The sequence below is a fragment of the Pseudonaja textilis genome, chromosome 6 (genome assembly GCF_049901715.1).
Source record: "Pseudonaja textilis isolate UNSWEBS1 chromosome 6, rPseTex1.2, whole genome shotgun sequence".
Classification (NCBI taxonomy): Eukaryota; Metazoa; Chordata; class Lepidosauria; order Squamata; family Elapidae; genus Pseudonaja; species Pseudonaja textilis.
This window is the reverse complement of record NC_141995.1, coordinates 48,325,574-48,460,284: the sequence shown is the minus strand read 5'-3', so window position 1 is coordinate 48,460,284 and position 134,711 is coordinate 48,325,574. Positions and strand designations below refer to the sequence as shown.

The window sequence follows — 134,711 nt, the reverse complement described above, 5'->3', positions numbered from 1 at the left end:
TGTGTGTGTGTGTGTGTGTGTCCCATCCCTTCTTTCCTGCCCGGTGCTTAAAGGGTCTCCCAGCTCCAGCTGAAGCATCACCCGGTTTCATAAAGCGCCTTTATGTGCTCCGGTCTCCGCCGGAGCCCAGCAACCTGTGGTGCCACTTGAAAGAAACTTTGAGAATGGCCCGGCCACCCCCCGCTGGCGGGAGCTGCCCCCCCCCCAGCACCCCGGCAGGGGCCAAGCTGGGCTAGGGGACCATTAGCATGCACGGGGCATCCCTGATGGAGAGCCTTGAGGAGGAGGGGTGGGAAGCCAGGAAATGCGCCCCTGGGGCTGGGCTCAGCCACCTGCACCCCTGCAACAGAGGTGGGATTTAGCCGGTTCGGACTGGTTCTGCAGAACCGGTAGTGTAAATTTGGAGTCGTTTGGAGAACCGGCCAATCCCACCTCTGACTGGCCCCGCCGACCCCATCTCTTCTCTGCCTCCCATGGAGTCCCAGCTGATCAGCTGGGTTTTTATTTGGTTGGCCTGAACAGGAGAACGGAGCTGGAAAGCAGGTTAGTGGGGTGGGGAGGGAAGGGAAGGGGGATTTGGCAGTATCTTTTCCCTGCCACACCCACCAAGCCACACCATGCCCACTAAGCTGCACCACCAAGCAGTTTCCGAACAGCCCTCAACTGTCTCACAGACTGACAGGACGCTAGCCGGAGGAATACCAATGGATGCTGGTAGGTAGAGGCAGAAGTTTTTTCTCCCTTATTTTCCTTCCCAAAAACTAAGCCCCACCACATAGTTTCATAGCAAAGCATGGGGATCCAGCTAGTATAACTATATAGAGCATTTGCACCAAGACAAATTCCTTGTGTGTCTAATCACACTTGGCCAATAAAGAATTGAATTCTATTCTATTCTATTCCATTCCATTCCATTCCATTCCATTCCACTATTGTTCTATTCTATTCCATAAAAATAAAAATTGGGGGTGGTGTGGGGAATAAGTCCCTTTTCTCACTGATGTTCTAACTTTGAGCAGTCACTAAATAAATTCACACATGAAGGCAAATATAAGTGTCCCGGGATAATGATACGAGATCGAAATTTGGATCGGTTACTGGGATGAGTCATTTTCTGTAAGAGTAAATTGCTGGTTCAGGTGACTGATCCAAATTCACTCTCACACTAAACGAACTGTTTGTAAGTCAAGGGCTACCTGTATTTTCTGCAAAAATGTTGGCATAGTTCAAAACAGAAGGAAGGAATGGGGCAGAGGACTTCTTTTATAGAATAGAACAGAACAGAATAGAATAGAATAGAATAGAATAGAATAGAATAGAATAGAATGCAATGCAATGCAATGCAATGCAATGCAATGCAATGCAATGCAATGCAATGCAATGCAATGCAATACAATGTAGAAGAGAAGAGAATAAGGGGTAGAATAGAATAGAATGGAATGGAATGGAAGGGAAGGGAAGGGAAGGGAATGAATAGAATAGAATAGAATAGAATAGAATAGAAGGGGAGGGGAGGGGAGGGAAGGGGAGGGAAGGGTGGGAATGAATAGAACAGAACAGAACAGAACAGAATAGAATAGAATTCTTAATTGGCCAAGTGTGATTAAACACACAAGGAATTTGTCTTGGTGCAAATGCTCTCAGTGTACATAAAAGAAAAGAGACATTGATCAACAGACAAGAATCATCAGGTACACCACTTAATGAGAGTCATCGGGTACAATAAGCAATCAAATCATACTAGGAAACAGTGAATAGGATAGGATGGGATGGGATGGGATGGGATGGGATAGAATAGAATAGAATAGAATAGAATAGAATAGAATAGAATAGAATAGAATAGAATAGAATAGAATAGAATAGAATTCTTTATTGGCCAAGTGTGATTGGACACACAAGGAATTTGTCGGTGCAAATACTGTAAGTATACATAAAAGAAAAGATACACTAGTCAAGAGTCAAGAATCATCAGGTACAACACTTAATGGTAGTCATAGGGTACAGTAATCAATCAAATCATACTAGGAAACAGTGAATAGAACAGAACAGAACAGAACAGAATAGAATAGAATTCTTTATTGGCCAAGTGTGGTTGGACACACAAGGAATTTGTCTTGGTGCAAATGATCTCAGTGTACCTAAAAAAAAAGATACATTCATCAACAGACAAGAATCATCAGGTACACCACTTAATGAGAGTCATCGGGTACAAATAAGCAATCAAATCATACTAGGAAACAGTCAGTATAAATTGTAAGGATACAAGCGACAATCACTTAAAGATGAGCCAACATTGGGTGGCAGCAGCTAAAAAAGCCAACGCAGTCCTGGGCTGCATTAGAGGGATAGAATCAAGATCACGTGAAGTATTAATACCACTTTATAAAGCCTTAGTAAGGCCACACCTGGAATACTGCATCCAATTTTGGTCACCATGAGATAAAAAAGATGTTCAGATTCTAGAAAAAGTGCAGAGAAAAGCAACCGAGAGGATTAGGGGACTGGAAGCTAAAACATATAAAGAACGGTTGGAGGAATTGGGGATGTCTAGTAATCTGATGAAAAGAAGGACCAGGGGTGACATGATAGCAATGTTCCGATATTTGAGGGGCTGCCACAAAGAAGAAGAGGGGGTCAATTTATTCTCCAAAGCACCTGAAGGCAGGAGAAGCAGCAATAAGGATGAAACCTAATCAAGGAGAGAAGCAACTTAGAACTAAGGAGAAATTTCCTGACAGTGAGAACAGAGAATCAGTGGAACGACTTGCCTCCAAGAGTTGCGAATGCTCCAACACTGGAAGTTTTTAGGAAGGGATTGGATGACCCTTTGTCTGAAATGGGCTCTCTGCCTGAGCAGGGGCTTGGACTAGAGGACCTCCAAGGTCCCTTCCAACTCTGTTTTCTCTTCTCTTCTCTTCTCTTCTCTTCTCTTCTCTTCCCTTCCCTTCCCTTCCCTTCCCTTCTCTTCTCTTCTCTTCTCTTCTCTTCTCTAAATTCTATTCTATTCTCTAAATTCTCTTCTCTTCTCTTCTCTTCTCTTCTCTTCTCTTCTCTTCTCTTCTCTTCTCTTCTAATTCTATTCTATTCTATTCTATTCTAATTCTATTCTATTCTATTCTATTCTATTCTGTTCTATTCTCTACTATTTTATTCTATTATCTAATATTCTATTCTATTTTCTACTATTCTATTCTATTTTCTACTATTCTATTCTCTACTATTCTGTTCTATTTTCTGCTATTCTATTCTATTCTCTACTATTTTATTCTATTTTCTACTATTCTATTCTATTTTCTACTATTCTATTCTATTTTCTACTATCTATTTTATTTTCTACTATTCTATTCCATTCTCTACTATTCTATTCTATTTTCTACTATCTATTCTATTTTTCTACTATTCTATTCTATTTTCTACTATTCTATTTTCTACTATTCTATTCTATTTTCTACTATTCTATTCTACTATTTTATTTTCTACTATTCCATTCTATTCTATTCTATTCCTATTCTATTCTATTTGGACTTTAATCCACCGCAGATGAGAATTCCTGTATTCAGTCCACAGGACCAAGTCTAGATTGTTTTGACGTTCTTAATTCACGTCTTCATTGAAAAGTTTTGTTTATTCCATTCATTGGATTAAGATTGCAAAAGAGAGATTCAGACTCCTATGTTTTATCTTATCCCATCTTTTCATGTTTAGCCTTTTCTCTTTTGATAAAATGTCAAGTTAGGAGGGAAAATGTGGATCTGCCTGTTTATCCATATAGATTTTTTATTTTTTTCCCCCTGTCGATATGAGTAAATTCCATTCCCTAAACTCTTCTGAGATCTCCAAAAAGTGAGCAGCATGCAACTTTTGGGGTTTCCCTTTATATTTCTATTAGACTCTGGAAGTCACAAGCTAGAGCTTGGTTCCCACTGACTATATTTAGAATTAAAGAATTCTGAGTTCAGGAATTTGCATTGAGTACCCCAAATTAAAAGTCCTTTCCACGGCCAAGCGAAACAAAATGCATTCTCAACTTCCTCAAAACCATCTTCATTTCACTACTTTAATATACGGCGAGAAAAAATGTATGATGGTTTGAAAAAATTACATTCAGGAATCGCTGGTCGAGTCAAGCCAAAAGGCAGCCTTCTGCCTTTTTTTTTTTTTTTTTTTTGCTCCTGAGATTAAAAATTTGGGCTGGGATTTTCTAGATATGTCAGACCAGAAGACGTAACGGCGGAAATAAATGAAAAAAAGACGTCGGTTTTTGTTTTTTTAAAAAAAATCTGACTTCATTGCTTTTTTCCAATTTGACCAAATCAAATTATTCTGAAAATAAATGTTGCTGCCCTTGAGTTCCAGCTGTTATTATTACAACAGCCAAGTCTATTGTGATTGAAGATGTCCTACTAATGATAGTTGACTAAATTATTTATGGTCAGTTTCTTAATGAACGTGTTTCATATCTCAGTGGAGAATGGGCTCATTATTCAAAATCAAGCTAAGGGCTTCTGTGAGTTACATGTTTCTTTTACTAGGTATCTCTTGACGTACATTCATCAGGCTGTGGAAACAGTGGCATAATCTAATATAGGCAGTCCTCGACTTACAAGAGTTCATTTAGTGATGGTTCAAAGTTGTAACGGCACTGAAAAAAGGGGCCTTTTTTAGTTACGACCTTTGCAGTGTCCTCATGATTGTGTGATCAAAATTCAGGTTCACATTTATGACCGTTGCTATGTCCCAGGGTCAAGAGATCTAGGGAGGTACTACTACCACCACTCTATAAAGCCTTAGTAAAACCACACCTAGAGTACTGCATCCAAGTTTTGGTCACCACATTATAAAAAAGATGTGGAGTCTAGAAAGAGTGCAGAGAAGACCAACCAGGATAATGAGGGGACTGGAGGCTGAAACATACGAAGAATGGTTACAGGAACTGGGCTTGGGTAGTCTAGTAAAGAGAAGGACCAGGGGAGACATGATAGCAGCCTTCCAATATTTGAGGGGCTGCCACAGAGAGGAGGAAGGGGTCAAGCTATTTTCCAAATCACCCAAAGGCCAGATGGAAACTGATCAAGGAGAGATTCAACCTGGAAATAAGGAGAAATTTTCTGACAGTGAGAACAATCAACCACTGGAACAGCTTGGCCTTGGAAGTTGTGGGAGTGCCATCACTTGAGACTTTCAAGAAGAAATTGGACTGCCATTTGTCAGAAATGGTTTAGGGTCTCCCGCTTGGGTAGGGGGTTGGACTAGATGACCTACAAGGTCCCTTCCAACTCTGATTATCTGTTATCTGGGTCATGTGATCCCCATTGGGGAGGGTCTGTTCTGACCAAATCACGAAGCCGACTCCTTGTCCCAACGAAAGCCCCCCTTTTTTATTAGGCGAATGTGAATTCCTCTCATTTGCATCCAGCTAAGTCCCGGCAAACAGTCTTTTGAGGTGACTTTACAACTACAGACCTTTATCAGGCTTGGAGAGTTGCCAGGCCGATAGCTTCCAAGCACAACACTATACAAAGAAATACTTGGGAAGGAGTCTCCGAGAGTCACTAACAAATCTTCACACTAATTAAATGAACTAATTGTTTCCGACAAACACCCCCCCCCTTTCACTCCTCTTTATTCCCTATGGGAGGGGCCATTCAATGCTCACCTGTGCCTTTACTCCTGAGTCGACTCTTCTTCCGTAACTGTTCCCTTCACCTGGCAGCTCTGTGCATGCGCACATCAGGAACAGGCTCCAGCTGTTGTTCTTCCCCACTGATCTCCGACTCTGAAAGCAGCTGATAACTGTCGGATGGCCCTGGCCCCATCTCTGCCTCCAGTGCCCTCTTCAGAGCCTTCCCCAGACTCCAGGACTGGCCCATGTTCCTCCCCAACCTCCTGACTGTCCAAGTCTGCTGCCAGCTTTGCTGCAGACCACAACTGGTTATCTAACCTAAGTGTCCCCAATCTCAGAGCTGCCAACCCAGTGCCGGCCGGCAGCCTGTTCAAAACCGGGCTGCAAAAGTGATGGGCGAGAGCACTTGCGTGCCCACAAAGCTGCATTTGTAAAAGCAGAGTGCATATGTGTGAGAAGCCATCCTGTGATGACCCAGGGCTGGATACAAAATAAATACAGTCACAAAAAACAGGTAAAGCCCCTTTTATTCCTTCACTTTGCTTCCAAGCTCCGAATATCTTTGACAGAAGACAAAAAAATACCCACACAAGCAGTTACAAGAAGGAAGAAATGCCGTTTAAATTATAAAGAGTAAAAAACAACACAAACCAGGCAAGATATGGGCTTGAAGACATCCATAGATATCGGAATACACACTGGGAAGGATGCCAAACTCAGAGAGGAACGCCAGACTAGAGATATTTCCACGCTTTGTTTCCAGCACTGGCCCATACGCATGTCCGTCCTTTTAACCAGTTCTCACAGCTGCAGCCCATGAAGGGGATCAAGGCCCTTTCCTCCCCCATAGACCACGTCATTCATGTCTCTCCCTTATCCTCTCCTCCCTGCATGTCGTAGGATGGAGAGGGGATGGGCCTGGGTCTTCCTCTGACTGCTCAGCCGGCCTCTGCCCTTCACCAGCCTCCTCCATAACCTCCGGAGCCACACTTCCACTCCCTGTCGGCTGTTCTCCTCTCCCTCAGAGTCAGTCTCCACCAGGTGCATGACACATCCCTCTTCCCCACCACCACCCTGCCACCAAGTCTGCCAGTCTGCTGAGACAGAAAGGTTGGCGGTTGTAGTATTGCCTCATCTGGGATGTACCAGTTTGGAAAAGCCTCTGAAAATAGGACTGTTTTTTCCAAGAGCAGTTGCCTCCCCCTTACAAAACCAAACGAAAATGAGGCACTATGCCACCCATAAAAGAAGGATTCCCCCCCAAAAAAATCAGATTAAGATAATGCATCTACTTGCAAGAATTAGAATACCAAAAAAAAAAAAGCAGTAGATCTCACTTCTTTCCTTTAACACAACCCAGATGCACAAAGCACATGTTGTATTAACAATTGCTTGGTAGGCAGGGACTAGCGAACTGGAAGCGTTCCATAAATTACAGCTGGTTATGATTCGCTCATAGCAGTAAAGCAGCTGTGTAGTCCTTGTGCTACTCCGTGTAGGATGTTTGTTTCTTTGATTGACAGGTGGGGCTGCATTGCAGTGTCTCTGGAGTGTATCAAGATTCACTTTGTCAGTCATCTATGGGGATTCTCACTCATCCCAAAGGTCCTTTTTCAAGAGGCAACTGGGCTTGTTTTATTTTTGCTTCAAGACATTTCGCTTCTCATCCAAGAAGCTTGTTCAGTTCTGATCGAAATACTGAAGAAGTCGGAGGTGGAGGAGAAGGAGAAGGAGAAGAGGAGGAGGAGGAGGTGGAGGAGAAGAAGAGGAGGAGGAGAAGAGGAGGAGGAAGAGGAGAGGAAAAGCTGAAGAATAACTGAAGGAGGAGTAGGAGAAGAGAAAAGGAGGAGGAAAGGGGAGGAAGAAGAGGAAGAGGAGGAGGAGAAGAGAAGAAGAACTGAAGAGGAGGAGGAAGAAGGAGAAGAAGAAGTTGATGCAATAGATCAAAAGAAGACAAGCTGAAGAATAATTGAAGAGGAGGAGGAAGCAGAAGAGGAGAAGAGAAAGGGAGGAGGGGGAGGGGGAGGAGGAAGAAGAGGAGGAGGGGGAGAAGGAGGATGGAGAAAGAGAAGGAGAAGAAGAACTGAAGAAGTCAGAACTGAAGAAGCTTCTTGGATGTGAATCGAAACATCTTCAAGAAAAAACAAATAAAATCCAGTTGCCTCTTGAAAAAGCCCATTTGGGACAACCGTATCAGTCAGAAATAAAAAATTTATCCTTTATGAGGTACACTGGCTCTTAAGCCCAGCAAGAACATTGCTTTATTCCTTCCATTTATATTCCAGTTTTTGTTCAGCTCAACTTGGTTTTAAGGCACTGCAACCTTTTCAAAGCGCTCCTATAAACCATGTCTTATCTTTCTCTTTCCCTTCCTTCCTTCCTTCCTTCCTTCCTTCCTTCCTTCCTTCCTTTCTTTCTTTCTTTCTTTCTTCCTTCCTTCCTTTCTTTCTTTCTTTCTTTCTTTCTTTCTTTCTTTCTTTCTTTCTTTCTTTCTATCTCTCGTCATTCTTTCTCTTTCTTCTTTCTTTCTCTCTTCATTCTTTCTCTCTTCGTTCTTTCTTTCTTTCTCTCTTTCTTTCTCTCTTCTTCTTTCTTTCTCTTCTTTCTTTCTTTCTTTTCTCTTCTTTCTTTCTTTCTCTTCTTTCTTTTTCTTTCTTTCTTTCTTTCTTTCTTTCTTTCTTTCTTTCTTTCTTTCTTTCTTTCTTTCTTTCTTTCTTTCTTTCTTTCCTCTCTTTCTCAAATTCAAGAGCAAGTCCAACAGCCTCCCATAGCCTTAAAACTCATCCAGCCACCACAAATCCATTCCACTGCCCCCCAATATATCTGTGAAATGCAGAATGCAGATTTTCTGAGGGTCAGGTATTAGCGGTCCATCAGGGGATAAATAGATCATTTTGGGAGGATGAGAGAACTTTCCTAGAAAAAAAAAAGAGGGAAAAGAAAAGAAACAAGCCTTAGTTAACTCCCCGGCGAGAGGAGAGGGATCAAGTCAAGTCTGCAGACATCTTTTAAAGCATGGGAAAACATAGGGGGAAAAATTGTTTAGGCTCGCTGCATTCAAACTCATTTCGGGGTGAATTAGCAAAAAAAAAGAGAGAAGAAGGGAGGGAATTCAGTTTTCTGCATTGTTGGCCTGAAAGGCTATCTATTTATCATCACATAAGACAGCTCCAATGATCTTTATCTGCTTTCCCCAGTTTCTGACCCAAATTCAAGGGGTTTTTTATGGAAAATTGCAGTCAGTTTGATTGATGAAATCCAAAGATTGTCTAACATGGCACCAAAGATCTCCCACTGTGCCGTCCCCAACCGAGGCCTTCAATGTTGGCATTGTTCCGGCGGAGGAAGAGGGGGTGAAAAAAAAATAAAAGTAGAGAAAACGAGCAAAAGTTAGAGAATTTTCTGCGCAGGAAAACTTCAAATCGCCATGAAGATCCCCCCAAAACTATTATCCTTATTCACACCAGGACAAAGTGGGAGAATGTCCCAGAGATTTCCCACACATGGCTACAACAACAAGAACCAAAAAAGAAAAAAAACACCGGCTTTTCAAACAAGCTGGCTTTGTAAAAATGCTGAATAAATAACACCGCCCCCCCCAAAAAAAAAAGAAAGAAAGAAAGAAGGAAGGAAGGAAGGAAGGAAGGAAGGAAGGAAGGGAGGGAGGGAGGGAGGGAGGGAGGAAGGAAATCTCTGAGTAAAAATCAAATATTAAAGATACACGATGGATTTGAAAACGTGAAGTCTAGTAGAACATCTGTGCCTAAAAGGAGAGAGAGAGAGAGGGAGAGAGAGAGAGAGAGAGAGAGAGAGAGAGAGAGAGAGAGATCCTGGCTGGTTTAAGCTTCATAGTTTGCACTTCAGTGCATTTATTTAATCTACAACTGTTAAGAACAATCTGATTCATGTTACGCGAGTCTCCTTAAAATAACGCTCCCGTTGTATGATGGCTACCTTGTTTCCCCAAAAATAAAACCCTGTCTTATTTTTTTTTTTTGCTACCAAAAAAGGCACCAGGTCTTATTTTCGGGGAATATCATCCATTGACTAATCTCACTTGCATACGTCACCCCCAGCCTCCTTTTTGCCTTCAGAGGCATTCAGGAACTTCTTCTGCAGCTGGCAAGGCTTTCCTGAAGGTCTCTGCAGCCAATAAGAGAGCTCTGGATCGATCCAGAGCTTTGTTCTCAGCTCCAGAGGCCTTCAGGAAAGCCTGGCCAGCCTTGTCGGCTGTAGAAGAAATGGGCCAGCAAGGCAGTGTTGAGGTGTACAAGGCTTGGCTTTACCTGTCCAAAGGTAAGTAGTAGGGCAGCTCCACCACCCTCCATCCTCACCCAAGTTTAATTTTTATCTCTACACCCTGGAGTGGGTGGGATCTTAATTAGGGCTTATTTTGGGGGTAGGGCTTACATTGGGTGCACATGTAAAAATCAAGCTAGGTCTTACTTTCAGGGTAGGTTGTATTTTCAGGGAAACAGGGTATTTACTTTTGTCTTTTCCTTGTATGCTATGTTATAAACCAGGAGTCTTCAAACTTGGCAGCTTTAAGACTTGTGGACTTCAGCTCCCAGAATTCCTCCCCCAATCATGTTAGCTCAGGAATTCTGGGAGTTGAAGACCACAAATCTTAAACTGGCCAAGTTTGAAGACCCTCCTTGTCTTAGGCTGAATATCTTAGGTGCCATAGCAGAGGTCTCCAAACTTGGCAGCTTTAAGACTTGTGGACTTCAACTCCCAGAATTCCTCCTTCTCCAGTCATGTTAGCTCAGGAATTCTGGGAGTTGAAGTCCACCAGTCTTAAACTGGCCAAGTTTGAAGACCCTTGTTATAAGCTAATTAAAAAAAGTTACAACAGCACTTTCAAAAGGCACTTATCGTGTTTCACAGTTACGACCTTTGCAGCCTCCCTGTGATCTTGGGATCAAAATTCAGGGGCTTGGCAACTGCTTCGTACTTATGACCTTTGCTGTGTGTCCCAAGGTCACGTGATTTTTCCCCTTTTGCTACCATCTGACCAGAAAAGTCAATGGGGGAAGCCCAGATTCCCTTAACAACCAGCTTTACTAACTTATCACCTGCAAAGATTTGCTTAACGGCTGCGGCAAGGGAGGATGTAAAAATGGGGCAAAACTCACTTAATCGATGTCTCGCTTAATGACAAAAACGTTGGGGTCCATTTGTGGTCATAGTACAAGGACTGCCTGTGTTCTAAGCCAGTGATGGCGAACCTTTTTGTTGTGGTGTGCTGAAAGCATGGAAGCACGTCAGCACCCGCAATGCAATGTGCCCTCCCCCCCCGCGCAAGCACACGCAACACCCCTGCCCTGTCCCCTTACCTGCACTGCGCATGCATGCACCTCCCAGCTGATTTTCAGCCCATTTGAGGCCATTTTCACCCTCCCGGAGGCTCGATGGAAGCCTCTGCAGCCTTGGGAGGCCGAAAAACAGGCCTTCCAGAAATGCCCATTCAAAACGGGGCCGCAAAGGCAATGGGCGAGAGCACTCGCGCACCCACAAAGCTGCGTTTGTAAAAGGGGAGCACATGCATGTGAGAAGCCATCCCCTTTCCCCATCACCACCCTGCTACTGCCTCTGCCAGTTTGCCGAGACAGAAAGGTTGGGTACCACTGCTCTAACCTCCTTTTCTCATTCTTTTACCAGTACGTGATCTGTTAATCTGTTATAAAGGAGAGAAGACGCTTTAGCCAACTCTGCTCAGAAAGCAAGTTTTAAGATTGTCCAGATAAACCAGATAACAGATGAACAAGGTTGTTGGAAGCGACCCTGAAGGTCATCTAGTCCAACCCCACCCACCCCTGCCTAAGCAGGAGACCCCACACCGTTTCTGATAGAGGGCAGTCCAGACTCTTCTTGAAAGTCTCAAGTGATGAAGTTCCCACAACTTCCAAAGGCAACTTCTGTTCCATTGGTTGACTGTTCTCCCTGTCAGAAAATTCCTCCTTATTTCCAGGTTGAATCTCTCCTTGATCCGTTTCCATCCATTATTCCTTGGAGCTTTAGAATTTAGCTTGACCTCCTCCTCCTCTCTGGGGCAGCCCCTCAAATATTGGAACCCTGCTATCATGTCTCCCCTGGTCCTTCTCTTCCCTAGACGAGCCAGGCCCAGTTCCTGCAACCGTTCATCGTATGTTTTAGCCTCCAGTCCCCTAATCATCCAGGTTGCTCTTCTCTGCACTCTTTCTAGAGTCTCAACGTCTTTTTTTACAGTGTGGTGACCAAAACTGGATGCAGTACTCTAGGTATGGTCTTACTAAGGCTTTATAGAGTGGTATTAGTACCTCATTTGATCTTGATTGTATCCCTTTGTTTGTGCAATTTAGGATTGCATTGGCTTTTTTGGCTGCTGCTACACACGGCTGGCTCATATTTAACTGGTTGTCCACTAAGACTCCAAGATCCAAGGTGCAGCAGCAGAAGCTGTAGTAGGTTTTTCCAACCATGGCAACTATAAGACCTGTGGACTTCAACTGGCTGGGGAATTCTGGGAGTTGAAGTCCATAAGTCTTCAACCGAGGCAAGAAGAGATTCAGTTCTGGGAGTTGAAGTCCACAGGTCTCAATTAATAGAATCCTGGGAGTTGAAGTCCATAGGTCTTCAACTGAGACAAGAAGAGATTGAATTCTGGGAGTTTAGGCCAACAGGTCTTCAACTGATAGAAAAAGAGATGGGCATCTGGGCATCTTTGCTGTCCTATGATGGTTTCCGTCTCCTGGGGAATTCTAGGAATTAAAGTCAACATGTTTTAAAGTTGCCCAGGTTGGAAACTTCTGCTCTGCCAGAAGAAATGTGGCACCTCTGCATCTTTTGGGACAGGTGGTGCTACCATTCAGTGCACCATAAGTTGTGGGTGCTCCATCACTGGAGGTTTTCAAGAAGAGACTAGACAGCCGCTTGTCTGAAATGGTATAAGGATCTCCTGCTTGAGCAGGGGGATGGACTAGAAGACCTTCAAGATCCCTTGTCCCAAGGGTACTTTTCAAGAAGCAACTGAACCACCTTCTTTTCCCTTGAAAACCTTCTCGTCCAAGGAGCTCCTTTAGTTTGGATTCGAAAGAAAAATATTTTCAAGGGAAGCAAAAAAGAAACAAGAAAAGTCCGGTCGCCTTTTGAAAAGCAGAATGTCCGAGACCCTCCATAGTCATCCAGGGCTTGTTATTTTGTAATTCCAGTGGCACAGCTGCTTTCTGAAGGGAGAATGTTGCCAAGATGGGGCATTTGTGGATGGGCAAGATGTTTTGGTGCTCCTCTTCTATGTTTAAGGCAAGGAAAGTTGGGAAGCCTCAACTTGAGAGCCCGTTGCCCAAAGGAGCCAACAATCAATCCTTCGAGCCCGATTAACCTGCCTCCTTTCCCCTCCTCCCTCCCTCCCTCCCTCCCTCCCTCCTTCCTCCTCCTCAGGCTGAGTAATGCGGCTGTGTTAAGCTGGCCTTAATGTGCCAATGCTCGGGACCAGCTGCTCCTAACCAGAGACAAGGGCTTGTCAATTAAGTCATTGAGGAGCAGGTTCTGGGTGCCCGAGGCAAGCGCCGAGGCCCAAGCAGTGGGCAGCCCCTGCAATTAGCATCCATTTAGAAAGAGACCTCCAGGCCACGAACAGACACAGGCGTCCTTTCCTGCCCCCCCTCAGGACTGAAGGGAAGAGAAACCCTGAGATTGAACAGATCCCCAAGATGAGAGAAAGAGAGAGAGACAGACAGACAGACACACAGAGAGGGGGGGAGAAAGAAAGGGGGAGAGAGAGAAAGAGAGAGAGAGACACACAGAGAGAGACAGGGGGAGAGAGAGAGAAAGTGAGAGGCAGAAAGAGAAAGAGAGAGAAAGAGGGGGAGAGGGAGACAGACAGAGAAAGAAAGAGGGGGAGAGGGGGAAGAGAAAGAGAGAAAGAGGGAGAGAGAAAGAAAGGGACAGAGACAGAGAGACAGAGAGAGACAGAAGAGAGAGGGGGAGAGAGAGAGAAAGAGAGGGGAAGAGAAAGAGAGAGACAGATAGACAGAGAGAGAGAAAGAGAGGGGGAAAGAGAAAGGGAGAGAGAGAGAGAAAGAGAGAGACAGAGACAGAGATACCGAGAGAGAAATGGAGAGAGGGTACAGAGAGAAAGAGAGAGAAAGAGAGACAGAAACAGAGAGACACACACAGAGACAGAGAGAGATAGAGAAACAGAGAAGGAGAAAGGGAGAGAGAGAGAGAAAGAGAGAGAGAAAGAGAGGGGGAGAGGGAGAGAGAGAGAGAGAAAGAGAGAGACAGAGAGAGACAAAGACAGAGATACCTACAGAGAAATGGAGAGAGGGTGGAGAGAGAAAAAGAGACAAAGAGAGACAGAAACAGAGAGAGAAAGAGAGAGATAGAGAAAGAGAGAAGGAGAAAGGGGAGAGAGAGAAAGAAAGAGAGAGAGCGGGAGAGGGAGAGGGAGAGAGAAAGATGGAAGAAAGAAAGAAAGAAAGAAAGAAAGAAAGAAAGAAAGAAAGAAAGAAAGAAAGAAAGAAAGAAAGAAAGAAAGAAAGAAAGAAAGAAAGAAAATAGGGAGGGACACTTGCAACTTCCTCTTCTCGGCCCCAGAGAAGTTTAAAAGAAGCCAGGAGAAGGAGAAAAAATAAACAAGCATCTCCGGCAGGGTGCGATCAATGGGCACATTCATGCGCCTCCTCGCCAGTTGCCTTTTGTGCCTGGGTGTCACCTCCAGGCAGCTGCAGGCATGCAAGGCACGGAGGGGTTTGCCCTTTGGCCCAGGGGGAGGACCGGACAAGGCGAGGAAAAGCCTGTGAGGGCTGGGGTCAGCAAGGCCACAGTGTTACCGGGCCAAGCTGGGCCCGCAGCTGAACAAAACCGACCCCCCTTTTTACACCCCCTACCCCCTCCGTCCCCACCAAAACGGGGCAGGGATGCCTGGGGGGGGGGGCGAGCCTTGTTGGTGGGGGGGGGGAAGGAGTTTGTTTAAGTCATTAGGAAGTTGGTAGCTAGGCATGGCATCCAAGACCTATGTGGGATGACCCCACCACCACCAAGTTCAAGAGCGCAGCAAACAAACCCGGCCACCGGAACGGCCAGCAACGGCCATCGAGGCCCCAAGGATGGGAGACAAGAGAAGAGAAGGGTTTCAATGGAGGGGGGAGAAGAGAGGGGGAATGGGGAAGGACGGGGCAGGGAGGGCAGAGGGTCAATGAAAGTCAACAGGAGTGCAGCCTTAATGAGGACAAGCCTCTGATATCAAAAATCCATAAATCTGCCAGGCTCCCCAATAGAGAGACAAGGAGACAGAGTGTCGGTCAACATTCCCCCACCGATGGGGAGCCCATGGGTGGGTCGGGGGCAACAATTTGGGTCACGGCCCCTCCGTTAGCAGGCGAGTGTGAAGGAGGGGGGAAAAAGGCCAGGGGGGAGGGAGAGAATGGGGGGGGGGCTTCGGAGGTTGGGATGGGGCTGTCCCAAGAGGTGGGCCATTTCCATGTGTGTTTTGTGCGTGTGTGTTTTGTGCGTGTGTGTGTGTGTGTTGTGTGTGTTATGCCTTTGGTGGGGCATCATTGTCCGCAATCATGCACCATCATGCCTACCGCTCCTGTCCTATTGTCCCCAATTATTTGTACCTGTTTCCTGTATTCTTACTTGTGTTTATACTTATAGCTATTATATTGTAAGTGATGAACAAATCAAATAAATAAAAAATAAAAGAAGGAAGGAAAGAAGTAAGGAAGGAAGGGGGAAGGAAGAAGAACAGGGAAAGGGAAGGAAGGAAGGAAGGAAGGAAGGAAGGAAGGAAGGAAGGAAGGAAGGAAGGAAGGAAGGAAGGAAGGAAGGAAGGAAGGAGAGAAAAGAATGGAGGGAGGAGAGAAAAGAAAGGAGTGGGAGGAAGGAAGGAAGGAAGGAAGGAAGGAAGGAAGGAAGGAGAGAAAAGGATGGAGGGAGGAGAGAAAAGAAAGGAGTGGGAGAAAGGAAGGAAAGAAGGAAGGAAGGGGGAAGGAAGGAGAACAGGGAAGGGGAAGGAAGGAGAGAAAAGAATGGAGGGAGGGAGGAGAGAAAAAGAGGGAGTGGGAGGAAGAAAAGGAAGGAAGGAAGGAAGGAAGGAAGGAAGGAAGGAAGGAAGGAAGGAAGGAAGGAAAGGAAGGAAAGGAGAGAATACCCATTCCTAAGAGGTCTGTAAAGGGCGTGCATAAGTGCACCATTGTGCCTACCGTCCCTGTCCTATTGTCCCCACTTATTCGTACCTATTTCCTGTATTTTTACTCATGTTTATACTTATACCTCTTATCTTGTAAGCGATTGACAAATCAAATAAATAAAATAAATCATTGTGCAACCCCATTGACTTGAAAAGAAAATCGTGGCGTTCTTTCTCCACCCACCCGTCCACCAAAAAAATAATAATTTACATTTCAAAAGGGAAGATCATTAAGAATGGGAGCGAGGACCGTTTTCTTTTGTGATCTGAAAGTTTTGGGGCAGTTGTCTCGTCTTCCCATTCAAGTTTCCTTTCCTTTCCCATCGATTAATTTAGTGTTTTAATTAATCTAGGGTTTTTTTTTTTTCCCCAGTGCAGCTCAGAATCTGATAAGTCCAGGGATTGATAAGAATTGGTATGCATCTATGCAAATACATTCCAGATATGAGGAGGATGTTCAAAATAGATGGGTTTTTTTTTTTACAATGAATTGACTGAACTAGATAAAATTCTAACAGGAACTGAAGAGAAGAGGATTAAAAAAAATGTATGGTTATTGACTAGGAGTGAAGCTAGAAGAAGTAGTTAAGGAAACTATGACAGCCTGGGGGATTTTTTTTTTTCCTACGGGATAGATTTGGATCAATGGCAGAAATTATGGAAGAGAGGATGAGGGTACAAAGATGGTTATTAGAAATTACAGAACACAAATTAGAACTCGAACCAGAAATATTTTTATTAGGAATAATTAAGGGAAAACTGAGCAAGGTCATCCGATACATCATCATACATATCATAACGGCGATGAGAATAGCCTTCGCACAGGGATGGAAGAAAGAAAAGATATCATCTGAAGAAGACCTGACACAAAAAATAACAGATTGTGTGGAACTGGATAAATTCATAATGGAATTAAGAGGCAAAAGGTGATTCAGACTATTATGCGGTTTGGGAGAGGTGTTACAAATGGGTGGAGGATAGAATTAAGAGTTGATGTTTAGGTATAAAAGGAGATGTATGTATTAATAATGACATGAACACTATTCATGTGAATAGAGATTTAAAAAATAAAAATATTAAAAAAAGAAATTATGGAATAGAAATTACAAATTAACAGAATCTGATAAGTCCAATGAAACTCTGAATGCGAGGCTACCGATAATCAGCTTTTATTTCTCTGATCAGAAAGCAAAAACTAGGTGAATTTTTAATCTCCCCCTTTAAACAACAAGGCAGAGAGAGAGAAAAGCAGGCGCATGTGCGCGCAACAAAACTTTGTTCGTGAACTTTTATAGATTACCCAAACTTGCAAAGACCGCCATTGCTATGGAAACATTATTTCATATCATATGCACAGCTCGTTAAATTTTCTCGGTGCTTCTGCAAACAAAGGAAACTTTACTTAGATGGATTGGAAAGAAATACATTTTAGTCCAAAGCTTCTTTCTCACCTTAAGCTGCTGGGAAAAAAACAAACAAACCATATTCTGAGTTAGTTATGGCGAGCAGATAGATGCATTTTGCATTTCTCAAAGTAGTTACTTTGCAAAGCTAAGGGCAGCAGTTCGCCTAGAAGTTTTTAATCCCTGCAGTTGGCTCTTCTCCCAGCTCAGCAGAAGTTACAATGGAGCCCACCCAAGCCCAGCAAAAGGAATCAAAAGTCAAGCCAGGCACACTCTGTATATGCTCTAATCCCGTGATGGCGAACCTATGCCACAGGTGGCACACGGAGCCATCTGTGCGGGCACGCAAGCCCCAGACAAACTTACCTGCACTGCGCATGTGCGTGCCTCCCATCTGATTTTTGGCCCATTTGAGGCCATTTGAGGCCTCCCGGAGGCTTGAGGGAAGCCTCTGCAGCCTCAGGAGGCCGAAAAATGGGCCTTCCGGATATACCAGAAGTGCCTGTTTTCAGCCTCCGGAGGGCTTCTGGAGTCCGGGAGAGGCCGTTTTTGCCCTCCCAGGGGCTCAAGGGAAGCCTCTGCAGCCTTGGGAGGCCGAAAAACAGGCCCGTTTTGCACTTCTGGTATTTACGTGCAAGCGCGTGCACAATTTTTGACACAGGAGCCCCCAAAAGGTTAGCGATCACTGCTCAAATCCTTTCACTAGTATTCATGATCCACCAGCTAACCTTGCGAACAACAAGCGGGGAAAGTAGGAGTCCATTTTTTGAGGCGTGCCGACCTGTCCTAAAAAGGCAGAAAGTGAAGGTGGTGGCTTCGCTTACACTCATTTCCAAATTAGGAGCAACCTTGGCTGCTCCCTCAGGGTAGCATTTACACGGGGAGTTATGTGACTGCAGAAGTTATGTTCCCCTTGTAAATGGTACTTTAAGGAAGCAACTGAAGTTGTTCCTAAGTTGGACATGGTTAGGAAGATGCGACCTCATGCCAACCTGGCACTCTTTTTTTATTTATTTTTTGGTCAAACTCTGCTTGTCTCCTTTCAGATTCTTGCAGTTGCCTGAAAACCTCCTGGCTGCTTTCAAAGACATTTTAAATGTGCACTGACTGGATGGTGGGGAATAGAAGGATGGATATTCCTTGCAGACAGCTGGTCATTTGCATCCTTTTTAGAGAGTCTTTGAGGCCACTTGAAGGTTTGTCTGTGTCTTTGGGGTCACCGGACTGGTGCAAATGGGTGTGGAGTCTACAACGCCGTTCTTTCAGCAGTTGCAAGAAGGCTCCACTCATTTGTACTACTCATGTGATGACCCAGCATGGGATACAAAACAAACACAGTCACAGAAAACAGGTGAAGCCCCTTTTATTCCTTCGCTTTGCTTCCAAGCTCTGAATATCTTTGACAGAAGACAAAAAAAAAACTCCGACATAGTTATACGAAGAAGAAAAAAAGAACACAAACCAGGCAAGATAAGGGCTGGAGGATGTCCACAGATAACAGAACACACAATGGGAAGGATGCCAAACTTAGAGAGGAACTATAAACTAGAGATATTTACATGCTTTGTTTCCAGCGCTCGCCAGTACGCAGGTCCAAACTCTTATTCAGTTGTCACACCTGCAGCCCATGAAGAGGATCAAGGCCCTCTCCTCCTGAGGAGACCACATCTCTCCCTTATCCTCTCCCCCCTGCGTGCCCTAGGATGGATAGGGGATGGGCCTGGGTCCTCCTCTGACTGCACAGCCGGCCTCTGTCCTTCCCCAGTTTCCTCCACAACCTCCAGAGCCACACTTCCACTCCCTGTTGGGCTGTTCCTCCTCTCCCTCAGAGTCAGTCTCCACCAGGGGCATGACAACTCAGGTGATCCTGAGGACACAGTCAAACCTCCAAGTGACCTCAATGACTCTCTAAAAAGGATGCAAATGACCAGCTGGGTGCAAAGAGTGTTTTAGATTTCCAGTTTTCAAAGCCTTTACCGAGACTGTCTTAGCCATTGAAAACGGCAGGTAGAAAGAGATTACAGGGCCCGCATGGAGGCTCAGGAAGGGCAAAAAACCTGCCTCCTGGAAGTTCTGGAAGGCCAGAAATGGGCCCATTTCTGGCCTCCAGAGGGCCTCCAGAGGGCCTCCGGAGAGCCTCCGGAGCTCGGGAGAGGCGGTTTTTACCCTCCCGGCGGCTTCAGAAAGCCTTAGGAACCCGGGGGGTGGGCAAAATGGGCCCCACTCCTGCCATGGTGCAGGAGGCCAATTCGGCCACGCTCACCATGGTCACATCCACTCGGCTACCAGGCTGAGAACCCATTGCTAACATTTTTAAAAGCCCACCCCTGCTTCAAAGTGGATTGAATACTGTTGGGAACAATTGATGGTGTGTGTGTGTGTGTGTGTGTGTGTGTGTCTATTTTTAAATGTCTGGATAGTTAAAAAAAGCACCCACCACCCTCTCTGGGCTTGGCCCCACCTAGTTCAGGAGGTCACGCTGGCGTGAGACCAGATTGGTCTCTAATCGGCCTCAATCGGCCTCATTGAGCTGACAATTTGCAAACGCCGAAATCCTCCTCCGGGGCTGCGGGGTGGGGGGGAGAGCCTGCACCTTGGAGGAAGGAGGTCAGGCCCGGCCCAGCAGCCTGAGGAGACGGTCATTGTCCTAGGCCCGACACCCTGGCATGGGGATTGCAGCCACTCCATCCATCTTCATCCACTTAGCGCCTGTGTTCTCCCAGCAAGGGCTTTGGCCCAAGCCAGGCCCGGGAGGAAATCATCTGTATCAATGTTGTACATTCATCACTGAATCACCGAACTGCCCTCACACCCACACACACACACACCCCGCACTTCTCAGCAGCCTGCTAGCTATAAATACTCCTGTCTCTGACTGGCTTGACGTGAGGAACAACACTGAGTAGGGGAATCTGACTGTCTGTTTTTGGTGTCCAAGTTCTCTTTTTGGCGGGGCGGGGGAACTGTCTGTTGATTGAAAATGTTGGGAATTGCTATCTCTTCACCAACTCTTGTACAAAAAAAATCCCAGTCAAAAAATTAGAATATAGAATAGCATACAGTGGGAAGGGACTTGTGATGACCCAGGGTGGGATACAAAACAAACACGGTCACAGAAAACAGGTGAAGCCCCTTTTATTCCTTCAGTTTGCTTCCAAGCTCCGAATATCCTTGATGGAAGACAAAAAAACTCCCACACAAACAGTTACAAGAAGAAGAAAAAGCAACAGAAACCAGGCAAGATAAGGGCTGGAAGACGTCCACAGATATCAGAACACACACTGGGAAGGATGCCAAACTCAGAGAGGAACTAGAAACTAGAGATATTTCCACGCTTTGTTTCCAGCACTCGCCAGTACGCATGTCCGTCCTCTTATCCAGTTGTCCCAGCTGCAGCCCGTGAAGAGAATTAAGGCCCTCTCCTTCCAAATAGACCACATCTCTCCCTTATCCTCTCCTCTCTGCGTGCCCTAGGATGGAGAGGGGATGGGCCTGGGTCCTCCTCTGACTGCTCAACCAGCCTCTGCCCTTCCCCAGCCTCCTCCACAACCTCCGGAGCCATACTTCCACTTCCTATCAGCAGTTCCTCCTCTCCCTCGGAGTCAGTCTCCAACAGGGGCATGACGCGACTGTGGAGGTCTTCTAGTCCAGCCCCTTGTGCTCAAGCAGGAGAACCTATACCGTCTCAGACAAATGGCTGTCCAACCTCCTCTCTCTTTTTTGTTTAAAATTACACATCTCTATTTACATTGTTAACAGTATTGTGTCATCGATATTACATATATTTACATGTATTTCTATACATGAATCCTTACTCCTAGGTTCTATCCACTTATAACCATTTATCCCAAATTGTGTACTATTCTGATTCCTTCTTGTCTTTTAGTTCTATTGTAAGTTTGTCCATCTCAGCCCAATCTAATATTTTTTGTATCAAGATCTCTTCCGGTGATTTCCAACCCTTCACAAAAACTATCCTCACTGCTATTATTATATGCAATATGACGTATTGGATTTGTTTGCTAAATTTCCCTTCAATTATTCCCAGTAGGAATATTTCAGGTTTAAATTCTATTTGGTGTTCTCTTATCTCCTGTAACCACCCTTGTATTGTGTCCAACCTCCCCTTAAATATCTTTAGTGATGAAGCACCCACAATGTCTGGTAGCAAGCTGTTCCACTGGTTAATTGTCCACACCGCTAGGAAATTCCTCCTCCATTTCAGGTTGCTTCTCTCCTTGATGAGTTTCCAACCATTATTTCTTGTCCTGCCCTCCAGTGAAAAACAGGACAGAATTTATTCAGTTTATTTACCAAATAAGTTGAATAAGTCGAGTTATTTATCAAAGCATCCAAAGGCAGGACAGGAAACAATGGATGGAAACCAACCAAGGAGAGAAGCAAACTGGAATGAAGGAGAGACTTCCTAACAGTAAGGACAATTAACCAGTGGAACAGAAGTTGCCTCCAGAAGTTGTGGAGAACTTTTTAAGAAGAGACTGGACAGTTGCTTCTTTGAAATGGTATAGAGCAAGGATCTTTAAACTTGGCAAGTTGAAGACTGGTGGACTTCAACTCCCAGAATTCCCGAGTTAACATGACTGGAGGAGGAATTCTGGGAGTTGAAGTCCACAAGTCTTAAAGCTGTGAAATTTGAAGGCCCTTGGCATAGATAGATAGAGAAAGAGGTAGAATAGAAAGAGAGAAAGCTAGAATAGATAGATAGATAGATAGATAGATAGATAGATAGATAGATAGATAGATAGATAGATAGATAGATAGATAGGATAAATAGAATAGATAGAGAAAGAGAGGTAGAATAGAATAGAATAGAATAGAATAGAATAGAATAGAATAGAATAGAATAGAATAGAATAGAATAGAATAGAATAGAACAGAACAGATCAAGGGTCTTCAAACTTGGCAAGTTTAAGATTTGTGGATTTCAACTCCCAGAATTCCTGAGCTAACATGACTGGAGGAGGAATTCTGGGAGTTGAAGTCCACTTGTCTTAAAGCTATGAAGTTTGAAGACCCTGAATAGATAGATACAGAAAGAGAGATAGAATAGATTGAGAGAAAAAGAGATAGATAGAATAGATCAATAGGAGAGAGAGAGAAAGATAGGATAGATAGATAGATAGATAGATAGATAGATAGATAGATAGATAGATAGATAGATAGATAGACAGGATAGATAGAGAGAAAGAAAGATAGAATAGATAGATGATAGATAGATAGATAGATAGATAGATAGATAGATAGATAGATAGATAGATAGATAGATAGATAGGATAGATAGAATAGATAGGAAGATAGGTAGAATAAAAGAGAGATAGAATAGGTAGATAGATAGAATAGATCAAGGGTCTTCAAACTTCACAGCTTAAAGACTAGTGGACTTCCAACTCCCAGAATTCCTGAGCTAACATGACTGGAGGAGGAATTCTGGGAATTGAAGACCACTTGTCTTAAATCTATGAAGTTTGAAGACCCCTGGAATAGATAGATACAGAAAGAGAGATAGAATAGATTGAGAGAAAAAGAGATAGATAGAATAGATCAATAGGAGAGAGAGAGAAAGATAGGATATAGATAGATAGATAGATAGATAGATAGATAGATAGATAGATAGATAGATAGATAGATAGAGAAGAGAGATAGAAAGATAGAGATAGATAGATAGATAGATAGATAGATAGATAGATAGATAGATAGATAGATAGATAGATAGATAGGATAGGATAGGATAGGATAGGATAGATAGAGAGAAAAAGAGAGATAGAATAGGTAGATAGATAGAATAGATCAACGGTCTTCAAACTTCACAGCTTAAAGACTAGTGGACTTCCAACTCCCAGAATTCCTGAGCTAACATGACTGGAGGAGGAATTCTGGGAATTGAAGACCACCAACCTTAAAGCGGTCAAGTTTGAAGACTCCCTGGTCTAGGGTCTCCTGCTTGAGCAGGGGGCTGGACTAGAAGACCTCCAAGGTCCTTTTCAGCTCTATTCTGATTCAATGGATGGAAACTCATCAAGGAGAGAAGCAACCTGGAATTAAGGAGAAACTTCCTAATAGGGAGGACCATCAACCAGTGGAACAGAAGTTGCCTTCAGAAGTTGTGGGTGCTTCATCACTGGAGGCTTTTAAGAAGAGACTGGACAGCCATTTGATGAGGATATAAATCAGAAGATACTAGACCTCGTGGAGATGCATAAATCAACATTAAAAATAAAGGATAGAGAAGACTCAGAATATTATTTAACATGGAATAGATTTTATGACTGGTTAGAGATAAGAGGTAGAAAATAGGCAAAGAAAGATTAATGTTATGTGCGAATTAAATATATAAGAGGGTTTATAATAACAAGCAGGTTGATCTACTTTATAGAACTACAACTAAGGTAACATAAAAAAGAAATTTAGTTAAAATGACTGGGCTACACTACTATTATTGCTATCAGTTAAATATCCCAATTTGTATTTTTTATTTTTTTTTGTAAATAATACACTCTGACAATAGACTGTATCCCAAATGTTGATGAATAAAAATAAAACGTATACTAGAAGAAGAAGAAGAAGAAGAAGAAGAAGAAGAAGAAGAAGAAGAAGAAGAGGAGGAGGAGGAGGAGGGAGGAGGGAGGAGGAGGAGGAGGAGGAGGAGGAGGAGGAGGAGGAGGACAAGGAAGAAGAATGAAGAAGAAAAAGAGGAAGAAGAAGAAGAGGAAGAGGAGGAGGAGAAGAAATGGAGGAGGAGGAGGGAGAAGAAGAGGAGGAGGAGGCGAAGAAATGGATGAGGAGGAAGAGGAGAAGAAAAGAAATTGAGGAGGAGGAGGAGGAGGACAAGGAAGAAGAAGGAAGAAGAAAAAGAGGAAGAAGAAGAAGAGGAGGAGGAGGAGGAAGAAGAAGAAGGAAGAAGAGGAGGAGGAGGAGGAAGAAGGAAGGAGACGAGGAGGAGGAAGAAGGAAGAAGAAGAAAAAGAAGAAGAGGAGGAGGAAGAGATTGGACAGCCCCTTATCTAAAATGGTCTGGGGTCTCCTGGACTAGAAGACCTCCAGGGTCCCTTTCAGCTCTATTCTGATTGAACAGAACAGAACAGAACAGAACAACACAATTTGAAGGGATCTTTCAAGTCTTCTAAACCTTAAAACTATATATATAAACACTTATAAACCAAAGAAACAGGGAATAGACAATTGCTTTGTGATTCTTTCATGCTGACTTAATAACTATAGACTTAATCCAGGGGGGCGTTCAAACTTTGGCAACCTTAAGACCTATGGATTTCAACTCCCAGAATTCCCCAGCCAGCAGGGCATTGGAGAATTCTGGGAGTTGAAGTCCACATAAATGTAAAGCTGCCAAAGTTGGACATCCCTGGTTTAAGTCCATGGAGTCACCATGAAGGAATATCAAAGGAATTGTTTATTCCCTTGAAAAGCTAATAATCCATTTTTGCATGAAGCCACTTACTCACTGGGGCTGGGAGAAGGATTTCCACACCAGATTCTGCTGTTTAGACACAGAGAGGAGTGGGTTATAAGGGGTGAAGCCAAGCAGGACTTCATTTGAGGATTCCCTTCTATAGTAAAAAAAAAAAAAGTGGTGGGGGTGGGGTCTTTTTCCCTGGATGGAAAAGGACCAATTGTAACTTCTAAGTAGTTGGGCATGATCCATGCTAACCAGCTTATCTACTCAGAAGTAATTGGGGTACCTAGTACTCTCAGAGCTTGGTGGTTTTCTTGGATACTTTCATGATCCAGCTGTGTAACATCATCGGTGCTGCTTATGATAATCAATATCACACTAGCACGGATGATGTTAGCTAGTTGGGTCATGAAACATCTGTAAGAAAGTCACCAAGTTCAAAGAGCATCCTCTTCCTCTTCCTCCTCCTCCTCCTCCATTTCTTCTCCTCCTCCTCCTCCTCCTCCTCCTCCTCCATTTCTTCTCCTCCTCCATTTCTTCTTCTTCTCCTCTCCATTCCTCCTCCTCTCTTCCTCCTCCATTTCTTCTCCTCCTCCTCCTTCTCCTCCTCCTTCTCTCCTCCTCCTCCTCCTCCATTTCTTCTCCTCCTCCTCTTCTTCCTCCTCCTCCTCCTGCTTTTCAGGCGCTTCCTGGGTGCAAGCCTTTCTCCGCCACCCTCCCACCTTTCCTGTCGTTATACACCAACCATTTGTCCGCTCCCTGCCACCTTCTTCGCTTCTCTCATTGCCTCTCCTGCCCCGGGCAGCCAATCTGTCTCTTCCTCCAAGAGATGGCATGTTTCTCTGCCGCCGTTATTACAACCACCGCCAGGGTGATTAGTTCTCCCCTGCCTGCCTGCCTGCCTGCCTGCCTGCCCATCCGTGCCAAAGCCTCCATCCAAGACCCATCTATCCATCCATCTTCCCTTAAGGACAGACAAAGGGGGGACCGGTAGGGACACACAAACGTGCTCGAGATGCATTTTTGGGGGTGGGGGTGGGGCGACAAGAAGCTATCGGTGCCAGTCCTTCACCCTGGCAGTTTTAACCTGTTCGCCCTTCCGCCTCTTTTCAAGCCGCGTTGCAACTCCTGAAAGCAACAAGACGAGAGAGGGGAGGGGGCCGCGGAAGAGAGGGTGGGCTGGGGAGGGCTGGTGGTCTCCACTTCCCCAGAGTTATCCAAAGGGGACCTCACCTTTGAGTAGACTCCAATAACGGCACCTCTCTTTCCTTCCCCCCTTTCCCTCCCTCGCCCCAACCCGGCCTTCATTTCTCCACGCGATTAAGGGATAATTTTTAATATATATGCAATAAATGTTCCCTTGGTTAGCTTGAGTGACAGCCTTTAATCACGGCGGGAGGCCCCCGTCGCTCGCCATCCATTACGGGCAAATGAGGCCTCGCTGGGGAAGACATATTCGTTTTTTTGGGGAGGGGAGGGGGGAATTCATTTATTTCCAGGGCACCGGTTTGATAAAGCAATAACTATTTGGTTAAACTTGACACTTTGGTCTTCGGGGGGTTATCAGGCCTGCGATGTTTCCCGCCCGTGAGGGAATGGGATGGGATTGTGGTTGTGTGGTGGAGGGAGAGAGAGAGAGAGAGAGAGAGAGAGAGAGAGAGAGAGTGGAAGGGAAGGAGAACGGAAAAGTGGTTTGCCACGGGATTTCGTTACCGCTCCTCCTCGGCGTGCGACTGCAACAGAGCCCGGCCTTTCTGTCGCGAAGTGAAACATGGACTAAGTGAGCTAAGGGGTTACTAAGGATTTACTAAGGGGTTACCAAGAAGTTACTCAGGGGTTACTAAGAGGTTAATCAGGGGTTACTCGGCGATTACTAAAGAGTAACCCCGGTGGTGAAGTCCATCTGGCTTCTCCACTGACTTTGCCAAACTGCTACTGTCACAAGTTTGAATTTGGATCACGGGGCCATGGTGGGGAATTCTGCCATGGGTCGAAGGGTTGGGGGTAAAAAAAACGTCCCTTTTTTTCCACAGGACATGTCCACTTTGAACAGAAGCTAAATGAACTGTTGTGAGTCGAGGACTACCTCCACCCACCCACCGTGAACGGAAGGAAAAGGGAGTGGATCCCACATCCCATCTGCTCCTTTAGATTTCTGTGGAATAGATTTCTTACCTCAGGGTAAAGGTCTCTGTCCCACGAAGCTGCACACCCCAAAAATCACCTTTCCCCATAGTTCATTGCTTGCCTGTCCTCTTTCTTGGGCCTCAGGTAAAGTTCCTTGAAAAACCCGTTTCAGGGTTTTTATCTGAGATCCTTCGCTGTTTTTTAGTTCTTGGTTTCCTTTCAAAGAAGGTTTTTAAAAAGTCCCCTAACTTGGAAAGAATAGATGCCCACATTGGCCCCCTTCTTGATGTCATTTCCTGTTGTTTGTTAAGCCCAGGTAACACTCTGAGTGATGGTAATACTGCCCAGACTGACTGTCTATCCATCAATCTGTCCATCCCATAGTCTATTCATCCTATCTCTCCTATTCTGCTATTCATCCATCCATCATTCCATCCTGTTCTTCTATCCATCCATCCCTCTGTTGATCCAACCTGTCTCTTCTATCCTTCCAGCTGTCTGTCCATCTATCCATCCATCTATCCATCTCTCTATCTATCCATCCTAACTTTCCTCTCTCCTCTCTCTTTCTCTGTTTATTCCTCCAACTCTCCCTCTATCTCCATCCCTCTATCTATCTATCTATCTATCTATCTATCTATCTATCTATCTATCTATCTTACTGATCTATCTATAATATATCTATTATCTGTTTATCATCTCTCTCACCTCTCTCTCTCTCTCTTTATCTATCATCTCTGTCTATCTATCTCTCATCTCTCATTTCTTTCTCTCAACTATCTATCTCATCTACCTGTCTACCATCTTAGTTTATATCTTTTTTTCTTTTTACCATCTTTCTATCTACCATCTTTCTATCTTTCTATCTCTTCCTTCCTTCCTTCCTTCCTTCCTTCCTTCCTTCCTTCCTTCCTTCCTTCCTTCCTTCCTTCCTTCCTTCCTTCCTTCCTTCCTTCCTTCCTTTCTTTCCCTTCAAATTAGTATTGACTCCAGACAAGACTTTTGAGTTTTCTTGGCAAGATTTCAGAAATGGTTTGGCCATTGCCTGCTCTCAAGGGTTGAGGCAGAGTGACTGGCTCAAAGTCACCCAGCTGGCTCTGTGCCTTAAGGAAAGACTGTCTGATTCTAGCCCGACGCCTTAACCACTCCACCACACTCTTGGTAACGCTGCTACTCGTAAAAGATCCAGCGGATTAAAAGCGGGGCTGCTGTTTGAAGCATGGACTGGGAAGGACGGACCGGGGAGAAGCGCCTCCCATCTTCAGGGATCCTTTGAAAAGGAATCCGTTTGAGGAGGGTGCGTTTTTCTTCCTATCGTTGGACCGCACAGATCCTAAACTTACTGAAACTGCAAATCCGTTGCAGCAAGAACAAGGAAGGGAGGCATCTTTGGTGCTCTCTCAGGTTGGTGGGTTTGGGGTTTTTTTTTTTTCTTAAAAAAACAACAACAGGCATTTTCATCACCCAAACCACTAGAGTATAAAACGAGAGCAAATCCCTCCCCCTTCTAGCACTGATGGTGTTACCTAGTTGGGTCATGAAACGTCTGCAAGGAAACGGCCAAGCTCAGAGAGCATCAAGGACCCCACAATCCTCCTCCTCCCCCTCCCCCTGCAAATTCCACTTCCTTCTAGCACTGATGATATAACCTAGTTAGGTCATGAAACGTCTGTAAGGAAACGGCCAAGCTCAGAGAGCACCAAGGATCCCATCTCCTCCTCCTCCTGTCTTCAAACCCCACTCCCTTCTAGCACTGATGATGTTCCCTAGTTGCTGCAAGAAAACCACCCAGCTCAGAGAGCACCAAGGACCCCACAGTCATCGTCCTCCTCCTCCTCCTCTCTGCAAACACCCCTCCCTTCTAGCACAGATGCTATTACCTAGTTAGGTCATGAAACGTCTGCAAGGAAATGGCCAAGCTCAGAGAGCACCAAGGACCCCAGAATTCAACCCCGAGCTACAAATATCCTCCCATTTAAAACAAAAAGAAAAACAAGGAAGTTTCTTCGGTTACCCAAGTTATTCTGCTTTGCCTTTTCTGCCTTGTCCCGAGTTTGTCCAACCTCGGTTTTCTGGCTTTCGGAGGCGCGTATTTTACTTTTTACAAATTTCATTTATTGGAAGCTTCCGGCTAAATCCAAAACAGTCTAACGATCTGTTAAGACTGCTTTGGTAACATTAGCGAAGCCCTGTTGTGTTTTGAACCCCGAGACGGATCAAGCACTCAATTTTGTCCGGCTCGTTGAGATCTGATTCTGGAGATTCCTATCTGGGGAAGAAGTAGAAGCAAACTTGGCCCACTTTTTCTTTCCCTCCGAAATTTTAATCATCCTACAGATCGAGCTGTTAGCTGGCTCTTGAATTCCGGGGGATTTCTTTCCAGGAATCTAGGCAGCGAAATGCTTCACGAATCCGGGCGAACCTACTCAACGCGGATTGGGAGGGGAAAAGGCGAACAGGATCGCGCGCAAAGGAGAAGGCGGAGAGACTCGAGCGGCAGTGAAAATGAGGAGAAACAAAGAAAATTCAAATAACTAACGAACGGGGTGGGGAAAAAAAAAAACACCTTAATTTCCAAGAATCGCAAATAACTCCTTCGAATGTTTTTGAAATAAAATTCGTTGGTCTTGCCACCGAGTTTCTGGTTTTTATTTTTATTTTGCAGGCGTTGGAAAACCGCGCCTCTTCTCTTACGAGATCTACCAAAGAATAACCTTGGTGTACCCAAGTCATAAAACGAGAATTTGATCTCTCTGTGTCTCTCGCGTTTAAAACGGCTTCCCTGCCTAAATACCGTTTTGGGGACGGGACGGGACGGCTTCTCCGAGTCAGTCGTTCCTTAGATTAGAAGATCTTTTGGCTTTTTTCATTTGGATTCGGTTTAGGTTCGTTTTCGCTGCCCGTTTCAAATGCTGCTTGGTTGCCCGTTTTGCTAATCCTAGCTAACATCAAACCACAGAAATGAACTGCGAGGGTTACTGACAAATAATAATAAGAATAAGAATAAGAATAAGAATAAGAATAATAATAATAATAATAATAATAATAATATAGGTATCAACCATTAGCACCAGTCACTATTATTTGTAATACATTTTGAAATGTTCAGTTTACTTTCATGATAATAATAATTAATAAATAGCATCCCGTATCAACTATCAGCGCCAATCAGTGATATTTCTGATACTTTTTAAAATCAGTTGACTGAGTTTCATGTTTAATAAATAAAAGGGATAATGATGATGATGATAAAAAGAAGAGGAGGAGGAGGAAGAGAAGGGGAAAAGAAAAAGAAAAAGAGGAGGAAGAGTAAGAGGAAGGAGGAGGAGAGGAGAAAGAGGAGAAGAAGAAGAGAAGAAAAAGGAAGAAAGAAGAAGGAAGGGGAAGGAGTAGGAGAAGGAGGAGAAGGAGAAGAGGAGGAGGTGGAGGAAGAGGAAGGAGGGAGGAGGAGGAGGAGGTGGTAATAGGAATGTCTTTGTTAATCCGAGAGTAATTAAGTCTGCCTAATTCTGCTATTGGTAAATGAGCAATTCCGCACAAGGCGCTTTTCTTTGTTCTACTCCGCTCATCGCCGCCTGGCACACCCGTGCGCACACTTCGGGCGTTGAGGGTTGCACACTCAGGCTGAACACCCGCTGAATTAGGGGTTTCCATTTTTTTAAATTAAAACATGCAAAAGGTTCTCATGCGAGCCCTATTTTGGGCTCTTCCCCTAGGCAGGCGAGTCCTGTTGATGTCAATGCGGGCTCCAGGATAGATTCTCAGGAAGAAGGCGTTTCTTGAGGACCGAGGTTTGTGTGTGTGTGTGTGTGTGTGTGTGTGTGTTGCCGCATTCACACAACCCCTTTCCTCACCTGCTCCTTTGCCTAGCTGAGAAGAGGCGGAGGAAGCTCCCGCCCTTCACACCTGCCACTTTACTTTGGATTCTCACTAAAAGGACGCCAACGTCCAACTGTCTGCAAGGAGTAGCAACCCTTCCCCATTCCCCACCCTCCAGTTAGAGCTGAGGAAGCTTCTCGGGTGAGAAGCGAAACGTTTTCAAAAGACAAAAACCAAGAAAAGTCCAGTTGTCCCTTGGAAAAGCAGCTTAAATTGAGATCCTTCGGAAGCGAAGAGCTGAACTAATAAACAAGCTGCTTTTGGGAATTAGCCCGTTTTTGGGGTTGGCGGGTTAAACTAGGATCCACCTTAAACACGCTCGGTTCGCAACTAACTAACCAAGATTTCAAAACAGCAATCCCAGGCGTTATGCACACTCAACAGGCATGCATAAGCATGTCAATGTGCCTACCCTACCGTCCCTGTCTTAATGTTCCCTTTTATTCGTATCTATTTCATGTATAATAATCGTGCGTGTCTGTGTGTGCGCGCGTGTGTGTGTGTAGAGAGAGAGAGAGACTAGGTAGATAGATAAATGGATAGATAGATAAATACGTAGGTAGATGATAGATAGCTAAATAGATGGATGGAGGGAGGGAGGGAGAGATGGAGAGAGTGAGAAAGAGAGAGTTGGAGAGAGAGAATAGGTAGATAGGTAGAATAGGTAGAATATAGGTAGATAAATAAATAGGTAGGTAGATAATAGATAGGTAGATACATAGAGGGAGGAAGAGAGGGGGGGAGAGAGATGGGGAGAGTGTGAGAAAGAAAGAGAGAATAGGTAGATAAATAGGTAGATGATAGATAGATAAATAGATAAATAGATAGATAGATAGATAGATAGATAGATAGATAGATAGATAGATAGATAGATGGATGGAAAGAAATGAAGAGAGAGAGATGGGGAACGGGAGAGAGAGAGAGAGAGAGAGAGATGGAGAGAGAAAGAGAGATATGGATATGTATGTATGTATGTATGTATGTATGTATGTATGTATTTATATGGAGATATAGATATATTATCAGATGCACGCTTGACAAAATAAATAAATAAATAAAATAAAAATAAAATAAACTGTTAGTCCGCTTAAAGGTTGCGTGGGAATACAGCCACGGAGCGCAGTGAGTTCGGAGCGCGGGGAGGTGGGGGTGTCTCCACAGAAAGTCTGGATTACGAGACCCATAAATCGCAGCCAGTTCAAAGCTGATTTGGATTTCCATCTCTCTCCCCCACCCCCCCACCCCCGTTAGCTGGGAACGATGGGAGTTGAGGTTCTTGCCGGCTGGGCGTTCAATCAAAGCCAAGGCGCTCGGAGAACACCCGGCTGGCGTTGGACTTCCAAGGTATTCCTCGCATCGAGGTATACACCGGACGTCGTGGGAAAGGGACAGCTTCAACCCTGGGGGTTCATGGGTCTCGCCTCCCATCCCCGCAACGCTTCTTCACGGGCTGTGTAGGCCTCTCCCCTCCCCTCCCCTTTTTTTTGCAATGCGAGTTGGACCGTACAGACGTGGTTTTGGGGACAAAAGATAGGAACAGAAGATGCGTGTATGTGGGAACGGACTCTTTGGCCTTGCTGGGGTGGGGAGGAGTCACGCCAAGAGGACTTGGGACTTTCGGGAGGGGTGCGCAGCGCCCGATCCTACGCTGGGGAGGGAGCGTTGGTCCAACTTTCTTGCGCGCAGGACGAGGCCGGAAAAATGGCTAAGATCAAGGCGAAGGGAGCGCAGATAAGGCGTAGTTGAATCGCCTGGCCAGGAGGAGCCTCTGCGCCTTGTTCCCGATCATAGCGGGACCCATAATCTTTGGCCAGCCGAGGATAATAGAACCTGGAACCCTTGGCGAAAGCTAATGCCAGGGCTGGATAGGATCTCAGGCAGGTGTGGCGGTGGTAACGCGCGCCCAGCAACCTCCCTAGGGACTAGTCCCTTGACACCTGTCCGTGCGAGCAAGGCAATTTCAAAACCACCCGCTCTCTTCGAGGCAAAGAATGACGCCAACACGGATTGTGTTACCTAGCTGGGTCAGGAGACGTCGGCAAGGAAACAAGCAAGATCCTGGCCGCCGCCTTGACTTTTTGGACCTTGAGCCCGCCAACTCCCTTGGCCCCCGAACGTCTCAACTGGAATACCCGCGAAGAGAGGCGGCTTCGCGGCCTCTCCTGCCACACCGAAGCGGCTGTCCAGGATCGGAGGAGGAGGCGGCGTCGCGGGCCTGAATCCCGCCCTGCGTTGAGCGGATCGGCGGAGAGGAAGGGATGGAGGGGGAAAGGGGGGAACGGGGGAGAAAGGAGAGGAAAGGAAACGGGCGGCCTTTTGCAAAATGCCCTGTTTGCGTTCATCTCAATTTCTCTCTCTCTCCAGTGTCTGTCTGTTTCTCCAATGTTTATCTCTGCCTCCATCCATCCATTATCTCTCTCTCTCTCTCTCTCTCTCTATCTATCTATCTATCTTCTCAGTTTTTCTCTCTCCAGCGTCTCTGTCTGTCTGTTTCCATCTATCTCCATTTTTCTTTCCAATGTGTCTATCTCTGCCTCCATCCATCCATCCATTAACTATCTACCGATCTCCCTCTCTCCCTCTCCGTCTTTCCCCCTCTCCTTCTCCCCAGTGTCTGTCTGTCTGTCTGTCTGTCTGTATATCTATCTCTCCAATGTCTATCTCTTTCTCCATCCATCCATCCATTATCTCTCTCTCTCTCTCTCTCTCTCTCTATCATCTAAATTTTTCTCTCTCCAGTGCTTCTATCTGTCTGTTTCTCTCTATCTCCATTTCTCTCTCTCCAATGTATATCTATGTCTCCATCCATCCATTATCTATCTACCAATCTATCCTACCTACCTACCTGCCTACCTACCTAATCACCCACCCTTCTATTCTATTCTATTCTATTCTATTCTATTCTATTCTATTCTATTCTATTCTATTCTATCATCTCAATTTTTCTCTCTCCAGTCTATCTGTTTCTCTCTATCTCCATTTTTCTCTCTCTCCAACGACTATCTGTCTCCATCCATCCATCCATCCATCCATCCATCCATTATCTATCTCTTGCTCCCTCTCCCTCTCCCCAGTGTCTGCCTGCCTGCCTGCCTGTCTATCTATCTAAATTACAAAAAAAAACCCAACCAGCTATATCACAACTGCCGCAGTGCCTTGACCGAACCTACATTTGTGACCCCAGGAAAGCCGCTAACGAGGGAACGGGAAGCCCGATGCGCTGAAGGCTTCGAGGCCGCGCCCGCCGCCTGGCTCCGCGGGGCAACCTCCGCCTGATCCTTCCTTTCACGAGGGATTTGCACCGGGCGCGCCCTAAAATCCTTTAGCCGTTCCCTGGCGACCCTCCACACTTTTCGGAACCGGGGGCGGGAGAAACGGTTTAAAACTACCCCGAAAAACGTACCAGGTTTCCCTTTCCCGGTATTGGACACGTGTGAACAGGGAAATCGATCGGGGTCTTGTTTCTGTTAGTCCTAAACTAGAGCTGGCGAGGGGTGCGTTTTTCTTTGGGGAATCCCCTTTTCCCGAGCGCCAGAATGCGGGGAGTGAGTAGGTTATTTAGGAGAAAAGGGGGCGGTGGGAAGAGGAGGCATTCACACGAGACTCTTAACTTGGATCATTACCCCCAACCATATTTCCGGGTTTCTTTCATTGAGGCTTAGCCCGCCGGGAAGAACCCCGAAGGAATCCTAACGAAGTTCAGCAGGCTTTCCAAGAGCCTCCGCTCAACAGCATAGATTAGAAGCCCGACTTGCGTATACGGGTTGTGTGAACGCAGCCGCGTCACCTTCGGTTGTTGTTGTTTTCCTTCCTTTTCTCCCGCTTTTCTTTTCCACCTCCCGCGGTCTATTCTTCTCATGAGGAACACGCTTTTTTCTCTCTTTTTCCCCTGCGCGACTGGACAAAACAACAATAACAACAACACACTGACAACCAACGTCTAGTCGTTGTTGTTGTTGGGTTGTGTGGTTTTTTTTTTTTTTTGATAACCTGTTTTTTTTTTTTTTTTTAAAAAAAAGCAGGATCAAATCGCGGGAGGCGAACGAGGCCGCTCGTCCGGTTGAATTGTAGAATTTACGGGGAATCGAACTTGCAGAGCCGCCAGGCTAGGTTTAGTTTAGGATCCGCGCGGAAGGCTGCCTTTTTTTTGCGCGCAGAGGACGGCCAAATTTAAGGGGGAAACTCGAAATAATCGGGAAGAAGCGAAACACTTTAACCTCCCTTGCCCGAGCTGGGTTCGAGTGGTTCGGGGCCGGAGCAAAGGCGACTTCGGGGCGGACTGGTTTTTCGTGGAGCCTGGCCGAAACTGGCCAATGGATCAATCAAACCCCAACCAGAATCCCCGCGTTGCCCCGATTCTCAAATAAAGCCGCTTTTCCCCCGTCTTTTTTTCTTTCTTTCTTTTTTAAAAAGAAAGATGCCTCTTTTTTAAAAAAAAATAATCACTCGTTTTGTTTTATTTCCTTCGGAGGGTGAAACCCAGCCTTCGGTCCATGTTTGTTGTAATTTGGTCCTTGTTACAATGTGTCTCGGAATGCCAGTGTGTGTGAAAGAGAGGAAGGGGAGAGGGAGAGAGAGAGAGATGGAGAAAGAGAGAGGGGGAGAGGGAGAGAGAGGGATACTTATGTGTGTGTGTTTGTGAGAGAGAGAAAGAGGGAGAGGGAGAGGGAGAGAGGAAGATACATATATGTGTGTGTATGTGTGTGAGAGAGAGATTGAGAGAGAAAGAGAGAGAGAGAAAGAGAGAGATGGAGAGAGAGAAAGAGAGATGGAAAGAGAGAGATGGAAAGAGAGAGATGGAGAGAGAGATGGAGAGAGAAAAAGAAAGAGATGAAGAGAGAGAGAGAGGGAGAGGGAGAGTGATACTTATGTATCTGTTTGTGTGTGTGTGTGTGTGTGTGTGGAGAGAGAGAGAGAGAGAGAGAGAAGGAGAAAGAGAAAGAGAGAGAGAAACGCAACAAGACAGAGAGAGCGGAGAAAAAGAAGAAGAGGAGGTGGATGGGGGGGGTTGTATGGTCTTGATTTAGAGGTGCCCCCAAAACAGCAGGGATTTCAATTAGCGCTCATTCGGGGGAGGGTCGCACCACTTTTCCACTCGCCCCCCCAGGGGAGAAAATAAAAGAGAGGGGCAAACTTTCACCCCAAGCGCTAAAAATGCCAAACGGGAGCAAGCGAAGCCCTTTCAATTCTCGAGAGCCCTTCGCGTCGACTTGCCCTTGTCCGATTCGTAATCTTGGGGAGGGACGGCGGGGATGGGAATAAAGGAGACGGTGAGGAAGGGTCTCAGAGATTCCCCTCTCGGTCGCCCTCTTTCCCTCCCGGGGGTGGGGGGAAAAAGAAGGCGAGAGAGAAGCTTAAATCCAAACCCCGCAAGAATTATTATTATTTTTTTCTTCCTCTCCCCCAGATTTCAGAGCTGTAGGCAACCGGTTTTTGGCTCCGGAGCTTTTGCGGCTCAGGGAGAGAGAGAGATTCCTACCTCGCCGTCCGTGGGAAGCGAGATCTGGCGCGGCTTTGCCCCGAAAAGCTCCGGGTGGCGGGCGGTGGGCTTGGAAAAGGATGCGGAGCTGCGCTTTTCTTCCCTTCCCTCGCTTATCCATTTCTTTCCCTTTAACCAAGCAAATGGACCATTTTATACATGATGAGCCGTCAGTAATAGGATTATTAAACAAAAACCGTCTCAGGCGCTGGCGTTAACCTTTTTTTTTCTTTTCTTTCTTTCTTTCTTTTTTTTTAAAGTGGCTAATTAGGTTTTGCACAGGGAACAAAAAAAAAATTAGATTTAAGCCTGCCTTTTCAGTGGATGCTGCAAATAATTTGGGGTGTGTAGGCCTGGTAAAACCCAATTCGGAGAGAGATAATAGGAAAAAAAAATTAACCGTTTTAACATATATTACGGGATCCCTATCCTAGGATCAGGCGAGAGGATATTTTCATGATCGAATATTATATATACATAAAACTAATTATCCCTCCAGCTTTCCGCCTTGATCAATTTACCTGGAAAGGGAGGCGGGGAAGGAGCGGCCTCTAGCGGCTGAAGGGAGGACTGCAACCTGGAAGCCGGCAATTTTGCAAACGCGGAGGCAATAATAATAATAATAATAATAATAATAATAATAATAATAATAATAATAATAATAATAATAATAATAATAATAATAGATTTAGGAGCTGGCAGAGGACAAAATAAAACACTTTCCTTATTATTTCACACTACAGACAGAGAAAAATATTCTTATGATCCTTGCGTTTCATGCTATAGGGACCAGGGGAAAGAGATCTTGTCGATATCATTCCATTTTGCTGGCATCTTAAGCCATGGATCGATAAAAAACGGGGCTAATTTATTGCCTTTATGGGAGACCCGATACAAAAACTCAGTAAAAAATATTCCTGATTTCAATCAAAACAAATCTGAGTCCCCCAAAAAGAGTATCGTTCAATCTGTGGCATGTCAAATCCAGATGTTCCTAGGAAACTTTTCTCATAAAAGCCCTTTTCAAAATACACCAGGAAACATGATTCAGTTCCTGTAATGCAGGTCCTAAAATGGTGATTTTTTTAAACAGCATTTTTAAAAAACCCACACCTTTTTTGTTTATTAAATCCATTTTAAAATAAATGCAACTGATCTAGAAGAGGTTTATTTCCGAGGAAATAGGCTGTTCGTTGAAACCTGACATCTCAAATACAACCTGGAAATGATATTTAATATAATAGCATGGCTTATTCAGAAATTAATAAATCGAGGCATTGTATGCTCATGTCCCCGCTGGAGAACCTCAAGCAAGTCTACCCAAAGGCAAAATAAAAAATAAAAATAAAAGTACTAGACTAAAATACATACTTGGTTAGAAAAAAAATGAAAAAGTAACACATAGATTTGAAACCAGATATATTCTTGCTGGGTATTACCAGAACAGTATAATAAAGGGAATGCATACTTAATTTTACATGAGCTAACAGCAAGCAAGAATTGTGCTTGCACAACAATGGAAAAATGAAGAGATCCCCACAGAGGAAAGCGTTATAAAAATATATATATATTAGAATGTGAGGAGATGGATAGACTAATACTCAGAAGAAAGGAAGGGGAAAAAAAAGGAAAAACAGAATACTTTTTAACATGGGACTTGTTTTACCAACGGCTAACTAAGAGAAACAGAGGTTAGAAACTATACAGATTAGAAAGATAATTTTTAAAAAATTGCCTTGAAAATTTTCCAAGATGGTTAAACTAACTGCCTTATTACTTTGTGATTAATATTAATAGGTTTAGCATGATTATTATTATGATTACTGTTATATCTCTGCTTAAAACTGCATCCAGACAATATGCTGTTCAGGTGGATATGGAATTATTATTATTATTATTATTATTATTATTATTATTATTATTATTATTATTATTATTATTATTATCGATGCAAGTCTACTCTGAAGTAAGACTTGTTGCATTCAAAATTATTTCCCTCTGGCCCAATTGGTTGCGTTTTGCTTTCTAAAAAACTTTTTAAAGGCAATCTGAGATTTATTGGTTTGGAAATGAATCTCTTTCAGCTGAAGGTTGCCTGAGAAAGTTGCAGTGTGAAGAACTCTGGGATGCGTGCTCCACGGTGGAATTATTTGATCGCTAAAGATTAGTTTTAACAGATATCAGCTTATGTGGCCTAGAAATGAGAAATATAAAAAATAAACATATGAATAAATAACCTTAGGAGGAGTTTAACCTTATATCATTTACAGGATGTGTGTGTATGTATAATAATAATAATAATAATAATAATAATAATAATAATAATAATAATAATAATAATAATAATAATAATAATAATGATGATGTATGTGGTATACAGACATCTAAGGGTTTATTGCAGAATCAGGACTGCTACATGCATTAACAAGATGCAAAATACAAAGAGCATCTGGGCCTTTGCAGTTGAAATAAGTGGCGTACTATTGCTGAAGGGATTCTCTCTCCAAATTTAAATTCAATTTTCAACATGGGACCTGGGAATCCTCACCTTCGCTGGTGGATGGCAAGGCCGAGGAGAGAAAAGGTGTATTGTTGTGTATGTTTCTAGGCAGCAAGGCACCCCTTTCTGGCAGGTGAGGAGGAATAGGGTTAGGTTACCCTGGGTGTGCTTGTTTTGATCCAAGGAGAGATCAAAATGGCTCACATTTCTCCAAGCAGGAGTCAAAGTGGCTTAAAGGTGCACCAGTAATTTAATATGGGGTTTAGGTTTCCAACCCATCTCCCTGGTCAATGGAGTTGCCAGTCCATCTAGAGCCAAACACAATTTGTGTATATATGTAGCTATGTCTAGGTATATGTGTAGATGGATGGATAGCTACAAAGCTAAGATGGATAGATGATAGATGATAGATAGATAGATAGATAGATAGATAGATAGATAGATAGATAGATAGATAGATGATAGAGAGAGAGAGAGAGAGAGAGAGAGGAGAGATGGAGAGATGGATAGATAAGATAGACAGGGAGGGAAGGAAGGAGGGAAAGGGAGATAAGAGAGAGATGGATAGATAGCTAAGATAGATAGGTAGGTAGGTAAGAAGAGAGAGAGAGAGAGATGAGAGGTGGAGAGATGGAGAGACAAGACAGACAAAGATAGATGTGGATGATAGAAGATAGCTATCTAGATAGTTATCATTTATCTATTTATTTATCCATCCATCTAGCTAGTATCTTCTTTGTAAATTAATAATCCTCCTCCTTTTAACCAATCTTTGGGAAAAAAAATAAATACTACGATTTTCATGGGTCTTCTCAATGAGAATCTTCGGAATTGCTGCATCACTTGTATCTTAAAAATTATGTTTTGCAGACATTTTTTTTTTGCCTAGTCGTTTTAGAGAACTATTTTCAAATGGGCTTTTTATATGATTTAATTGTGTTTTAAGTGAGTGGGGGTATCAGAGCCTAGAGTTACTTAGAGGGCCATTGTCTAATACTGTAATCCACTCCAGTGTGATAATTGCCTTGATAAGAATTCTTCAACCCCATTTCATCTTTCCTTTCCTTTCCTTTCCTTTCCTTTCCTTTCCTTTCCTTTCCTTTCCTTACTTTTCAATAAATTGTTTCAACTTCTACCCTCAGAATGATGCTATAGGGCACTGCACACCAGAATAAGTAGACACAAGGACAGTTCCCCCCACCCACCCATGCCATCCCTCTGCTAAACAACTAATTCCCACAACACTGTCAGATTATTTAGTAAGGCTGTATTACTGTTATTCTCCTCCTCCTTCCTATTACCTATCTCCTTTTCTACTAATGGCTATAACCTTGTTGCTTGTATCCTTATGATTTATATTGCTTTATTTGTTTCCTAGAATGATTTGATTGCTTATTAGGAACCTATGACTACCATTAAGTGTTGTATTTTATGATTCTTGATGATTGTATCTTTTCTTTTAAATTCCTTGTGTGTCCAATCACCCTTGGCCAATAAAAGAATTCTATTCTATTCTATTCTATTCTATTCTATTCTATTCTATTCTATTCTGTTCTGTTCTGTTCTGTTCTGTTCTGTTCTGTTCTATTCTATTCTATTCTATTCTATTCCATCTCATCACATCCTATCCTTTGTCCCTTCTTCCTTCCTTTCCTTTTCTTCTCCTTTTCTTTATCCCTTCTTCCATCCTTTCTCTTCTCCCTTCCCTTCCCTCTTTGTCCCTTCTCCCTTCCTTTCCCTCTTTGTCCCTTCTCCCTTCCCTTCCCTGTCCTGTCCTGTCCTGTCCAAATAAAAATTGGTTAATATTTGGGAATGGAACATGACACAGGAATTCAGGGCTATAGACTAGACTAGACCATTTCAGGAAAGTGGCTGTCCAGTCTCCTCTTAAAAACCTCCGGTGATGAAGCATCCACAACTTTTGATGGCAACTTCTGTTCCATTAGTTGATTGTCCTCGTTGTTAGTCAGTTTCTCCTTAATTCCAGGTTGCTTCTCTCTTTAGTTAGTTTTCAAACATTGTTTCTTGTCCTGCCTTCTGGTGCTATGGAGAATAATCCGACTCCCTCTTCTTTGTGGCAGCCTCTCAAATACTGGTATACTGCTATCATGTCCCCCCTCTTTCCCCTAGACTAGCTAAACTCAAATCCTGCAACTGTTCTTCATATGTTTTACTCTCCCAGGCCTTTGATCATCTTAGTTGCTCTTCTCTGCACTTTTTCCAAAGTCTCACATCAGTTCAAAGTTACAACGGCCCCGAAAAAAGTGATTTATGACCTTTTTCACACAACCGTTGCAGCACCCCCAGGGTCACAGGATTTACGTTCAGATGCTTGACAATTGACTCATAATTACAACAGTCGTAGTATCCCCGGGGATGTGTGCGTGTCACGCAATGTGATGGCCCAGAGCGTGGCACAAAGACAACAGTCAAGTAAGCAAGAAATGTCTCTTTAATATCTCCAACTTTGCCCCCAATGTCCAGGTTACCTTCGGCTGGAGAAAAACTCTCCCAGGAACAGCCTTTAAGTGGAGGAAATTCAGTCTGAAAACAAAGTACATACAAACTGTAAATAAAAATCCACACAAACCACGCTGCAGCAATTAACTGGACAGGGCAGGATAAAGAATTGCAGACTTGGAAGCCCAGCAAAACACACACAGTTGGGAAGAGGTCAGGAACCCAGATAAGCCTCCATGATACCAGATAATCCACGATTTGCTCCCAACAACTTTGCTGTGAGCAGCTTCCCTTTTGAAACATTGTGTTCCCAGCTGCAGCTAAGGAATGGTATCAGGGCCTTTTCCTCCCCTGTAAGCCACCCAACCCACGTTGCTCTCTTCTCCATTCCTCTCTGCAGGCCCTAGGATGAAGAGGGGGTGGGCCTGGGTCTTCCTCTGAATATCCTCTCTCTTGTTCTACCACTCCCCTGCTCTGCCCAGCTGGATTTTGCCCTTCCCCAGTTTGCTCCACAGCCAACAGAGCCACACTCCCACTCCCTGTTAGCCGTTTGTCTTCCTCCTCGGATTCAGACTCTGATGGGGGCATGATACACGATTCTCTCTTGCAACCTATTGACCAGCAAAGTCCCCCGGGGAAGCCCTGTTCGCTTAACGACCTTGTTACTATTTCCAATATGGCAGTGCCTCACTTAACAACGGCAGCAAGAACGGTTGTAAAAACGGGTGCAAAACACACTGAACCAATGTCTCGCTTAGCGAGGCTTACATTCTGGGCTCCACAGTGGTGGTCGTAAGTCGAGGACTGCCTGTGGTTTGTTTAATCCTGAATTAACCACTAAACAGGGGTGGGATTCTACCAGTTCACACCTATTCTCTAGAACCAGTTGTTAACATTCTAAGCAGTTAGGAGAACCAGTTGTTAGAAGAAATTACTGGGCTAATCCTGTAAGGAAGGCAGGAAGGAAACATTCTGGTGTTGCTGACAGAAACTGCCTCTCCGTTAACCCTTATTACATTCTTGGCAGGACTAGACTTCCTGTCTCAGGAACTTCTCTGGAGTTATTTTTCCCTCCTTTGCTGGTACTTTGCTTGTGTGGACTGACCATTCAAAGTTACAGTGGCACTGAAAAAAGTGACTTATGACCCTTTTTCACACTTACAACTGTTGCAGCATCCCCACAGTCATGAGAGGCCAGGTGAGGAGATGCGTGCCTCAATGTGAGTGATATTGAGTTGGCCACGCCCAGCCAATAACATGACCACCAAGCCATGTCCACCCAGTCACATGACCACCAAGCCACACCCACCAACTAAGCCACGCCCACAGGACCAGTTATTAAAAAATTTGAATCCCACCTCTGCTACTAAGGCAGGGTTTGTGAGGAGCCGCCCAGTTTATGTGTGTATGTGTGTGTGTGTGTGATTCATTGTGTCATTGAACAAGATAGTCATTTTTCGGAGTTCAGTTTTAATGAATGAATCAATTAATTATTATTAATAATTATTATAATTATGATTAATAATTATGACCATAGCTGATTATTATTAATAATGTTCATAATTGATTATGATTAATTATTATGACCATAATGAATTAAGATTAATAATTATTATGACCATAATGAATTACGATTAATAATAATTAAGGAATTGAGGAATAAATCCCATCCCTTTCATTAATTTTATATGCCGCCCATTCCATTCTCTGCCTTGTCCTAGCCAAGGATCAGGCTGGGGGAGGGGGGGGGGAAGGACACGCGAAAAGAAACGTGCAAAAACCACGCGGGAATCACACCAGCCAGGTTTGAGCTGGGAAAGCCTCGCCTACCGCGCAGCCCCGCTCAGCGCCAGGACGCCACTCCCTGCGCGCCTGGGAAAACTACATCCCCCGGCATGCCCCCCGGCAGTAGCCGGGTGAACCGGAAACGGCGGGCGGACGCATGCGCACTACGAGGCGAAATTGCGGCCTTCTCTCTCTCTCTCTCTCTCTCTCTCTCCCCGCCTCTTTCCTCCCTCGGCGGGGTCGGGGCCGGGTCAGGCGCATGCGCAGAAGCGGTCTCCTTCTCTCCCCTAAGCGTCGCGCCGGCTTCCCTCGCGGTCGGCCTTCGAGCTTCTCGCTCCCCTTCGTCGAGCCAGCGAAGCCGGGCGTCGTCGGGCCATGGCGGACGCGGCGCAGAACGGGCCCATGCAAGGCGGCGCGGGCGGAGGAGCGGTGGTGAGCGAACGCGCGAGCCGGGCCGTTTCGGACTACAGGTCCCATTGTCCACGGCGCGCGGGGGTTGCTGGAGGGGTGATCAGTTGTCCGTCCCCTTCCCCTCCTCCCTTGATCTCGCAGGTGTTCCGGGGTGGGGAAGAGCAGGCCCTCGGCCCCGAGTGGGAGCGGATTTCCTCGTGGTCTCCCATCCCCGATGAACAATATTCCCTTGTGGTCTCCCATCCCTGGATTAATATTTCCCCGTGGTCTCCCGTCCGAGGTTGAATAAAGCCACTCGTGGATAGTAGTAAGGGAACAGCACTGCTCCTTTCTCTCTCCTCTAATACAGATAATCCTCGATTTACGACTACCACTGAGCCCCGAATTTCGGTTGTTAAGTGTGTGAGACCATGGTTAAATGAGTTTTGAACCCTGTTGCGACCTTCCTTGCCACTGTTGTTAAGTGAATCACTCCCATTAAATCAGTAACCATGGTCGTTAAAGTGAATTGGGCTTCCAAATTGACTTTGCTTGTCAGAAGGTCACCACAGGGGATCGCGTGACACCGCCCCCGAGGACACTACGACCGTCATAAATGCGAGTCAGTTGTCAAGCATCTGAATGTAAATCATGAGACTATGAAGATGCCAACAGGGTTGTAAGTGTGAAAAATGGTCCTAAGTCCCCTTTTTTCAGCTTCAAATGGTCTCTTAAATGAACAGTTGTAGGTCGAGGACCTGTAAAAAAAATGGAATTGTCTGCTCTCTATATGCAACGGCTGAATATTTGTAGATTTAGTGTCAGGCATGGCAATTTTCCTGCATGAATTTTTTTCTTTTGTTCCAGCAATTTCTGATGACTAACAAGTTGGACACAGCAATGTGGCTTTCTCGGATATTCACAATTTATTGTTCAGCTTTATTTGTCCTTCCTCTTCTAGGGTAGGTATAATATTTTCTTTAAAAATTATGATGCTGCTTCTCTTCAATTTTAGGGACATAGCACTATATAAGTTTAGGTTGCATAGTATCAATTTTAGGGCCACAGCACTGTATAAATTTAGGGTAACATGGTATCAATTTTAGGGCCACAGCACCATATAAATTTAGGTTGCACACTATAAATTTTACTGCCCCAGCATTGTATAAATTAAGGTTAGCATAGTATATGTAAAAATTTAGGGTAGCATAGTATAAATTTTAGAGCCACAGCCCCATATAAATTTAGGGTAGCATAGCATAAATTTTAGAGCCACAGCACTCTATAAATTTAGGGTAGCATAGTATAAATTTCAGGAAGACAGCACCGTATAAATTTAGGTTGTATAGTATAAATTTTAGAGCCACAGCACTGTATTAATTTAGGGCAGCATAGTATCAGTTTTAGGGGCACAACAGAAAGTATCAATAATTTTTAAGATGTTTTATGTTATATTGTCACAAATTTAGGCAAATGTATTGTGTCTAGGTACATAAGGGATGTAGTCCAATCAGGAATTAGCAGTTTGACATTTCATTGATTTCACTGGTAAAGATCACATACTGGATTTAATTCACCAGTTGGTCAGTAGAATACACTTTGCTTGTAGTCAATGTTTTTTAAAACATTGCTGCTTCTGATTTTAAACCGTTTAATTTGGCCTGGACAATAATGGACACATAACCAATTCGGTGTGAGTCAGCGGAGGCGAAACTTCAGATTTCAACACTTGTCATTTAAAATTTGTAAAATATTGCTAACCTACCTAACCTTTATTTTTATTTTTTTTCCTGGGATGCAATATCCCCACAAAGTTTCACAGATTTGTCTTTAATGGAAGGAAGAAGAATGCCTCGGCTTGCCAGTTGAGCAGGGCAGATTTCAATACCGCGATGTCGGTGATGCAATTCAATGCTCGTGGGAGGATGACTTCGAGCAGTGGCTTGTTTGTGTGCTAACTTCTCCTTGGATAATTCCCAGGTTGCATGAAGCAGCAAGCTTTTACCAGAGGGCTTTGCTGGCAAACGCGCTCACCAGCGCCCTGCGTCTCCACCAACGGCTGCCACATTTCCAGCTAAGCCGGGCATTCTTATCTCAAGCCTTGTTGGAGGACAGTTGCCACTACCTTCTGTATTCCCTCATCTTCGTTAATTCCTACCCTGTCACAAGTATCCTTTTCTTTTTAAGAGTATTTAGTTGGACTTAGTTGGGGCTTATTTTGGAGGTAGGGTTTATATTGGGCACATGTGTAGAAATCAAGTGAGGCCTTACTTTCAGGGTAGGTCGTATTTTCGGGGAAACATATCTGGCGAGTCAAAAGTTAGATCTGCCCATTTGCTGCAGGGCTGGACTGAGCTGACAGGCAAGCCAGATTAATGGCCAAGGGAGCTGTGGGGATTTTAAAAGAATGTTTGGAAAAAATAAAAAGGAGAAATGACTAATTTTACCCGTGAGTAATCTTCACTGGCCTCTTACCAGCAGTAAGGATTTCTGCAAGCAGTGTAAGAAATCCATAGTAAATAAAAGGCTGCAATAAGCTTCCTTGTCCGCTGAAAATAAATAAGGACGGTAGGTTAAAAAACAACAGCAGTTTATTTCTTAATCAAGACAGGATTTATAATATACAGGGGGGTCCCCAACTTACAACCGTTCCTTTAGTGACTTCAAAGTCACAACGGCGCTGAAAAAAGTGACTTACGACCATTTTTCACACTTACGACCATTGTAGCATACCCAAGGTCACACGATCAAAATTTGGACACTTGGCAACTAACTAACTCATGATAGTTGCAGCATCCTGACGGGGTCACGAGATCCCCTTTTGCGACCTGACAAGCAACATCAGTGGGAAAGGCTGATTCACTTAACAACTCTGGCAGAAAAGGTCATAAAATGGGGCAAAACTCACTTAACAAAAATCTCGCTTGGCAAATAAAAATGTTGGGTTCGTATAAATATAAATCATTTTTATAAATAAAAACGTTGGGCTCATGGTACAGGTAGTCCTCAATTTACGACCACAGAAGGTGATCGTAAGTCGAGGACTACCTGTACCATGAGCCCTCTGAAGAAGTCTTGTGATGTTTAAAAATTGGTTGATTAATTCAAATGGCTGCCCACATCACTTGCAGTGACCGGGTGGCTTGAAAAGATAAATATGTGTGGAGTTCTTAATTATGTTCAATTATCTGTCCAATTAGCCATCCCTTTTCACAAGTCTGTTTTGTTCACATTTATACTAGGAGTGAGGGGCAGGGTTTTAAACTGGTATTGGTTATAATAATAAAGTAAAATCTTCCTCAAGGCTAACGTGAATCCTGGCAACGACGTAAACAATATTCTTTTTCTTAGCAATACCATGTTTCCCTGAAAATAAGATCCTGTCTTATAAAAAAAAAGGCACCAGGTCTTATTTTCAGGGAATGTCCTCCACTGACTAACCTCAGTTGTGCGCATCGCCCCCGGCCTCCTTTTTGCTCTCTGAGGCCTTCAGGAACTTCTGTGGCCGGCAAGGCTTTCCTGAAGGCCTCTGAGGCCGATAAGAGAGCTCAGGATCGATCCAGAGTTTTGTTATCAGCTCCAGAGGCCTTCAGGAAAGCCTTGCCAGTCTTGCTGGCTGCAGAAAAAATGGGCTGGCAAGGCAGGTGTTGGGGTGTGCGAGGCCTGGCTACACCTGTCCAAAGCTAGGTAGCAGGGCAGCTCCACCCCCCCCCATCCCCACCTTAGCTTAATTTTTACCCATCCATCCTGGTGTGGGTGGGATCTTAATTAGGACCTATTTTGGGGGGTAGGGCTTATATTGGGCACCTGTGTAAAAAAAATCAAGCTAGGGCTTACTTTCAGGGTAGGTCGTATTTTCAGGGAAACGGGGTGTTACCTTGGCTCAGTTCCAGGATTTTTAAAACTTGTCCACTGTAATTATAATGTGGTGCCCTTAACTTTCACTTCAGTGAGCATTTTTCCTGTCCTCTTGTTTTCGTTGCTTCATGCTGTGACCTACACAAAGAAAGTTCTTGATGTAAGTATGATGTTGACATCTATTTTTCTGCTTTGAGATCTGGGCTGGTTATAGAGTAATTTTTCTCTACCTTGGGAATGTTTAAATTGTGTGGACTTCTAAAACATTCCCAAAGTTGAGAAATCCTATTATATTGGGTTTTCTTCTTGGACAATTAAGAAGACCATGGAAGAGAGGAGTGAGGTCTTCATGTTGTTAGTTGAGAAGTCGTGTCTGACCCATCACGACCGCATGGACCACATTTGTCTAGACCTTCCTGTCCTCTACCATCTTCTGGAGTCCATTTAAGCTCACGCTGACTGATTCAGGGACTCCATCCAGCCTCCTCCTTCTCTGCCGCCCCCTTCTTCCTCCCAGCATTCAGCTCTTCTCCAGGGAGTCCTTCCTTCCTTCTCATGAGGTGGCCAAAGTCTTTGAGTTTCCTCTTTACGATCTGGCCTTCTAAAGAGCAGCCAGGGTTGATCTCCTCTAGGACTGACCAGTTGGATGGCCTTGCAGTCCAAGGGACTCACAGGAGTCTCCTCCTCCAGCCCCAGAGTTCAAAGAACCTCCATTCTTTGGCACTCAGCCTTCTTTACGGTCCAACTTTCCCAGCCATACATTGCAACTGGGAAAGCCATAGCTCTATACACCCTTTTTTTTAAATAAAGTTTTTTATTTTTCCGTTTCAAAAGTACGTTTCATTTTTTCCCAAGCAGTGTGTCTTCTGGGCACAAACACCTCTGTGCCAACCTCCGTCACCATTCACATTCACATTGATATTATTTCTCTAAATTTGGAATTAAAGATACATCAAACAGCTAAACATAAAACTCTTCTGGTGATAATACCTTACTAACATTACATCTTATTGTTCTCATCGTACATATATCAACAGTTGTCATCTTATTTGTATCTCTTTTTTTAATCTGTTTTCTGTTCTTTGCATTTGCAAATTTCTTTTTTATTTTCTAGCAATTGATAAAATATATTCCACATCATATAATACACAGTTGGCTCTTTCTCCTTAATTGCTAGTGTTAGTCTGTTCATTTCTGCACACTCTAATATTTTCTTAATTACCTCCTCATCTGTTAGCAGGGGGATGTCTCTGCTTTTGAGTAGGCTGTCTAGATTTGCCATAGCTTTCTTCCGTAGTCTTTTAATTTCTTGGCTGCAGTCCCCATCTGCAGTGATCTTGGAGCTCATGAAAATAAAATCTGTCACTCCCTCCATTTCTTCCCCATCTATTTGCCAGGGGAAGAGAGCATATCTCTGCATTTATTGTAGACTGAATATATTAATGTTATTTTATTTTTACTCTTTTTTGACTGTTTATTATATATCGGCTTTGAGAAAGTTAACGAAGATAATGAATAATGTAAAATAAAATAGGTGGTAAGGTGAAAATGGAAATAATAGGGGATAAGGTATTGAAAATATATGTGAGGATGGAATGTTTTTGATATTGAATGAATGAATTGAAATATGAAGTGAGCACTTATTTAAAGATCAGCGGAATAGATAACGATTGGATATGAAATTAGATAGGAAAGTTGGAAATGCAATTATGACAATGTATAAATGTTGTAACCTGGAATCACGCTGCTCACTGAAGAGATGTGCCAAAATAAAAATAAAAACTTTTATTAAAAAAAAAGATGAGAGAATCATTAGAAAAATAATATATCCCTTCCCTCTGCTGATGGCCACGGAACTCTGAAATGACCAGCCTACCTGTCAGCAGGCAGCTGTAGGGCCACATACAGGAAGTCCTTGACTTACAACGGTTCACTTAGTGACGCAGCGGCACTGGGAAAATGACACGTGGCCATTTTCCACATTTAATAACCGTTGTAGCATCCCGATGATCACGTGATCAACATTCTGAGGCATCCTTCTGATGGTTGCAGCACCCCAGGGTGATCCCCTTTGGCGACCTTCTGACAAGGCAAGTCAGTGGAAAAATTCATTCATTTGCTTAGCAGTCGTGCTATCTATGCAACAGTTGCAGCGATTCGCTGAACAACCCTGGCGAGGGAGGTCGTAAAACGGGGCAAAGTTCACTTAAGAAATGTTTCACTTAGCAATGCATATGTTGGGCTCCGTTGTCGTAAATCGAGGACTGTACGCTCTCATGGCATTGACAAAGCAGTTGTGAGGTACTATTACTGATACTTTTTGTCCTCTTGGGGCTATGAAAGATGCTTTCCATGCTTTAAGAGACTTTTTTTTAGCGGTATTCAGAGTTAACTCTTTAGATTTACAAGGATCAGCATGTTTGGAAAGCTGGTTTAGATCTTAGAGGGTTAATGAGTGCCTTCATGGTTCTTCTTCTTCCTCTTCCTCTTCTCTTCCTCCTCCTCTTCCTCCTCCATATACATAAAAGCGAAATACCACTCGCGCATCATCACAAAATCTCCAGAACCGTAAAGCCTACAAACTTGAAATTGGGCGTGTATGTTCGTCTTGGCTTCCAGGTGCTCACTAAGAAAGGATTTTTCAAAACGACCATCAGAGCACAAGTATTTTGTATCTTATTATTACCACACTCTGATGCTAAGGAGTTCTAAATCTCTTCCAAATGCAAAACACAAGCAGAAGAGTTTCAGTTTCACAGCACTAAGCATCTTTAGCACAGAACAGTTGAGCTAAGCCACGCCCAGGGTCCTTGCTGTCTCCTTGCTCACACAGTAAATACTGTCTCAGTTTCCAAACAGCCCTCAACTCTCACACACTGACAAGATGCTAGCCAGATAAATACCGATTGATGGTGGTAGGCAGAGGCAAAAAAATTTCCCCCTTATTTTCCTCCCTCAAAACTAAGCCCGACCACATTGGTTCGTAGCGAAACACAGGTATAGAGCTACTAAATATTAAGAGTTAAAAATATCTACAGAGTTTTTATTTTTCATTGGTAAATTGGCATAAGCTAGAGCAAGTGATTTCCAGGGACATTTGTTCATTGGTTTTTCTCCCTTCTTTTTAAAGGCCCGGGGCTCAAATAGCCTGCCTTTTCTCAGAAATCTGTTGGACAAGTTGAACGCTAATCAGCAAAACATCTTAAAATTTATTGCCTGCAACGAAATCTTCTTGATGCCAGCTACCGTGTTTATGCTTTTCAGGTATGTGTCCTTTGTAGTCCTTCATATATATAAATTTATTTTTCAAGCTATCTCAACTGCACCCACAGTTTGGAATGCAGTATTTCCTGTCTCAAAGAAACCTGATTTACGGGGTGAAGAAGAAGGCTCAGGCTAGTGATTTATTCAAGGTTTTATGATTTCCATGAGAACTTAAAAGAGCTCTAGAGCTGAACTGCAGAATGTCTGATTCTTGGTGAATGTACTTTATTTTTTTTCTTTATGTACACTGAAAGCATATGCATCAAAGAGAAATTCCTTGTGCGTCCAAGCACACTTGGCCATTCAATAATTCTATACTAGAGTGTCAGTTAAATTGCTCTTAAACATTGGGCAGGGTAGATTGAAACGTATTTTTTTATTACTATTATTATTTTGGTATCTTAAACAGGATTCCGATGATAAAAAGATACAAAACTTTGAAGAGAGGTGCAGCCTTCATTTTTTTGTTTGTTTTTGGCTTCAAAATATTCGTTTGTCACAATTAAGGTCATTATGTGGGCTGGTGGTGGATAATGCATTTATAGTCAGGCTAACACATGGCACCATATTGCCAGAGGGGTGGCCTGTCCTAGACACTGTTTCTTGGAAGTGATCCCAATTAAACTCATTGAGGCTTATTTTTTAAATAAGGGAATTGCTTTCAGACAAGCCTGCCTAGGAAATAAAAGCTGCCTTGAACACAGCGAGGTCTGTTCCTGAGTGACACTGGACAGGCAGTGCTTCTCTTCCTCTTTTCATGCTTTCTTGGTTTTTTTTTTATTATATTGCCACTATTTTTGGCAATCAAAGCATGTTACGTCCTGAGCTATAGATCTGTTTGGGTGTGTATCCGCCACAGAATATTGACACGTAAGATTAGTTCAGAATGCGGAGTACAGATGCGACCTTTCCTGCCGCTGTTGTTAAGCGGATCCCTGCAAGCTGCATAGTTCATGACACGATTGTTAAGTGCATCCTGCTTTCACAGGGACTCTGGCTTGTCAGGAGGGCGGAAAAGGGGAAATCACTTGGCCCTAGGACACTGCAACCGTCATAAGTACATGCCAGTTTCTCAGTGTCCAAATTTTGGTCATGTGACCGTGGGGATCATAAGTGAAAAAGGGTCATAAGTTGCTTTTTTTCAGCGCCATTGGGACTTCGGCCACTAAATGAACAGTTGCAAGTCAGGGAACCCCCCCCCTGTATAATAATATAAATCCTCTCTTGGTTAAGAGATCAACTGCTGTTGTTTTTTAACCCACCGTCCTTCTCTTTTTGTCCTTTTCAGCGGACAAGGAAGCTTGCTGCAGCCTTTTATTTACTACAGATTTCTTACGCTCCGTTACTCTTCTCGCAGAAATCCTTACTGCAGGTGAGAAGCCAGTGAGGATTACTCATGCGCACAATTATTTTGGGGCTACCTTAAGCAGAGAGCTAACTGTTTGGGGTTTCTCTCGGTATCTCATGGCTATAATTCCATTTTTTAAAAATATTTTTACAAAATGCTTCCATTCTTCTTCTCTTCTCTTCTCTTCTCTTCTCTTCTCTTCTCTTCTCTTCTCTCTTCTCTTCTCTTCTCTTCTCTTCTCTTCTCTTCTCTTCTATTTAATTCTAATTCTATTTTATTCCACATTCTTCTCTTCTCTCTCTCCCCTTCTGCTCCGCTCCACTCTACTCCACTCCTTTATTCCATTCCATTCTTCTATTCCGTTCCATTCTTCTGTTCTTTTCCATTCCATTATTCTATTCACCAATATGCTTGTTAAGTGAATCTGGCTTCCCCGCTGACTTCACAAAACGGGACCACATGATCCCAGGGACACTGCAACCATCATAAAGACAAATCACTTGCCAAGCATTCAAGTTTTGTTTGTGTGATCCCCCTGGGGGATGCTGCAACGGTCCTAAGTGTGAAAAACGGTTCCTAACTCGCTTTTTCAGCGATGTTGTAACCTGGAACGGTCACTAAGTAAGCCGAGGTCTACCTGTAGCAGCAATCAGGGTTGCAGCTGTGTCCTCCTGAGTTTCAAAGATGAAATTTGAGAGAGAGAGAGAAGCGCTGCTGTTTGACTTGAACTTGGAATATATGTTTGCCAATGATCCCAACTAAAGCAAGCACATTAGAGATCTGCCAGGGTCTCCGTACAAAACTTGGTTGAGTACATCATTTTGGCACTATGGAAGGCAAAACCAGCCCTAGTTAATTCCTGCGCAAACCCACATTTTTACAACAGAGAATTCCCCTCCCCTCCTATTAGTGCAGGTCACATGGAGTGTCGTATTATTCTGAGAATAGAAAAACCTCCTATTAAGACTCAAATTTCCATGTTTTTTCCCTGTTGTTTTCAAATGTAGGGGTCCATGACTCACCAACGGCCAACCAACCTCATAAAACATCCCTATGCCTGTTTTAGTAGTTGCCATTAAAAAAGGGGGAGGGGGGGAGGAAGGAAATCTGGAAAAGCAGTGCAGCCGCTTGGAAGCGAAAGTACATTCCAACTCTTCTCTTTAAAAGATTGTAGCTAAAATACCAGAGCTTTTGCCCGCGAATATATTTAATTGGAGAATGTGATTGATGACACTCAGCCCGTGAACGTGCTCAATTGGAGAATCTGATTTATGACACACCCAGGGGGAAGGGGGGGAAACAGGGTCACAGGTGACTGTAAATAGCAATAACACTTAGACTTATATACTGCTTTATAGTGCTTTACAGCCCTCTAAGCCGTTTAGAGAGTCAGCCTCTTGCTCCCAACAATCTGGGTCTTCATTTTACCCACCTCGGAAGGATGGAAGGCTGAGTCAACCTTGAGCCTGGTGAGATTCGATCTGCCAAATTGCAGTTGACGTATGCCAGAGTTGGCTTCATACAGGGCAGAGCCAGTATGTCACCTCTAATGAATCTTTTGAAGTTTGGCTTGAGAATCATGATTTCATTAGGGCGATTTCTGGAATCCTGACAGTGTCCTCGGCTCCCACGGCTCTCCTCCTTGAAGTCTGGAACCTATATTCCTTCTCACCCTTCCCTTCCCTACCCACCCTCAGTTGGTTGGCCAGTTGAAAAGTGATAATGGCTCCAACGTGCTTCGAGCTTGAAAATATATATATATATATATATTTCTCTTTTCAGGACCCTCTTCACGGAGCTGAGGATTGTGGTTGAACATCTCATCATGAAGCCTTCGTGCCCTCTGTTCCTGCGAAGGCTGTGCGTCAGCAGCATTTCTTTTATAAGCAGACTGGCCCCCACGATTGCGTAGCCCAGCCTGGAAACCCTGCGTGCGTCTCTCTTTCTCTCTCCTCTCTCTCTATAACGAACATTCTGAGCAGCTGGTATTTCTGCTGGTGATTTATATAAATTCAAGATCTCAGTCAAGGTTGTATAGAAGCGGTTCCTTCTAAGAATTTGTTGGGTTTTTTTTGTGGCGTGTATCTTTATCTATATGGGTTGTTGTCGTTTTGTTCTTTTTTAAAGTCTGTTTTTTTTCCTTTCCTCAAGCCACTTGTTTCTCTGTATTTTGTGGAGGATGAGCACCTCTCACCTTAGGCAAAAAATTTCATTTTTAGGCGAGCATCGCTCTGTGTTGTACAATAGTTTTTTTTTTTAATGTGTCGTGGTCTCATCCATACTGAAAGCAAAATGTTTTCTTCAAACCAAGAAACGATGTCAGGCTGCGCTGTCTGCGGGGTTTGTGTCTTAACAAGCTACGGTTGGTTATTCCTTGGGCTTTGCATTTAAAATACCTTCCTGTGCAGTACATTTGAGTCAGTATTCCTTCGGTGAATAAAATGCAAGTCAGTTAAATCATCCTGTTCAACCCAAATCAGTTGGCATCTGTTCTGAACATGAACCATCAGGCGGAACATTTTAATGGTGTTCTTCTGATTTATTTAATGCTTTCGAAACGGAAATTCTTCGCCCTTTCTCCAGCAATCTCTTTTTGTTTTTCTCGGTACACCATTTCTTTTTCTGCTACCCGAATTGTCCTCTGACTTTGGCTCTCTTCTGAAACTGGGATTCTTCAAATGCCAATCTGTGACACTTTGGAATAATAAAGATGAATGTTGTGTTTATCTCCAACTCCTGGTGTTTGTACCCTAAGCATCACTCGGCTAGGCTGCTGCAGTCCAGCCTTTCTGGGAGATAACTGAAGCACAATTGAAGTCCAATCTATACCCTGTTTCCCCCCAAAATACGACTTACCCTGAAAGTAAGTCCTAGCTTGATTTCTACACATGTGCCCAATATAAGCCCTACCCCCCCCCCCAATAAACCCTAATTAAGATCCCACCCACTCCAGAGTGGATGGTAAAAATTAAGCTAGGGTGAGGATGGGGGTGTGTGGAGCTGCCCTGCTACTTACCTTTGGACACGTGTAACCAGGCCTCGCACACCCTGACACCTACCTTGCCAGCCCATTTCTTCTGAAGCCGGCAAGGCTCTCCCAGATATATGTTTTAGTTCCAAAGCTTGTCTGAAACTGACGGTTTATTTCATTTGAGGATTTGAGACAGCCTGGTAGCTGTTTTCTCGGGAGTCACTTAATTTAGGAGGTTGGTTCTCAAATGAAGGCATGGCTAACCCTAAGCGTGGGGCGATGAAAGCAGGACTTTAGCAGAAGAGCCAATACAAATGTTGTATAAACCCCAAAGCTTTTGCCACAGCCCTCCAGTGCTTCTCAAAAATATTGCTGCCATATTGCAATTTCAATATGCAGAAACAAAAGTTTAATTTATTTGATACGTAAGGGCAATCATGTTAGGCGTTTTCAGGGATCATTTCGTTTTTAATCTTGGCCATTCAGTGAGTGTCCATGGAGGCGCAGGGGTTAGAATGCAGTATTGCAAGGCTAACTCTGCCCACAGCTAGCAGTTCGATCCTGACCGGCTCAAGGTTGACTCAGCCTTCCTTCCGAGGTCGGTCAAATGAGGACCCAGATTTTTTTGGGGGGGGGGGGAGAGAGGCTGACTCTGTAAACTGCTCAGAGAGGGCTGTAAAGCAGCATATAAGTCTAAGTGCTCTTGCTGTTGCTATTGCTGAGGTAAAAAGCAGGAGAGAAGTCTGAATGAGGGACTCGTCCTGACATATCTTCCACTGTGTTACCCACAAACGTTTTTATCTTTCTTCCTTAGTTTGTCTGCTGCCTTGTTTCCGAAGCCCAAATCCTTGCCTCTGTCTAAGGATTCGCATTTTAAGATGGAGAAATTATTTGCTTGGGTATTAACTTATACACTGATTTTTGCGGGATTTTCATCATTCAATGTCTTAACTTTGCCCTCACTGATGGCATTAAAAGAATTACGTTGGATGCAGTTGTTTTAAAACAGATGTTTATATGTTTTTTGGAAGAGTACAGCATGAATGCCATTTTGATTAAACTCATTAGCTTGTCCTAGACAGTTTTGTACAGTTTTGCTTATTCATCTTCCTGTTGTGGTAAACTACTTCTAAGTGAGGCTGCAGTCCTTCTACTTGGAGTCTTCCTCACTGATGTATAGAGGTGCTGTTTCGAAGTGCCCACGAAGGCTGAGAGTGCCTCCTATGCTCTCTTGTTTGGAAAAATTAAAATGGCAATAGCAACAAAGCAGATACTTTAGCAATAGGCTAGCATGGAATGTCTGAGCCCATTTCAATCTGTGTTGTGGCCCGACAGAAGATTCGGACAGGGAGGAGGTTGGGGAGGAACATGGGCCAGTCCTGGAGTCTGGGGAAGGCTCTGACGAGGGCTCTGCATCAGAGGCAGAGATGGGGCCAGTTATCAGCTGCCTTCGGAGATCAGTGGGGCAGAAGAACAGCTGGAGCCTGTTCCTGATGTGCACATGCACAGAACTGCTAGAAGAAGGGAACAGCTAAGGAACAAGAGTCGACTCAGGAGTAAAGGCTCAGGTAGATGGTGAATGGCCCCTCCCATAGAGAATAAAAGAGGAGCGAAAAGGGAGTGGGGTTTTGCAGGAGACAATTAGTTCATTTGGGTGAAGATCTGTTCCTGCATTCTTGCTAATTATTGTCTGCTACAGTGTGGCGTCTGAAAGATATCGGCCTGGCAACTCTCCAAACCTGATAAAGGTCTGTAACTGTGAAATATCTTGAAAGACTGTCGGCTGGGACTTCCCTGGAGAGGAATTCACTGTAAATTAAATAAAAGGAGTCGGTTTTGTACTGTTGGGGAAGCCTGGGTCAGAACAATCTGATTTACATCTGTATAAGCTGAATTTTGTGATTCTGGAATTCCGAAACAGCATTAAAACGATTAAAGGACTCTTAGCCTTGTGTGGATGCCAGTTAGACCTTCAGCCCTCACTCCTTTTACTAGCTGCTAGGGAGGGAAGAAAACTACGCAGGGACTAAGTTTTATATATAGTATTTTGCAGATTTGCTTCTGAAAGGCCTTGGGATTCCCACTCCTTTTATTACATAGGGGTGCCCAGCTGGAAAAAGTCATGTACCACGCTTTTTAAAATGGCTTTTGAGGAGCGATGGTTGATGGGTACATTAGCACCGGTGGGGCCAGCATCACTGAGCTGTAAAGGGCAAAAGCCTTGGCGGGGGAAAAAAAAACCTAAAGCATTCGTTTTGCCCTTGAAAAACTACCAAGGGGAAGGAGAAATAAAAGGCTGCTTCTTCAAACTGTTTCCCAAAATAATCCAAATATTTTAACTCCATCCGTCCTACCCAAGTTTCCAAGCTGGGCTGCAGCCCAAGGCCTGGGGCATTTATTCCTTTTTTTTTTTCCTTGAAAGTTAGAGTAGTTTTGTTGGCATTCATTATATATTCCTTCTTTTTTGTTGTTGTTTTGGTGCAGAGAGGTTGGTCTTGCCCTTAGTAACAGAGTCATTTTGTGTGTGTGGTGGGGGGGTAGCAGATTGTTGCTGCATTTCAAAATGCCACGAGCTGAAAGCATAAATTAAGGGGGGTGGCGGGGTGGCGTTTTAAACATTGAAAAATTCATCATTTTTCCTTGTCTTCGAGGACCGGAGTGCAAAATGCTAATGGTGGCCTCTGAGGGGAAAGAGTTCTCCCGCATATTTGAGAAAAATGTGAAACCCTTTCAAAAGAAATCTAATAAGCGTAATCGTGGCAGCCTGCTGACACAAAGGAGGGGGGGGAAATAGGAGCCTCGTCCGCTTTCTCTCTCTCATTTTTCTTAACGCCGCAATTTAGTGGCCCCCACTGATTTACAAATTGGATCAGGGCGGTAAATTATCCATGCCAATACCTGCGAAAAGAATGCTGAGGCCCATATTGGTTGGGAGGGCTGCTTCAATCAGCAAAAAATGATAAATTTGATGGCCTGAAAATTGGAAAATACCCAGGGATTGGGCCAAAAAACCCCGCTTCCCCCTTCCCTCCCTTTGTAATTGATTGTGAACCTCTTTCATTCTAGACAGTTGGTATATCGGGCATTTATTTCACCACAAATTAAATCGTTCCCTCCTAGATTGTCGCATCTCTGCTTTTAGTGTGTGTGTGTGTGTGAAAATCCAATTTTACTTCAGTTTAGTTTACTTCGTTGTCATTGCACTTCGTACAATGAAATCAAACACCATCTTCAGTGCCTATCATGACCATGAAAATAAACACAAACACACACATCCTTCACCTTTCACGCATTGAACCGGAAACCTCCGACACCACACCAACACTGCACTATCCAGCAGAATTCAAAAGAGCTACTGCCCTGGGATAGAAGCTGTTTTACAGCCTATTTATCCTTGTTTTTATTATTCTGTACCATCTGCCAGATTGTAGTAGTTCAAAAATAAAAAGGGTGCCCAGGGTGAGATGGATCTTTGAGAATGTTTTGAACTTTCTTAAGGCAGCGGGAGCTATAAAGCTCTTCCAAAGAGAGGAAGAGAGCAACCCATGATCCTCTGGGCAATGACGTTCACCCTCTGGAGTGCTGTTCTATCTGCCACTATGCAATTGGCAAACCATACAGAGGTGTAGTGTGTTAAAATGCTGTCAATGGTGCAGCAGTAGAAGGTCACCAGCAATGTTTCATTCAGTTGTTGTTTTCTGAGAAGTCTCAGGTAGTATAATCTCTGCTGGGCCCTTTTGACCAGGGATGCAATTCAGTCAAGGAAAGGATCCAAAACGCACACAGAATCATGCACACCATATACTGAAAGAAGGAGCAATTATGATCCCGTCTTCGGCCCTTGCATTCAGAGGAGCTGCAGTCACGTCAAGATTACAGGTAGCCCTCATCTTACACAGCAGTTTGTTTAGTGACCATTAAAAAGTTACAACGGTAATGAAAAAAAGTAACATTTTTCACACGTACGACCATTGCCCCATCCCCATGGTCAAGGGATCAAAATTCACGCTTGGCAATTAACTCTTGTTTACGACAGTTACATGTCCCGGGTGTTGTGGCCCATCAGCCGCCGGCCCCTCCAGCAGCTGAATTGGAGGAAGAGGAGGAGGTGTGGGAGTCAGCGCTGGCATCAAGGCAACCTGGGAGCTCTAAGGGGGAAGAGGAATGGAGCTGGCAGAGAGAGAGAGAGGGGCAGAGCCTGGGTCTCCCATCAGCCCTAGGATGGAGAGTCAACAGTTTCCAGGTCTGGAGGTGGCTGATGAAGAAGAAGAGGAACAGCTGGGTCTAGTGCCTGATGCATATGGATGCACAAAAGGCAGAGGAGAGGAGAGCAGTGGAAATCATTGGGCCAGTCCTTGGGACGGAAGAGCCACCACTGCTAGCGAAGTCTGGGGATAAAAGGCAGAAGGCGGAGAATCATCACTGCTGTAATGAGCCCACCCACTTTGTTACTGGTTCTTCTTTTTTAAAAAAATACTTTTTATTAAACATTTTCCAACAATTTATAACATACTAACACTTTCAACAACGTTACAGCATCATCAACATATTGATATATTAATTACTGTCTCACTTTGGTTGCCCTTTCCTTCTATCCCATCCCAACAGATTTTTCAAGAAAGCTAATATTTTGCATAAGTCAGATAATTTCGGTGAGAACTCTGAATTGCTTTCTTCGATGATCCATTTGTGGTATAGGAGACTCAGGAGTCTTTTCCAACACCAAAGTTCACAAGATCAATATTCTTTTTATCCTCCTTCAAAGCTCAACTTAAGAGCCGTGACGGCGCAGTAGTTAAAATGCAGTATTGCAGGCAAACTCTGCCCACTGCCAGCAGTTCGTTCCTGACCGGCTCAAGGTGGACTCAGCCTTCAGTCTTGCGGAGGTCGGTAAAAGGACCCAGATAGTCAGGGGCAAGAGGCTGAGTCTGTAAACCACTTAGAGGGGGCTGTAAAGATTAGGAAGCAGCATGTAAGTCTAAGTGGTGCTATTGCTATGTGAGCCGTGGTGACGTAGTGATGAGAATGCAGTATTGCAGGCCAATTCTGCTGACTGCCAGCAGTTCGATCCTGTCCTGAACAGCTCAAGGTTGACTCAGCCTCCCATCCTTCCAAGGACGGTAAAAGGAGGACCCATATTGTTGAGGGCAAAATACTTTTTTGTGCGGCTGTTGATAAAAATAGGATCACCAATGACCAATGACGGATCTTGGAGAAGGAGGAAGATGAGGAAGGAGGAGGATACTGACTCTAAACCACTTAGAGCTGTAAAGTACTATAAAGCGGTAAAAAGGTAATACGTACTAGTTGTTTCTGGCTCTCGGGGGCAGTGCTCATCTCTGTTGCAAAGCCAAAGAGCCAGTGCTGTCCGAAGACGTCTCCGTGGTCATGTGGTGGCCGGCAGGACTAAACACCGAAGGCGCACGGAACGCTGTTACCTTCCCACCAAAGGGGTCCCTATTTGTCTACTTGCATTTTTTTTAACGTGCTTTCGAACTGCCAGGTTGGCAGAAGCTGGGACAAGGAACGGGAGCTCCCTCTGTTATGCGGCGCTAGGGATTCAAACCACCGCACCGCCGACCTTTGATTGACAAGCTCAGCGTCTTAGCCACCAAGCCACCGCGTCCCTTTATAAAGTGGTATATAAGTCTAAAACGCTAAGGGCTATTTCGCTTCCACAGAGTACAGGGTACACCATGTACAGGAGGGTGTCCAGTTTTGGCACTTTTAAGACCTGTGGACCGACATATTTGCCCCAGGCCCGTTTAGATTGCTAGCACTTGCCGTGGCCTTCAGACCTGTCCCGCAAAGTATACATGCAGGTTAATGCTCACCATATTAGGCCCTGAATTTTCAGATGCAAGAAAGCAAGACGCTTTTATGCCACAATAACATTTTAGCACACTTATATCTGAGTTCTCATCTCGAACGCTGTTTTCACTACCGTCCTTGGAGGGCAAGTTCCATGTACGTTCATTGTAACAGAGGTGAGCACTGCCCCCTAAAGCCAGAAATGACCAGCAATTTCTTTCTGAAATGCTTCCCCCTTGTGGAATATTACATGTAATTCGACCTCTGTAAGATCTGTCACAACTACAACTTCCTATTATGTCTGGTGCAGAATGTAGAATACCAGAGTTGGAAGGGACCTTGTGAGTCATCTAGACCAACCCCCCACCCAAAAAGGCCACCCTACACCATTTCTGACCAAGGGCAGTCCAGTCTTGGAAGCCTCCAGGGATGAAGCTACCACAACTTCCGGAGGCAAGCTGTTCCACTGAATGTAGAATACCAGAATTGGAAGGGACCTTATGGGTCATCTAGACCAACCCCCCACCCAACAAGGAGACCCTACACCATTTCTGACAGAGGACAATCCAGTCTTCTTCTTGGAAGCCTCCAGGGATGAAGCCCCACAACTTTTGAACTCCATGGATGTCCTGTTTTTTTTTTTTTCCAGGCAAAAAAGCTTGACTTGTTGCCTGGAATTTCCTCCCACCCATCCGCTTTCCACTATCCAGTCTACAGCCCTACTTCGTTCTGGGGACCAAACTAACCAAGATTTAACTTATTCTTTTTCCAGAGCATTTGGAATAGGCGGGGAGGTGGGGTTGGACTAGATGACCTACAAGGTACCTTCCAACTCTGATTTATCCGTTGGTAAAAATGAGCCGTCCCATTTTAGGCGGGGGAGAAAAGAGAGGAGCATTCCCGCAAGGTGAAACCAGGGAGGGAATGGTTACGTCCACAACGTCACTACGAACAGGAAATGACGTAGGCGGGAAGAGGGGGGGGAAACCCACGGCTTTCTCGCTCCTCTCGGCGTTTAGCGCCCCCTCAAGGTGGACCATAGAGAAGAAGAAGACAGAGGGGCACGAGTTTCTTTTTCCTTTCCACCCCCACATCCGGCTTCCGAGACAGACTCCACCTTCCCAAAATGGCGTCCGTTGTTCCGTGGAGAGCCGGCCGAGCGAAGAAGAGTAACCCATGAGGCGATTTCCTCGCTGGCCTCCTTCTCCTTTCGCCGGTAGCCCGAGCGCGGGAGGAGGATGCTGCCGGCTCTGGCCGCTCAGCGGAAGGGATGGCGCTGCTTGGACCCGCTGCGTCTGCTGCTGCGGCGGCGGGGGAGGAACCGGTGCCCGCCGGTTTGCCCCGGTGAGTGAAGCCGGCGGGGCCGCTCCGAGTTCCGGTGTGGGGTTTTCTGACCTCTGACCGGCCTGAAAAGAGCTGCAAGGACTCCTCTTGGCCGTTGAGGGAGAGAGGGGTGGGTTTTTCGGGGGGGTGGGGTTGTATTAATAAGGGAGTCCTCGACTTACGACTGGATTAAGGGTAGTAATACAGAGAGTCCTCGACTTACGACTAGATTTATGTTGCTAAGAGAGGCATGGGTGAAAACATTCATAGCGGCAGGTTAATGGCATCCTTTCTGGAGATATTTAAATAATAAACCTAGAAATCTTAACAGGCAGTAATTTTTCCTAGAAATCATACAGGTGGTCCTTGACTTACAACCACAATGGAGGGCCCCAAAACTGATGTTGCTAAGCGAGACATGGGTGAAAACATTGGGGTGTGAGGCTTTTTTTCTGGCATTGGTGTTACAATTAACATGCTTTCCTTCGGCTTCCATTAGGTACCAGGCTTCATAAGCAACCCAATATAAATCTTCAAATTACACCGTAGGGAAGACTGGAGCATATTAGACAATGCCTGATTAGTTCTTTTCTTGACTTTTAAAAAATCTTTTTAAAAATTTTTGAGCTCATCTAGCGCCATGTCCTTGTCAGAATCTGATTCAGAGGGGGAAGCTGAGCAGCTGACAGGGAGTGGGAGTGTGGCTCTGTTGGCTGTGGAAGAGCAAAGTCCATCTGGGCAGAGCAGGGGAGAGGTAGAGCAAGGGAGAGGTAGAGCAAGGGAGAGGGAGTTCAGAGGAAAATCCAGGCCCACCCCCTCTTCATCCTAGGGTATGCAGGGAGGAATGGAGAAGGGAGCAACGTGAGTTGCGTGGGTTATGGGGAGGAGAGGACCCTGATTCCCTTCATTAGCTGCAGCTGGGAACACGGTATAAAAAAGGCAAGCTGCGTGCAGCAAGCTGTTGGGAGCAAACGTGAATTTATGTTGCATAGTCATGGCTTATCTGTGTTCCTGGCCTCTTCCCAACTGTGTCAGTTTTGCCATATTTTCAAGTCTGCAATCTGTTCTCCTGCCCTGTCAAGCTAATTACTTCAGTTTCGTTTGTTTGGATTTTAAGTTACAGTTTGTGTATACCTTGTTTTGGACTGAATTTTCTACAGTTAAAGGCTATTCCTGGGAGAGTTTTTCTCCAGCTGAAGGTAACCTTGACATTGGGGGCAAAGTTGGAGATAATAAAGGGACACTTCTTGCTTATTTGACTGTGTTGCCTTTGTGCCATGCCCTGGGTTATCACATCTAGTATTTTGGGCTTATCTAGTTAACATTTCGATAATCGTAATAGCGTGACATCTTCTCACCTGGTTTTTAGTATTGACCAAAGGTGTTCTGCCTTCTAAAACTACCATCTGCTTTCCTGTTTCCATCAGGCTGGCAAGTACCCATTAAACCTGGGAGACTCTTGGCCATTCTGCCAGGTAGTTCTCTGCCTCATCCCACCAGTCAAGTCCGAGCATATTCCTCCAACGATCAGAAGAACAGCACAAGGACTCAAGATGCCAGTTCTTCAGCCTCAGAAGGCAGCGCGCAGAAAACAGCGTCCGGTAGGTTAATCCCGTTCACACGACCTGCATTTAAGGGGTCAGTATAGCTGCTCCTATTCGCTCCAGAGATTTCTTTGATAGCAGTGCTGTAGAGAAGTGATTAAAATCACAGGTTTAAACCCAGAAGTTTCTCTTGTTGCAACTTTGAATCATCTGGCCATGATGGCAGAAGGCACCGCTGTTACAGGATGCTTTCTTACAGAGCGATCCTGCTTCCCCTACAACAGGGGTCGGCAACCTGCAACTCTGGAGCCACATGTGGCTCTTTGGGCCCTCTGCTGCAGCTCCCTGTCGGCTGATCCTGTTTCGGTTCGCCAGAAGCTGGTGCAAACGGCAGCGGAGTCAGACAGTGAGGAAGAAAGGGGACCAGTCAGGGAGTCTGGAGGGGACTTGGACGATGGTCCTGTGTCCAATGCAGGGATGGGGCCAGGACATCTGGGAGTGGGGTGCTACCTTCGGAGTCTGGCAGCAGGGAGGCAGAGGACCCAGGGGAGCCTGTTCCCCCTGTGTGTGTGCACAGAGCTGCTAGAAAGCAAGAGCAGCTGAAACAGAAGGGGAGACTCGAGAGTAAGCTAGAAGGTGATTGCCCCTCCCATAAGGGATAAAAGTCAGACCTCAATGACAAAAGCTTTGCAGGAAGCAAAGTAGTTCGATAGATTCCGAGTCCTCTTTGAAGCTCTGGTTGGCTTTTTTCTGGTACTTTGGTTGGTTTCTGTTATAATTGGAGACTTCTGTTTTTGGCAGCGTTCCATAGCACTGACAGGCGTGTGCTTATCTTGGGGAACTGTTGATAATTAGTTCTGGCTGGGAATGAAAGTAATTCCCAGTGTTGTAGTAAAATAGGTTTTGAGTTACGTTTGACGAAGCCTGGGTCAGAACAGATCCCACCACTGACTGGTCTCTCCTCTCTCCATCATTCCTCGCCTGGCCTGAGAAGGTAAGGGTGATGGCGGGGGATGGAGACTCGCTCCATATCCCAGATTAGGTGGTGACTGGGTGGGAGTGAGTGACGTCGAGTTGGCCACGCCCACCCAATCACACCGGTTGTTAAATTATTGGCCCTCCGGGTTTTCTTTTTTGTGGGAAATGGGCCCAAATGGCTCTTTGAGTGTTTAAGGTTACAGACCCCTGCCCTAGAAGTTCTTTTTTTTAATTTACCTATGGTAGTTCAATACTTTGAAATGCTGGGAAGCCTAGACTTATGACCACAACTGAGCCCAAAATGTCTGTTGCTGAGCGAGGCGTTTGCTAAGCGAATTTTGCCTCATTTTATGACCTTTCTTGCCACAGTTGCTCAGTGAATCACTGCAGTTGTTCAGTTAGTAAGCTGGTTAAGTGCATCTGGCTCCCCCCCCTTGTCAGAAAGTCACAAAAGTCACATGACCAGGGATACTGCAACCGTCATAACTATGAATCGCTTACCAAGTGGCCGAATTTTGATCATCTGACCATCGGGATGCCATGGTGATCAGTGTGAAAAACGGTCATAAGTCACTTTATTCAGTGCCATTGTAACTTTGAATGGTCACTAAAGGAACTGTTGTAAGTCGAGGACTACCTGTACAATATATTTTGGACTTCACTCCCTAAGATTGGCTATCCTTTATTCAAATAAGTGAGACTAATTTCTTTCTTTTGAGCAGTATGCTTTTGTTAAACTTTTATGATAGGCAGAGTGAAGGTACGTAACACTACTTGAATGACCAATAATCAATTAAGACATCTTGATACGTGACTGGTTTTCCTGATCAGAGTTTACAGGTTAATTTTTTCCAAAAAAAACCCAAACTGTTCATTTTACAAGGGGAAAATGCTACTGGGAAGTGTGAAAGGAATTAAATTTGGCTTCTAGCTCTGGCTTCCCAGCTGAAAACATGTGACTGATTTTAGTGCTGCAAAGATAAGAACAGAAAGCAACTTTTAGCCAACTTTCAGCTTCATAAAACATATTATTTCTATTGGGAACAAATCAATTTCAAGCACGCTCAACAATTATCAACTATTATCTTGTAAGCGATTGACAAATCAAAATAAATAAAAAAATAAAGTTTGTAGTATGTATTGGGAACAAATAAAAACTGATGTGGCCTATTCTGTTTAGCTTATTTAATGGAAGAGATGATTCTGATATTGTTGCCTTGTCCACCCTATTTTCTCCAAGTTCAAGGAGAAATTCTCGTCTTAAAATGAAGTTGTTGTTGAGCGTTTTCTGTTTTTTACTAATTCATGCCATGAGTCAAGCGTGCTTGCTATTAACAGAAAGAGACTTTCTTGCCAAGCTCTTCCATTCAGAGGGGAAATCCTAATGTCCTTAATTTAGTGGAATTAATTTCAATTTACCAGTAGCGGATATATGGCAGCTGTCCCAGTCCAGGGAATACAGCAATAGTATATCAGCTTCGTTACTGAGGTCATAACTCAATACAGTATTATTGAGGGTGGTAATTAAAGATGTTTGATCATGTCTCTGTGATATATTTTACTCTTCATAAAATCAGTAATATTGTCTAAGATTTTATTTTAGAGCTAAAAGAACTCTCATTCCCTTTCTTTCTGATATTAAGATGAAGTACCACAATCTATCCATAAGATGGGTGTTTCTGTTGTTGTGTCCTTACAGTTTAAAGGATCTTTTTGGTGGGAAGTGAACCAGTTAAAATTTGAATTGCGGAATAGTGAGGCCGGGGAAGGAAAGAAATCACTGGAAGATTTATGTAGAAAAATTGAAATTGCTTTCTTCCAATGTCCATTCCATTTACCAAATAATGCTGTCCCAATATCTTTCTGTTTTATTCTTACAACACAAGCACAGCAATATAACCATGTCTTTTATTTTTCCAGCCCGAGACGCTATCAATCAAATTCCTTTCCCACAGCAACCAATTCAAGTAAAAGGTAACTATGGGCATGCATATATGTTTAAGCTGGTTTTAGAATCCCTTTTTGATAAAGCTACCAAAGACAGTCATCTGTATTTATCGACAAGGGTATTCAGACTCCGAATCCGATTTAATTCTTAAATTAGTCCATTCTGGATTGATAATAATCTGTCATTCCCACTTCTCTCTGACTGGGAATCTGCTTTTGGTTTGTGATTCACTTTTCAGGTTTTACAGTCTTGTCATGTGTAATCTCTGTGACAAATTAGAATAAAATTTTGGTGGGTTCAATCCAGCTGGCGAATGTGTTACAGGCGAGTCCCCGACTTACGACGACAATTGAGCCCAAAATTTATGTTGCCAAACGAGACATTTGTTGCATGAGTTTTGCCCCATTTTACGACTTTTCTTGCCACGTTTGTTCATTGAATCCCGGTGGTTGTTAAGTTAGCAACACGGTCCTTAAGTGAATCTGGCTTCCCTGTTGACGTTGCTTGCCAGAAAGTTTGACCTTGGGATGCTGCAACCATCGCGAATATGAAGCAGTTATCAAACATCCGGATATAAATCACGTGACCATAGAGATGCTGCAACGATCATAAGTGTGAACAATGATCATAAGTCACTTTTTTCAGTGCCGTTGTAACTTTGAATGGTCACTAAACGAACTGTTGTATGTCGACTTCCAGCTTGTATCTTTCCAAGGTCCAGGAACCCTCCGCGTGTAATACTTTTCCTCCCTCTCTTTTCAAGTGAAAGCTGTGCTTAAAAAAAGAGAATATGGACCAAAGTACACAAAGAATAACTTCATCACTGGCGTGAGGGCAATAAGTGAATTTTGCCTTAAGTCCAGGTAGGTTCATCTTTCAGATTTAAATTTGAACGACATCGTGTTCTTCAGAGTTACTCTGCAACTTTACAAGCACGAGTGGATGGTGCAAAATGCTATTAAAGAGAGTAAAAATCAAATTCTGTGGTACCTTGGTACTCAACTGCTTCAAAACTTGATGCATTTTCACATGAAAATTTTGTCCCTGTACTCATTGTTTGCATCAGCAACAATGTGGCGATTTCGGCTGCATTGTGGCTCATTATATTATTCATTATGAGAAAAAATTAGTTTGGTACTCATCATTTTTGATACTCATCACACCTCCCAGGAGCTCTCTTTTCATTTCAGGATTGCTATTAACAGTATTTTATCAGCGTAGGAAGTGGCCAGACTGAGTGTGATGACCCAGGGCGTGACACAAAAATAACACAGTCACAAAACTAGAATAAATTTCCCTTTAACTTGGGCCTCAATGTCCAATTATCCCTGGCTTGATATCAAACTCTTCCAAAAAACAGTCTACGAAGAAAGTAAATGCAGTCCGAACCAAAAGTAAAAATAATTAGAAATAAAAAAACTCAACACAAACCACACTGGAGTCATTAACACGGCAGGCCAGGAAGATAAATTGCAGGCTTCCACAAGATAATGCAGCAACCACAGTTGGGAAGACACCAAAACCCCAGTAAACCTCGACCAAGATAAAACACGCTTTGCTTCCAGCAAAAAAACTATGTAAAATGCCCCACATATCCTCTTCTCCTAGCTGCAACTAATGAAAGGATCAGGGCCTTTTCCTCTCCTGTAAGCCGTGTTGCTCCCTTCTCCATTCCTCCCTGCGTGCCCTAGGATGAAGAGGGGATGGCCCTGGGTCTTCCTCTGAATGTCCAGCTGGACCGTGCCCTTCCCCTGTTTCTTCCACAGCCACCGGATCCACACTCCCACTCCCTGTCAGCTGCGCAATCTCCCCCTCAGAATCAGACTCCAACAAGGGCATGACACTGAGGTGGCCAAGGTTAAAGGCCTGTACCACTTTAAAAAGGGTTGTTCAGGCACAATTCATACACAGAAAATCTAAGTGAAGTTTCTTGAAAACCCGTAATTGTTTATCATGCTACTATAAGAAGTAATCGTAATTCAGAATTAAGATGAGGCAAAAGTGGAGAGGAGTTACATAATAGATATAGAATGGTAAATAAGATGGGTAATGGTATATAAGAAAAGCGTGAATACAACTGAGTCCATACAAAAAGAGGTAATCTGGGGCCAACTTACTTTCTAGAAGAAAGCTTTATGTTTTTTATGTCTGTGTTTTATGTGTGTGTGTTTAATTAAGAATTAAATAATAAAATCTCGGAAGAAGACTAGATGAGAATAATTATAAACAAGCCAGAGGGAAATATAAAGTTGATGACTGGATAGCAGATAAATCAGAAAGGAAATATGATTGAATAATGATTAAAGAGAAACAATGTGGAATTTGGTAAAGGGAATGTACGTGTTTATATGGAAATGGGATAAATTATAAGTATGTGATATAAAGCAATATGTTACCTGCCTTGTAAGGATCTACAATGGAAAGAGGTTTTATGTTTTTAATGTTTAATGATGTTTTGTCTTGTTTGTTTGTTTGTAAAATCAATAAAACTTGTTTTTTTTTTAAAAAAAGAAGTAATCGTAATTTAGAACAGGAGTGTCAGGCAACTTTTAAGATCTGTGGAGTTCAATTCCTAGAATGTCTTTGTTTGTTTTTTATTTCCTTTTTTCCTCCATTCAGCTTTTATATTTTTAAGAGCAGAGAAAAGTGATACAACCATATCTATTCATTCCAGGCAAAGTGGTTAAAAACCAAGAGGAAGTTCTTTAATAAAAGAATGAAGAGATCTTCTAGCATAAACCATTATAGAATATATGATGAAATAAATCCAGCCACAGTATTGCGATAAATATTCTTTATAGTTCAGGTGCCAGGTTGTGTCAATACTTACAAAGATCATAACCATGTGGACCAGGGGTGTCCAGCCGTGGCAACTTTAAGATCTGTGGATTTCCAACTCCCAGAATTTCCCAGCCGGTCAGCAAAAAAATATTGTGCAAAGTGCTTAGTCAACGTTTTTGTGACTTAATAGTAGCCTGCTTGCCACAATTGGGATCCTGTAAAATGGACGCCCCTTCCAGGTGATGAACTTGGATCATCTTTATAATCTTTGCTTTGCTTCTTTCAAGAATTTTTTTCCTTCTCTCCTTCAACAGTGACCTCGACCAGCTTAGAAAAATCAAACGGCGAAGCCCTCATGACGATACGGAAGCTTTCACTGTGTTTTTGAGATCAGAAGTGGAAGCTAAGTAAGATCATCTTTGAAAAGGTTATCTTAAGTAGAGATTTAATTTCTAATGCTTTCCTGTAGGGTTCACGCAATTTGCTCATTAACTGGTAAATTGTTTTAACTTACTCAGTTTTGACTCTCATTTAGTTGTGGTTTCTTCAGGCAATAAAACCCAGAGTTTAGAATCCAGGGTATTGACTGATTATTATTATTTTTTCACTTGTGGCTTAGAGAGAATGGGCAATGCTTCATTTGGGTCTTCCCAACCATCCAATCAGACCATCAGATCAGACAAGACTCTTAAAAATAAAAGGGAATAAAAGCATTGCCAAAGGCATTTCGGCTAATCCATATAAACCAGGGGTCTCCAACCTTGGCAACTTTAAACCTGGAGGAAGTCCTCCAGGTTTAAAGTTGCCAAGGTTGAAGACCCCTGATATAAACAACGCTTTTCGGTTTCTCTTTTTTCCAACCTGCTGCACTTAAGAGACAAGCACAGCTTGTGCATCTATCACTGATTCTTGCTGTCTTCATGAAGGCATCCAAGGGGGAAATATTGAGGGTTGCATTGTGTTATATCTGCTGTCATCCAGATAAATTGCCATTAGAGCTCCCAAGCCATCCGGATAGCAGCATTTGGGAGGAAATCTGATTAAATGAGTAAAAACTTCTTTCAAAATTAGCGGGCTCCTTCCCTTCTATCCTTAGCTTAGCTTGGCTAACCTCCTCTTTTGTTCGCTCAGGTAAATGTCTGACTTCCACACCCACGTATTTCACCTTCCAGAGAGCAGATCCCATATTCCCCTTTTTTCCATAGTCCAAAGTGTTGGCAAGTCGGATCTATAGCTTTCCCCCCCACTCTGTAAAACAGGTCTATAGAAGTCTGGGGAAGCCCCGAAGCTCTGGCCCGAGAGAGAAAAAGGCGCATAGAAGCTGAAAGAGAATACATGGAAAGTAAGTGTAAAACACGCTTCTGGAAGCGCTTCATAGTTTTGATTGTGCGGGGCAGCCAGCGGTGTATTTAATGGAATTGTGCTTTTAGGTGTGGCTCCTAAGATCTTCTGGAAGTAGATTTAATTGGGAGCAAGGGAGGCTGGGTTGATGAATGGTGCGGTGGCCTAGAGGTGGAGCTCTCACCTCACAATCAGGACGCTGTGAGTTCGATCCTAGCTAGAGGCAGGTATTTCTCTCTCAGGGCACATTGAGAATATATCTGCGGAATAAAACTCCGCATTGGCGGCAGGAAAGGCATCCGGCCAGTAAATACTCAGGTAGACTCTACCCAGCAAGGGATTATGGGATGGTTAAAAGAGCCATTGAGGCCACTTGGAGGTTTGTGTCCTCAGGGTCACCTGAGTCTACAGGAACCAGGAGCACCACTCCGGTGACTCTGAGGACACACATAAACTTCCAAGTGCTTCAGCGACCTTCTAAAAGGATGCAAATGACCAGCTGTCTGTAAGGAGTATAAACCCTTCCATTCCCCATTATCCTGTCAGAGCTGAAGAAGCTTCTTGGATGAGAAGGGAAACATCTTCAAAGAACAAACAAGAAAGTCCAGTTGCCTCCTGAAAAAGCACTTTGGGACAAGCTATGCTATCCTCTGTCAAAAAGTTAGAAAGGGGCAGTAAAGAAGGGGACAAGTAGATGTAACTCAAGGAAGGAAAGCTTTAATTTTAATTTAGCTGTATTGTGCCAGATTAAAGGGAGTCATGACAACTGTCTGGGTGCCAGGTTTACTCTTACAATAATAACTCTAAAATTGCACAGGGGGGTGGCCACAGTGGATTTGATTCCTGTAAACGTTGTAAGAGCTGTAGAATTCTGCTACACAAATTCTTGGCTCTTCTTTATTAAAGACATTTTAGCTTTGACGGAATAGTCACTTCTCAGATCTTTTGAGGTACTTTGATTTCCAGTTTTCTTGACCATAAGAGCAGTTGTTATTGCTGTCAGTATTATTATTTCTTCCATCTTCTTTTTTTTTACAGAATTATTTAGAAGTCAGAAGTTGTTGAGAGAATACAGAAATTTCCAAGGAGAAACTAAGGTGATTTTTTTTAACATTGGTTGTAAAAGCCTATTGATGTCTTATTTGTAAGTAGTGATGTAATGAGCAATATGTGTTCCTTTAATAATTTTTACTGTCTTTTACTGAGCGTGAAATCTGTTATCTAAATCCAAATAATTGCTTTTTCCTTCCCTGCCTAGCAAAAGTTGCCCCCTCCGTCCCACTAACCTAGTTTCAAAATTCCTAGAACATTTATCTTCCTGGCTGGCAGTTTCTCTCACACACTGACAGGACCTAGCCAGGTGAATACCGATGGATGCTGGTAGGCAGAGGCACAATCCCCCCCCCCATTTCCCTCCCAAAAAAATAAGCCCCACTGTTGAGGTAATTCCCCGTTAGGCGAATGAGTGCATACAGGGAGACGTAGTGAGACTAGTGAAAAATAACACACAAACAGCACCCAGGCACACTGTACAGTAAATGTAGGTTTTTGCTTCTCATAAACATTTAAGCACAGTCCAAGATAAGCAGTCCAAGTCATTCACAGGTAAAGCAGTCAGTGTTCAGTTCAGGGATAATCCAAATATCAAAGTCCAGTATCAAAAACAGCTCAGTAACAGACTTACATCAAGGATCAGTAACAGTCATTAGGAGGAACGGAAATTCTCTCCAACAGAAGAAACAGAAACCCACTGAGACTAAAACAACCCAGGTTTCTGGCTCCATCTTATGGCCGTTTGAGGAACCACACCCAATTACAGTTTTAGCATGCTCTTAAAGACATAGTATTAAAATGTCTATCCTAGTTTATATATTTCCAACCCAAATAATTGTTAGGTGACTTACATTCCTAACACCCACCACATAGTTTCGTAGCGAAGCATGAGTATCCAGCTAGTAGGCAATATCTGAAATCATATTTGTATCACCGTTGCCTTGTTTGTGAAATACATACAGGGAAGCGTGTGGTTTGTCTTAAGCTACATGCTTGTGTCTTTCATTCAGCCACGTTCCCGAGCATCAGCAGTGTTTCTGAGCGGACCAGGAAAAGTGGTGATGGTTGCTATTTGCATGTAAGTCTCCGTCTTCTTCTTTTCTTTAGGTTGTTTATGCCTCTTAAACATAGTCCCTGCAAAGCTTTATCTTAACACAGCTCAACACGGTTTTATTGTGTTGTCATACATAATGGCTGTATCGGAAATCAGAATTTCAGTTTAGAAAGGAAAGCTTGAAGGTGGGCTGAGTTAGAATGTTAGACTATAGAATGACAGAGTTGAAAGGGACCTTTGGAGGTCTTCTAGTCCAACCCCCTGCATAGGCAGGAAACCCTATACTGTTTCAGACAAATGACTGTCCAATCTCTTCTTTAAAATGTCCAGTGTTGGAGCACCCACAACTTGTGGAGGCAAGTTGTAAGGGGTCAAGGCAATGTTTATGTAAGTAAAAGGGGCCAGAAAGCACCAAAGAGTCAAAGACAAGCTACCTGTGGTATAGAGTCTCCTGCAAGGGGTTGGACTAGAAGACCTCCAAGGTCCCTTCCAAGCCCTATCCTAATTAACATCTTTTTTTCCCTGCAAATTATTGGACCATGTTTGCATCGCTTTCACGTTGTTATTTAAGGCAGTGCTTTCAGGATTTAGTCCAAACGTGCTTGCTGCCTTATACACCGGAGAAAGATCCAGTGCAGATGGAGCCTTTCCCATTTCTCAAAACAAGGCTTTTTGGAAAGCAGGAACCGTTGTTGGCTAGCATATTTTGTGCTCCCTTCTCACATGCAACTTTCGCTCTTTCCCCGCACGTGGTGCAGTCACAATGCTGCCCAGATTTCTTTCTTTCTTTTTTCTCTTTTAACCTGATTTGCATCCATCTATTGGGGATCCGGTTAAGGCCGGGGGAGCAGACCACGGTGCCCGACGTGGATAAACAGAAGGGGTTTTGCACAGTACTGGGAAGCGGGAGGCTGCCGTGTATTTTGAATTTCTTTCTGCACTTGGACCCCTACTCAACATTTTGATAGCTCTCCCACTTGACTTCCTCATCCCCAGATGCATGGCTTTGTGAACGTAGCTCGTCAGTCTCAGTAATCTCATTTGTCAATCCAAGAGCAAGGGTGGTCATTGTGTATTTTGTGGAGTCTCCCTCCCCCACCTCCCCCCAAATTGTGAGTGTGTCTTTACCACCTTGTGACGATAGTTTTCCCCTCCTTCCACAGAAATGGCCTGAATTTTTTCTTTAAGCTCCTTGCCTGGGTCTACACAGGTTCTGCCAGCATGTTCTCCGAAGCCATACATTCCTTAGCTGATACCTGCAATCAAGTAAGTAACAGTTTGCCGTGTTGTGCTTCTCGGGGAGTTGACAGGATGCAGCAAGCGGTTGGGTTTCTCCAAACTTTTGGACTTCGCAACAGAACAGGAATATCTGCAGCTCAGGGGCGAACACGGGAGTCTGACCTTGGCGGTTCCCCCGCCCGCAGATATTTCACTTCTCTTGGGGAATGTGACTTTTGGGGTCTGTTTCTAATTTCCGATATTATGTCGTGTAATTCCGGGTTGTGTTCAGATCCGGAATTACAAAAGAATTTGCCAATTTGATGCTTTACCTAAATAAAAGAAACGTATTTTGGAAGGTGGGACTTTGCTCTTTTCTTTTTAAATGGATTTCATCCCTTGGAAACCTAACAGCTGCCTCGAGATTTACCTCTGAGTTTCATTGGGTGAGGGGTGGGTGTAAGAGGTGTGATGGGTCAATGAAAAATGGGGGGGGGGGGCAAAAGTGACAGGAAGTGTTCAATTTTAGAGGGTCAGAGTCTTGGCGGCTAACTTAATATCCTTATCCCCAATTTTACGATCATTTTGATGCTTTTGGGGTTTTGGGGAGATTCTGACCATTTCTCAAAATACGGTATGCTGTGTGTACAGGTAGTCCTCAACTTATGACCACAATTAAGCCCCAAATTTCTGGTGTTCGGTGAGTTTTGCCCCCATTTTACGACTTTTCTTGCCAGTTCCTAAGCGAATCACTGCCGTTGATACATTAGTAACCGGCTTGTTAAGTGAACCCGGGTTCCCCCATTGACTTTGCTTGTCTGAAGGTTGCAAAAGGGGACCACGTGACCTTTGGACACAGCAGCGGTCGTAAGTATGAACCGGTTGCCAAGCATCTGAATTTTGATCACACGACCAAATGGGGATGCTGTCATGGTCCTGTTGGAGTCTGACTCCGAGAGAGAGAGGAACAGAGAGTGGGAATATGGCTTTGGTGACTGTGGAGGAAACTGGGGAAGGGCACAGGCTGGCTGGGCAGTCAGAGGAAGATCCAGGCCCATTCCCTCTTCATCCTAGGGCACACAGGGACGGATAAGGGAGCAACGTGAATGGCATAGTTTACGGGGGAGGAAGGGGCCCTGATCCCCTTCATGGGCTGCAGCTGGGAGGACTGCTTAAAAGGACAAGCTGCGCATGGCAAAGTTGCTGGAAGCAAAGCATATTTTATTCTTGTCAGCACTTATCTGTGTTTTGCCTTCCTCCCAACTGGGGTGGCTGCGTTATCTGGTAAAAGTCTGCAATTAATCATCCTTGCCTGTCGTAGTAATTCCTTCAGTGTGGTTTGTGTTGGGGTTTTTTTTATTTCGAATTAACTTTACTTTAATTGCAGACTGCATTTACTCCTTCCGTAAACTCTTTTCTTTAAGAATTTGATTTCCAGCCGAGGATAATTGGACAGCGGGGCCAAGTTGGAGGCATTAAAGGGAATTTATTCTATTTTTGTGCCTTGGTTATTTTTGTGTCACGCCCCGGATCATCACAGATGCTGCAAAGGTGGTAACTGTGAAAAATGGCCATAAGTCATGTTTTTCCGGTGCCGTTGTAACTTCGAACAGTCGCTAAATGAACTGTTGTAACTTGAGGATTACCTGCATGGCCTTTTCATGATTGTAAAAATTGATAGACTTTAATGCAGTTGCTTTCCTCCGGTGAAACCTTCTAAAATTAAACATCAAATTGACCTGTTTTTGTTTCATGTGAACTGAAATTCAAGACGCTGAATAATGTGGTGGTGGTTTTCTTTTTCCCATACAGGCCTTGCTCGCATTGGGGATCAGCCAGTCAGTGAGGATACCTGATCAAAGCCACCCGTAAGGATTTTGAACCGTTTTTCTGTTCTCCAGAAATTGTTCTGAACTTGTTTTGTTTTTAAAAGCCCAAATCTGTCTTGTGTTTCAGACATTTTAGCCAAACCTCAGATTCAGTGCAATAACTTAACCGTTAGGGAACATAAAGGCAACAGTTCTTGATGCTTTAAGACAATCTCTGGCAGAATTTCTCATTCTTGACAGCTTGAAGCCACGTAGACTAAGCTAAAGGCCACGTGTCATCAGGCTGTCCGAAGTTGAGAAACATCGATATGTGGCAAACACCCAGTTCTCCATGTGATTTTTCTCCCTACAATCATGGTTACTTTTTAAAATATCTGTGGAGATTCTCAGTCATCCAGGTCAGGGTTGTCCAAAGGAGCTTTTTCAAGAGACAACTGGACTTAATTGGGTTTTCTTTCTTCCTCCTCCTCCTCCTCCTCCTCCTCCTCCTCCTCCTCCTCCTCCTCCTCCTCCTCCTCCTCCTCCTCCTCCTCCTCCTCCTCCTCCTCTCCTCCTCTCCTCCTCCTCCTCCTCCTTTCTTCTTGTATTCTCCTATTTCTTCTCCTTTTCCTCCTCCTCTTTCTCCTTCTCCTCCTCCTCTTATTTCTTCTCCATATCTTCTTGAAAGGGTACAGCTGGCTGTGGAATTCTAGGAGTTGAAGTCCATGCTGCTGCTGCTTCCTCTCCTCCTCCTCCTCCTCCTCCCTCCTCCTCCTCCTCCTCCTCCTCCTCCTCCTCCTCCTATTTCTTCCCCTTCTATTTCTTCTTCTCCCCCCCGATTTAAGCTAAAACAGGATTAGGAAAACTGCTGGATGTAAAATAGCCTTAATAAAGAGCAAAATCCACATGAGAGGTGGTGGCACAAGTGGTTAGAATGGAGAATTGCAGGCCGATTCTGCTCACTGCCCGCAGTTCAATCCTAACCAGTTCAAGGTAGACTCAGCCTTCCGTCCTTCCTTCCGAGGTGCCGTAAAATGACGAGCCAAGATAGTTGGGGAAAATACAGATGTCTCTGTAAACCCACTTAGAGAGGGCTGGCTTTTAAGTTCTATTGCTTTTAATTATTGCATTATCCCGAGTCCAGATTTGCCTCGGAGGTCTGTCCCTCATTCGCTCCGAGTGGATTTCCAAACGACATCTCAATTCTGCTGCCTTCTGCTCTCCGACATTTCCATTTTTCCTTCCTTAGTTCACAGCGATGATTTTATTTTTCTCCCCCGGCCCCTCTTTTCCTTCCAGGTATGGCTTCACCAACATGCGCTACATCGCCTCCCTGATTAGCGGCGTCGGCATTTTCATGATGGGGGCTGGTCTCTCGTGGTATCATGGGATTATAGGGCTACTCAATCCTCAGCCGATAGAATCCCTTCTTTGGGTACGTTGTGTTTTGCTCTGGGATAGCCATGAGATCCTCTGCGGCTCCCCCCCTCCCCATTTAAATCTCAAGACAACAATGAGGCAAGCTCAAAATTTCTGTTGCTAGGGGAGACCGTTGTTAAGTGAATTCTTCCCCCAGTTACGACCTTCCTCGACACAATTGTTAAGTGAGTCTGGCTTCTCTGTTGTCAGAAGGTCAGAAAAAGGGATCGCATGACCCCGACTTACAACCGTCATAAATATGAGTCAGTTGCCTAGCATCTGAATTTCGATCAGGTGACGAAGGAATTTTGATTGTGTGAAAAACGGTCCTCTTTTTTTTCCAGTGGTTACTAAATTAAATGGTTACTAAATGAACTTAATAAAGGGCTGCCTTTATTTCTCTATGGATGAATGTTCAACAGTTATACATCATTTTGTCTCTCTCTCTTACACACACACACACACACACACACACACATTGTGGGAGCTATAGGTAGACAGACAAACTGATAAACACACATCTTCATTCATTTATTTGCAGCCCAAATCAAGCTACTATAGAATGTGGTAAGCACTGGTGCTCTATTGCACCATTTGGGGAAATAATTATTAAATTGGAGAGCAGAGTTCGGATGTCTGAAGCTTAGTGACCAGAATGCAAAAATATGCAGACAGAATTTAATCCCATCTCAAGATACAGATAGTGTTGTGGTTCGCCAGTAGCAGGTGTGGACGGCTGAGGGCTCGGAGAGCGAGGACTCAGGTGAGGGGCCTGCATGTGATGCAGGGATGAGGCCAGGACCATCAGGGAGTGGAGTGCTACCTTCGGAGATTGTGGAGGCTGGCAGCAGTGATGCAAAGGACCCTGAGGAGCCTGTGCCAAGTGCCTTGCGTGCAGGGCTGCCCGAAGGAAAGAGCAGCTGCAGCAGCGTGGGCGACTAGGGAGTAAGGCTGCAAGGTGGTGGCCCCTCCCTTAAGGCATAACAGTCAGCTGAGAAACCGGAGTTCTTTGCAGGAAGCAAAGAAGCTTTTGTACTCGAGCCTGGTGGACATTTGGAATATCTGCGTTGGTGTTTGGAGACTCTTTGTCTTTGAATTATTGCTTAGTAATATCTGGTGTTCTTGGCAGCCTTGCAAAACCTTGGCAAGGCTCTTATCTGAGCTAATTGGTTTGAAGCAGCCTTTTAACCGTGAAGGAACAGGATTCGTAAAGAAACATTAAAAGGTTGTGCCATTACCTTTGTCTCGTGTTTGCTTCCTTGGAACCAGGTTTGGGTCAGAACAGATAGTTACTAGTATGACGTATACAGATTATTGTTATTGTTATTATACACAACTAATATCTCTTTTTTTCTTTCTCCTATCTGTTCTTTTCAGGCTTACTGTATTTTAGCAGGATCTTTGGTCTCAGAAGGAGGTATGTTGCCTTCAGAAAAAAAATATGTCAAATCTTAACAAGCATGCAGTGGATTTTTTTTTAGACAAATTAAGTCTTTTACGGACGTTAGCATTCTGACCCGTCAGACTACTGTTGTTTAATACCTACGAATAAAAAAAACAGACCCCAATATTAAAAAGATGATATAGTATCAGGTTATATTCCAGTGATCTCTTACATGATCAGTTTTCCTGCAAGCTGGTTGATTATCAACTTAATAGCCAGCTATCATCACCCCAATTAGCAATTAAAAACACCCCTACACACCAGGCATCATATAAATACCACACGCAAAACAGCCCAAAGGCCACTGTGCTAAGAGAAAAGTTCCCTATAAATGGGCTCCGGCACAAATCTTTAGAAATCTAAATCTTTGGTCCCAGTGACCGACTCAGATTGGATCCTGGTTAATTGTCTGTTAGCCAGAAAGGATTGTTACTTCCTTGAAGTTAGGGAGCCTGGTGTGAATGAAGTCCACGAAACCCTTGATTCCAGCCCAAGAGTATCTCTCAGGGCCCCAAAGCTTTTCCCGCTCCGGATTATGTTTGGTTGGTTCTTGCTCGTGAGATCATCTGGACTGACCCCTCCTTTTTTTCTGTCCAGGTTTAAGCTGTGAGGGGAAATGGCTTGGGAAGCCAAAACTGAATTGGGCACTTAGAGAAAATCCCAAATCTTATGTGCCAGCAAATGATACTGAGATAAATCCTCAGAATTATTTGTGTTTATTTTATTTGTTAAGCTTCTATGCCTCCCATCTCACTGATCCACCTCACTGGGTGGTTTACAATAGGAATTGTTTCAGAGTTCTGTTCCCATTTTTAAGTGGTAATTTTTCCGGATTCTTTTACCCCCCTAAAAGAAAATAATAAATCTGTGCGGGTGGGAATGTGAGATGTTTTTTCCTGTTGTCTCCTTTAATGAAACAATTGTCTCGATTGTCATGCCCCTGTTAGAATCTGACTCTGAAGGAGAGGAGGAACAGCTGACAGGGATTGGGAGTGTGGCTCCAGAGGTTGTGGAGGAAACTGGGGAAGGGCACAAGCCGGCTGGGCAGTCAGAGGAAGACCCAGGCCCACCCCCTCTTCATCGTAGGCCACGCAGGGAGGAGCGGATAAGGGAGAAACATGAATGGCGTGGTCTACGGGGGAGGAAAGGGCCTTGATCCCCTTCATGGGCCGCAGCAGTGAGGACCGTTTAAAAGGACAAACTAAACATGGCCCACTGCTGGAAGCAAAGTGTGAAATAATTCTAGTCTTTCAGTTCTTATCTGAATCTGGCGTCTTTTCCCAGTGTGTGTATTTCGATATCTGTGGTCGTCTTCAAGCCCTTATCCTGCCTTGTCTCATTCATTGCTTCAGTGTGGTTTGTGTTAGTTTTTTTTCTATTTATAATTTATATGTGTTTTGAGTTTGAATGGAATTTCTTCCTTTTTGCAACTGTTTGTGGGGGAGTTTTTTGTCTCCAGTTAATGATAATTGGACCTTTGAAGCCAGTTGAAAGAATTAAAGGGACTTCACCTGATTTTTGTGACTTTGTTGCTTTTGTATCCCACCCGGGGTCATCACATTGATGCTGTTACAGCTACTCTTCTGGTAGCCATCAACGAAATCCGAAGGAGTGCTCGAAGCAAGGGACTCTCATTCTACCAGTATGGTATGTAGGCTTTAACGTTCCTTGTTTTAATGTGCTTGAATAACTCTCAGTAACTTAGGTAGTCCTCGACTTACAACAGTTCATTTACTGACCGTCCAAAGTTACAACAGCACTGAAAAAAGCCCCTTTTTTTCACAGTTACAACCTTTGTAGCGTTCCCCATACTTGTGTGATCAAAATCCAGGTGCTTGGCAAACGGTTCACACTTACGACCGTTGCTCACGTCATTTTTGCAACCTTCTGATGAGCAAAGTCAACGAGAGAAGTCCGGTTCCCTTAACAAACGCCTTGCTAACTTCTCAGCTGCAGGGATTCGCTTAACAACGGTGGCAAGAGGGGTCGTAAAAATGGGGCCAAACTCAAAATGTTTCACTCAGCAACAAAAACGTTGGGCTCCCTTGTGGTTGTAACTCGAGAGCTGCCTGTATTGCAAAGAAGGAAACGATTATGATGACAGTTACAATCTATTTGTACACACCTCCCTGAAATTGTATCGGTGTGCTGCTAATTTCTCCTTTAACGTTCAGTTATTCAGGCTTGTGATCCCAGCACAAACGTTGTGTTGTTAGAAGATACGGCGGCCGTTCTTGGTGTGACGCTAGCTGCTACCTGTATGGGGCTGACTTCCCTAACAGGTGAGCCCTTGTGTTCTGTGAAGAGCGGTAGGTGAAAGCCAGGCTGGGTTTTGTTAGATGGCAATAAAACTGGAATCATTTTTCTGTAGTTAGCAAAATCAATTATACTTTCTGTTTTGTTTGTATACATAGTTTTCTTTTTTTTTAAGTGAGAAAGAGTTTTATACAGCTATTAAAATCGGCAGAAACGTAAAGAACAAATTAGAAGAAAGGAAAAGGTATTAAAAGGTGGGGGGGAGGGGAATTGAGAAACACTGGGAATCCAAGAAAGAGAAGAAAAGAGGAGAAAGAAAGAATGTCTAAAAGAACTGATCTTCTTTGCAGCAGTTACAAATATGATTATTGCCGCCTCCCAAATAATTATCATGGTTCCCTTCTTCCAGTAAAACAAGCCTTTTTAATTAGTAAATCCAGAAATTACACATGCATGGTAAATCCGTGCATATTCAGGGCAATGTTTCACGAAGGATTCTCTCCCTGATTAATCCAGTCTAATCTGACAGCTGAATAAATAGAATACAGAATTCGTTATTGGCCAAGTGTGACTGGACACACACAAGGAATTTGTCTCCGGTGCAGAAGCTCTCAGTGTCCAGACCAGCAACAAAGTGATAAATCATGATCATCATCATAGAATGCAATCATCATAAAGTATAGGAAACAACACTCAGGGATAGCCATAGGATATTAAATAAGCAATCAACATAAGTCATAATAGGACACTAAATAAAAGCAATCAACATAAACTATGAGATACAAGAAGAAGTTATAGTCATAAGAATCTAAGGAAATAAATAGTAGGAGAGATGAGAAGGATAATAAGTAATACAGCCCTACTAGGCGAATAGAATAGAACAGGACAGGATAGGATAGAATAGGATAGAATAAGGGAAGAGACTAGAACAGTGAGGGTGAACCTTTTTGTTGTGGGCTGAAAGCCCATGCACGCCAGCACCCACAATGCAATGCATCCCATGCACGTGCATGCAACACCCCCTCCTTACCTGCACTGCACATGCGTGCACCTCCCAGCTGATTTTCCACCGGTTTGAGGCCTTTTTTGGCCTCCCTCGAGGGAAGCCTCTACAGCCTTTGGAGGGCGAAAAATGGGCCCGTTTTCTGCCCCCTCCAAATACTGGAAGTGACGAAACAGGTCTGTTTTTTGGCCTCCAGAGGCTGCAAAGACTTCCCTCGAGCCCCCGGGAGGGCGAAAACGGCCTCAGGCGGGCCGAAAACCACCTGGGAGGTGCGTGCATGCGCAATGCAGGTAAGTTTGGCTGGGGCTCGCGTGCCCACACAAATGCTCACACGCGTGCCATAGGTTCGCCATCAATGGAACTAGATAGAACAGAATAGGGAATAGAATAGGGAATACGGTAGAATAGAGTGGAATATAAATAGAATAGAATAGAATAGCATTAGAATAGAATAGAATAGAATAGAATAGAATAGAATAGAATAGAATAGAATAGAATAGAATAGAATATCGGAATAAAGAATAGAATAGAATAGAGGTTTTCTTCTCCAACCCCCTGCTTAGGCAGGAAACTCTATTCCATTTCAGACAAATGGTTATAAGGTGGTTTGTCATCTCAGGGCGTAAGAGAGTGTTGTGGGAATTTGTTGTTTATCCGAGCGGTTTTGTAGGGTGGGAAAAACTGTCTTTGTGTCTAGTTGTTTTGGCATGCAGTTCCCTACAGCATCATCTTGAGGGGAGAAATTGAAAACAGTTTACGTCCAGGATGTGAGGGGCCTAATAAATAATGCATTCATCTTTAAAATGGCACCCGCTTAAGCTGGTGTCACCTCTCTTCCCCCCCGGATATGTTTGTGGGGTTGTCTAGGAAGAACCTGAGATGCTTTTATTAGCTTGTATCTCCCGATAGCAGAAGATGAAAAGAGACATGGAAGAATTTCCACTTGTGATATTCATTGGGTGATATTGGGATATTCTTTCTCCTCCCCCACCCCCCTCTAGGTAATCCCTACTATGACAGTTTGGGCTCTCTGGGCGTGGGGACTTTGTTGGGAGTGGTGTCGGCATTCCTCATCTACACTAACACAGAAGCCCTGCTGGGCAGATCCATCCAGCCCGACCGGCTTCAGAAGCTGACTGAGTTACTGGAATGTGATCCTGCAGTCCGGTAAGAGGACTCCGTGGGAGAGCCGTGTAGCCCCAACGGTGAACTGGCTAGGATAGACCAGAATAGAATTGGAGCAGAACGTTGAAAACGTGGAAGGGAAATTTCCAAGGGAATCTTTGTCGGCCAGGATTGGACTGTGGGGTCCTTGATGCTTTCCGAGCTGGGTGGTTTTCTCGCAGATGTTTCATGGCCCAGCTAGGTAACATCATCAGTGCAAGAAGGGAGTGTGGTTTGCAGAGAGAAGGGAAAAGACCATGGGGTCCTCGGCATACTCTGAACGTGGTAGTTTTCTTGCAAACGTTTCATGGCCCAGCTAGGTAACATCATCAGTGCAAGAAGGGAGTGTGGTTTGCAGAGAGGAGAAAGTCTATGGGGTCCTTGGTGCTCTCTGAGCTTGGTGGCTTTCTTGCAGACGTTTCATGACCCAACTAGGTAACATCCTCAGTGCTAAAAGGGAGTGGGGTTTGTTCTTTGTTTGTGTACAGGTGCGCTTGCCCTGTCAGTGTTTATGGGATGGTTCCTTGATTAGGCTATTGTTCATTGTTTGTTTGATTATCTGAGTTGGTAGTTCCTTAATTGGGGCATTGTTTACTTCTTGACTGTTGATCTAGTATTAATTTTGTTTTTAAGCTCATCTGGGTGTTGATTGTTAGTGAGGAGGTGTTTTGGTCTTTTTATTGCCTTTTTATTTGGCAAACCCTGCTCCCTCCCTTCGAGCACTGATGACATTACCTAACTGGGTCATGAAACGTCTGCAAGAAGACCATCCAGCTCAGAGAGCATCAAGGACTTCACGGAAGGGAAATCTTAAGAGGGAGAACGGAGAAACCTCCTCCTGCCAATGTTTTCTATTTTTGTGTGTGTGTTTAAAAACTCCTCTAACGGCTGTTTGTCTTTTTTGCTTCCTGTCGCCACCCTCCTATTTATCTCAGAGCGATCCATGATGTCAAAGCTACAGATATGGGAATGAACAAAGTGAGGTTCAAAGCGGAAGTGGACTTTGATGGACGGGTGGTCACTCGGTCCTACCTGGAGAAACAAGACATTGAGCAACTCCTACAAGTACGTTAAGCTGATGCATCTTTGCACTTTACTCAAAACGGGGGGAAATATCTGGTGGTCTAAATGTTCATGGTGAACATTAAGCCTCTCTATGGCATTCAGCCCCTTAGATTTGCACGCATCAACGCCAGTCTACTATTATATCAATTTTTTTTAGTGTCACTTAGGTAAGCTCAGGTGAGAGAAAGCCTGGAAAGTAACTTAAAAGAGCGAAGAAATAAAAAAAGTTCCTTGCCAGACAATAATTGATCCTTTTTCGTTTTCCTAACCCCGTGATGGCGAACTTATGGCACGCAGAGGTGGCACGCAGAGCCATTTGTGCCAGCACGCCAGCTACAGGCAAACTTACCTCGCTGCGCCTGCATGTGTTTCACAGCTGATTTTTAGCCTGTTTGAGACCTTTTTCGGCCTTCCAAAGGCTTGAGGAAAGCCTTTGCAGGCTGAAAAATAGGCCCGTTTCATCACTTCCTGTATTTCTGGAAATACCAGAAGTGACTAAATAGGCCCATTTTTCGGCCAGCAAAGGCTGCAGAGGCTTTCCTCAAGCCTCTGGAAGGCTGAAAAAGGCCTCAAACAGGTGGGAGGCACACTGCAGGTAAGGGGGCAGGGGGGATAGTGCATGCATGCGCGGGGGGGCGTGCGCATTGCCTTCTGGGTCCTGGCACGCGAGCCTGCGCTCAATTTTTGGCACAGGGGCCCAAAAGGGTTAGCCACCACTGCTCTAACTTTTTACGTTTGGATCTGATGGCAGGAGATCCAGCAGGTGAAAACTCTAGAAGATTTAGAGGCGTTTATGCTTAAACACGGGGAAAACATCATTGACACTTTGGGAGCAGAAGTGGACAGACTTGAAAAAGACCTCAAGGTAAGCAGCGGCCAGCTGGCCAAACAATTGTACAAGCCAGTGAATAAATTGTAAGTTGGATAGTCACATTGGACCGGGGAAAATCTCTGTTGGCTCTGAGAAGACAGCAAGCATATTTCAGGAGAAGAAAGAAGGCAAAAAATTGTGCTCAGTTCGCTTTAATTGGTGTTCAGCTTTGAACTACCAGGTTTCCCTGAAAATATGACCTATCCCGAAAACAAGCCCTAGCCCAATTTTCACACCTGCGCCTAACATAAGCCCAACTCCCAAAGTAAGTCCTAGTTAAGAGCCACTCACCTTTGGTTGTACGAGGTTGGGCGAGGCACAGGTGTAAAAATCAAGCGAGGGCACGGTGGAGCTGCCCCACGCACCCCACATCCGCTTATAAATATACGATCTATATTGACTGTTTCCTAGCATGATTGATTGCTTATTGTACCCTATGACTGTCATTAAGTGTTGTACCTGATGATTCTTGACTCTTGACGAAGGTATCTTGTCTTTTATGTACACTGACAGCATTTGCACCAAGACAAATTCCTTGTGTGTCCAATAAAGAATTCTATTCTATTCTATCTTATCTCATGCTTTGTAACTTTGAACAGTCACTAAGTGAACTCTTGTAAGTCAAGGACTCTGCCTGCCTATCTGTCTGTCTCTGTCTGTCTGTCTGTCTGTATCTGTCTATCTATCTATATCTGTATATCATCTTATCTGTCTATCTATCTATCTATCTATCTATCTATCTATCTATCTATCTATCTATCTATCTCTGTCTACATGTGTTTATGTGTGTTGAAAGCTTCAATGTTGATAATGTGACGTCTTTTAAGCTAAGTAAACCTAATTAATTCCATTTCAGAAACTGAATCCAGAAGTACGGCACGTAGATCTGGAAATACTGTAGTCTTCATGGAATCAACTTTTTCAGATCTCTCTCTGTTTTGGATCAGCTAATTGGAGGACGGGCACCGGCTGAAACTTTGAAGATCTCCAAACACCACACCCTTTTTTAAGTTCCCTGATTTTCACGCCGATCGGTTTACACCCAGATTCGGCTATGGCTTTCTTTGAACCGGCTACTTAGAGCTGCTTGCTTCCTCTTAACATGGATCTGTAGAACAATTTGCAACTAGACACTTTAAATAAGTTATTTACATTTCTGTTTTGGGGGAAATGCACCCTATCTATTTTACTGCCCTATTTCGAGTATTTTTTTAATATGGTTCGCAAAACCATTCCCATTTGAAGACTGCATTTCTCTTAGAGTCCAATTTGAAGAATTCTAGTTTTGTAGTTTTTTTATCTGCTGGTGGTTTTTTTGTTTTCGTTTCCCCCCACCCCCCTTCTCTGAATTTGATGTCTGCAGCGTTGCCCGTTCTAGCTCCCCCTTCAGATGGTTTGAGATGAATACTTCCCAATACTTCTGGCTCAGCGTTATGACCTTGTAGCTGCTCCTTGCAAACTCTATAGCTTTGGACCCAGATGATCTGGACAAATTTGGGGAGGAGATTTTTCCCCCTAACCATGTACATAAAAGCTGCAGGTGCCTGGAGCGGTCCTTGGGATAATTTCAAGGGTAGGCTGAAGATTTGGAAAGTTTTTAACCTCTGCACTCCTCTTCCAGCTGTTGACTTTGCGATATCAAAAGACCCCGATCCCTTGTTCTAAATCTCATTGTATTTTGACTTTGGGTAACGCTGGATAATCATTTTGCGGGAGACGCCTGAAGGAATATCGGGATGAACTTTCCAGATGTTCAAACTGGTCCTTCTCCAAAGCTTGGTGCCCTCCAAGCATTGGTGGACTTCCAGGGCTCCCCAGACAAGGGTGGGGATTGTAATGCAGCCCATCTGGAAAGAACTAGATTGAGAGAGGATGTGCCCTGTTGAAAAATATGTCATAAACGCTAGTTCCTGCTCTTCTTAAAACAACCGTATTTGTTCGAGTAGCATCTGAAAGTAACGCCTGATAACTTTAAATACATTTTTTTAATTTGATTTGATTTGATTTTTTAAAAATTAAAATCTTACTAGGATGGCACCAAACAGCACCTTAAGGGACTGTTTGGATCTCATCTTGAACACTGAATGTATTTAGTAATTGGTAGAGTTTGCGAATGGCAGAGGGAGCCTCTGTGAACATGACTTATCTCTTCCCGAGGAATGAGGATGCTACTGACAATGGTACCAGCTATTTGGGCTCCCTCTGAAGAAGAAGAGGAAGAAGAAGAAGAGAAGGGGTGCCTGAGCATTCCATGTAGTGCACTGGGCCAGCTTGGAAGACGTTTGAGATCCAAACTGCCAAAGTTGGGCAGATCATGAGCTAAAGGGCTCCCCCCCCCCCCCTCCAAAAATAAATAAGTCAGGAAAAAGATGTGGTCTGAAGTCCGTGGAGATCGTCATTCATAGAAGTTTATGGAGATTGTCAGGCCATGGTTGTCCCAGAGGGGCTTTTTCCAAGAGTCAACTGGACTTCCTTGGTTTTTCTTGGAAGTCGTTTTCACTTCTCATCCAAGAAGCTTCTTCAGCTTGGATGAGAAGCCAAACATCTTCCCAAGAAAAACCAGGAAAGTTCAGTTGACTCTTGGGGAAACAAACAAACAAACAAAAAAACAGAGCACCTTTGGCGCACGTGCTCTGAAGCCAACCTCGTAAAGATGGTGTTTTACGCATGCATTCCCACTACTATTGGAAGGCTTGGTATACGATCCGGCCACCTTTATCATGGCTAGGTGGTATCTTTGTCTGCGGCATCGGAGCCGCCGAACTTACTTCGCAGAAGGAAACCGCCATCTGAGCGCCGTAGCCGCATGAGAAATGCGCCACCTTCTGGGCCAGCTCCACGTCACTGAAGTCACCAACGGCCAGTTTGCAAAAGAAGCTTCCATTTCCGATGTACTTTATCCATGTGTGGGTGAGTTTCTTTCCGAGAGGTCTTTGGCTGGAGGCAAAGACCTTTTTAAAAAAAAAAAAAACACTGGGAGGGGGCATTTGGATACGCGGACATGAATTTGCAATCCTGTTTAAAAATAATAATATTAAGCCGTGGCACAAATTATGTGTGGCGACCGAAATGTGCCAGGTTGGTTTTAATATGGAAAAAAAGAGAAAAATAATCACTTCCTGCGTTTAAGTAGCGTTTTTGACCTTTCTATGCATGATTGAATGTAATGATGCTGTGTTTTAGGGTCTTTTTTTTTAAGTTTCAGGAAAAAGGCTGTACATAATGTAATTAGCGTCTACCCGATAAACCTTGTTCTGTACATTTAGAACGAAAGGGATGTCTCCTTGTTTTTGGTCTTCGGGAGGGGAAATTTCTAACTGAAGCTCTGGTTCTCACACAACCCTAAGCGTCATTCTCTTTAGCATTTGGTTGATGGCACAGAAATCTAGACTTTCTCATGTGGGACAGCCTATGGCAGTGGTGGCCAACCAGTGAGCCAGGGACCACTGGTGGTCCACAGAGACATGTCACCCCCAAAGCAATTAATCCAGGCTACGCAGGAATACAAGACTTTGCTGCCCACATGGCCCGCGGGAACACAAGGCTTGCGTCGCTTGCATTGCAAACAACACGAGGTAGTGAGGGGAGGGGAGAAAGGGTGGAGGGGGAGGACTTGCCCCACTCACCCCAGGCACCTTGCCTGGCCACCGGGCTGCTTCTTTCCACTTCTTTCTTCTTCTGCTTTTGGCTGCACGCAAGGAAAGCAGCCAAAGTCTTTCTTTCTCGCCCCCAAACTTTGCCAGAAATGAGTCTTTGGGACCTTGCAAGGCCTCCTGCTCCAAGAGGCTGCACCAGCAAAGACTCATTTCTGGAGGAGTTTGGGGGAGAGAAAGAAAGACTTCTGCTGCCCCTGCTGCTTTCCTTGCATGAAGCCAAAAGTCTCTCCCTCTCTCTCTCCACCACCCCCCATCCCCTGAGAACGGAGCTGGAGACGGTATCCTGCGATCTCAAATAAAGAATGATTGATCAGTAGGAAAACGGGGTGGGGAATTTTCCTGCAGACTTTCTTTTGGGATTTTCCCAGGGTCTCTGGTCTGCGGGAGTTAAAATTATGAGTTTGGTGGTCCCTGAGGTCCAAAAGGTTGGCGACCCCTGGACTATGGAGAGAACCAACCTAGAACAAAGAAATTTCCAGACAGTCAGAGCAATTAATCAGTGGAACGACTTCCCTTCAGAAGTTGTAAATGCTCCAGTGCTGGAAGTTTTAAATAAGAGATTGGATGACCATTATTCTGGAATGATATAGGGTTTCCTGCTGGAGCAGGGGGCTGGACTAGAAGACCTCCAAAATCCCTTCCAACTCGGTTAGTCTGTTATCCCAGTCATCTCTGCCTTGTACTTTGAGCTTCCATGGATTTTCTGTGGAACATGAAGCTGATTTTGAGAGAATGTTAGGAAGAGTTGTTATATCCGGGGGGGAGGGGGATCCCTTGACCTGGGTACTCCCCAAGGGATCCCCAAAATTATCAAGTACAAGCATGTACAAGACCAGATCTCCTGGAATCAACAGATCTGATTAGAATGGAATAGGAATTGGAATGGAACAGGAATAGAATAATGAATAGAATAGGAATGGAATAGGAACGGAATAGGAATAGAGTAGAATAATGAATAGAATAGGAATGGAATAGAATAGGAATGGAATAGAATAGAATAATGAATAGAATGGAATAGGAATAGAATAGAAATAGAATAGAATAGAATAATGAATAGAATAGAATAATGAATAGAATAGAATAATGAATAGAACGGAATAGAATAGGAATAAAATAATGAATAGAATGGAATAGGAATAGAATAGATTAATGAATAGAGTAGAATAGGAATAGAATAGAATAGAATAATGAACAGAATGGATTAGGAATAGAATAGGAATAGAATAGAATAGAATAATGAATAGAATGGAATAGGAATAGAATAGAATAATGAATAGGAGAGGAGAAGAGAATAGAATAACAGCTGGAAGGGATCTTGGAGATCTTCTAGTCCAACCTCCTGCTCAGGCAGGAAATCCTATACCATTTCAGACAGATGGCTGTCCAATCTCTTCTTAAAAACTTCCAGTCTTGGAGCATTCACAATGTCTGGAGGCAAGTGGTTCCACTGATCTTTTCAGACAAGCTCTGGGTTAGCATCCTTTTCCAGCCCACCCCCTCAGCAACCCAGTTGTGTCTGCTTCTCCTTGCTTAGTCAAAGGCCAGTTTAACAACGCACAAGGACTTGCCAGCGCATAATTTGCAATCAAATATACCAGACAGGAAGTGGTAGCAGAGCTTTTCTTTTAATTGTGCATTGTTATGCAACAGAACAAATGGATTGAAAGCATATACTTAAATCAAAACCCACTTACCACCACCCAAAGTAGTAAATCCTAGTAACAAAAATGTCCTTATAATTAAAAAATAGCAGTTTTTTTAAAAAATTTGCTTACGCTTTCTATGTTTGCTTCCAGGAAAAAAAGATGTTACTTGATGTCATTTTTTAAAAAGAATTCACATATGCTATAGAAATTTTCACCAAAACGTAACTAGGCTATATTACATTGTTCACTTTGTACAGCATCAGGAGTTATTATTTTGTCTATCCCTAAGTTATGATATACTTTTATTACATCAGACAAATCCTTCATACAATCAACTTACATTTGTAACAATAAAAAAAAAAATTATCGGAAGGGATGAATTCTAGGCCACGGCACCCACAAAATACTTTTCCCCTAAGAAAATTGGAACGGAGTCAGATTGGCACCGGTGGGGGCATCGCAACGATAACATACATGCCAGAAGAAAAACCAGCTACCAAAAACGGTGAGGAAGGTTTTGTGATCAAGAGGGAGTAAGGCAGTGGGTTGCTTCCTAAGAGAAGAAACCACAGACCAGATTTCATTGCAGTTGGTCAACAGATGCGCTTAGATCCTGCAGTTACACTGACCAGGGATCTAATCTCTCTGGGATTTAAATCCTCTGGGATTCATACAGGTAGTAGTCCTCCACTTACAACCACAGCGAAGCCCAAAATGTTTTCTGCGAAGTGAGAAATTGGTGGAGAGGGTTTCACCCAAATTTTACGACCCTGTGCCGGTAGGCTGCAATGGTTGTAAGTGTGAAGACCAAGTCACAAATCACATTTTTGTGTGCCATTGTAACTTTGAACTGTCATGAAATGAACTGTGGTAAGTCTAGATGCAACTCACTGTCAACTCAGAAAACATTTTGTATACACATTTTATAGTTGACAACAGAAAGAAGGGGGGGGTTTCAAAGAGCAGGCGGCAGTGTGGAATCGAAAGTACATTCCATTCATATTTTCTTCGAAGACTGATTAGATGGCCAAAGCTTCTGCCCAGCAAAAATCTAATTGGAGAGCATGATTGATGACTCTTGGCTATGGACGTGTTTCGTTGGATGACGTGGGGGGGGGGAAGCAGGATCAAGGATGACAGTGAATTACATATCTCAGAGTTGGCTACGCCCAGGTTAGTGCCAGACGTAGAATGTTATCTTCAAATAAATCTTTTTAGTTTTGGGAGTGTGGCTCGAGGCTCATGATTTAATTGGAGTAACTGCCGGAATCCTGACACTCACTGTTGTATCTAGTGAGTCCCAAACAGGAGAAACTGGTCCTATAGCATCTGCCTCAGGTGCTCAGTGTAGTTGTAGATACTACACAAGAGAGAGCTTAAAGGGAAGTTGGACTGTTATCTACCATTCTGAAGGAACCTACCATATATAATGCTTGGACCTTCACGCACCTTGGTTGGGGCACATCACCTGGTTGTGATGCCAAGGTCCTAGCTATGCCACCCAAAGAGGATTTGACACCCTGAAGAGAAGACAGCACCCTGCACCTGGCCCATTTGAGGTAAAAATATTAAAATTTTTACTATCGGTTGACGCCGGAAGACGCAAGAAACAAGCCAGGTGCCTCCATCATGGGAACACCCGGTCTTCTCACAAGCTGCCTTTGGCATTTGAACTGGAAGCTGGGGGAGAGCCTAGCTCTCCAAACTCGACTTGAAAGACTTTGTGGACTTCCAGCTTCCAGGATTCCCCTGGCTAGCCACAAATCTTAAAAAGTGACCAAGTTTGGAGATCCTTTCCCCACCCTACCTTGACCAGATCATTTGTCTCCATGAGCCAATTCCCTGCCTTTGGACAATTTGAGGTGGTGGGAGAAGACATCTAAGTCTGTCTTCTATGTTGACGAGCATTAAACTCTTCGAAGGCGAAGAATTTCATCAAGTTTATTGTCTGAAAAATCGGAGCTGCTCCGTAGCCTTATCATGTCTCGTTCACACCCAACGTTTGAATCGGTGATGTCTCCAGGGTGTGGTCAGAAACACCCAAGATATTCTGGCCAGGATCTTGGATATCAAAGCTTTGCTTCCTTTTTTTAATGTGCTTGCAACATCTGTGAGGCACATAAAACATGGATTGTTAGTTGATCTCACGCCATCAGGCGTGCTGTTTGATGTTTGATTTTGCCACACCCTGTAGACACCTCTGCTCTTGAGTTTTCTCTTGTCTGCAAAGAAGTTATTTTTCCAAGTCAACCATGGTTACAAGGTGGTAAATTAGATAAAAATGGGGCGGGGGAGATATATTTCTAGACATTGGTAATAGACCATTGGGTCATTGTTTCAGACATAAGACATGTCTTTACCTAAACAGAGAAACAGAATGAGTAGAGGAGTTAGAGTAACTTCCAACTTCCTGCTAACTTTCCCAAAGCTGTCAAGGAGCATCAGAAATTTTCCTTCCTTCCTTCCTTCCTTCCTTCCTTCCTTCCTTCCTTCATTTCCTTCATTTCCTTCCTTCCTTCTTTTACCTTCCTCCTCCTTCCTTTGCCTCCCTTCTTCTTTCCTTCCTTTGCCTTCCTTCCTCCCTTCTTTCCTTCTCCTTCCTTCTTCTGCCTGCCTGCCTTCTTTCCTTTGCCTTCTTCCCTTTGCCTTCCTTTCCCTTCCTTCCTCCCTTCCTTTCCTCTCTCTCCCTCCCTTTGCCTTCCTTTTGCCTTCCTTTTTGCCTCCCTCTCCTCCCCTTCCTTCCTTCCTTCCTCCTTCCTTCCTTCCTTCCTTCCTTCCTTCCTTCCTTCCTTCCCTTCCCTTCCTTCCTTCCCTCCCTCCCTGCCTCCATCCATCCATCCTTTCCTTCCTTGCTTCCTCCCTCCCTCCCTTTGATTTCATATGCCCTGTATAACCTGTGGCTTTGGGAAGCAATTAAACTTTGGAGCAAGAATTTACACCTTGTTTTACACCAGATAAACCCAGCATATCGCAACCTGGCCCAAAGCATGTTTAGAGAAACCATGAAAGAACAATTCATATTTTTAAGCGTTAACAATTTGATTGTTCTCTAGTAGTATATTTGTAGAGAGGTGAAATAAGTGGATTGACCGATGTAAACAACAATTTCTTTTCTTTTCCAAGTCTTGAAATGGTAATCATTTTATTTTTTTCCATTGTATTTACACAATATATACAAAATATTGTATACACACAATGTAAACAGTGAAAAGCATTTCATTTTCACTGCGATAAAAACCAAAAGTGTTAAACCTTTCAGAATCCCAAATAGGCTTTGTTATATTTGATGAGATTCCTTGGTTGTTGTTGTTTTCTTATAATAGTTCTTCATCATTTAGCAATTTTATATGCAGCGTAAAATACATACTTCACTGTAGAAACTCTATAGCTTCTACAATACTGGAACAACAGCATTTTAATGAGTCCAAACTAAGGTGTGTGCAAGTTACTGTAGCATCATCCCCACAATTGGCAAGATTAGAAAAATCCATTATCCATACTGGAAAATATCTCCCATTTCGAGGAAGAAATGAAAAAGAGAATATCCCCACTGCCACGTTGCTCAAACTAAGATGTAGCCACAATACTAGATAAGACTCAACATAATGATCAGATTTATCTGTGGTGCCTAGACATAACCCTTAGTCGTACCCATAATCAGATGGGTACCACTTCCATCAGGATTGTGTAAAGCAAGTGGTTGCTTCCCGTGCCATTATCTTCGGTCCTCAAGGAAGAAGCAATTTGTTAGAGGTTGACAGACCTTCCCTTCTACTTGTAGCTGTTTTTTAGAATGGCAGCTGTAAGTCTACAACCTATAGACCTGAGATATCCAACCTTGGCCACTTTATGAGCCGTGGACTTCAACTCCCAGAATTCCCCCCAGCCAGCTAGCCAGTATTTCTGGCTGGTGTTCTCACTGAGGCTTCACAGAATCACGAAGCTGACTCCTTGTCCTGATAAAACCCCTTTTTATTAGGCTAATGGGAATTCCTATCATTCGCATCCAACAAAGTCTTAGCAAACAGTCTTTCAAGGGTGAATTACAACCACAGACCTTATGAGGCTTGGAGAGTTGCCAGGCCGATAGCTTCCAAGCACAACGCTGTATAAGGAAATACTTGGCAAGGAGTCTCCGAGAGTCAGGAACAAATCTTCACACTAATTAAATGAACTAATTGTCTCCTACAAACACCAGTCCCCTTTCACTCCTCTTTATTCCCTATGGGAGGAGTCATTCACCACCCACCTGTGCCTTTACTTCCGAGTCAACCCTTGTTCCTTAACTGTTCCCTTTTCCTGGCAGCTCTGCACATGCGCACATTGGGAACAGGCTCCAGCTATTCTTCTGCCCCACTGATCTCCAACACCCAAGGCAGCTGATAACTGTTGGACGGCCCTGGCCCCATCTCTGCCTATGATGCAAAGCCCTCGTTAGAGCCTTCCCCAAATTCCAGGACTCCTTCCCAACCTCCTCACTGTCCGAGTCTGGCGGACCACACCAGCTCGGGAATTCTGGGAGTTGAAGTCCACAGGTCTTAAAGCAGCCAAGGTTGGACCGTGTCGTAGATGTTCTAACCCTATTGTACTTTTTATAACCTATCATTGGAACCGAGATAGGAATCGGAAGAAAAAGAGGCAGGTTTGAGCATTGCATTAGCAAATCTCATTTGGTATTGCTTTAGTGAGGTTTTTTTTTCTACGACGCGTTGATGTGCTTAATTCAAATGACAGGTACCTTCACACTACACACCAACAATGGGATCTCACGTAAGGTTACATAAAAATGGTTCATACATGACATTTATACACTGGAGCGATGCGGAACTCGTGCATTCTATCAGACACGTTTCACCAAAGGGTACGCCACTACAAAGGCCACACCATAAGGATTGTGGCATTTTGAGGTAATTTTGTCACAAACAACATGAAACAGCTAGAACAGACTGGCTACAGTTTGGAAAGAATTAGACATTTTTCTTTTTAAATATACACAGGTTTTCTTGTGACTTTGAAATTTGATTAGCCAATTTGATTTAGGAACAGATGTGGGGGTGAAATCCTCAAATTATGTTAAGATGCAAAAATGGACATTTGTTCCAAATAGTTTGAAGGCGCCAAGGGATTTTTTTTTTTTTTAAAATTAAACTCTTCCCATTCCAATTGAATTGAAAATGAAAATGAGCTGAGCATGGCCTTGCAAGGAATCAGGCGTCCAACCATAATCCTAACCTCTCCTTCCCAAATCAGAATAGAGCTGGAAGGGACCTTGGAGGTCTTCTAGTCCAACCCCCTGCTCCAGCAGGACACCTTATACCAGTGGTGGCTAACCTTTCTGAGCTCCTGTGCCAAAAATTGTGCACGCACATGCATGCTCGCACTTGCGTGCCAGCACCCAGAAGGCAACGCACGTGTCCCCTGCCCCCTTCACATGCGTGCAATCCCCACCCACCCCCGCCACCACCACCCTTACCTGCACTGCGCCTCAGCTGATTTTCGGCTGGTTTGAGGCCTTTTTCGGCCTCCCAAAGGCTTCAGGAAGGCTTCTGCAAGCCAAAAACTAGCCCCGTTTTGTCACTTCCAGTATTTTCGGAAAAACAGGAAGTGATGAAACGGGGCTAGTTTTCAGCCTGCAGAAGCCTTCCTCAAGCCTTTGGGAGGCTGAAAAAGGTCTCAAACCAGCCGAAAATCGGCTGTGAGGCAAGCACATATGCAGTGAGGTAGGTTTGCCTGCAGCTCATGTGCCAGCACAAATGGCTCTGTGTGCCACTTGTGGCATGTGTGCGACTGGTTTGCCATCATGGCTTTATATCATTTCAGTTACTTTAGAAGTGAGGGTTATTATATTATTCAACAAGAGGCTTGCACCACAAAACTATCTTCCTGTTTGAGATCATGCTCTTCCAATTTTTTTTTAAAAAACCCCAAACACCTCCCTTAAAAGAAACATAATATATATATATATATATATATATATATATATATATATATATATATTTGTTTTCTGAGGTTCTCATGGTATTTATATGTAGATCTTTGGTTGTTAGGGTTTCTCTCGCGTAAGATTCGAGTATCTAGGCACGTTTGATGAAGTCTCATTCATCATCTTCAGGCTTCTGTCTCAGCTCTGTGCTTCTCAGAGTAAATTACTCTGAGAAGCACAGAGCTGGAGACAGAAGCTGAAGATGATGAATGAGACTCATCAAACGCTGCCTAGATACTTCGAATCTTACGCGGAGAAAACCCAACAACAAAGATCTACATATATATATATATATATATATATATATATATATATATATATATATATATATATATATATATATATATATATATATATATAAAAGGATATATCTTCAAGGAAAAACCAAGTCCAATTGCCTTTTGAAAGGGAAAAAAAGCACCTTTGGGACTCCCAGTTTGATGTTTTTGTTATACTCAGAATGGCCTTCCTTGTGGATATTTTGACTGCCTTTTAGCTTTAATTCATAAAGATGGTCTTTAAATCACAATCTCTTTTTAATGACCCCATAATCCCTTGCAGGGTGGAGTCTGGTCAACTGAATGGAGCTAGCAAAGGGTTTACTGGCCGGATGCCTTTCATGTTGCCGATGCGGAGTTTTGTTCAGCTGACATATTCTCAGTATGTCCAGAGAGGAAAGAAAGAAAAAGGAAAGAGGAAGGAAAGAGGAAGGAAGGGAAGGTAGGGGAAGGTAGGGAAGGAAGCAGTGGTGGGATTCAAATTCTTTTACTACCGGTTCTGTGGACGTGGCTTAGTGGGTGTGGCAGGGGAAGGATACTGTAAAATCTCCAGTCAGAGGTGGGATTTGCCAGTTCTTCGTACTACTCAAAATTTCTGCTACCGGTTCTCCAGAACTGGTCAGAACCTGCTGAATACCCCTTCTGGAAGGAAGGAAGGAAGGAAGGAAGGAAGGAAGGAAGGAAGGAAGGAAGGAAGGAAGGAAGGAAGGAAGGAAGGAAGGAAGGAAGGAAGGAAGGAAGGAAGGAAGGAAGGAAGGAAAAGAAAAGAAAGAAAGACAGACAGACGTGACAAAGGGTTGGTTAAAAGCAAAATCATGAGTACACCTGATGAAACGAGGAGAGAAAAACTGCAGCGCAACGCATCCTTTCTCTTAACCTGGCTTTGATTGATTAATGCAGACCTACTAGAACAGGAGGATCATTTAAGCGCCTTCTCAAGAAAAGCCATAAACACAAATATGGATTACTGGCAACTCTCCAAACAAAGCAGATTTTTTCCCCTACCCTGTGCTGCTCTTTTGGATATTCTTCAATTCCAGGGAAATGTCCCTACAGGTTGCTGTCCACTTACAACCATTCGCTTAGGGAGTGTTCCGACGTTCCATCGGCACACTGACAAAAAGGGGACCTCAGGACGGTTTTTCACATGACGGTTGCAACAGCCCCCCCTCTCCCCAGGATCCCGCAATCCAAGTTCAAATCCTTGGGCAACTGCCTCATATTTATGATGGTTGCAGTCAGAAGTATGAGAACTGCCATCGTCGTAAAGGTGAGTCACTTGCCAAGGGTCTGATTACGTGACCATGGGGATTCTGCGAAGGTCGTAGGCATGAAAAACGGTCATAAGTTGCTTTTTTCCAGTGCCATTGTAACTTCGTTGTCACTAAATGTAATGGTAAGTCAGAGATTACCTGTAGTCCCTTTTCTGCTTGCAAGATGAGTGTTTAAACCAGGCTTTTCACCATCCGGCGTCAATGACAGCACAACCACACTCTAGGGAAGGCAATGGGAACCGCAGACCAGCCCATCTGGCTGCAGGAGTCAACTTTTACGTACCCCCCTTGGACACAAAACTCAATTTTCAACATGCTCTGGTCCTTAATTCACATTAAAACAGAACACCGAACATCCAATCGCTTGTCTTTCGCCGGCGTCCTCGTCTGGATTGCCGTTCCTTCCTGCCGTCAGTCTCCAGAGCCATCGTGGATACCTCTACCGAAGAGGTCCTCATGGCAACTGTGTTGGTCAATCCCATCATAGTACATGTTCCCGTTGTGCAGGAAAGTCCCCACCGCCCTTCCTTGCCGGGCGTGTCCCACCGCATCGCTGAAAACCTTGTTGATCTGTTCTTCGGAAGGCATCCACCAATCCGGGTTAGAGGTGCAATGCATCCGGATGAATTCTGTGAAGAAATCAGCAGGTGAGCTCCAGTGGTATTGAAGCTGTGGGTCGATGACAACTCAACATGGCCAACTAGTCACAGCCAACTTGTCACGGCCAAGTTGCAGCGGCCAACTTGCCTTGGCCAATTTGCAGCGGCCAACTTGCCATGGCCAAATTGCAGCAGCCAATTTGTCATGACCAAGTTGCAGCGGCCAACTTGCCTTGGCCAAGTTGCAGCGGCCAAATTGCCATGGCCAAATTGCAGCAGCCAATTTGTCATGACCAAGTTGCAGCGGCCAAATTGCAGCGGCCAACTTGCCATGGCCAAATTGCAGCAGCTAACTTGTCATGGCCAAGTTGCCATGGTCAACTCATTGCAAGACAACTCATTGCAAGAGAGCGTGCTGCAGGACAAGAGTTCCACAAATACCAAAGAAAATAGTGGAATACAATCATGGAAGAAAGGAGCAATGCAGAAGAAGGGACCGAACGAAAGGTGAATGTCAAGAATTAAAATAATTCTTTATTTATCGAAAAGAATTAAGTGGAACTGTTAAAGTTGTCCCATGGTGAGTTGGCCATGCCGAGTTGTCCTTCAGCAGGTTGGCCATGGCAATTTGGCCACACGGCATTGGCTGTGGCCAGTTGTCCCATTCTGTGAAGAAATGGTCTTGTGAACTGGGCCAGCGGCGGAAGTATGGACAATGGACATGCAGCTTCTTAACAGGTCAATAACCCGGCAAGATACCACCTTACAAGTTTGACTTTTCATTGGCAGCCTTGCGGGGAAAGTGTTCCCCAAACCAGATCCCCCAAAATGGAGCAGATTTTGTAAGGTGCTCAAACCGCCTGGAGTACCAAGCAAAATGGATCATTGGAAGGAAAACTTGTTGGGATGCAATGCATGGAAAGTGGAAGGATATCTACAGCCAAGGAGCCAAGAAAGGGTTAGGAAACTTAGGTATGGATGACTGTTTATCTTACGTCTAAACATAGAAACGAATCTCAGCAATCAAAGAACATCAGCGTTCTTGTTTTCTTCCACAATTGGGTTTTGTGCAATTTATCCTGGTGGAGTTTTTTTGTGTGTGTTGAGTGTGGAGGAACAATGGAGAAAAGAAGCTGCTTGAAGAAACTTAGAAATCCCCAAAATGGTTTGGGGATGGCTCCAGGGCCGGCCCAGCTGCTTGCAAAGGAATTTTTAAAAAGAAAAAAAATATTTCTACGTAGCTAAATGCTGCCTTTCCGCCCCATATTGTTGTGTTTTTCTAAGTTTGTAGCATGGACACAACCTCAGCTCTTCAACAGAAGGAATGGTCTCGGAGAGATGGTTTGATTCTGAAGCCAAGTGGAAGAACTTCCAAGGACAAATTCATTTCTCTTCGAACCAAAAGCTTAAATTTGGAGAACATCCATCCTGTCACACAACTGGACTTGACCTCACGTTGGACCAATGTCGTGCTTCCCACGCTGGAGAGCCAGGTGCATTTGTTCAGAATTGCACAAGGATCTCACCCAACACGGCGGTCTGGGTTAAGACTGAAGCTTTGAAAATGTGGATCAAGGGCTCTTCTATTTCTATCAAAGCTCTCTTAACAATAATATCCTGCTATAAATAAAAGTCCAGTTTTAGAAAGGAGCCCCTGCACATCATGAGTAGTTTTGTGCATTTATTGTAGTGCAAATTACTGAGCAAGGAGATTTCTTTTTTTTCTCCTCCTGAAATAGGAATAACTATTGAGTTTGTGATAATAGCGTTCGGTTCTTTTCAAACCTTCATCTACACGGATGCTTCATGCATTATTTTGACTAACAAGATTGGCAGACTAAGCAACCTTGTTTGTACTCTAGAGGTAAACAGGGTTGAGCTTGGACAGGAGCCAGACAGGAGATCTCCAGAGCTATAGAAGAGTTTCGGAAGAAACGAAGAAGGAAGAAAATAGAAGAAGACAGTAGCAAACCACGTCGGTACCGACGGCCAAGAAAACCAGATGGACATGTCCAGGAAGCCATCAAGAGGAGGTGTGTAATCTTTTAGTAGGCTGAGGCAGATCTTAGGACAGTGATGATGAACCTTTTTGTTGTGGTATGCCGAAAGATCGTAAACATGCGCATGCCGGCACCCACAATGCAATGCAACCCTCCCCCTTGTGCATGCGTGCATAACACTCCCCCTGCACTGCACATGTGTGTGCCTCCCAGCTGATTTTTGGCCCATTTGAGGCCTTTTTCGGCCTACTAGGGGCTCGAGGGAAGCCTCTGCAGCCTTTGGAGGCTGAAAAACGGGCCTGTTTCATCACTTCCGGTTCCGGCACTTCTGGCATTTCTGGAAGGCCCATTTTTCGGCCTCCTGAGACTGCAGAGGCTTCCCTCAAGCCTCCAGGAGGCCGAAAAAGGCTTCAAATGGGCCAGAAATCGCTGGAAGGTGCACACATGCGCAGTGCAGGTAAGTTTGTCTGGGGCTTGTGTGCCTGCACAAATGGCTCTGTGTGCCACCTGTTCACCATCATGGTCTTAGGATGTGTGGAGGGCAATGGGCTCATTGGGGAATGAGTGTGTGAGGTGTCACTGATTGGTCCAGGGCAGGAGTTGGCAACCTGCGGCTCTGGAGCCGCATGTGGCTCTTTCATCCCTCTGCTGCGGCTCCTTGTTACTGGTCAGCTCCACAATTGATAGGGCTTTTGGTTATGACAAGTGGAGGAAAAAGGATGCTGCGCTAAGAGGAGACTCTATGGTGGGAGAACCGGACATCCAGTCGGCAGAGGAAAAAGAACGCTGTGCTAGGAGGAAACTCTATGGTGGGGGAACCGGACTTCTGGTTGGCTTCAGAATTAAACTGGGGGCTTCCAGTTAGAACCTTCGTGGCTCTTTGAGTGTTAAAGGTTGCCGACCCCTGGTCCAGGAAGACCTCATTGGGATCTAGTAAAAGCAACCGAGGAGAAGACATCACCCTCTTTGGACTTGAATTTTAGAGGGAAAGGAGATTCCCATCGTCTATCGTGGATCTCCTGAGGGTTTCCTCAACCCTCAGGTTGAGACCCGCTTGGAGGAAAGGATCCAAAGAGAGGTGCCATCTCCATTGCTTTCTCTGGAAAGGGTGGCTCCATCTAAGCTCCAGGACTTTCCCCCCAAAGAAGACCCTCCCGTTTCTCCCGCATGTCTAATGTGGTGAAATGAGATTGTGCATGGTGGACGTTGAGTGAAAACATGCAGTACCTCTGAGACATGTTACTTTCACTGGATCCAGAGGGCGTCTTTCAGGACCAGTGTCTCCTGACTGCACTGACCTTTTTCGTTTCCCAAGGCCGCACGAGTACTTAAGCTCATCGGTTGTGAAGACAAATCTGATGAGGTACCGAAGGAGACGCCGCCCGTCTTTCTTGGAGGAGTTGACGGCCTCGTCCCACTGTTTGCTAGTGATGAAGACGGGGTAATTGTTCAGCAATTGCTTGCTCCCCTAAGAATGACAGAACAACAGAATAGAAGAACATAACAGAATTAAAAACAGAATAAGAGAGTAGCGGAATCACAGAACAGAATAAGAAGAATAACAGAAGAAAAAGAGAATAACAGAACAAGAGATAACAGAATAACAACAGAATAACATCATGAACAGAATAATAGAAAAGCAGAATAACACAATAACAGAGTAACAGAATAAAATAGCAGAATAACACAATGACAGCATAGAGTAACAACTGGAATAGCAGAATAACACAACACAATAATAGAATAAAATAATAGAATAACGGTATAGAGTAAAGACTGGAATAGCACAATAACACAACACAATAATAGAATAAAATAGTAGAATAACAGTATAGAGTAAAGACTGGAATAGCAGAATAACACAACACAATAATAGAGTAACAGAATAACAATAGAATAACAACATATCAGAATAACAATAATAGAATAACAGAAGAATAACAGAATAACAGAGAATAGCAAAATAACAGAATAAAATAAGAATAACTGAAGAATACGAGAATAACAGAACAACAAATAACAGAATAACAATAGAATAACATCATTAACAGAATAACAACTAAATAACAGAATAACAGAACAACAGAATAGAGTAGCAGAATAACAGTAGGATAAGACACAATAGAATAACATAATAGCATAATAACAATAGAATAATAGGATAAGAATAGAACAGGATAACAAATAGAAAATCAAAATATTAGAATAACAATAACCACAGAATAACAGAAAGCAGAATAACAGAACAGCAGAGTAACACTGTAAAATAACAGAAAAACAGAACAGGATAACAATAACGAGTTGGAAGCGACTTTGGAGGTCTTCTAGTCTAACCCCCTGCTCGAGCACAAACCCCATCACAACCAGCATTCCCAGTTGGTCAGGAGGAAAAGGAGAAAGAGAAAGAAGGTGGAATTCAAATGACAGATACACAGAAGTAAAAACAAGGCCATTGTCAAATGCAGTAGGCAAATTTTTAATCCAAACTGACAGCCAGGAGCAAGGGATTATTCATCTTAATAACACTGTAAACAAAGCGGAATGCAATTTGCATTTTGTCAAACAGGAAGAGTGAGATAGAACGGGAACACCTTGGAAACAGAAGATGCTATTTATAATGTGCTTTTGCAGGTGAGTTAAAGAGTGCCAAGATTCAGGGATCAAAAAAACTAGTGAAGCATCTTATTTTCCATTCATTGATTAAAAGGTGTAAAAAAAAACACCTTTGGAATGGTAGGAATCCAACAGGGCTTTTCAGGCAAATGGCAAACATCTACTCCAGAAATTATTATTTTAACAAACCTATTTACATAAAATTGAGGCGATTCCTTTTGTGTTGTGCTCTTAAGAGCCACAGCACTTACATTGCACTACAGCCACAGTAAATAAGAGTTGAAAGGTTTGGATCCAAACCACATGGTTATTAATGATTTTTGCATGCATGCATACAGCATAATTATCCTAAGCCGACCAAAAGACACAGCAGCCCCAGGAGAAAGGGAAAAAAGGAGTTATCCGCAACATACAATGTAAGGACTGCAATGACAACCACTATGTAGGACGAACAGGCTGGCTGAATGTATCCAGGAACATCAACTGGCAGTCGGAAGGCATGAATGAAAATGATTTAATTGCACAACGTCTAGACAGACTTAACCATAGTTTCAATTGGGGAAAATGGGACCATTCTAAACCGGGCCAAGTCCAAAAAGGCCAGGGAATTTCTCGAAGTCTGGCAAATCAGTGAACAATAGACACGTAGACATAAACAACATTGCAGATTACAAATTAATAGCTTTGGAAGGGACCTTGTGGGTCATTTAGTCCAACCCCCTGCTCAGAAAGGTAGGGTCTCCTGCTTGGGCGGGGGGGGGGTTGGACTAGATGACCTATAAGGTCCCTTCCAACTTTGATTATCTGTTATCTGTTATTTGACTACCCTACACCATTTCTGACCAATAGCAGCCCAGTCTCTTCTTGAAAGCTTCCAGTGATAAAGCTCCCACAACTTCCGAAGGCAACTTCTGTTCCAGGGTTTGATTGTTCTCAATGTCAGAAAGTTTCTCCTTATTTCCAGGTTGAATCTCTCCTTGTTCACTTTCCATCCATTATTCCTTGTCTGGCCTTTGGGTGCTTTGGAAAATAGCTTGACCCCCTTCCTCTCTGTGGCAGCCCCTCAAATATTGGAAGACTGCTATTGTGTCTCCCCTGGTCCTTCTCTTCACTAGACCAGCCATATCCCAGTTCCTGCAACCATTCTTCAGATAGATGATAGATAGATAGATAGATAGATAGATAGATAGATAGATGGAGATAGATAGATAGATAGATGAAGATAGATGATAGATAGATAGATAGATAGATAGATAGATAGATAGATAGATAGATAGATGGATGGATGGATGGATGGATGGGTGGGTGGGTGGGTGGGTGGGTGGTGGATGGATGGATGATAGATAGAACGAGCAGAATACAGACTAACAGAGTTGGAAGGGACCTTGTAGGTCATCTAGTCCAACCTCCACTCAAGCAGGACACCCTTCATCATTCCTGACAGATAACAATCCAGTCTCTTCTTGAAAGCCTCCAGTGATGAAGCTCCCACAACTTCCAAGGAAAAGCTGTTCCATTAGTTGATTGTTCTCACTGTCAGAAAAAAAAATCTCCTTATTTCCAGGTTGAATCTCTCCTTGATCAGTTTCCATCCATTATTCCTTGTCTGGCCTTCGGGTGCCTTGGAAAATAGCTTGACCCCTTCCTCCTCCCTGTGGCAGCCCCTCAAATATTGGAAGACTGCTATCTTCTCTTCTCTTCTCTTCTCTTCTCTTCTCTTCTCTTCTCTTCTCTTCTCTTCTCTTCTCTTCTCTTCTCTTCACTAGAAGAGAACACTAGAACATCTGTAGACTATGCAGAAGAAACAATCAACCAGCCCAAAAGAGAACACCCCCCCCAAAAAAGACTCCAGCATTTCTCCACCACGAATCAGCTTGCAGATCAGCATAGATTTAACTCCAAGGTTAACATCAGATCAACTATCAAGTCAACAAGAATCAAGAAACTGCCAAAGAGCCATCAGTAAACTGCCCAACTAAAAAGATCTCTAAGCCCATTTCCACCAACACAGACAGGGCAAGCTAGCAGAATATAAACTTAGAGCAAACCACACTCCTGACTAGCACTGATGATATTACCCAGCTGGGCCATGAAAGGTCTGCAAGAAAACCAGCAAGCTCAGAGAGCTCCAAGGGCCCCCTCATTTCAACCCTGAGCTATATTCCTTTATCGATATAGTATAATTACTTTGGTGAATGTTATCACAATTGTCGGGGAAAATTGCTTCCTGTTTTCCTGGTGAAAGTAGCTACAACCACCCAACTCTGAATAGTCTTATTTTATTCAATGAGCATAGGAACATAATATAATAGGGATGGAAGGGACCTTGGAGGTCTTCTAGTCAACCCCCTGCTTGAGCCGAAGACTTTATTTCTTATTTTTTATAAACAACTCGAGGCGGCCAATGCACCTATGGCAAATATATTTAATTTATGCGATAAACGAATTAGATAAATGTATTGTTATTTAGCTAACTTATGCGCAGATCATCTCACCAGAACCGACTTTAAGCAGCTTACGGACATTCAATTAAAATGCACACTCAAACATTGAAAGAAGAAGGAAGGACTGTGCATTTAAACTTTGATCAATATATAAAAGGAGGAAGACCACTATATGCCTCATCACAAAATCTCCAGAACTGTAAAGCCTTCAAACTGGAAATTTGGCACATATCTTCCTCTTGGCTTCTAGGGGCTCGCTAAGAAAGAATTGTTCGAAATGACCATCAGAGTATTAGTATTTCCTATATTATTATTATTAACACGCTCTGGGAGTTCTACTCCCGCTCCCCACCTGAAAAGAAATCTCTTCCAAATGCAAAACCCAAGCAGAGGAGAGGAGTTTCAGTTTCACAGCCCCAGGCAGCTTTAGTACAGAACAGTTGAGCTAAGCCACGCCCAGGCTCCTTGCTGTCTCCTTCTTGCTCACACAGCAAATACTTTTTCAGTTTCCAAACAGCCCTCAACTCTCTCACACACTGAACAGGACACTAGCCAGATGAATACCGATGGATGCTGGTAGGCAGATTTTTTTTTCTTCTTATTTTCCTCCCCAAAATCTAAGCCCATCCCAGTTTCGTAGCGGAAGCACGGGTATCCAGCTAGTAAACTAATAAAGGCTGTCCTATCTATATGTCATACTTCGGATGCCTGGCTCATAAAAGTCCCCTTTATATTTTTCCTGAATTTATTCTGCATGAAACTGGTCTTGAGGTTAAGCGCAAGATTTAGGTCAAATTGTCAACAGAGAAGTTAGTTTAGCAGCAATATAAATCTTATTGTTGAAACAACTTTGGAAGATCACTGTTTCTTGGTAAGAGATAATAAATCTGATCTAATTATGAATGACACCATTCAAATCATATCTCCCTCTCCGTTCCTCTCTCTCCCTCCCTCCCTCTGTCTCTCTGTATCCATCATATATGTGTGTGTGTGTGTGTGTGTGTGTGTGTGTGATCCATCCTATCTCTGTCTCTCTCTCTCTCTTCCTCCCTCCCTTCCTTCCTCTGTCTCTCTCTGTATCCATCCTATATATATGATCCATCCTCTCTCTCTCCCTCCCTCCCTCCCTTTCTCCCTCCCTCTTTCCCTCCCATCTTGTTTCGAGCTCAATTATTGTTTAATATATGCACAGCAACCTCATTAACACTTAACTCACCACCGCACCTCCCACGGAATAGCACAGGTTCTGGCAAGCAACATCCTTTGGATGCAATCAAGTTTTGCAACAGTGCGCCAGCCATCCACGATGCGCTCAGCCCAAAGAAGAACGGTGCTAGCTAAAGGGACAAAGGCTTGCAAAAGAGAGGAAGGGCCTTTTTGAACATGAGCACGCACGCTGCTTAATGTGAAGGTTTAACAGAGTTGGAAGGCACCTTGTGGGTCATCTAGTCCAACCCAGGCAGGAGACCCTACGCCATTTCTGACAGGTGGCACCCCAGTTAAGTCTCCAGGGATAGCCGTGAGAAATAAGAAGGTGGATTCACCTTTGTTTAAACAAGTGAAACTCATCCATCAAGGACCGACTCGTTTTTTTTTCAGAGAGCTCATATGGACCAAACCTGCCTCCTGGTGCCGCCCTCTTATCCCCATGGAGACCTACCTCTGCCGGCTGCTCCACCGCCTGAGGCATCATCAGTTGATTGTGATGCTGAAGGACCATCTTCAAATAGTCTAAAACGGTTTGGCAGGGCACTGCAAAAAACAAGGGACATTCCCACGATCACACCCAGGCTTATTCGATGAAGAACAAAACTTAGTAAAGCCAGGATCCCCAATTCAGAAGGAAGGAAGGAAGGAAGGAAGGAAGGAAGGAAGGAAGGAAGGAAGGAAGGAAGGAAGGAAGGAAGGAATTGGAGATGGGAGGTGAAAGGAAAGAAGGAGTTAGAGATGAGAGTTTGAAGGGAGGAAGGAACGAAGGAAGGAGAGATGGAGGGTCAAGGGAAGAGAAGGGAAAGAGAGGAGAAGGAAGGAAGGAAATAGCAATGGGAGAGTTAATGGAAGGATAGAGGGAAAGGGAGGAGAAGGAAGGAAGGAGAGATGGGAGGGTTAAAGGAAGGGAAGAGAAAGGGAGGAGAAGGAAGGAAGAAGAAAGGAATTAGAGATCGGAGGTGGAAGGAAGGAAGGAATTAGAGATGAGAGATTGAAGGAAGGACAGAGAGAGGGAGGGTGAAGGGAAGAATTATGGAGGGACAGAGGGAAAGGGAGGAGAAGGAAGGAAGGAGAGATGGGAGGGTTAAGGGAAAGGAAAGAAGGAAGGAGAAGGAAGGAAGGAAGGAAGGAAGAGGATGAGAGGGGGAAGGGAAAGGAAAGGGAGGAGAAGGAAGGAAGGAAGGAGAGATGGGAGGTGGAAGGAAGGAAGGAAGGAAGGAAGGAAGGAAGGAAGGAAGGAAGGAAGGAAGGAAGGAAGGAAGGAAGGAAAGAAAGAAGGAGAGATGGAGGGTAAAGGGAAGAGAAGGGAAAGAGGAGAAGAAAGGAAGGAAGCAATGGGAGAGTTAATGGAAGGACAGAGAGAAAGGGAGGAGAAGGAAGGAAGGAATTAGAGATGGGAGATTGAAGGAAGGAAGGAGAGGTGGAGGGTGAAGGGAAGAGAAGGGAAAGAGAGGAGAAGGAAGGAAATAGTGATGGGAGAGTTATGGAAGTGGCTCACTTAACAGCCATGGCAAGACGGTTGGGCGTTCCACTGCAGTTGTAAGTCAAGGAGTATCTGTACAGGTAGTCCTCGACTTACGACCACCATTGAGCCTTTGTTGCTAAGTGAAATATTTGTTAAGTGAATTTCTTCCCATGTGTCGACCTTTCTCCCTATAGTTGTTAAGTGGATCACTGCAGTTGTTAAATCAGAACACGGTTGTTAAGCAAACCCAGATTTCCCCATTGACTGCCTGTCAGAAGGTCAGCAAAAGGGGGAATCACCGCAATCGTCATAAATGTGAGACCATCCCCAAGTGTCTCCATTTTGATCCTGTGACTGTGGGGATGCTACAACAGCCGTTTGATAAATGGCCATAACTTTGTGGTAACTTTGAACAGCCGCCAAGACAGCTGTTGTAAGTCGAGGACTGCCTGTGTAGCTACATTGCTTCGCTCTATTCCCCCTTCTACTCCTCCCTTGGATCAGAAAAGGCTTTGGGGAGTTCTTTGTTCAGGGGTGGGCTCCAAAAATTTTAGCAACTGGTTCTCTGCCCAGTTGCTGGATGGGCATGTCAGCCTCCTTGCAATACCATGGTGGGGAAGGGGGGAGTTTTCACCTTCCCTGGACTCCTGAGGCTTTCCTCAAGCCTCCCGGAGAGCAAAAATGGCCTTCCGGGCTCCGGGAGGCTCTCTGAAGGCGAGAACGGGCCCATAACTTCTGGCCTTTGGGAACTTCTCGGAAGCCCATTTGTCACCCTCCCCAGGCTCCGAAGGCTTTCCTTGGGCCTCTGGGAGGTGAAAATGGCCTCCCGGCTCCGGAGTCTCTCTGAAGGCCGGAAACGGGCCCATAACTTCTGGCCTTTGGGAACTTCTCGGAAGCCCATTTGTCACCCTCCCCAGGCTCCAAAGGCTTTCCTTGGGCCTCTGGGAGGGTGAAAATGGCCTCCCTGGGCTCTGGAGGCTCTCTGAAGGCTGGAAACAGGCCAATGGTGGGATTCAAATAATTTAACAACCGGTTCTCTGCCCTAATGATCAGCTGGGTAGGTGTTTGTTGGGTGGTCATGTGACTGGGTGGGCGTGGCCATCTCGACATCTGACTGTCACTCATCTTGGTTCCTTGTCATTAACAGCTTCTTTCTGGCAGTTCTGCTTTGTTATTCAATTATTTCTTCAAAGTGCTGAACTCCAACAGGGGAGTGTTTCCTTCCAACCGCAGTGTAAAAAGCTTAAAACAACCCTTCCCCTTTAAGAAAATGAAGCCCCAGCAAAGTACCAGCAAAAGGAAAAAAAAACCTCTGGAGCTCAGGCGATAGTAAGTTTGGGCGTGCTGCCAAGAACCTTTAGCTGTTTTAAGGATTAACCGAGAGGCAGTTTCTGTAAGCAGGGCAATAAAGATTAGGCTAGAAACAACACCAGAATATTTCCTTCCTGCCTTCCTTAAAGGATTAGCCCTGTAAACTGGAAAAAAACAAAAGAAGATTTCTTCCAACAACTGATTCTCCAAACTGCTCAGAAAGTTAACAACCGGTTCTCACGAATAGGTGCGAACTGGTTGAATCCCACCACTGAAACAGGCCCATTTCCGTTGATCACCTAAAGGTCATTCATCCTATCTGGAAATCTCAAGTCAATCGCGTCCGTTTTTTACCTGGAATGCTCTCCAACTTTCTCCGGAGTTCTTCATTTTCTTGTTGCAATGAAATGACCTCCTGCTCCAACTCCTGGCATCGAGGACAGTAGCCTTCCTCCTCCTCCTCCTCCTCCTCTGGAAGTGTGGAAGACGACGGGTGGCCGTGGGACTCCGACGTCGCTGGAGAAGCCCATCCCCCCAACGTGTGAACCGGAGAGGTGGAGAGGGGCTCCATGTCAGCCAAAGGGCCAAAATCCCCAGCGGAGGAGGCGTGGTTTTGCGTGGTGAAACCTCCAGAAAGCAAATAGTTCTGGAGGGAATCGGTGAAGACCCTCAGGAAAGCCGACGTCTGCTGCTTCTTCTGCATGTACTGCAATTCCAGGTCGAAGTGTTCGGAAGTCTGGCTGTGGGCCATTTTGCCAAGTTGGCAGTGCTCCGGCCTCTCGTTAAAAGCCGGGCTCTCTTGTTTCACGCAGGATGGCAGTGGCGCAGGGCGGGGGTTGTCCAGGAGTTTCCCACCGCAGTTTAGAAGACTGAGGACTCGGCTGCACTGCTGGGCAAAAGCATCCAAAATCAAACGGCTCTCTGAAAGAGAAAAGGGAGATATCGATGCCAGCGCCCAAACTGGGATCACAGAATTTTGCAAAAATTTTGCACAAATTCCGTCGCAATAGCATTTGGATTTCTATGCCGCTTCACGGTGCTTCACAGCCCTTTCTACACCATCTACAGAGACACTGTCTTGCCCACAATGAACTGGGTCCTCATTTTATCAACTTTGGAAGGACGGAAGTCAACACTGTGCTGGTCAGGACTGAACTGCTGGCAGTTGGCAGAATTAGCCTGCAATACTGCATTCTAACCACTGCATGAAGGAAAGGGAAGGGAAGAAAATAAAAGGAATAACATGAAAAGGAAGGAAATGAAAACTAAAGAAAGGAAGGAAGGAAAGAAAGAATGAAAAGGAAGGAAATGTAAATGAAAAGGAAGGGAGGGAAGTAGAAAAAGAAGGAGGAAGTAAAGGAAAGAAGGAAGGAAGGGATGAAAAGGAAGGAAATGTAAATGAAAAGGAAGGAGGAAGACAGAGAAGGCAGAGGGAGGAAGGGAAGGAAGGAAAGAAAGAACGAACGAATGAAAAGGAAATGTAAATGAAAAGGAAGGAGGGAGGGAGGGAGTGAGAGAGGGAAGGAAGGAATAAAGAAATGAAGGAAGGTCTTGCAATAGCCCTTAGACTTTTATATAGCTTCACAGTGCTTTGCCGTTCTCTCTAAGCAGTTTACAAAGTCAGCCTCTTGCCCCCAATAATCTGGGTCCTCATTTGGGGAAAGGAGGACCTTGGGATCTTTGGTGCCCTCTTGAGCATGGTGGTTTCCTTGCAGATGTTTCATGACCCAACTAGGCAACAGCATCAGTGCTAGGAATGAAGGAGAAGGAATAAAGGAGGGGCAGGAGGACCATGAAATCCTTAGTGCATTCCTGAGTTTGGTGGAGGTTTTTCCTGCAGACGTTTCGTGTTAACATCATCCGCAGGGCAATCTCCACCCCATTCTCCATCGCAGCACTGACGGCGATACCTAGCTGGGTCGTGAAACGTCTGCCAGAAACGCACCAACCTCAGAGAGCACCAAGGATCCCACAGAAACTAAGCTTCCATGGAAATCATGGCTCTAAGGTAAAACACCCAGTGGTGGGATTCAGCCGGTTCGCACCAGTTCACCAGAACCGGTAGTTAACTTTCTGAGCAGTTTGGTGAACCGATTGTTGGAAGAAATCATCAGGGCAGAGAACTGGTTGTTGAATTATTTGAATCCCACCACTGAAAACACCCCAAACAGCAGATGCGCGCCTGCACACACACCACCTATCCCCCCTCTCCCCCCCCACACACATTGACTGTGAGAAAAATCACAAAACACAACTGGAGAAAGTAAACAAGCGCTTTATTATTAAGCTTTTGCAAAAGAGAATTCTGCTAGCAGAAAACATCTCCGGGAAAGCTGGGATTTTATATACAAGTTCAAATATGCAGTGTCTGCCCCTTACCTGGGTTCACAATCTATCCAACTACGTATCTCCCTGCGCCACACCCATAGCATACCACCCGTTTCCCTCTCTTTGGAAACCACCCTTGTCCTGTTAAAGTTCTTCTGAACACAATGGATCGTTAACCACTTTCCATTCAGGTCAGAATGACTCCAGCATCTCTTACATTAATTCTCAAGCCAAAACTGTACTAACCCGCACTCCAGCCAAGGAACATTTTACTTTAGAACATAACAACATAACAAGTTACAAAACGTAATTCGTTTGTTAGCTACAGTTTTATATAACCAATAATCATTCTAGAAGGTCACATCTTAAACAAAAATGGAGTCCCTTTGGTTCTATGCTTTCTTAGGTGTAACGGGCAGATATATATTTTATTTCCACATATAACGCTGACACAAAGGACTCCACAAGCATTCTGATTAGACGATAAGAGAGTCATGAAAATTTAAATGGCAGCTCCAGCTTTGACGCCGCGCTGCCTTCCCCTCATTATTCCCTATTTAGCTTTTGAAAAAAATGCCAGCGGATGATATTGATTGGAACTTTGTAATTCAAATCCGCGTGCCATTTTTTTTGGTGTTTTTCCCCCCCCTTCATTCCTTTTAATCCTATAATCAGATCTGAGACCTGAAGCTGTACGCGCCCTCTGCATTTTAATCAGGATTATCCTAACTTGGCAGGAATTCGTTCTCCCTTTGTCTCCGCTCTTTATCTGCTCCATCCAGTTAATGAAGCTGAGATAGGAACAGAGGTTTGAAATATTGTATGCCCTCGGCTGAGTATTACAATTTTTTTTTTCTCCCCTATGAAAGATCACTTCTGGCCCTGCCAATAAAGACAGAAACCACCTCTCGCATTAACAGAATCAAAAAATAAAAAATCCAGAGGAAAACAAAACACCAAATTAGAAGTAAATGCTGTTGCCACGTGGATTGTTTTTCCTTTTTATTTCCCCCACCCCCCCCCCGCTTCCCCCATCGTGCATCTGTTATGAATGATAATGATATAATTTTGAGGGGCAGATGGATCTGTGAAAGAAGGCAGGGAGAAAGATTATTTATTATTGATCCGGTTCGTAGTTGATATAGCGTGGTGCGATTTGCATAAACCGTACGGGCTGCGAGACAGGAAGAAAGACAGATCCGAGGAAAAAAAATAAGCGCATATTTTAATATAAACGGGTTGATGGCTTCCCCGTCATTACCAAGATTGAGAGACGCACTGATTCGGGGAAGGTTGTTGTTTTTGCTGAGCATCTGAACAGAAGTTCTTACAAGTGTGGCTCTGAAAGGATAAGGACTAGAGCCTTAAAGTATCATTGAAAGGCTACAGCTGGCTGGGGAATTCTGGGATTTGAAGTCCATGTTGCTTCTCCTCCTCTTCCTCCTCCTCCTCATTTTCCTTCTCCTCCTCCTCCTCCTCTCCTTCTCCTCCTCCTTTCTCCTCCTCCTCCTTTTCCTCCCTCCTCCTCCTTTGAATATATGTTTTATTGATACATTTTCCTTTTAAAGAGCATTTTAAAAAGTCTACATCTATCTGAACAAGTGTGTTGTCAGGGGGCAATTCGTTTGAAGTAAAGATATACAAACCATCACCAAAGTCATCCTAACAATCTTAATAAACCCATCGCAACCCAATTCTGGGAGTTGACGTCCCTGCTTCTTAAAGGTGCCAAGATTGGGATGGCCTGAACTAGAGAATAAGGGGCCAGTCATAATCTCTCAGCCTAACCAACTCTGTGTGTTTGTGTATTTGTGTTTGCGTGTTAGATTACTCTGAGTTATTGGAGTGAACTGTTTTACCCAGAGCCGAGCCACTGAGTCTCATCATTTGTCTTCCCTAGTGTGTATTTATTTTCGTTTTCTTTTGCACCAGATCTGAATACGGGATACTTTGCATGCAAAGCATGACACGGCCACTAAGCAGAGAGAGAGAGAGAGAGAGAGAAGGAGAGAGAGAGAGAGAGAGTGAGAGAGAGTCTTTTCTTTGCTCTCCAGCCCTTCCCCGTCTCCAGGCAGACAATCCAGATGACAATGCAGTAAATTTGAATTGTCACAAGGGATTCAGGATCGCTATTGATATCCCGGAGTCGCTGGGCTGATCAGACAGAGAAGAACCTACGATGCATTATTGCAAAAAATATGCAAGGCTTGATGGATCTCCGTGTAGAAAGCGAACACAGGAAAGAAAGGAGAAAGTCACCCCAATTGTTATGATGTATTGTGTAGTACTGCTATGGCCAGGGCAAAGGGCTATTTTGGGCTTTTTTTTTCTTCCATCCCACAGACAAAAGGAAAGAGAGAGAGAGAGAGTCAAGATCACCTCTCGCCCCTCGATGGCTCTTTGACCGATAGGGTGAATCAACCGAAAATATGGAGAATTTATCGCCCTCCCTGGTCCCGTCACAATCAGAATCGGAGGCTGGCTTCTTGAAGTTAGTCCCGGGCAGATAGAGGATATAAATATGAAGGAACCCTACAAAATGTATATCATGGAATCGACGACAGTGTTGTGGCGCCGGCCCCTCCATCAGATGGATCAGAGGAAGAAGAGGAGGAGGAGGAGGCGTGGGAGTAGAGTTTTTTATGTGGAGGTTTTGGATGACATAGAGAGACAGAGAGACAGTGACAGAGAGACAGACAGACAGACAGACAGACAGACACACACACACACACACACACACACACACACACACAGAGAGACTGGGCCATCCATCAGCCCTCAGATGGAGAGCCAACAGCCACCAGGTCTGGAGGTGGCTGATGAGGAACAGGAAGAAAAGTGCCTGACATGCAGATGAACAGAAGGCAGAGGAGAGGAGAGGAGAGCAGAGGAAATCTATAGGCTGGTCCTTGTGGTGGAAGAGCCACCACTGCTAGTGAGGCCCCACCCTAGCTCTGGAGAATAAAAGATGTAGATGAATAGGTGTGGCAGACAACTATTCATCTCCCTGCCGGACAGACTTATTAGCCTGCGGTGTGTGTGAGAGAGAGAAAGAGAGGGGGGGGCAGAGCCTGGGACATCCGTCAGCCCTCAGATGGAGAACCAACAGCCCCCAGGTCTGGAGGTGGCTGATGAGGAAGAAGAGAAACAGCTGTGTCCAGTGCCTAACATGTGGATGCACAGAAGGCAGAGGAGAGGAGAGCAGAGGAAATCTATAGGCCGGTCCTTGGGATGGAAGAGCCGCTGCTGCTAGCGAAGCCCCACCGTAGCTCTGGGTATAAAAGGCAGCGGGCAGAGATGAATAGATGTGGCATAGACTTGTTAGCCTGTATTGAGAGAGAAACTTTTTTGCCGAGGCTCCTGAGGCTCCTAATAAAGAAATATTTGAGTTAACTTGAGAGAGTTTGTCGTGTTTGGGAAGCTGGGACAGAACACACATAATCTGTAGCCTTAGATGAAAAGCTGAATAGTACAGCCTATCGGGGTGGGTGTTTGGAGGAACTGGATCTCCAAGTCAATTTCCGTTCCAAAGGCTGCAGGGAGCCAGGATGAGGGGTGGGATTCAAATTCAGTGAGGGTGGGAGATGAATCTGGGGTGGAGGTGAACCAGATGGGAACGAGAATCCCACTATTCTCATTCCTAACCAGAAGCAACGGATGGAAAACAATCAAGGAGAGAAGAACTTAGGAGAAACTTCCTGACAGTGAGAACAATTCACCAGTGGAACTACTTGCCTCCAGAAGTTGTAAATGCTCCAACACTGGAAGTTTTTAAAAAGAGATTGGACAACTATTTGTCTGAAATGGGGTAGGGTTTCCTGCCCAAGCAGGGAGGGGTTGGACTAGAAGACCTCCAATGCCCCTTCCGACTCTGTTATTCTGTTTTTCTGTTCTATCCTTAACTCTTTGCCAAAATCACCCATTTTAAGGCACAGCCTTGGCTCTTGTCCAAAGTTTACCTCTTCTTAGGATTTTCCATTTCCATCTGGAAGTTCTGCCAAGCCAAGCCAAAACACCACAATTAATTGGGCTGCAACTAATTGCTCTAAATAAGGGGGTGTCCAACCATGGCAATAACAGTAGTCGTTTCAACATTCAGATGAAGGGCTGATTCTGTTTTCCAAAATCCCTTAACGTGTTTCTTGCCACGCATTTTTCTATACCTTAATGTTGTGTGGTTTGCCGGCAGACCGTGCAGACGGCAGCAGAATCGGACAGTGGGGAAGAACAGGGACCAGTCCAGGAGTCCGGAGAGGAGTTGGGCGAGGGTCCTGCATCCAATACAGCAGGGGCTGCCAACCTTTTGGACCTCACGGACCACCAAACTCATAATTTTAAATCCCGGGGGCCACTAATATAAATTTTGACTGATGGTGGCTTGCTGACGTTGGTGGGAGAGAGAGAGAGAGAGAGAGAGAGAGAGAGAGAGAGAGAGAGAGAGATCTGATCTAACCTCTCTCTCTCCCTCCCTCCCTCCCTCCCTCTCATACCCACCCACACACACACCCACGAACACACAGAGGCAGGGATGGGATTCAAATTTCTTAACAACTGGTTCTTGGGCGTGGCCTAATTTGTCAGGCAAAGCAGGCAGGCAGATTGAGTTGCTCACAGAATCACAGATTCAGAGAGCTATCTTTCTGCTATCGGCTACCTGAGTCTTGTCACATAAAATTTGCTAGCAAGCAAACTCACAACATTAACTCACAACACGCCATGTATGTAAATATTGAATTTTTGATTTAAAAAAGAGCAACCTTTACCCAAAATCAGGCAAAGCAGGCAGGCAGATTGAGTTGCTCACAGAATCACAGATTCATTTAGAGATCTGTGTTTCTTCCATCGGCTACCTGAGTCTGCAGTGAAAAATAGAAGCTTCAGGACTAAGGGAGGTTAGCTAATCTAAAGACTAGCTAGAAAGCAAGAAATCCAACATTTCCCTACTTTCTAGCTAATCTAAATCTCCTGGCACAGCAGAACAGCTGATGCTCGGGGTTGGGGGGGAAGGAAAAATAGCAACTTAGAGGCAAGTTTGGCAGGTAAGGAATGAGCGGGTGGGGAGGGTTCCCGCTGGCCATGCCGGCAGCATAGCCTTGTATTCCCAAGCAGCCTGGATTAATTGCTTTGGGTGGGGGTGCTCTGAGGATGACATTTCTCTGTGAACCACCAGAATTTTATCACAGACCATCATAAATTCACAGGTGGGAGGGGATGGGTGATCAGGAGTGATGAGAAGATTAGCAGTAACAGTAATGCAGACTTTGTAATAGTTGAACAGTGTTGAGGGGATTATTTGTTTAGCAGAGTGATGGCGTTTGGGGAAAAACTGTCCTTGTGTCTAGTTGTTCTGGTGTGCAATGCTCTACAGCGGCATTTTGAGGGTAGGAGTTGAAACAGTTTATGTTCGGGATGTGAGGGGTCTGTAGATATTTTCACAGCCCTCATTTTGACTCGTGCAAGATACAGGTACTCGATTGAAGGCAGGTTGGTTGCCACTTTTTTTGTCTGCAGTCCTAATTATCCTCTGAAGTTTGTGTCTGTTTTGTTGGGTTGCAGAACCAAACCAGACAGTTATGGAGGTGCAGATGACAGACTCCAACATTCCTCTGTAGAACTGGATCAGCAGCTCCTTTTGGGCAGTTTGAGCATCCTGAGTTGACACAGAAAGAACGTTCTTTGTCGTGCTTTTTTGATGATGTTTTTGATGTTAGGTGTCCTTTTTAGATCTTGTGATATAATAGAACCTAGAAATTTGAAGGTCTCTACTGTTGATATTGTGGCGAGTGGCCGGGAGGCGGGGCTGGGGGTGATGAGTGACATTACCCACCCAGTCACATGACCAACTGGCCATGCCTACCTAGCCAGAGAACCGGTCGTTAAACAATTTGCAGCCCACCACTGGGCAAAGCTCATTCAACCACAGAAATTTGGAGCTCGAGGATTCCCCGTGCTACATTCTCCAGGTACACCTGACTGGTACAACTCGAGTGAGTGATGGGAGTTGTAGTACCCCAGAAGGCATCAAACCCAGGCGCCCATCCTCCAACAATCTGCATTCCATCACCCCTTCCACACAGTTAAAAGTCTTCTGAAGGACATTTGGTTTCTATTTTTACGGGCGCTGTAACAATCTCATAATCTCTTCTTTCCGCCCAAATGATCAGGATTTGCTTGAGGATGTTAAAGTGAAATGCACATAATTGCAAATTTGCTTATGTTATTCATAGGGGCCTAGACCAAGGGAGGGGGCAAAAAACACTAACGGTAGGTACCTGACAATTTATAGGGCTGGGAGAAGGAGTGGGGGAAAAAAAAAAATCAACATTTGAACAGTTTCTTTTGTGCTCTCGTGTTCCATTATGGAAATGAAAACTATTTTTCTTTATTTATTTTTTTAGAGCAGCAGCCAGGGAGAAAAAAAACCCTCAATTGTCAAAGAGAACAAGAACAAACTTATGCAAATATGCAGTAGATACTGAAATTTGTATGGAATCTGAAGGCATCTAACCCCCCAAAATGGCAACGTGCACATTGTCTATTCTATTCTATTCTATTCTATTCTATTCTATTCTATTCTATTCTATTCTATTCTATTCTATTCTTCATTCTTCTATTCTATTCTATTCTATTCTATTCTATTCTATTCTATTCTATTCTATTCTATTCCCTATATTCTTTTTCCTTCTTCTATTCTATTCTTCATTCTTCTATTCTATTCTATTCTATTCTATTTTTCATTCTTCTATTCTATTCTATTCCTATTTCCTTCTCTATTCTATTCTTTTTCCTTATTCTATTCTATTTTATTCTATTCTATTCTTCATTCTTCTGTTCTATTTTATTCTATTCCCTTCCCTATATTCTTTTCCTTCTTCTATTCTATTCTATTCTATTCTATTCTATTCTATTCTATTCTATTCTATTCTATTCTATTCTATTCCCTTCTCTATTCTATTCTTTTTCCTTATTCTATTCTATTCTATTCTATTCTATTCTATTCTATTCTATTCTATTCTATTCTATTCTACGTGGACCCCATCTTTTTTGTGGCAGCCCCTCAAATATTGGAAGGCTGCTCTCCTGTCTCCCCTGGTCCTTCTCTTCCCTAGACTAGCCAGGCCCAGTTCCTACAATAGTTCATCGTACGTTTTATCCTCCAGTCCCCTCATCATCCTGGTTGTTCTTCTCTGCCCTTTTTTCTAGAGTCCCAAATCTTGTTTAAATCGTGGTGACCAAAACTGGATGCAGGACTCTAGGTGTGGTCTTACTAAGGCTTTATTAGTTAGTACCTCCCTTGATCTCAATTGAATCCCTCTGTTGATGCAATTTAGGATTACATTGACTATACAAGACAGAAGCAGAGTGCTGAGACTCTAGAACGAGTGCAGAGAAGACCAATGAAGATGTTGAGGGGAAACATATGAAGAACGGTTACAGGAACTGGGCCTGGCTAGTCCAGAGAAGAGAAAGACCAGGGGAGACAGGATAGCAGCCTTCCAATATTCGAGGGGCTGCCACAGAGAGGAGGAAGGGGGTCAAGCTATTTTCCAAAGCACCTGAAGGCCAGACAAGGAACAATGGATGGAAACTGATCAAGGAGAGATTCAACCTGGAAATAAGGTGAAATTTCCTGACCGTGAGAAGCTTTTGCCTTCAGAAATTGTGGGAGCTTCATCACTTAAGACTTTCAAGAGACCTGCATATACTAAATTTCTCCACACAGGATGTGGCACCCACAAACCCTGTAGGAATTGGATGGAAAGTGCCATTTTAAAAAAAATACAATAAAAACAAAGAAGGCAAAAGGGACTTTTTATCATCTAGGGTGGACAAGTGATAAAGCAAAAAAAAAATAAAAAATTGGAGCATGATCCCTATTTTAATACTGAAAATGGAGATAAAGATGAAACCAGAATATTTTTTTCCCTGTTGGGCTTAATGGAAAAAGACTTGGAGAAAAAGTTTGGAACTTTGACACTATATATGTTGACAGCAGCAAGATTATTGTATGCACAAAAATGGAAGGACCCTTCGATTCCTACCACGGAAGAACGGTTGCAGAAGATGATGGAGTTGGTTGAAAACTGACCATTTTGATGAAAGGAAAGAAGAGAAGGACTGTTTGTTTCCATATGGAAACCGCTTCTGAACTTGGTGCTTGGAGCAGACAAGAATGAAGCTTGGATTTTGGATTTCACCCATTCGATCGATCGATCCTTATAGAAATGGCTCGTTTATATTATTATGAAAAAAAAGCATAAAGTTATGGCTTGATGTTAACGCCCGATTTTACTGCAACAGAAAGAGTCGGAAGTCAAGATTTCTGTTTCTTTTTTTAAAATTATTATTCTTCACTTTTCTTCCCCCTCTTCCTCCCCACTGTTTTCCTGTTTATTTTCCTATTTTATATCTTATAACTCAAGAGGGAGAAGGAGAGGGAGAGAGGGGGAGGGAGAGAGGAAGAGAGGAGAGGGAGGGAGGAAGAGGGAGAGAGAGAGAGAAGGAGGGAGAGAGAGGGAGAGAGGGAGGGAGAGAAGGAGGGAGAAGGAACGAGAGAGGAGAGGGAAGGAGAGGGAGAGGGAGAGGAGGGAGGGAGGGAGAGAGGAGCGGGAGGGAGGGATGGAGAAAGAGGGAGGGAGAGAGAGAAGGAGAGGGAGGGAGGGAGAAGGAGGGAGGGAGAGATGGAGCGAGAGGGAGGGAGAGAGGTTGAGAGAGGGAGGAAGGAAGGGAGAAAGAGGGAGAGAGAGACAGAGAGAAGGCAGATCTCTGGATGAACCAAACTACTTTCTCCTCCTGTTAATTTGGAAGATTTAAACCGATCTCAGAATTGGGCTCCAGATCCAATTCGGCTCCGATCGTGGCCTGCCACCTTCTGCTTGTTTACTCTAAGCCGGGCTGTTTTCTTGGACCCTTCGTTGATAAAATGGTGTGTGTGTGTGTGTGTGTGTGTGTGTGTGTGTGTGTGTGTGTGTGTGTGTGTGCAGTGATTTGTGGTGGCAAACAAAGGCAATCATGCCTGCCTAGCGCATATTATAACAGGCGTCCTTTCAGCTCAGCTCGACAGAAAGTAATTAGAATGCTTTTAATGTCCAGAAGACGACGGCTGATAGGCTGTCACAGATGTGCAGATTTATGAATATTTATATGGTGGTTTATAGCTGACACTTTTATCAGTTGAGGAAGATAAAATATCAGCCTGACTCAAAAGCTCGACAGTCAGGTTAATAAAATCTCATTAAAGAGAATGACCTATGCAATTATATAGGATTTATTGTAATTCATTTTTGATTGTAGCCTGCTTAAAGATGCAATTTCCAATTTCCTGGTGCCAATTTTAGGCTTGCATATCAAAACGAAAGGAGACCTAAGGCCGAGTAGGGAAGAAGAAGGAAGGAAGGAAGGAAGGAAGGAAGGAAGGAAGGAAGGAAGGAAGGAAGGAAGGAAGGAAGGAAGGAAGGAAGGAAAATAGAATGGTGTTTTTCACATTTCAGAAAGATTCTGTCTAAAAAGAAGGGGAAAATATTTTGACCATCTTGCATGGCAATTAAGTCCTTCAAGGCTCAAAAGACATTTACTCCAGCATTAAAGATACAAAAAAACAAAGTGCAGAGTTATGCTTGGGGATTTTTCATTATTATTATTATTATTGGTCTGTTTTCTGCAATTATGCTGAATTGAGGTTCTCTCTATGTCATGGAAACAAGTCACTGGGAAGACAGGTGTCATTCTGAGAGCTTTCCACACACACACCCTTTTTTTCCTCAGTTCACAGGAAAAACAGCTTCGTGTCCTCTTCCAAATGATCGGGTTGCAGGAGAGGAGAGGAAAAGCGATAAACAGAAGAAGGCGGGGCAAGAAGAAGAGGAAGGAGGAGGAGGAAAAAAAGAAGAGGAGGAGGAAGAAGAGGAAGAAGAGAAAAGAGGAGGAGCAGGAGGAGGAGGAGGAAAAGAAGGAGGAGGAACAGGAGGAAGAGGAGGAGGAGGAAAAGAAGGAGGAGAAAGAGGAAGAAGAGAAAAAAGGAAGAGCAGGAGCAGGAAGAGGAGGAGGAGAATGAGAAGAAGGAGGAGGAAGAGGAGGAGGAGCAGGAGGAGGAGCAGGAGGAAGAGGAGGAGGTGGAGGCAAAGAAGGAGCAGGAGGAAGAGGAGGAATTAAAAGAGGAGGAAATGAAGGAGGAGCAGGATGAAGAGGAGGAGCAGGAAGGAGGAAAAGAAGGAGGAGGAGCAGGAGGAAGAGAAGGGAAAAAAGGAGAAGGAAGAGGAAGAAAAGAGGAGAAGCAGGAAGAGGAGGAGGAGGAAGAGGAGAAGGAAAAGGAGGAGCAGGAGGAGGAAAAGAAGGATCAGGAGGAAGAGGAGGAGGAAAAGAAGGAGGAGGAAGAGGAAGAAGAGAAAAAAGGAGGAGCAGGAGCAGGCAGAGGAGGAGGAGGAAAAGAAGGAGGAGGAGCAGGAGGAAGAGGAGGAGGTGGAGGAAAAGAAGAAGGAACAGGAGGAAGAGGAGGTGGTGGAGGAGAAGAAGGAGGAGGAGAAGAAGAAGAAGAGGAAGAAGACTAACTAGTGCTAATATGGTCTCCACAAAAAGATTAAGGATGGAATTTTGTTTGCTTTTAAATCCATGAAGAGTTCCTTCTGGGGAGCTTTTGTTTGGGATCACATTTCTTGAGGTCTCCCAAATGTAAGGACACAAGACCATCCTGGAAGGATGCCTGGCCTACAATAAACTACAAATTGTTTTTGTTTTCATTCTTGTCTCTTGATATATTTTGACAAGGAGAAGTTCTCAAGATCTTCCCAATTTGGTTACCTCAAAGCCCTTTCAGGTGAGAATGATAGTCATGGCAAGATCTGAACTCTGGCAAAACTCTGAAGTTTGAAAAGCGCAGGTGTTCTTGTGGACCACCAGCAGTCAGCGGAGCTGGCGGCAGACTCGGACAGTGAGGAGGTTGAGGAGGAACATGGGCCAGTCCTGGAGTCTGGGGAAGGTTCTGTGTCGGGGACAGAGATGGGGCCAGGGCCATCTGACAGTTATCAGCTGCCTTCGGAGTCGAGATCAGTGGGGAAGAAGAACAGCTAGAGCCTGTTCCCAGTGTGCGTATGCACAGAGCTGCCAGAAGAAGGGAACAGCTAAGGAACAAGGGTCGACTCAGGAGTAAAGGCTCAGGTGGATGGTGAATGGCCCCTCCCAGAGAGAATAAAAAGGAGCAAAAGGGGAGTGGGGTTTGCAGCAGACAACCAATTCAATTCATTTGGGTGAAGATCTGTTCCTGACTCCTTGCCAAGTAATTGCTGCTACAGTGTGGCGTTTGGAAGCTATCAGCCTGGCAGCTCCCCAAGCCTGATAAAGGTCTGTAATTGGGAAATCTCTTGAGCCGGGACTTTGCTGGAGAGGAATTCACTGTAAACTAAATAAAAAGGGGTTTATCGGGACATGGAGTTAGCTTCACACTGTTGGGGAAGCCTAGGTTACAACAGATGTGGCCAAAAACTTTGAAAGGAGGAATAGCGGTCCAGGTCTTAAAAGTGGAATCTCCAAAGGGAAGGGAGAAGAGGAATGCTTGAATGTGTGGATGGTTGCAAGGAAGCTCTTTTCTGGCGTTGGAACACTAATAGTTTAATTACAAGGTAAATCAACAGTGAAAGATGTCCAGGCAACATACAGACCCAAGCAAACCTGAGTTGGTACCAGGGATGGTCTTGTTCTGACCCAAACCTTGTTCCAAGGAAACAAACACGAAACAGAGGTAACAACAAAACCTTTTAATGATTCTTTATGAATTCCGTTCCTTCACAGTTAAATGGCTGTTTCAAACTAATTGTCTCTGATAATAACGAGCCTTATCAAGGTGGTGCAAGGCTGCCAAGAGCACTAGGTAAAGTTGCCAAGGAATATTTTAAACACAAAGAGTCTCCAAACACAAACTAAGAGAGTCCAAACGTCCACCAGGCTCGAGGGCAAAAACTTCTTTGCTTCCTGCAAAGAACTCCAGTTTCTCAGCTGGCTTTTATCCCTTATGGGAGGAGCCATCACCTTGCAGCCTTACTACCGAGTCGCCCATGCTATTGCAGCTGCTCTTTCCTTCGAGCAGCCCTGCGTGCACGTGCACTGGGCACAGGCTCCTCAGGGACCTCTGCATCACTGTTGCCAGACCCCACAATCTCCGAAGGCAGCACTCCATTTCCCGATGGTCCTGGTCCCATCCCTGCCTCACACGCAGGCCCCTCACCTGAGTCCTCGCTCTCCGAGACCTCAGACATCTACACCTGCTGTCGGTGAACCACAACAGGGCTTCAAAAAATTTAGCAACCAGTTCTCTGCCCGGTTGCTGGGAGGGCGTGGCCATGGTGGGTGTGGCCTAGTCATCTGCCTGCACCACGGTGTGGTGTGTGTGTGTGTTTTCATCCTCCCCTGGCTTCGGAGGCTTTCCTCAAGCTTCCGGGAGAGCAAAATGGGCTCCCCGGGCTCTGGAGGCCCCACGGAGGCCGGAAATGGGCCTATTTCCGGCCTTCTGGAACTTCTTGGAGGCCCAGTTTTTGCCCTTCCCATGCCTACACACAGGCCCTGCACTTACTTGGGATCCAAAATGGAGACTCTTGGGAGGGGCGGGATAGGCGGGGCCAGCCAGTCATTGCAACTAGCAGTTTCGTGAACTGGATGTAAAATTAACATCCGGTTCTCCCGAACCGGTGTGAACCAGTAGCAAACCCCCCCACCCCCCACCCCCGGGTTGTACTGGAAACGAAGTAATAAAGATGCAAGATGTTTTTGGAAAATTTAGTTCTGGAAAAGTACAGAAACCTTCCCCAAATCCACTGGAGAATACAATGGATGTTCTAATATTCCCAGAACATTTTGTCCCTGAGATGAGAGCAGTTAGAGGAAGCCTTATTTAAATTCAACAGATCTCCTACGAAGAGATTGGAATTTTAATAGCAGAGGGATTATGTGTCTTGAATGTTCTCCAGATGCCTCCTATGTCAAAACATGGGGTAAGGCCTCCTCTTTCATGGTGTGAAGGAAGGTCCTTCTCCAGATATAAGGTTTTGCCCTCAAAAGGTGACCAGGGGTGGTGGCATCACCCAAATGATGACAAGGTTAGTGGCATCACCCAAACTGCTGGGCTAATCCCCCGTTTCCCTGAAAATACAACCTACCCTGAAAGTAAGTCCTGGCTTGATTTTTACATGTGCGCCCAATATAAGCCCTACCCTCAAAATAAGCCCTAATTAAGAACCCGCCCACTCGAGAGTGGATGGGTGAAAAGTAAACTAGGGTGGGGATGGGGAGTAGGAGCTGCCCTACTACTTACTTTTGGACAGTTGTAGCTGGGCCTTACACACCTGCCTTGCGGGCCCATTTCTTCTGCAGTTGGCAAGGCTGGCAAGGCAGGTGTGTTGAAGGCCTCTGTAGCTGATAACAAACCTCTGGATTGATCCTGAGCCCTGTTATTGGCTGCAGAGGCCTTCAGGAAAGCCTTGCCGGCCACAGAAGAAGTTCCTGAAGGCCTCTGACAGTGAAAAGGAGGCCAAGGACGAGGCATGCAAGTGAGGTTAGTCAGTGGATGACATCCCCTGAAAATAAGACCTGGTGCCTTTTTTGGTGGCAAAAAAGATATAAGACAAGGTCTTATTTTCAGGGTTATACAGTGGCAGTAATATTTGGGAACATCTAGCCCACTTCACATGGTTCTCCACTTCAGTTGGCTTTCTCTTCTGGGAATCAGGGATAGCCTTGGTTTTCTCAGAAGGGGTAGATCTCAAATGTTAACCCCTCACACGAATGGCGTGAGATGGCTGCCACTGGTGAGTTGTGATGGGCTTAGAGGAGAAGGAAGGGCAGCTGTTTAGAAAGTTCAAGAACATCCGCAAGAAGTCTTCTAAACCTCCCCAGGGAAAGCAGCTCTGGGACAAAGGACAAGATGGTGCCACAGCTGACACCAATGACATCAACCAGGCAACACCCCAAGTACACAATCGGACCATATGGGTAGTGTGCTTGTCAGTGGACATAGTGAAAAGACAGAGCCCAAGCTTGGATTCATCTCGTGTGTCTTACTATCTCCTGCCTTCAAAGGGTTTTCTCACAATGCTTGCACAGAGACCAGGCGTGCCTGAGCACGAAAAACCAAGAGCGGAGGTCAACTTCATGGGACTGCCTGAAGAATTTTTCAATCTCCAGATTGGACCTACGTTAAAAACCTTTTCCCACGGCCGATATTTCTCTCCAAATCTTCCTCCTCTCTTGTAGGCAAGTCTGAAAATGGTGACCCACCAGAGGCTACATCTGGATCTCCAAGTGTAGAGAGTCCAACAAAGAGCAAAATTAGGCACACACTGTCTCTGAGCTGCAAAGCCTCAGTTGACCACTAGATGGTAGCAAAAAGGATAAACCCATCCCTCCCCCAATACTTTGCTGCCATCTAGTGGGTACCTTGATAAGATTCCTCCAGTGAAGAACCGAAGCTAACTCTAACTGAAGTGAGCACCTGTCTACGGCCGCTCCATCTCTACCTAAGGGACGCTGGGGTTATGCTCGACACTGTAGTGCAATTCCTTCAGAGCTGGATCAGATCCGGGTTCAAGTTATCCCTCAGTCACGAAAGCTCACTGAAGAATTTTCTACCTGCCATTTTGTCCTCGCCCAATCGAATCAAGGATGCTTTTTCAAGAGGCAACTGGACTTTCTTGGCTTTCTTTGAAGATGTTTCACTTCTCATCCGAGACGTTTCATTTTTAATCCCAGAAGCTTCTTCAGCTCCGACTGGATGGCGGGGAATGGAAGGATTTATATTCCTTGCAGACAGCTGGTCATTTGCATCCTTTTAGAGGGCCGTTGAGGCCACTTGGAGGTTTATATCAGTGTCCTCAGAGTTCCCTGAGTGGTGCAAATGGGTGTGGAAATGGGTGTGCTGAAAGGAGCTGTGTTGTAAAATGGAGATAAATGATGTTGTATCCTTTCCCCGTCTGTGGAGTGAGGGCTGCTCAATTTTGACATAGATGGGCCTCTTTGACCCCTCTTTCAAACCAGCTGTCAAAGAGGCCATCTTTGTCCAAATTGAACAGACGGGGAAAGGATACAACATTATCTATCTGCACTCTACAACACAGCTCCTTTCAGCAGTTCCAAGGAGGCTCCACACCCATTTGCACTACTTAGGTGACCCCCAAGGACACTGTGAGGTGAGGCTCCATTCAAAATCCAAGAAAGATATAAACCTCCAAGTGGCCTCGATTGGCTTTCTAAAAGGATGCAAATGACCAAAGAGTATAAACCTTTCCATTCCCCACCATCCATTCCCCAGACAAACCTCCAAGTGGCCTCGATGACCCTCTAAGAGGACGCAAATGACCAGCTGTCTGCAAGGAGTATAAATCCTTCCATTCCCCCACCATCCAGTCAGAGCTGAAGAAGCTTCTTGGAGGAGAAGCAAAATGTCTTCAAAGGAAACCAACAAAGTCCAGTTGCCTCTTGAAAAAACACCTTTGGGACAACCATGGCCTGGAGGACTGAGAATCTCCATCGATTTATGCCCAATCTACTTCCACAAAGAATTTTTATTGCAGGGGGGCGGGAGAAAATGGAGAAGGAAGCTGCTGTTTAGGAAGAAAGCTCAGCTTCTTGACCCAAAGTCAATGCTAGAGATATTATGTAGACATGCAAACTCTTTGATTCATGGATGGCTAAGGATTTTTATACAGCTGCCTTTTTCCAAGAAGGAGCAACTGCCCAAGCCATGGATGGCTACCTCCTACGAACTAAGATCTTCCCAGGTGAGTGTAGAAACTTGGATCTCCTAAAGGGAGGAGAGAGAGCAAGGCTAATATGGCTTAGACAATTGATGTCAGCCAATGGATGCATGCTGGCCGAGGGAATCCTGGTAGTTTGAAGTCCGTGGATCTTGAAGTTGCTGAGGTTGACAAGCCCTGCTCTATGTCAACGGGAAGGGATAAAAAGAGAAGAAGGCCCATACCATAAGAAGATCTGAAGATCTTCAGGAAGACACGTGATCTTCATGTCGTTGTTGTGAGTTGCGAAGTCGTGTCCGACCCATTGAGACCCCATGGACAACAATCCTCCAGGCCTTCCTGTCCTCTACCATCTTCTAGAGTTCATTTAAGCTCACGCCGACTGCTTCAGGGACTCCATCCAGCCCGCTCCTTCTCTGCCGTCCCCTTCTTCTTCTTCTATTGCTCTCCATCGTTCCCAGCATTCGGCTCTTCTCCAGCGAGTCCTTCCTTCCTTCTCATGAGGTGGCCAAAATCTTTGAGTTTCATCTTCAGGATCTGGCCTTCTAAAGAGCAGTCAGGGTTGATCTCCTCTAGGATTGACCGGTTGGATGGCCTTGCAGTCCAAGGTGTCAACTCATAAAATATTTCTCTGGTCTTTTTTAGAATTGCCAACAGAAAAGGGAGGGGGGAGCAGTGCGGCAGCTTGCAATCCAAAACTGCATTCCATAAATGTTTTCAAAAATAGTAACTAGTTGACCGAAGTTTCTGCCGTGCAAAATTCTAACTGGAGAGCATGATTGGTGACTCTGGGCTATGGAGGTGTCCCATTGGAGAATATGAATTACGATATACACCCAGGGGATGGTGGGGAAAACCAGGGTCAAAGGTAACAATGAATTATGTGTCTTAGAGTTGGCTGCACCCAGGCAGTGCCGGCATGTTCACTCCCAATAAATCCTTTTAGAGTTTTGGAAGTTTGGCTCGAGACTCAGGATTTAATTGGGGGTAACTGCTGGAATCCTAACACAAGGTACTCGCAGGAGACTTCTCCTCCAGCTTCAGAGTTCAAAGATCCTCCATTCTTTGGCACTCAGCCTTCCTTACGGTCCAACTTTCCCAGCCATACATTGCAACTTGGGAAACCATGATGTCATGCCCCTGGTGGAGGCTGACTCTGAGGGAGAGGAGGAACAGCCGACAGGTAGTGGAAGGGTGGCTCCGAGGTTGTGGAGGAGGCTGGGGAAGGGCAGAGGCCGGCTGGGCAGTCAGAGGAGGACCCAGGCCCATCCTCTATCCATCCTAGGGCATGCAGGGAGGAGAGGATAAGGGAGAGACATGGTCTACTTGGGAAGAGAGGGCCTTGATCCTCTTCATGGACTGTAGTTGTGACAACTGAATAAGAGGACGGATGTGCGTATGGGCAAGGGCTGGAAACAAGATGTGATGACCCAGGGTGGGATACAAAATAAACAAAAAAAAAACAGTCACAAAAAAACATTTCTTCACTTTGCTTCCAAGCTCCAAATATCCTTGACTGGGACAAAAATCTCCCACACGAGCAGTTAACAGAAGGAGGAAATGCCGTTTAAATTATAAAGAGTAAAAAAAAAAAACACAAACCAGGCAAGATAAGGGCTGGAAGATGTCCACAGATAACAGAACACACACTGGGAAGGACGTCAAACTCAGAGAGGAACCATAAACTAGAGATATTTCCATGCTTTGTTTCCAGCACTCGCCCATACGCATGTCTGTCCTCTTATTCAGTTGTCACAGCTGCAGCCCATGAAGAGGATCAAGGCCCTCCCCCCCCACAGTAGACCAGGTCTCTCCCTTATCCTCTCCTCCCTGCATGCCCTAGGATGGATAGGGGATGGGCCTGGGTCCTCCTCTGACTGTCCACCCGGCCTCTGCCCTTCCCCAGCCTCCTCCACAACCCCCGGAGCCACCCTTCCACTCCCTGTCGGCTGTTCCTCCTCTCTCTCAGAGTCAGTCTCCACCAGGGGCATGACACATAGTCTTTACGCACTCTTGTTGGCAGGGGGATGTCTCTGCTTTTGAGTAGGCTGTCTAGATTTGCTCTAGCTCCCTCCCCAGGGGTCTTCATCGCTTGCTTGAATGTGACAGAAAAGGTACACAAACCCACCTGGATCTTCACAAACTCCTCCCCTAACCAAGGTGCAAATGCACTCCCCACCAGGGCAGAGGAAAAATCTGAAGCCACACCCTGACCTCACCCAGGGGAGGCCTTCTCAATCAAGCCTTTCATTCCAATCAGAACAGAGCCGGGACCTTAGAGGTCTTCTAGTCCAACCTCCCACTTCCAAAGGAAATGCACTTTGGTTGCTCCCAAGCAGCTTGGCTTTGCAAGGGAAACCGGGGGGGATCCAACTGGCCACCATAGGATGGTGTCCTCTACCCCGAATAATTGCGGGGAGAGGGCTCCCACTTCACCCCCCACCCCGAAATCCCCAGGGGCTATTCTGGGAGGGCGAAACTTTCCAAGACCGGCCAGCCTTATTCTGCCACCGCCCCGATGCCCTCTGCACAAGCTCAGGTGCCTTTCCCCAGCTTTTTCTCGGTCGGGGAAAGGAGCCAGTCGCCTCCAGGCTATCCGAGAGCGAGAGGAGGGGCCTCGCCTTTTGTCCTGTGGAAAGCCCACCCACCCACCTGTCCCCCACCCCCTTCCTCCCCCGCGGAGCCAAAGTTCTTACCTGCGCTCAGCTCCAGAGTCCCCTCGCCGCCGCCGCCGCCGCCGCCGCTGCTGCTGCTCGGCGCCCCCTGGTGGTGATGGTGGTGGTGGTGGTGGTGATGTTGGCCGTACCTGGCCGAAGAGGAGGAGGAGGAAGAGGAGGAGGAGGAGGAAGAGGAGGAGGAAGAGGCTGCGGCAGCGGCAGCAGCCGGCGCCTGGGCTCCCAGTTGCGGGGCCGAACTCCGTGCCGGGGGTCCGTGGGAGGCGCGGAAGGGGCCGGGCGCCGGGTAGGGCAACGGGGGAGGCTCCCCCAGAGCCGAGGAAGAGGAGGCGACGGCGGTCAGGGGCTGCGGTTGGAAGGGCCCGACGCCCCCCCGCACCTGCGGGATCTCCACCATGGTGGGCCGCTCGTAGCGCTTGCTGAGCGCCGGCCGACGCCCCCCGGGGAAGGTCTTGAGCGCGCTGTAGGGGCTGCGCTGCGGCGGCGGCGGCGGCGGCGGCGGCTGGGGCTGCTGCGGGGGCTTGTAGAGCTTGCCCCCCCCGCCGGAGCCCTCCTCCACCGCCGCCTGCATGGCCTCCTCGCTCAGCATCCCGCAAAGCGCTGCGCCTGGTTCCCCGCTCTTCGCCCGGGCACCGTCTGTCTGGAGCGGGATGGATGGTGACACCGAGTCCCGGCGCGCGGCGCTGTGCGGGGGTGGAGGAGGAGGGGGGAGAGGCGGGCGCCTGATTGACAGGCCGCCTCGCCAATGCCTGGAGGGAGAAGGGCGGGAGAGCGAGCGAGCCGGGAGCTCCCCCCACTCTACCCCCTCCCAATCCCGCCCCCTCCTCAGCCCAGCCGCTTAATCGGAGCGGGCCAGGAGGGCGGAGGGCACTAAAGGCGCCTCCCGCCCCCTGGAGGGGGTCTCTAGCCCGGGGGAGGGAGGAACGAAGGGAGGGGAGGCTTGCTCGAGAGTCAAGCCCCTGCAGCCCCCCACCCCCGGGCATGCCCCCCACCCCCACCCCAAGCACTCCGAAGAAGGGCAGCCGTCCTGTGCGCCGTCTGCGGGCACCTTTACGCGCAAGGAAAGCCCCCTCCCCGCAGGGTGTAGTGGGAAATCCAGACCACCCACCACCCCCTGGAGGCGTCCCCCCACCCCTTATCTTCTCGGAAGGCATGGGGGGAGGGGAGCGATTCTAGGCGCCCCTCTTGGGGGCTGGAGACCCGCACTCAACTTCGCGCCGCGCTTTTGTCTTTGGCGCTGCCTTGCCGGACAATTGCGCCCTTATTCGTAGCCGGAGCTGGGGGAGGGAAGAAAGTCGGTGGGGGCAATCCCCGCCGCCTCCTTCACTCCCCCTCCCCTTCCATCCCTTTGCAGCCCCGCGCCCTTGCCCTTCCCCTCTCTGCCCCACTTCTCCACCTCGCCTCTCCCCTCATCCTTTCCCCTTTTTCCTAGAAAAACTGGGGGTCTCGGGACCGCTTCCCCCATCCTCCACCTCCCTCACCAGACCCCCACCCCCACCCCTCACCCTGGAAATCAGGAGGGTCGGTCCACCCAAGTACCGAGCCCGTTTCGTGCAAAGTGGCCGAATCCGTTGAATAAACTATAAACGACCCAAAATCAAATCCTCTTGGAGACGCCAGATTTCCACGAAAGATTCATTGCTGCTTTCTACACGATTTGCAAAGAAAATGAAAGGAGTGTGTGTGCGCGCGTGTGTGTGTGTGAAGACGCGCGTATCTCTTTCAGCCGCTTTCCACTGGCTGGGATGCCTTCTCAAAACTCTTGCCAAGGAGACGGACGCGCGGCTGACCAGCCGGCCTTCCCTCGCTCCGGCCGCCTTGGCGTGGGAGAGAGCCGAGAGGAGGAGGAGGAGGCACGGCTGAGAAAGGAGGGATGGACACACACACACACACACACACACACACACACACACACACACACACACACACACACACACACACCCTTCTAACACTGATGGTGTGACCGAGTTGGGTCGTGAAACGTCTGCAGGAAAACCACCCAGCTCGGAGAGCCCCGAGAAGCGCCCCTCGTTTCAAGCAACCTTGAGGTGCTAAGACACCCCCCACCCACCCCCCGCGCGCGCTTTCTAGTGAAGGGAGACGGGCGAGCGAGCGGCCGGCTCTGGGCGAACTGATTCGCAGGAGCGCGTCGCCCCTTCCCACCCGGCTTTTCTGCTCCGCTCCCCCTTCCCTTCTCAGGGAGACGGTTCTCAGGTTCACCCGAAAGCTTTCCGCTGTTTTTTTCTTCTTTTCCTTCCCTGCATCCGATGCCCGGCGGCTTTCCTGTTAACTTTAGAACATAGGCTGTGCCCTGCTGGGGCCGACTCCCTCCTCCCCTCTGTCTCTCTCTTTCTCTGTCTCTTTCTCTCTCTCTCTCTTTCTGTCTCTATATATCTCTTTCTGTCTGTCTCTTTCTCTGTCTCTCTGTCTGTCTCTTTCTCTGTCTCTATTTCTCTCTCTCTCTCTTTCTGTCTCTATATATCTCTTTCTGTCTGTCTCTTTCTCTGTCTCTCTGTCTCTCTCTTTCTCTGTCTCTTTCTCTCTCTCTCTCTCTGTCTCTATATATCTCTTTCTGTCTCTCTCTCTCTCTCTCTGTCTGTCTCTTTCTCTGTCTCTATTTCTCTCTCTCTCTCTTTCTGTCTCTATATATCTCTTTCTGTCTGTCTCTTTCTCTGTCTCTCTGTCTGTCTCTTTCTCTGTCTCTATTTCTCTCTCTGTCTCTCTCTTTCTCTGTCTCTCGCTATTTCTCTCTCTTTCTCTGTCTGTCTCTCTCTTTCTCTCTGTCTCTCTCTCTCTCTGTCTCTCTCTATTTCTCTCTCTCTCTATTTCTCTGTCTCTGTCTCTCTTTCTCTGTCTCTGTCTTTCTTTGTCTCTCTCTGTCTCTCTATTTCTCTGTCTCTGTCTCTCTCTTTCTCTATCTGTCTCTCTCTCTCTTTCTCTGTCTGTCTCTCTCTTTCTCTGCCTCTCTATATATCTCTCTTTCTCTGTCTCTGTCTCTCTTTCTCTCTCTCTTTCTCTGTATCTCTCTTTCTCTGTCTGTCTCTGTCTCTCTCTCTCTCTGTCTCTCTATTTCTGTCTCTCTCTTTCTCTGTCTGTCTGTCTCTCTCTTTCTCTCTCTCTGTCTCTCTTTCTCTGTCTCTCTCTCTTTCTTTCTCCTTCTGTCTCTCTCTTTCTCGGTCTCTCTCTCTCTCTCTCTGTCTCTCTGTTTCTCTGTTTCTCTCTCTCTCTCTCTCTCTCTCTCTCTCTCTCTCTGTGTCTGTCTCTTTCTTTGTCTCTGTCTGTCTCTCTCTGTGTATCTGTCTCTTTCTCTCTGTGTGTGTTTGTCTCTTTCTCTCTATCCCTTCCACTGCCTCTCCCCCTCTCCCCTTCCCTTTCTCCCCTTCCCTCTCACTCTCACTGTCTCTCCCTAGATGATAGATAGACAGATAGCTCATAGACAGACAGATAGATGAGGGAGACCAGGAGGGAGGGAGAGATCAATAGAGTTCCAATCTCCTTCGCCCTCTGACTCCCTCATCTATCTGTCTGCCTGTCATCTATCTGTCTATCCATCATCTATCATTCTCTCCCATTTTCTCTCTCTCTCACTCCCACTATCTCTGTAACTTTTCCTCCCTCCTTCCCTCATCTATCTGTCTCTCTCTATCACCTATCAATCTCTCTCCCCTTCTCTCTCTCTCTCACTCTCACTCTCTCTTCGTGTAACTCATTGATCTCTCCCTCCCTCCTTCCCTCATCTATCTGTTTATCTATCAATCTCCCTTCCCTTCTCTCTCTCTCTCTCTCTCTCTAACCCTATAGATCTCTATTGATCTCTTCTCTCTCTCTCCCTCTATTACTATCTTATTCTATCTATCTATCTATCTATCTATCTATCTATCTATCTATCTACCTATTATCTATCTATCTATCTATCTATCTATCTATCTATCTATCTATCTATCTATCTATCTATCTATCTACCTAATATACATGCTGCCCATCTCAGCTGACAAACACCACAAAAACAAAGCTAGAAACATTAAACTCGAAATGAAAAGAAATCAAATAAGTTTAAGGAAGCAGAATGCTCTGGGTTGGAGGCAGGACTTCTTCCTAGCCCGCTAACCACCCTCAACATGGAACCTACTTCCCACAGGACTTCAGGAAGAAGTCGATACTTTCCAAGGCAGGCAGAATTGCCATCAAGACTAATATCGCCTTGGAATCCCCGGCTCTTCCCCACATTGATCCAATCCGAAGGAATCGTCCGTAAGATGAGGCTCACCCAGACTACAATCTGCAGTGACAATCACTCCTTTCCCCAAGCAATGGAAGGATGGGAGTCACCGGAGAAATCCCGGAAGTGTTAAAGTATGTGGGGGAAAAGCAGCTCACATTTCATTGGTACCAGAGGTGGGATTCAGCCGGTTTGGACCAGTTCTACAGAACCGGTAGCAAAAAAATTTGAGTAGTTCAGAGAGTCAGCAAATACCACCTTTGACACAGGGCCCGCCCCCATCTCTTTTCCGCCTCCTGAGTTCCTGCTGATCAGCTGGATCTTCTTTGGTTGCCCTACACAGGAGAACGGAGCTGGAAAGCAGGTTAGTGGGATGGGGATTTTGCAGTATCCTTCCCCTGCCACGTCGACCAAGCCATCACCAGTGCTAGAAGGGGGGGGCAGAGGTGGTATTCAGCTGGTTCTGACCAATCTGGAGAACCGGTAGCAGGAATTTTGAGT

At 44.8% G+C, this 134,711-nt stretch overlaps 3 protein-coding genes across 4 annotated transcripts; 2 read left to right on the top strand and 1 right to left on the bottom strand.

Moving 5' to 3' along the window:
- The first annotated feature begins 43,124 nt into the window (after positions 1–43,124).
- TMEM33 (transmembrane protein 33) lies at positions 43,125–54,447 on the top strand. Its single transcript, XM_026699797.2, has 7 exons — positions 43,125–43,293; positions 44,119–44,213; positions 45,232–45,419; positions 47,202–47,269; positions 50,240–50,373; positions 51,662–51,745; positions 53,504–54,447. The coding sequence occupies exons 1-7, from the start codon at positions 43,237–43,239 to the stop codon at positions 53,631–53,633; spliced, it is 756 nt and encodes a 251-aa protein (XP_026555582.1). The 5' UTR covers positions 43,125–43,236; the 3' UTR covers positions 53,634–54,447.
- Positions 54,448–61,606: 7,159 nt separating this feature from the next.
- On the top strand, positions 61,607–88,046 carry SLC30A9 (solute carrier family 30 member 9). The gene is made up of 18 exons (XM_026699796.2): positions 61,607–61,847; positions 63,254–63,427; positions 66,269–66,322; positions 67,060–67,159; positions 69,392–69,484; positions 70,337–70,419; positions 71,457–71,515; positions 72,482–72,549; positions 73,689–73,791; positions 75,556–75,611; positions 76,851–76,986; positions 78,348–78,387; positions 79,990–80,061; positions 80,589–80,696; positions 82,675–82,840; positions 83,773–83,902; positions 84,654–84,767; positions 85,630–88,046. The coding sequence occupies exons 1-18, from the start codon at positions 61,742–61,744 to the stop codon at positions 85,672–85,674; spliced, it is 1,707 nt and encodes a 568-aa protein (XP_026555581.2). The 5' UTR covers positions 61,607–61,741; the 3' UTR covers positions 85,675–88,046.
- Positions 88,047–97,927: 9,881 nt separating this feature from the next.
- BEND4 (BEN domain containing 4) lies at positions 97,928–130,649 on the bottom strand. Of its 2 annotated transcripts, none has more exons than XM_026700042.2 (5): positions 130,013–130,649; positions 109,606–110,172; positions 106,927–107,018; positions 101,437–101,677; positions 97,928–98,239 (listed from the first exon to the last, which is right to left on the bottom strand). In XM_026700042.2, the coding sequence occupies exons 1-5, from the start codon at positions 130,578–130,580 to the stop codon at positions 98,022–98,024; spliced, it is 1,686 nt and encodes a 561-aa protein (XP_026555827.1). In that variant the 5' UTR covers positions 130,581–130,649; the 3' UTR covers positions 97,928–98,021. The 2 variants fall into 2 exon arrangements, with proteins under 2 accessions (XP_026555827.1, XP_087792929.1); XM_087936803.1 differs by having other exon boundaries at positions 98,121–98,239; positions 101,508–101,677.
- Positions 130,650–134,711: the final 4,062 nt, after the last annotated feature.

Excerpts from the sequence above, each read along its gene's own strand:
- TMEM33 (XM_026699797.2), top strand. The coding sequence starts at position 43,237 with ATGGCGGACGCGGCGCAGAACGGGCCCATGCAAGGCGGCGCGGGCGGA. Across the intron at positions 43,294-44,118 it reads GCGCGGGCGGAGGAGCGGTG|CAATTTCTGATGACTAACAA; the intron begins GTGAGCGAACGC and ends CTTTTGTTCCAG. Across the intron at positions 51,746-53,503 it reads CGCAGAAATCCTTACTGCAG|GACCCTCTTCACGGAGCTGA; the intron begins GTGAGAAGCCAG and ends TTCTCTTTTCAG.
- SLC30A9 (XM_026699796.2), top strand. The coding sequence starts at position 61,742 with ATGCTGCCGGCTCTGGCCGCTCAGCGGAAGGGATGGCGCTGCTTGGAC. Across the intron at positions 69,485-70,336 it reads AGATCAGAAGTGGAAGCTAA|GTCTATAGAAGTCTGGGGAA; the intron begins GTAAGATCATCT and ends TCTGTAAAACAG. Across the intron at positions 73,792-75,555 it reads TAGCTGATACCTGCAATCAA|GCCTTGCTCGCATTGGGGAT; the intron begins GTAAGTAACAGT and ends TTTCCCATACAG.
- BEND4 (XM_026700042.2), bottom strand. The coding sequence starts at position 130,580 with ATGCTGAGCGAGGAGGCCATGCAGGCGGCGGTGGAGGAGGGCTCCGGC. Across the intron at positions 107,019-109,605 it reads AAAGTTGGAGAGCATTCCAG|TGCCCTGCCAAACCGTTTTA; the intron begins GTAAAAAACGGA and ends TGTTTTTTGCAG. Across the intron at positions 98,240-101,436 it reads GAAAGTAACATGTCTCAGAG|AATTCATCCGGATGCATTGC; the intron begins GTACTGCATGTT and ends ATTTCTTCACAG.